The sequence below is a fragment of the Pipistrellus hanaki genome (assembly GCF_964339955.1).
Source record: "Pipistrellus hanaki genome assembly, chromosome: X".
NCBI lineage: Eukaryota > Metazoa > Chordata > Mammalia > Chiroptera > Vespertilionidae > Pipistrellus > Pipistrellus hanaki.
Genome location: NC_140524.1, coordinates 64521969 through 64666147, shown reverse-complemented (window position 1 = coordinate 64666147; position 144179 = coordinate 64521969). Strand labels below are relative to the sequence as shown.

The following is a 144179-nucleotide window of genomic DNA, read 5'->3' as shown; positions in this document are numbered from 1 at the left end:
TCTTTTTTTTAACATATTTTATTTTTTTACAGAGAGAAAGGGAGAGGGATAGAGTTAGAAACATTGATGAGAGAAACATCGATCAGCTGCCTCCTGCACATTCCCCACTGGGTATGTGCCCACAACCAAGGTACATGCCCTTGACCAGAATCGAACCTGGGACCCTTGAGTCCACAGGCCAACGTTCTATCCACTGACCCAAACTGGATAGGGCAATGATAATTCTTTTTTTTTTTTTTAACCTCTTTTAACTAACAGTAAAATTTCCTGATTCTACAAAACTTCACTATAGAAAGGATAAAAACCTGGCTACCTAGAAATAATTCATATTATAATCTCACAATATCTTGGAAAGAAAACCCCTACATATTCAATACCCATCTGATGGTATGGATGGGAATAACTGATTACTATTTATATATATCAAAATATATGTATATGTATTGCCCAACCATGATACATATCTAGGTCCTTCCTCAAGCTGGACACTTTATTGCTTTTAGACAAAGAAGGCTTCTCTAGACGGGCTCAGGGCTACTGATAAGCATATAGCTGCTGATGGACTAAAATTCCACCTGCTCAACCTCTTCCCCCAGGATGACATTCCACCAGCTAAACCGCTTTTCCGCCCCACCCCCATGAGATCAAAGCAGCTTCTCTACTTTGGGGCTGGCTTGGACCCTCACAGGAGAGATCCCACTGCATGCTATTACCGGAGCTATGAACTCACTGGAGCCAGGTGTCCTGTCCCACTGCGGATGGGAAGTTGGGGTCTCCTGAGGACTGCTGTCCTGGAACCTGGAGCAGAAGCCTCAGCAGCCACCTGGACACAGACCTTCAGAGCTGCCTCCTCAGACACCTGACAGGAGCCGGGCCACCGGCACGAGGAGCTGCGTGGGGAGACAGGCCCAGCATCGCTGTGCTGTCGTGTAGCTGAGTGCCGCGCACCAGGCTAGGCCCTGGGCTAGTGACAGTGACACGTCCAAGGGGCAGTGGTCCTAGCGACCGGATGTCACAATGGGCTGCTCACAGAGCCTATTCTCCTTCTTCCCTCCTTATCCCCTAACAACGAAGCTGAAAGTGAGTAGGAAGTGGCCTGAATTCATGAGGCATCATGACAATAATGAAGTGGCCTGAATTCATAGAGGCAATAACCACAGGGCGCAGGGCTTACTCGTGTGTCATCTCTGCACATTCACAGCCACCCTGTGGGTTAGACATTTTATCCCTGGTTCACTCGCAGAGGGGGCATCTGGGGTAGCCGGAGAGAGTCCTTACCGGTCTTACCTCCCGAACCCCTGCCTCTATTTTTTAAAATATATTTTTATTGATTTCAGAGAGAAAGAGAGATAGAAACATTAATGGTAAGAGAGAATCATTCATCTATTGGCTGCCTACTGGGGATTGAGCCCACAACCTGAGCACTGGAATCGAAAACCCTGGGGATCAAGCCCACAACCGGAGCACTGGAATCGAACCTTGGACCCTTCAGTCCGCAGGCCAATGAGCTATCCACTGAGCCAAAGAAGCTAAGACCACACCTCGGCCTTTAGATGAAAAGTAGCTCCAAGTCACCCTTGAGGCAGGAAACCACACTCACTGGTACTGGCTGAGACCAAAGGACCAATCTCCTATGAAAATGCTGAGGCACCAAGTCTCAAAAGGAGAAAGAAAACACTTAAATCTCATATTTGTCTCCCCACACCCCAGGACAGTCTGGCCCCCACCATGGGGACCACACCCTCAGCTAAAGACAAACACCTGAAGGTGAGGCCTGCTTTCCTTGCCAGGTCAGGTCAGTCTTTATTAAGAAGTCTCACTCTGGTTGAAGCCGGTTTGGCTCAGTGGATAGAGCGTTGGTCTGCAGACTGAAAGGTCCTGGGTTCGATTCCGGTCAAGGGCATGTACATTGGCTGCAGGTGGGGGATGTGCAGGAGGCGGCTGGTTGATGTTTCTCTCTCATCGACGTTTCTGGCTCTCTATCTCTCTCCCTTCCTCTCTGTTGGTATTCCAATGGTTAGAGCATTGTCCAGGCACTGAAGAACTGTAGGGTCTATCCTGGCCCTGGTTAGGGCATGCTCAGAAGGCAACAAATCAATGTGTCTCTCTCACATTGACGTTTTTCTCTCTTCTCTCTGATTCTATCTCTGCCTGCCCCCCCCCCTCTCTCTCTCTCTCTCTCTCTCTCTCTCTCTCTCTCTCTCTCTTCTTCTCTCTCCCCTCCTTCCTCCCTTTCACTCTCTCAAAATCAATGAAAAAAATATCCTTGGGTGAGGATTATCAACAGCAGAAAGCCTCAAGGTCACCATATTGACGTCAGGTTTCTATGGCAACTGTGATATGAATCCTTGTTCTTCATACCGAAAATTCCTCCCATACCCCTTCACCCTCCTCACCCTTAGCTGAAAGCAGAATACCTTAGATATTCAGACCACCATGTGAGAAATGCAGCTCATTAGAAGCCCTAGACTGGGACCAGGGCGATTGTCAGAACTCTGCCCACATTTTTGAACAAATTATGTCCCTGTTGTCAGGAATTGTATGCTTTAAAGAGGCAGTAGGATTTTATTTTAAATAAAAAAAGACAGTAGCGGAGTAGTATATCAGCACAGAGACCCAGGGCATATCCCATGGTTCTTGGAGATGGGCTAGCCTAGGAAGAACATGTAAAATCACAGACTATGCTAAGCAGTTGGTTATTTGTGGCAGAGAACTAGGAAACTGTCTATAATCATGTGACTAAAAGACCAAGATACAAAACTAAAAAATATCATTTAAGGAAGCTCTTGCCCTGGCAGGTTTGGCTCAGTGGCTAGAGCATTGGCCTGTGGACTGAGGGGTCCCAGGTTCCATTATGGTCAAGGGCACATGCTGGGGTTGCAGGCTCAATCCCCAGTAGGGGGCGTGCAGGAGGCAGCTGAGCAATGATTCTCTCTCATCGCGTTTCTCTCTCTCTCTCTCTCCCCTCTTCCTTCCTCTCTGAAATATATATATATATATATATATATATATATATATATATATATATATATATATATATGTATACACACACACACACACACAGTGGTGCCTCACACAACGCACTTAATTCGTTCCAGGAGCAAGTTTGTTATGCGAAAAGTTCGTTATGTGAAACGCGTTTTCCCATAACAATACATGTTAAAAAAAATAATTCGTTCTGTAGCATAAAATATGCTAAGATGACATAAAAAAAGATAAATTTTTTGTTATTATTTTTATTTAGATACATCTAAAAACATAATTTTTAAAAAAAAACACACACATTTTTTTAATTTTAAGACAGACTAAGTAGAGTCTACCGAATCTTGCACATCTTCATCCATTTTCTGCTTTTTGGCCGATGGTTTCATGAAAAACCTGTCCAAAGTCGTTTGCTTTTCTCTTTTCTCCAACATCTGCCGGAAATAACGGACAAGAGTATCGGAGAAAAGATCGTTGATCCTGTTTGCTTCAGCTGAATCCGGATAGTGGGCATTGGTAAACTCCTGAACTGCTTTCCATTTGACCAGGATGTTCTTGATGTCAGCAGTTGGGATTGGTTGATTGTTTGATTGTTGCTCCTCGTTATCAGATGACGCTTCCCTTTGAGCATTGTCCTGTTGCTGGACCAGAAGTGCTTGGAGCTCTTCAGTTGTCAGCTCTTCTTCGTGTTCCTCGGGCGAAGCAGTCGTGGAAGCTCGGGCAAAGTGGTCGTGGAAGCTCGGGCGACTTCGTTGTGTGAAACGAAGTTCGTTGTATGAATCATGAAATGAAGTTCGTTGTGTGCAGCGTTCGCTGTGCGAGGCGTTCTTTATGCGAGGCACCACTGTGTGTGTGTGTGTGTGTGTGTGTGTGTGTGTGTGTGTGTATATATATATATATATATATATATATATATATATATATATGTTTGTTTGTTGTTTTTAAAGAAATCTCAGCTTTTCAGGGAGTCGGGTCTAAAATATTAGTCATGTGGTCAGCAGAAACCTAGTCAGATGAACCAGACACTGGTTTATCCTGAGGAATTCTTATCCACCATTTCTGATATTTTCTTGCATGTGGATACTATTCCAGGCCCTCTCCAAACTCAGTTTCTCTTTTGCTGGAAGGGTTTACCTGGTTGGTGAGGTTGGAAGGACAAAAGTGGTGTTGCATGGGCCTAGACCGTCCCACATTGGAACTCTTCAAGTAATCTTCCCATTGGGAGCACTGTTCAGCTCTGCCCTCAGGGGTGTACATTTCTTCCTTTTTTGTGTGTCTCAATGGCTCACCAACTATTCCTATGTTAATGCTTCAAAATGCTTGTGTCTTTATTGCTCCCTCCATTAATACACTCATGCCCCATGTGTGTGCTGTAGGCCAACTAAGAAATATGAAGAGAAAAAAAAAGGTTAAGAAGAATACATCATAGATAGATGAGGGTGCCATTTTGGAGTGGCTGCGGGAGCTGTGGTGTCCCTGCGGTCCGCTCTCGGGGCGCGGGGCTGGGTGGGAAGGCCTATTCTGGAGTCCACGCTTTTCATCGTCGCCGTGTCGGGAGGTGGTGTGATTCGTGGCCCGATAGGGAACAGTGATTGTCGCATCTATGTGGGTGACTTACCTCCAGACATTCGAACCAAGCACATCGAGGACGTGTTCTACAAAGAAGGCACTATTTGCCACATGGATCTCAAGAATCCCCCGGAGGACCACTCTTTGCCTTTGTTGAGTTCGAGGACCCGCGAGACAAGGAAGGCGCTGTGTATGGTCGCTATGGCTCCTTTCTGGTCCCCCAATATTTCCAAATTATTGTTTCTTGTCTCGTCTCTTTCATTTGCGTGCGGCCCCTCTTCCAGAGTCCGAACCCTGAACCACATGGGACGTGGGTCACCTCACATCTGGTGCCTCAATGGGCCTCTGGAAGAGAAGACTTTGCCTAGAGCGACAAATGAAGGTTTCACCAGTAAGGTGGGGGAAAAAAAATTTCACCGGATAGATGGGGACAGCATATAGGTGGGAATTTCACCGCACGCAAAGCCCACAGTCAGCTGCAGAAATCACTGAAGTAGGATGGGAACATGTCTTTTCTTTAACCAGGCTAATAGGGCAGAATTTGGTTATAAAGTAAACTTTATTATAGACTTTTGGTTTGCATGCTTAAGGAATTAAAGTTTCAGAAACTATTCTCTTACAGTTTTTTGCTTGATGTTACAGAACATAACCCTTTGTTTCTGGAAGAAGGTACATTAGATCTTGAGTGTTGGGAAAAGTTGGTAAAAATTTGAAAAAAGCTCAGTGGCAGGGAAAAAAAACTTGTCTCCAAACTGTTTCTCCTTGTGAAACACGGGATTTCATTTGTTAGAGCCTTTTAGAGAGGCTAAGGAGGGTAAATCGCTTTCCCTTGCACCCTCCGCTCCTAAAGAAGAAGAAAAAGATTTGGAGGAATGCCCTTCATGGCCCCCTCCACCTCCATGTCCTAATCCTGAAATGTTTAAATCACCTGTGCAAAGGGCTATCTGAGAAGGATTACAGGAGAAATTATGAATAATATTTCTTAGCTCCTTATGATTGGTATTCTCTGGCTCCTGCAACTCTGGATGGAGGAGATTATTTACTATGAAAGGGAGAATTTTTGGAGAAATTATTCGAACATTTCAGAATGAGGGGTCAGGCACGTTTCAAGCAAAATTTACCCGCTGCCGCTGTAACAGTGGGAAATAAAAGGTGTTATAATTGTGGAAAAACAGGACAAAAAATTACTTGGTCTTTTGGCGATCCTGTAAAATAGGCGCCCACTCTCAAGAGTTTTATTAAGTCTCATTTTCCCCATGGTTTTATTTTGCAGTCCATCATTTAAAATTTAGACAAATGAAACATTTCCCAGAATTTAGGGATGCATCTGGGATTTCTGTACCTGTGAATAGAAAAGCAAGCTTAAGAAAATGCGCGTGCTCCGCCAAATTTGGGTGACTTCTTGAGCCCCAGTCTTTTCACAGTTGCTACAGAATAAACCAGACTGTTTTTTCTTTAACAAGATAGCAAAAATGACACAAGGAAAATATACAGGCTGTATTTAGACAATAGGATTAATGCTTCTATAACAATGATGGTTCTTGAATAATAATGCATCGCATTATAAGGTTGCCTCCCAAATCTTGGAGGCACTCCTGTTTTTATAAAATGAAATAATACTTTAGCATTGAAGCCAATAAAAGTCAATAAGTTATCTCTGTTACAGTATTTACTAAAAGGAAATGCTTTGGACAGTAATTAGCTTTGAAATTGTTAGAACATAAATAATAAACATAACTAAAAGAATTTGTGGTAGCCGAAGCCAGTTTGGCTCAGTGGATAGAGTGTCAGCCTTTGGACTGAAGGGTCCCGGGTTCGATTCCGGTCAAGGGCATGTACTTTGGTTGCAGGCACATCCCCAGTAGGGGGTCTGCAGGATGCAGCTGATCCATGATTCTCTCTCATCTATGGTTCTAGCTCTCTATCCCTCTCTCTTCCTCTCTGTAAAAAATCAATAAAATAAAATAAAAAAGAATTTGTGGTAAAGCTTTTCAGTAATAATATATGAATGATAAAGGGCCAGTTGCTTTTTTCCATGTAAAAGCAGAGAAGCCACCAGCGGCAATGTGTTATCTCTTAGAAAAAATATGGCAGTTTTAAAATTACCCTCCCCCTGCCTTTTTGCCAGAAACAGAGGTTTCCAAAACCTTTAGTAACTTAAGACTTTAGAGCATTGCTAAATTAAATAATAAAAATTATTGGACCTCTGGGTATTTTAAAATAGCAAGATACTAAAATATTAATCTAAATTTGTCTCATATGAAAAATCTAGAGGCTAGAATTTGATCTATTAATTTAATATGCCTTGTATTTTATTTAAAATATATCTTTAAAAATGTAAAAGTATTATTAATTTGAGAAATGCTAAGTATTTAACTTGCTACCTGAAATTAGAAGCTTCTAAGGAAAAGCGTAGAAAATAAATTTCTTCCAATAAGATGGAAAGAGACTGTCTCAGAACTATTCTGAAGTTAATAATTGCCTACACTCCATTTTTCTCAGTCGGAAGCATGCCTCTGATTTATCTTCATAGAAGATTCCCCCAGACAAAAGAAGGTAGAGGCAACTAGAAAAAACCCCAGCCCATTTTTATTTTTATTTTTGTTTTTGAATAGTCCATTGGGAATATACTGAAATTCCAGAGAGGGGTAATTTCTGAGCCAGGGACAAAAGGCACTGCTTTGGTAATTTTTAATGCTGGACATTCTCTGGTGTAAACTTTTAGTGTGTTCTGCACACCTGTATAACAGTTTTTATGTTTTTGTGTCTCTTTGTTGCTGTTTAATTTATTTAAACAAGAAGGAAGTCCCACTTTGGGGAAGCCTAGTTATGTGTGGTGGGGTTGAAAGCGTGAGAGAGATTGCAGCAAGAACATCCCAGCAACTGCCAAGAATTTTTAATCTTGGGGGCTCTTCTTGCTCTCCCTCTCAGTGTTCAGCCACCAGAAACAGCTAGTGAGATTTCTGTTTGTCTGCAATATAATCCTGACTGTCTATATTTTTAAAAAATATATATTTTATTGACTTTTTACAGAGAGGAAGGGAGAGAGATAGAGTTAGAAACATTAATCAGTTGCCTCCTGAACACTCCCTACTGGGGATGTGCCTACAACTAAGGTACATGCCCTTGACCAGAATCGAACCTGGGACCTCCTCAGTCCAAAGGCCGATGCTCTATCCACTGAGTCAAACCGGTTAGGGCTGACTGTCTATCTTTTAGGGATTATGGTTTGCTCTTGTTTATCGTGAGAATAAACAAATCATCTTTTCTGTCAAAGAACAGTTTATACAGCCACCATTTTGGACTGCCTGACTTGCAGCTGCCATATTGGCCACAGGGCTTGCCACTCCTCTGGGGGCTACCATCTTGAAACAGCAAAAGCCAACCCCCTCCCTTTGAATTAGCCAATTGGGAAAGACCGTGCACCTGAGCTCCAATCAAGAGCAAGGGACAGGTCACGTGCATTTAAAAAAAAACAAACAGAGAGTAGGGGAGAGGGATAGAGAGTTAGAAACATAGATGAGAGAGAAACATTGATTAGCTGCCTTCTGCACCCCCGCACCCTCCACTGGGGATGTGCCCGCAACAAAGGTACATGCCCTTGACCGGAATCGAACTTGGGACCTTTCAGTCCACAGGCCGACGCTCTATCCACTGAAACAAACCAGTTAAGGCAGGTACATTCTTACAGCACTCTGCTTCAGAAAAGAACTTGCAAAGATTCAGAGCCAAGTTCAAACAGGAAACTTTCAAGGGGGTAGCATGTGTCCAGTCAGGGACACCGGGAAAGCCAAGAATCATGATTTCCCTGTGGGGGTGTCTACCAGTGATACTCTGGGTATTTGCATTTCATAGATTGGGAGAAATTATACATTTGCATGTCCTCTGTGTGACTGATGTAGCATTGCTTTTTATTTTTTAAGACAAAATGAAAACAAATTAAAGAATTTCAACATGTTGGTGTAGATAATCTAGTTGGGAATATACTTTTAAGTATCATCTTTCCCTTTAAACTAATATTCATAATTGACTCGTGTTTAAAACACTTTCATTTACAAATTAAATTGCAGATGGGAGCATTAGATTTTAGTTTAGACTTAGGTGGGTAACAATACCAGTAAACTTTTCAAATACATAACTTTTTGCAACACAAAACCTGTAACAGTAACAAGCATTGGCATTATCAGTTGAACTGTAAATATAAAATGCTTCTTCCAATTAATTTCTATGATGATTAAGTTTCTAAAGTTTATCTGAACACCATTTAGAAACTTATTTGGGGGAATTTGATAGTTATTGATGTACATCTGTTAAACTGATGACAGACATAACTCATCATTCCCCAGAAATCTTTTTTTTGATTAGAGTATCTAACATTTTGCCTCCTTTTTTTTGGTTTTGCTGGTTATAAAGGTTTGGATTGGAGAGGGATCACTGGGTCCCAATCCTTGGAGCTGGATCATTGGATTGAAATCATAATGTTGATAGGATAGGGGGGATGAATTACAAGGACTCACAGAGTGGGATATGATTTCCAGGAACATAGGAGTGGATTCCTGCCCCAACTAAACAGCATTTGTGTGGATTTTTTTTTAATTCAACTTAACTAGAAGCCCGGTGCACAGAGATTTGTGCTAGCATGGGCTTTCCTTTGCCTGGCTGCTGACACTGCCTTTCCACTCCAGCCCAGCCCCTTTCTGCTCAGGCCCAGGAGCCACCTCTTCCTGCTCCAGCCCTGCCTTCGCACGCTGCACAGAGGCCCTGAGAGACCGGGGATAGGGCAGAATGCCTGCATCGTTGCCATGGCAATGGCACAAGTGTCCCGCCCCCATCACTAGGCACCTGTGTATGCAAATTAACTTCCATATTTGTTGAGTTAATTTGCATAGCACTTCTGATTGGCTGGTGGCATAGAGTAGGTACGGTCAATTTACATGTTTGTCTATTATTAGATAAGATTGGCTATTCCAAAGATTCCCCCCCCCCCATTTTTGATTATTTGAACCCTTAAGATGCATGATGGAATTGTGTTTTAGATTTTTTTGGTAAAAGGAGCAAAGCATGGACGTGGAGATATACACTGGAGCAATCTCCTTGGAAGGATTCAGCACAAGTAGATGGTAAACATTTAAAAGGGAAAAATGTGTGTGTGTGGGGGGGTGTTTAAAATAGTAAATCAGTAATTCATTTCTAAATTTAAAGAAAACAAAATTGGAGTTGAAGAATAAGTAGGTTTCCAATTGGCTGTTGCCATTTTTCTTTGAAAAATAAGCATTTTTTTAAAAACCAAAAAAGAAGAAAGAATACATCAACTTTATTCCTTATATAGGTGAGATTGAAGAAAGTGGCTTAGATATGGTAGCAAGTAGGCAACCTATTAATGAGCTCCAGATTTTGACAGACTTTTCTACTCAGCAGTGTTGCATTGGGACAATCACAAAGACCAGAGACTGCAATGCATATCTCTCTAATGTCTTGTAAAAGACCCCTGTCTATGTGTACTCAAAGAAAGTGGCTTCATTGCCAAAGGCAATCTCTGTAGAAGAAGAAAGTATTTCAAGAAACCTTTGAGAAACACTTCTCAAAGTGAATAAACACCCCTTGTTCTGAATGAATATTCACTAACTTCTGAGGTTTTCCTTCATGGGACCATTTGTAGCAATACCATTTTAGTGCCTTAATTTACGTAATTCCATAATTACTATGGAATTATTTTCTAAGAGTAGTGTGAATATCATATAGTGTGAAAAATTTCCTTGGAAATCTTTTCAAGAAGGGATTGATGAAATGCTCATAAATGCACCCACACATACATAAACCAATACACAATCTATAGGCAAAATTATAACAACTTCCTACAAAGCATTCAAGTATAAGAAAATCCCTGGCTTATCTACACTAATAAAAGAGAAACATGCAAATTGACTGTCCCTCCGCTATGCCCACCAGTCAATCAGGAGCGAGTATGCAAATTAATCCAACAAAGATGGCGGCAGCCACAGAGCTGGAATGAGCAGAGATTTGGGTTGACCCTGGCGACAGAGGAAGTGAAGCTTCCTGCCTGCCTTGGCCTCCACTCAAGGAGGGGCTGGGGAAAAAAAAAAAAAGGGTCTGAGAGCTTGGGTCACTGGGGGGCATGGTCAGCCTGAAAATGGCCCTCAGCCCCTTACCCAGGCTGGCCATGTACTCATGGAGTAAGAGTCCCCACTGGGGGCATGGCCAGCCTGCAAACAGCCATCAGCTCCTCACCCAGGGTGGCCACGCTCCCCACAGCGGGGACCCTCACCTCATGGGGGTGTGGCCAGCCTGCAAACCACAGGTCCCATCACCGAGGCTGCCCCATGCCCCAAGGGAACACCCACCCTGATCTGGGACACCCTTCAGGGCAAACCAGCCGGCCCCCATGCATGCACCAGGCCTCTATCTATACTACTAAAAGGGTAATATGCTAATTAGACTGGGAGACCTTCTTCTGGACAAAGCCATGGTGGCAGGGCTGGGGTAGAGTCGGTTAGAGGCCAAGAGGGGAGGGCAGGTGTGGGTGATCATGCCAGGATGGGACAGAAGTTGTGGGTGATCAGACCAGTGGGGGGGCAGTAGGGGGAGAGCAGAACAACAGGGGGGCCAGTTGGGAGCAGTTTGGGGTGAGTAGGCCAGTAGGGGGGCAGTTGGGGGAGACCAGGCCAGTGGGGAGGGAAGGTGGGGGCAAGCAGGCCAGCAGGGGGGGCAATTAGGGGTAAGCAGGCCAGCAGGCAGAGTGGTTAGGGGCAATCAGGCAGGCAGGCAGGTGAGTGGTTAAGAGCCAGCAGTACTGGATTGCAAGAGGGATGCTGACTGTTGGTTTAAGCCTGATCCATGTAAAACAGCAGTAGGACATCCTTTGAGGGGTCCCAGATTGGAGAGGTTGCAGGCCAGGCTGAGGGACACCCTCCCATGCATGAATTTTATGCACCAGGCCACTAGTCTTATATAATAAAAGCCTAATATGCTAAGTGTCTGGTCATCTGGTTATCCATTCAACCAAAGCATAATATGCTAATAATATGCTAAGTCCACTCAATCACTTGCTATGATGTGCACTGACACCAGTGGGCAGTCAACTGGTCGACCAGTCGCTATGACGTGCACTGACCACTAGGGAGCAGACACTCGAACTGGTAGGTTAGCTTGCTGCTGGGGTCTGGCCGATCGGGACTGACCGAGACAGGCTGGACATGCCCTGGAGTCCTCCTGTGATGCCTCCCTGGCTGGCCAATCTCCTGTGTCCCTCCTCAGCCCCAATCGTTCACCAGTGGGGTTCCTCAGCCTGGCCTGTGCCCTCTTGCAATCTGGGATCCCTTGGGAGATGTCAGAGAGCTGCTTTTGCCCAATCCTGCAGGCCAGGCCTCTAGTATAAACATAAGTAGAATGATAGTTGCCAGGGGAGTGTGAAGTTATTGTTTCACAGGGACAGAGTTTTAGTTTGGGAAGATGAAAATGTTTTGGAGATGGATGGTGATTATTCACCACATTGTGAATATATTTAATGCCATTTGACTATATACTTAAAAAAGCTAAAGAGATAACTTTTTAAAACATATTTTATTGAATTTTTACAGAGAGGAAGAGAGAGGGATAGAGAGTTAGAAACATTGATGAGAGAGAATCATTGATCAGCTGCCTCCTGCACACCCTCCACTGGGGATGTGCCCTCAACCAAGGTACATGTCCTTGACCGGAATTGAACCTGGGACCTTTCAGTCCGCAGGCCAACGCTCTATCCACTGAGAGAAACCAGTTTTGGCGATAACTTTTGTACTTGTATTTTACTATGATTTAAGAAGTATGTATGATTTCACTTATATGGAATCTAATGAACAGAATAAACAAAATTGAAACAGACTTATAGGTACAGAAAACAGATTGACAACTGTTTGAGTGGGAGAGGTTGGTGTGGTGCTGGGTGAAAAAAGGTGAAGGAATTAAGCAAAAATAAAAATAAAAATAAAAACCACCTCATAGACACAGACAGAAGTATGGTGATTACTAGAGGGAAAGGGAGGTTGGGGATATAGAACCAAGTAAAGGGGGGATAAATGGTGATGGAAGGAGACTTAACTTAGGGTGGTGAACACACAATACAGATGATATATTATAGAATTGTACACCTGAAACCTATATAAATTTATTAACCAATGTCACCCCAATAAATTCAACAAATTTTTTTTAAAAGAATGTATTGTTGATTCATGCAACAAAGTTTAAGAATCTCAAAATATTATACTGAATGTATATATTGTATGATTTAATTTATATAAAATTATAGAAAATGAAAACTGATTTATATTGATAGAAAGCACATCAGTGGTTGCCTGGGTGAGAAAGTTGTCACATGCAGGGATGTGAGGTAAATTTATTAAGGGACAGAAAGAAACTTGGAAGTGATGGATATGTTCATTATCTTGACTGTGGTGTTAATTTCATGCATGTATACATGTGTCAATACAATGAAATTTTAGAGTTTAATTATGTGCAGTTTATTTTAAGCAAATTATACCTTAATAAAGCTGTGGTTTTTTTTTTTATTGTGGCAAGGACACAACATAAGATCGATCCTCTTAAATGTTTAAGTGTACAATACAATGTTGTTAATTAAGACACAATTTTGATAGCACATCTCTAGAACTTATTCATTTTACATAAATGAAACTTCATACTTTCAAATAACTAAAGCTGTTTTAAAATATATGTTTCATTGATTGTAATAATCTGGGCACTTATTATAAATGCAGGGTCTCAGACTCATCTATTAAATCAGGATCTGTAAATATTTATCTCTTTTCAGAGTCCAGCTGCCATGAGTAAGGGAGACTGGGGATAGAAAAATGAAAGAAAGAGACAGACACAGAGATAGAAGGAAAAAGCTGGGGCCGGGTGGGACAGCTGTCCTCTGATATGGACAGGGACAGAGACAGTGACCTCGAGCCCATACAGCGTGTTTATTTTATACGGAAAAAAACAGGAAGTTTTACTAAAAGTCAAGACAATGAAGATTATGTGCATTCTTGGGTGGGCCCAAGTAGTATTCATTCCTGAGATAATGTAACTTGCTCATCCCCTGGCACCTGGGCAGAAGGTCAAGCTAACAACACTCTTGCCTTTTGGCAAAGCATGTTTCCAGGATGTGAATTTGCTGACGCCACTGGATTCAGCTGACAATAATTAAGGAAATGCCCATGTGCCTTCTCAGGCGCTCTCTACAAGGATCTACATTTTAATGATATCCCCAGGTGATTTTATAGAAAATAATTTTTTAGAAACACTGCTTTAATGAACATATATGATTTTTGCAGAGAAGAATATAAGGAATAATTTATTTTTGGAGAATGGATTATAAAACTATTATAGCCAAGACCGGTTTGGCTCAGTGGATGGAGCATCAGCCTGTGGACTGAAGGGTCCCGGGTTCAATTCCAGTCAAGGACATGTACCTTGGTTGCAGGCACATCCCCAGTGGGGGGTGTGCAGGAGGCAGCTGATCAATGTCCCTCTCTCATCGATGTTTCTGACTTTCTATCCCTCTCTCTTCCTCTCTGTAAAAAAATCAATAAAAGTATATTTAAAAAACAAAACAAAAAAAACTACTATATATTATGATTCTCTTCTTCCCCAGTTTTATTGAGATATAATTGATGTGTAATATTGTATAAGCTTAAGGTGTACAACATAATGATTTGATACATGTATATTCTGCAAAATGATCACCACAAAAAGTTTCCATCCATGATCTCACACAGTAATCCATTTTGTACTTGTGGTGAGAACTTCTAAGATCTACTCTCTTAGAAACTTTCAAATCTACAATGTAGCATTGTTAACTAAAGTAATCATGTTGTATATTACATTCCCAGAACTTATAACTGGAAGTTTGTACCATTTTACCACCTTCATCCAATTCCCCTACCCCACCCCCACCTCTGTTTTATGAGTTTGGCTTTTTTTTTTATATTCCACAAATAAATGAGATCATACAGTATTTGTCTTTCTCTGACTTATTTCACTTGACACAATGCCCTTAAAGTTCATCCATTTATGACAACATGGATGGACTTTAAGGGCATTGTGTCAAGTGAAATATATATAAAATTATCACACCATATATTTATATTCTCACATTTTCATTATCCATTGACCCATTAATAAACATGTAGGTTGTTTCCATGTCTTGACTATTGTAAATAATGCTGAAATAAACAGGGGGTGCACATATCTTTTTGGGACAGTGGTTTTGCTTCCTTTGCATATATACCCAAAAATGGAATAACTGAGGAATACCTTACTGTTTTTTATAGTGGATGTACCAATTTATATTCCCACCAACAGTGAACAGGGTTCACTTTTCTCCACATAATTGCCAGCATTTGTTATCTCTTGTCTTTTTAAATTTTTGATTGATTGATTGATTGATTGATTGAGAGAGGTTTGCTGTTCCACTCACTTATACATCCATTGGTTGCTTCTTGTATGTGCCCTGACCAGGGATTGAATCCACAACCTTGGTGTACCTGGCAACGTTTCAACCAACTAAACTAGTGTTATCTCTTGTCTTTTTTATGATAGCTATTTATTATAACAAGTGTGAGGTGATATCTCATTGTGGTTTTGATTAGAACTTTCCTAATAATTAGTGATGTTGAACACACTTTTCATGTACTTGTTGCCCATTTGAATATCTTCTTTGAAAAAATGTCTATTCAGGTTCTTTGTCCAGTTTTTATTTGGATTATTTGTAGGTTTTTAAATATTAACCCCTTATCCGATAAGTGGTTTGCAAATATATTCTCCCATTCCAAGATTGTCTTTTCATTTTGTTGATTACTTCTTTTGCTGTGCATGAGTGTTTTAGTTTGATGCAGTCCCATTTGTTTATTTTTTATTTTGTTTCTTCTGTTTTAGATATTATATCCAAAAAAATGATTGCCAATACTCCTGTCAAGAAGCTTTCCCCCTATGTTTTCTTCTAGGAATTTTATGGTATCAGGCCTTACACTTCAGTCCTTTAATCCATTTGAGTTCATTTTTGTGAGTGGTGTAAGATAGGGGTATAGTTTCATTAATTTGCACATGGACATCCAATTTTCCTAGCACCATTTATTATGGAGACTATCTTTTTTCCATTGGGCATTCCTGGCTCCCTTGGCAAACATTAGTTGGCCATCTATAGATGAGTGGCTAAACCAGTCTGCATTCCCACCAAAAGTGCACAAGGGTTCCCTCTTCTACATATCTTAGCCAGCTCTTGTTGTTTATTCATTTATTGATGATAGTCATTTTGATAGGCCTGAGGTGGTATCCCATTGTGGTTTTAATGTGCATTTCTCTGATCATTAGTGAGTTTGAGCATTTTTTCATCGGTATGTCCTCTTTGGATAAGTGTCTATTCAGGTCCTTTGCCCATCGTATAATTGGATTATCTTCCTGGTGTTGTGTTGTATAATGAATTTTCCCATTTTTTGTCCACTCAGTAATCAGTAGATATATACTGAGCACCTACCAATGACAAAAGGGCAGTGAAATATCACATGACCAATGTGATGCAAAATGTTTCAGGGTCATGAAAATAATGATTTAGACTGCCACTTACAGCTGTGTAACCTTGGGCAAGTTACGTTATCTCTGAAATAGTTTCTTGTGGATGAAAATGGTGAAATGAGATGCCATACATAAAGTGCTAGTATAGTGCCTGGGGTGGGTGTATGTGGATTAGGCTAAAGGGGAAATAAAAGGTGACAGGAAGAGACTTGTCTTTGGGTAGCAAGTGCAGGATGCAGAATGCATACGGTGTGTTATAGAGTTGTACACTTGAAAATTATATGGTTTTATTAACCAACTAGAGGCCCGGTGCACAAAATTCATGCACGGGGTGTGTGTGTGTGTGGGGGGGGGGGGTTCCCTCAGCCCAGCCTGCACCCTTTCCAATTTGGGACCCCTCAAGGGATGTCAACTGCCCGTTTAGGCCCGATCCCATCAGGGCCTAAACGGGCAGTCGGACATCCCTCTCACAATCCAGGACTGTTGGCTTTCAACTGCTCGCCTGTCTGTCTTCCTGATTGCCCCTGACCGCTTCTGCCTGCCAGCCTGATCACCCCCTAACCACTCCCATGCCAGCCTGATTGATGTCTAACTGCTCCCCGGCCAGCCTGTTTGACCCCAACTTCCCTCCTCTGCTGGTCTGGTCATCCCTAATTGCCCTCCCCTACAGGGTTGATCACCTTCAACTGCCCTTCCTTTCAGGCTTGGTCCCTCTCTACTGCCCTCCCTTGCAGGCCCGGTGCCTACCAACTGCCCTCCCCTACTGGCCATCTTGTGGTTGCCATCTTGTGTCCACATGGGGGCAGGATCCTTGACCACATGGGGGCAGCTATTGTGTGTTGGAGTGATGATCAATCTGCATATTACTCTTTTATTAGATAGGATAGAGGCCTGCTGCATGGGTGGGGGCCAGCTGGTTTGCCCTGAAGGGTGTCCAGGATCAGGGTGGGGGTTCCCTTGGGGCATAGGGCGGCCTGAGCGAGGGGCCTAAGTGGAGGCCCAGTGACCCAAGTGGAGGCCCTGGTATCTGGAATTTATTACCTTCTATAATTGAAACTTTGTAGCCTGGAGCAGAGTCAACCCTCCTGCTTACTCTGTGGCTGGCAGCCATTTCTGTTTGGATTTATCTTCTATAATTGAATCTTTGTAGCCTTGAGTGGAGGTGTAGGCCGGCAAGGGCAGGTGGAAAGCTTGGCTTCCATAGCCTGGGAAATCCAAGCCTCCCTCCTGCTCTCTGGCTGTTGCCATCTTGGTTGGGTTTATTTGCATACCCACTCTGATTGGCTGGTGGGCGTGGCTGGTGGGCATGGCTTGTGGGTATAGCGGAGTGATGATTAATTTGCATATTACTCTTCTATTAGGTAGGGTGTCACCCCAATAAATTCAACAAAAATGAAAAATACATAAATGAATAAAAATAAAAAGCAAACAAAACCTCTATTGTGCTTATGCATACAGGACATTCACATGTGAAGCCCTAACCCAGTGGTTGGCAAACTCATTAGTCAACAGAGCCAAATATCAACAGTACAACGATTGAAATTTCTTTTGTGAGCTGAAAATTGACTTCTGCGCATAAGCCACGAAGTTTCAATTGCACTGTACATGTACACCTGCCTGCACATGGTATTTTGTGGAAGAGCCATACTCAAGGGGCCAAAGAGCTGCACATGGCTCCAAGCTGCAGTTTGCCGACCACTGCCCTAACCAGTTTGGCTCAGTGGATAGAGCATCGGCCTGCGGACTGAACGGTCCCAGGTTCGATTCTAGTCAAGGGCATATACCTTGGTTGCGGGCACATTACCAGTGGGGGGGAGGGGTGTAGGAAGCGGATGATCTGTTTCTAACTCTCTATCCCTCTCCCTTCCTCTCTGTAAAAATCAATAAAAAAAATATATTTTAAAAAAAAAGAAATTCACATCTGAAGTTTGAATTGGCTTATTTAAATCTTGAAGTTTTCTCGATCAGTGGTAGAGCATGTGAATGATGACTACAGAAGTACTATTTAATTGAAATTTTCTTTATGGATATATGCTCATCTATTTGTATATCAAATGCTTATCTATCAGATCTTACTTTTATAATTTTTGTTATACGTACAAGTATTCATTTACCTCATTAAAAGTTTAGATAAGGCAAGTTAAAAAAATAAAACACTCAAGTCCCTCCAGCTACAATCAGTTAGATTCTGATAAGTCATTCCAGTTTTTCTCTCTGCATGTAAACTATCATTTCAAAAAGAATATCATGCTTTACTTAATATAGATTTCTTTAATTATTTTTAACTGATGTTATAGAAATAATGTTTTATCTCATGTTATAGAAATAATGTTCTGGAAATATTGTAAATTATTTAACTAATTTACTTCAAGAAGTGGCACAAGGACATTTCAATACACCTGTCCCCTACTTTAGAGATGTCCAGATCAGCAACACTATCATGGTAGGTGAGTGCTGGCCCCTGAGCAAGACCTGCGCTTCAATGTGCTCAAGGTCACCAAGGCCACTGGCACCAAGAAGCAATTCCAGAAGTTCTGAGAAAGGATACCTGCCCACTCTCCCAAACAAAATAAAATAACATTATTTTCTCAAACAAAGTGGAAAGTATTATATAGACTATTTCCAATTATTATGTAGAGCCTTCAATAAATTATATAAAGCCTGAATACAGGAATCTTTGGGTAACATGAAGATTTTCTTCAACTGCAAAAACTTAATTGACATGAATATTTTCAGTGTTATGAATACGCAGAAAGGCATAGATGCTAGATTCTTTAAAAGACATATGTGTGATCATCTATAGAAGTAGTCATACCAATAACTGGGGAAACTTTTCCCCAAACACACTTTTACTCATAGCCCCAAAGTGAAGCTGCTTTGATTGAAAGTGGTATGGAGCACACAGATCCAACCCAGTCTCCCTCCCCCCTGAACCTCTTTAGTGCCTTCCAAAGCATTTTCAGGTAATCCTAGAACTTGAAGAAACACAGATTGAAACCACTGCCCTGCGGTAAAGTATCCCACTGGTATGCTGGAAATGGCTTACAGATATGCTACAATTATTACTTCCTTCGATGCTCAGTGGTTGCAGCAGCAATCAGGCAGATGCAGTCACTGGGGTTGATACCTTTAATGGAGGTTTATCACGGTACAAATATTGTTTTCTTTTTCTTTTTTTTATTGATTTCAGAGAGAGGAAGGGAGAGGGAGAGAGAGATAGAAACATCAATGATGAGAGAGAATCATTAATCGGCTGCCCTCCTGCACACCCTACACTGGGAATCGAGCCTGCAACCTGTGCACACCCACACATGATATTTTGTGGAAGAGCCACACTCAAGGAGCCAAAGAGCTGCATATGGTTTGCTGATCACTGCCCTAACCGGTTTGGCTCAGTGGATAGAGCATCGGCCTGCAGACTGAAACCCAACCAAATCACCTAACACAAGTCCCAACACTATAAGTCATTTATAAATCCTTTTATTGAGGCACACCACGATTCCCCATGGTGTGTACTCTACATCTGTGCGACTCAACTTTTTCAAATATAAGCATGTTCCTGGTAGTTTTTTGTTGGAGGGCATTGCTATTCATGATTTTTGACAAGGCAGTTTCACTTCAAGGAATTGATCATACAGAAATATTCAAACAAGCATCTCTCTATATAAATCTATCTATCTATAGATATATAGATATAGATATAGATATAGATGATATAGATATAGATGTAGATATTGATGTAGATATAGATGTAGATGTAGATATAGAGATAGAGATAGAGATATAGATATATAGATATAGATATAAAAGCCTAAGTGATCTTTACAACTAGTCAACTGAATGACCTGGTTGTTATGACGCACACTGATGACCAGGGGGGAGATGCTCAACACAGGAGCTGCTCCCTTGTGGTCAGTGTGCTCCCACAACCAACCTCCCACAGTTCCTCCCCATGGATGGCTGGCCCCAATTGGCCCCAATCACTGGCCAGGCCAAGTGACCCACCTGTGCATGAATTCATGCACCAGGCCTCTAGTAAAGATATAAACAAAGAGTCATCAATTTTCACAGAAAAAAGAATATACAAATATGCTGAAGAATATGAAAGAACATGCTAAAAAGTATGCTGCATAAAAATTATAAAATGTTAATGAGAGAAATTAAAGATGATCTAAATGAGATATTCAGGGGTGGGCAAAATTTGGTTTATAGTTGTGAATACACAAATCAGTTTATTCTTGTATTATTTACTAAAGGCCCAGAGCATGAAATTTGTGCACTTGGGGGGGGGGTTTCCCTCAGCCCAACCTGCACCCTTTCCAATCTGAGATCCCTCTCACAATTTGAGACTGCTGTTTCCCAACCACTTGCCTGCCTGCCAGCCTGATCACCCCCTAACCACTCCCCTGCCAGCCTGATCGATGCCTAACTGCTCTCCTACTGGCCTGATCGCCCCCAACTGTCCTTCCCTGCTGGCCTAGTAACCTCCAACTGCCTTCCCCTGCTGTCCTAGTCACCCTAGCTGCCCTCCCCTGCCAGCCCAGTCTCCTCTAACTGCCCTCCCCTGCAGGCCTGGTCCCCCACAACTGCCCTCCCTTCAGGCTGGCCTAATCACCCACAACTACCCTCCTCTGCTGGTCTGGATCCCCCAACTTCCCTCCTCTGCTAGCCCAGTCACCCCTAACTGCCCTCCCCTGCAGGCTATCTTGTGTTGGCCATTTTTGACCACATGGGGGCGGCCATCTTGTGTGAGGGTGTGAGGGTCAATATGCATATTACCTCTTTATTATACAGGATTAACCAGAGGCTTTGTGCACTCAGGGGGATCCCTCAGCCTAGCCTGCACCCTCTGGAAATATGGGATCCCTCGGGAAATGGGGAGCTTAGACCCGTTCCCCATCAGTTGGGCATTCTTAGTGCTGCCGCAGAGGTGGGAGAGGCTCCCACCGCTGTTGATGTACTTGCTGCCTGGTTCAGGGCTTCTGGCTGAGCAGCGCTCCCCTTGTGGGAGCACATTGACCACAAAGGGGCAGCTCCTGTGTTGAACACCTGCCCCTGGTGGTCAATGCATGTCATTGCGACGGGTCATTCTGCTGTTCAGTCGATTTGCATATTAGCCTTTTATTATATAGGTTTATCGTATTATTTATATTTACAAACACCTTTAAACCTACTTTTGTCCCCTGCATATTCTCTTAATAGGTCAGAAGATTCAATATTGTTAAAATGTCAGTTATCCCCAAATTGATCGATCTATTGTTCAAAGCTATCTCAACCAAAATCCCAACTGGAGTTTGATAGAAATTGACAAGCTGATTCTAAAATTCATAAGGTACTCCATGGCGCCTTCCACTATTAGGCCCATTGGTATTTATACTCTTAATTTTGCTCTTTGGCACCTGCCTCATGTGCTGTTTTACTAGTCTCTTGCCGAACAGAATGCAGGTGTTCGCCAACCAGAAGGTGGGAGAGATCTCTCTGGAACTGAATTCAGAACCTAAAACCAGAATTCTTGAGACCCCCCGGGTAGACACCCCAAACGATGCCCCCTCTCAGCTGGAAGCAGTTATGGAAGATAGACCTCCAGCCCCTGACCCCCTGCATGGACTCTCAATATTTTAAATATGATAGATCAAAGAGTCTGGAATGTGAGATCCTCCCTCCCCCCAACTAGTGGGCGGAGTTATGACATTACTGGCATCTGCCACAGAGACATCCCCAAGATATTGAACCACCAATCAGCATGTGCCAAAGTGCCCTGGAGCCCACCCCTTCCTGTTCCACCCTGGGTCCAACCCTTTCCTGCTCCTCCCCTCAAAAGGCTCCCCCAGCCCTCCACATGCTGCCCTCTCCATCTCTGTCTCTGAAGGCAGCCCGGCTGGGTCCTTTCTCCTCTCCCCCCTCCTTTAATTCTGATTTCCCTGCCTCCATAATGAGTCCCGCTCATTTATTCCCCATAAGGGGAATAAACCTTACTTTAATATGTAAAATAAATAAATAAATAACAAATAAATAAATAAATAAATAAATAAATAAAATTCATATGGAAAAACATGAATAATAACCAAAAATAACCTTGCAAATAATAATGTTAGAGGACTCACACTGTCTGATCCAAGACATTATAAAGCTATAGCAATGTATAGAAAATATAAGTTAAACATATACTTATCACATGATCCAGCTATCCCACTCCTAGGTATTTATCCAAGAGAAAAGCAACAGTTGTACATGAATGTTGATAGCAGCTTTATTTCTAATAGCCCAAATCTGGAAACAACCCAAATTTTCATCAACAGGTAAATGGATAAGCAAACCGATATAATCATATTGTGGAATACTATTTGACAATAAAGAGTAATTACTATTGATACATATAACATGGATGGATCTCAAATAATTATAGTAAGTGAAAGAAGCCAGACATCCTCAAAAGAATACATGTGCGGATTCCATTTAGATAAAACTGGTAGCCCAGTGCACAAAATTCATTCACATTAAAAGGGAATTAGAGGAAATATTTTAATATTGCTATTTGCCCTTTCTCTGTAATTGAAGTGTCAGAAATGAAAGAAAATTAGTAAAATGTATATAAAAATCTCCCTCCTGTCAGAGTCTGGAACATGCTATGGAACCCAGAGTCAAGTCCCGACCCACCCGCATGTGCCTCAAATCGTGCAAGACCCAGCCCCAGCCAGACCCACCCCCATTGGGCGAGATCCAGACCCGCCTGGCCCCACCCCCTTCAAACTCTGCCAGTCAGGGACATAACCTCAGGTACCCATCATTGCACATGGGGTGGGAGGCACAGCCTCAGGTCTCCCAGTGCATGCTGGGTGAGGATCACAGCCACAGGTCCCCTGGCACACCCTCAGGCCCCCTGCCCAGCACTAGGGCACATGGCCTGAAGTCCCCTGGCCTGGCACTTGAGTGGGGGACATGCTTTGAGGTCCCCCATCAAGCCCTGCCAGGCAGGGAGCACAGGCTCAGATCCCCTGGCTTAGCAAAGGAGGTGCACTTTGCGGGGTGTGCGGCCTGAGGACCCCTATCAAGCCCCACTGGGTGCGGGATGCAGCTTCAGGTCCCCTGCCCTGGCCCAGCACCACACCTCCTCAGGTCCCTGATCGCTCTTTATTGGAATCCTGTCTCCGCTGTGGGCGCAACCATTTGTGATGGTGTGAGGGTTAATTTGCATATCACCTCTTTATTATATAGAATTACAGAAAATGATTCTATCCTACCTAATAAAAGAGTAATACTGTATGCAAATTAGCCATCACTCCACTCCACAAGCCATGCCATAAGCCAATCAGAGCTAGTAGACAAATAAACCCAACCAAGATGGCTACAGCCACAGAGAGCAGGAGGGAGAAGTTTCCCAGGCAATGGAAGAAGCCAAGCTTGCTGGCCTACACCTCCACTCCAGGCTACAAAGTTTCAATTATAGAAGGTAAATAAATTCCAGATACCAGGGCCTCCACTTGGGTCGCTGGGGGGCGTGGCCAGCCTGCAAACCACCACAGGCCCCTCACCCAGGCTGCCCTATGCCCCAAGAAAACCCCCACCCTGATCCTGGACACCCTTCAGGGCAAACCAGCCAGCCCTCACCCATGCAGCAGGCCTCTCCTATCTAATAAAAGAGTAATATGCAGATTGACCATCACTCCAACACACAATAGCTGCCCCCATGTGGTCAAAGATCCTGCTCCCATGTGGACACAAGATGGCCAGCAGGGAGGGCAGTTGGGAGGCACCAGGCCTGCAAGGGAGGGCAGTTGTGGGTGATCAATCCTGTAGGGGAGAGCAATTAGGGATGACCAGACCAGCAGAGGAGGGAAGTTGGGGGCAAACAGGCTGACAGGGAAGCAGTTAGACATCAATCAGGCTGGCATGGGAGTAGTTAGGGGGTGATCAGGCTGGCAGGCAGAAGCGGTTAGGGGCAATCAGGAAGGCAGGCAGGCGAGCAGTTGGGAGCCAGCAGTCCTGGGTTGTGAGAGGGATGTCCGACTGCCCGTTTAGGCCCGATGCCCTTCAGGTCTAAATGGGCAGACATCTCTTGAGGGGTCCCATATTGGAGAGGGTGCAGGCTGGGCTGATGGACACCCCCCCCCATGCATGAATTTCGTGCACTGGGCCTCTAATATTGTCATCAAGCAGATCAATGGTTGTCTGAGGACAAGGAGACAATGAATGGTAGGAGGGAGGGGACTACAAAGGAACTTTTCAGGGTAGTATGTTCACATATCTTGACTGTGGTGATTGTTTCATGTGTGTATACATATGTCAAAACTTATCAAATTGAATACTTTGAATATGTATGGGTTAATGTATGCCAATTATATCTCAATAAAAAGCATCTGGCAGGTATGTTTAATACTATAATTGAAAAAATAACTGGAAAAATGAAAAAGCAAGTTGCAGAACACTACAGCCTTATTTTTGCAAGAGAATTTGTGCATATTGTTTAAGAGTATATGTAATAAAAGATTAGGCAACATGCACCAACTGTTAACACACACACACAAATTGAGTGATTCAAAAATATGTTGCAGTAACATTTATTGACATGCAAAGATATTCACAATATACAGATAGTGGGGGGAAAGCAAGTTATAAAAATTAATTTACAGTATGATCTTGTGTTAAACTGTTTAAATGAATCTTTAAAACCAGTCTATGAGCCTTCAATGCCACCACCTAAAAAAGCGAGGACTGTAAGGTAGCATACTAAATGTTAGGTTTTTTAAAATAGAACCACCTCTATGGGAATCTAGGCAAAAAGTATTTAACCTCCTCAATTCTCATTGGAGATGATCCACAATGAGTTATATAAAAAAGAAATAACTACCAGTACCTAGACTCACAGGACCATTGCCAAAAGAGGGGGGAAAACTGTATAGTGCCAACACATTGCCTGACATAAGAGCAGGTACTCAGCAAATGTTTCCTCCTTATACCTACCTCCTTTCTCTTCTGTGAAATGACCTTGACATAAATGAAATAGCCTAACAATGAGTTATAAATGTAGTAGTGACATTTAAAAGTGAATCTTACATTTAACTAGGATTCAGGGCCATTTCTGGGTTGTAGAATATGCTATATGATGTAGGCAGAATAGGAGGAAAATGAACTCTTATATTAAACATAGAAACACCTACCTTCATGTTGAGAGCGAACATTTCACAATGAGAGTGTGCAAATGCAGTATGATCTGTTAATTATCTTTTTGTGTGTATATGCCTTACTTCTGCAAGTAAATTATAAATTAAGGCTTTTTTTTTGCCATTTGAAGCCACAAATGGATCTAAGCAGATGCTATTGAACAAGTTATCTTACTTAGGATGAACTGGTTCACTAATTTCTTAAGTAAAACATTGAAAAGTGCCCCATCTACACAAGATAAAAATCAACATTTTCAATTCATCATGTAATAATACTTGTTATCCAAAAAATGGTCTAGTTCAAACCTAGAGACTACCACAAATAAGTGTTAAAGATGCCATTTATAATGTGCACACTGTAACAAACAAAATATTATGCAAGGCTCTTTGAGAACAGTCAGCCTATCAGAATTTGGAGATTGTTGTGTGTTCTATTTCTGGTTCATTTTACAGTTTTTGAATAATGGCTTTAACTTCACGGAAAATGTCCATGAGTGTATTGTAATTAGAGTGATCGACAACTACAATTGTTCCCTTTCTGATATGCTCCTTTATGTTAATAAATATGGCCACAGTACTAACGAGATTGGCTTTTGCTTCTTTCTGGTTAAAGAGTAGTTTTAACGCTGCCAATGCCTTTATATCGATCATGTCTCTGGCTGCAACTGGGTTTTCAGACATATTCAAAAGTACTTTCAAAGCAAGATTTCTGGTTTTACGATTTCCCTGGGAAATCAAATAAAAAAGATCTGAAAGATAACAGGCAACAATATGGTGACGGTTCATATCAGTAGTCAGTTGCCCCAGTATTTTTAAGCCAGATTGCTGTCCAGGTGAGTTCAAGGGAAAACACATGGTTTCCTTACACATATGTTTAACATGTAATTCAACCCTGCGGAGTCTTTCATCCCCAGTAGGGTTATTCACAGTAATTTCAGCATTTTTTCTCGTATCAGAGGGAGGAAAAGTAAGCAAGCTTTCAACAAGTGTCACTATACCCACCTCATTAATGAAATCTTGGGCAAATGGATGAACCTTAACGACCCCCATTGCAATTTGAGCTACTTTATGAATGAGAGGATCAGTAGTTGACTCAAGTAAGACAACCAGTTGTTCAAATTCCTCAGAATTCATGTAACATTCCATTTTGCAAGGACAAGCAAATGGCTTAATCCCATTCATCTCCCTGATCTTGATTTGGCGTCTAATCTCCTCTATAGTCTGAATGCAAGGGTCAGTACCAAATGGGTGCTCCGGGAGAGGCTCTGAGCACGAGACTATGCTCTTAGAACCCTCTGGGTCCTCAGGCAAAACAGGAGCTTTTTCCTCAGGTGAGCCCAGGACAATATATTGCGACTTTGTCTCAGATGTGCTTTGAGATCTATATCCTAACACTGCTGGAGTTACGGCAGGAGCATTGGGCCAGATAGTTACCTCAGACCAGTCCTTGGGCCTATCTTTTTCATTGATTTCATCCACAAGCAGGGGCCTAACTATTCTGCTCACAGGTTTAGGATCAGGGTCAAAACTAGTTTCATCTCCATCCCAAAACCAGTTCCCAATAACATTATCTTCTTCCTCCTCTTCAGCCCCTGGCGTAGCTTTATAGCTAGCGCTGGCCACAGGCTTCAACTTCTCAGCACAGGATGGGGGACCAGTATCAGCTTTATCTTCATCCTTGGAACTGGAACTATTATTAGTCTCTTCTCTATTCCAGAACCTAGAACCAACATTGGTCTCTTCCCCCGCACAGGTATCAACACCAGCCTTATCTTTACACATGGACTTGGTCTTAGCACTGACCTTAGCCACAGAACGACACCGAGACACTTGAGTGGCCTCATTTTCAACTTTGGGAATGAAATTTGCTGGGGCTCTCTCTTTCTTCTCAATAACAATCTTCTTCTTAGACACTGCCTTCACCTCTGCCACTGCATTTGCCTTCACCTCTGTCTTGGCCATTGCTTTGGCCTGGGTCTTGGCTACAGGTTTGCCTATGTCAGTAGCTTTCCTGCCAAGAGCTTCCCTCTTTGTTTTACCTTCTACACCAGCCCTTTTTGCAGTTTTGCCCTTGTTTCTTTTCCCAGCCATGGTTAAAGCCCAGTTGTATGGAAAGCCCTAGAGTCTTGGCCTTGGTTCTCAAAGAGTCCCAGGTCAATATGTTGACACTTTCATGGGATCAGAGAAAACTTTGTAGCAAGAGTTAAGTCAACTGTCAATTCAGCAGTTACACTGTTCCCTTTCTGAACACAAAACTTCTGTCAATGATACAGACAGAGGGCAGAGGCACTCAGACTAAGGGAAGATGATGGTTCCTGAGTGCAGACTTGCTGAAAGTGGTAATCTTCCACCACTCCAAGGCCACCACAGTCACCGCTGGAGACGGACCTAAGATGGAAGAAGGCAATGGGCTTTAAGCCTTTTCCAACTGTGCTCATCTATGCAGACAGCCAAACAGGACATGAGAGAGTAGAGATGAACTGTTTGGTAGGAGAAGTAGGAGTTACCTCATTTTATCCCTTCCACATTCCTACTAACGCCCAACATCCTGTTCAGGCACTACCACACTCTTCTCTGCATTAAATAGGATCAGGGATGATGGGAAAGATTGCTGAAAGAGAGAGAGGCTACAAAATATCCAGTCCCTTTGGTATATACCACTATACTATCCAGGTCTATCCAGGTAGGTCTCACACCAACCTGCACTGATCTTCCTTTCTTGATTGCTTCCAGTGTTGATAAGCCCTACAGCTGAAATCACAGGCAAACCTATGGACAAAAACAGGAGGGACTGGAATTCAGTTTCAGTAGACAGACATACACTTTGGTGTCTAGACCCAACACCTAGGTATCTTTCCAGATCTGGGCTTTGGTTATACAGTTGGCCCTCGAACAATGCAAGGTTTGGGGCACTGAAGTTGGAAATCTATGGATAAAGTTGTCTCTCCACATACATAGATTCTCATCTACAGAGTTGAACCGTGAACAATGTAGGTTTGAATTGCAGTCAGTAGAACTCTGTGGATCAACTCAATTGTGGTAAACTGAAAAAAATCCTCATATAAGCAGACCCACACAGTTCAAACCCATGTTGTTCAAAGGTCAACTGCATGTTTCTGGCTTTGTCCTCCTCATGGTTTCCCTCCCCATTTCCTGGGTGTCCGTCAATTACCCTATAAGCACACTCCTGTCTCACCCCTCCCCCATTTCCTAAACATGAATGTGAGGGCACAGCTGTCTAGAATGCTGGAAGACAATGGCTCCATCTGTCTCACCCACTTCCCAACCCCAATCAATAGGGGTGCTCATGCTCACACTCACCTTGGATCCAAATGAACAATTTTGGTCTTCTTTCTTAATTAAATTCAAAGTTCAACAGCTACCTGCAGATTTCCACAGGAACAGATAAACGAATAAACCTACAGAGATAAACAGGCAGAGGAGAGAAAACAGAAGAGACTGAGATAGCCCAACACACCCATGACAAGTGTTACATGATTTTGTACATTCAAGGTCATGTTATATGTTTCCCATCTGTCTGTTCTTGCCCAATGATTCCTTATTCATTCCCCTAAAAACTGCAGTTTGTCTTATTACATACATCTCCAAACTCTGAAGTCAGCCATTTTCCCAGCAGAGGCCACACTTCTTTTCCCTGAACAAAAATATGAGGTGCAAGAGTGGGTAGTGAAAATAGGCAATGTATTTAGAAAGAAGGCAGGAGAGAGAATGGGGACTATTCTTTCAATAGGATCTTTGCATGCCCCAGCCCTTTCCTCTTTATGCACACATACTAGTGGATGCTATCTCATTCACCACCTATACCAGCCAGCCCCCAGTAGGGGACCTCAGGAGATACTCTCTTTCCCACCAAAGAACAGTCCTCTAGTTAGAGATGAGTCATGCCAAACAGAAAGAGGGAGAAGTTTTCTGCAAAACACCAGGAAAATGTTGACAATAGAAAAGTATCAGGTTAATGGACAAATACCTAGAATTCAGGTCCTAACACCTCCTTTTCAAGAATCAGGAAATAAGTAAATAAATCTCTCAGCACCCATGGTTCCTCAGGTGCCCAGCTTTTGTGAGACTGCCTCTGCACCAAAATGACAGAGGCTGTGAAGGGTTTATGGAGATGGAATTTAGTTTGAAATGAGCAGACTGACTTCATACATTAGAAATGGACTCTTCAGAAAACTGTCCCCTCTATTCTGAACCGCCATTCCCTCAATATATTAAAGTAGGCTGCGGTGTTGAGTAAACAGTTGCCAAATAAGAAAGGTGAATTAACAGCACTCTATTTGTTTATATGGACCCTTCCCCGTGAAAATCGATAGGCTTCTCAGCCTGTCATTTGGTTGAATTTAATTTGGTGCAAAATCTAAACACGGAAGGAAATAAAACTGCTGTATTAAGAGGCGGATAAACATCTCATTTTGGTGTATTCTTGATTTAACTAGAGTCTTGCTTTTGCTTAAAACTCCAGGCCTACCACGCAAACATGATGCTTTGGCATCAACGAGGCGCCTGTGGGAAGGGAAAGCACCCAGAACGCAGGGCCCCAAGAGGCCCCAGAGTAGCCTCAGCCATCGCCCCCGCCCCCGTGACCCCAGCCCCAGCCCCAGCTCCGGCCGTTCCCGCTCTGCCATTTCTCCCCCAGGACCCTCCCCGCAGCCCTCTCCCAGCAGACACCCCGAAGGAAGGCAGCGCGGGCGCCAGGAGAGCTGGCCAGGGAGCAGAGGCCGGGGAGCCGCTCCTGCCAGGGTCCCGGCGCAGCACCTCCCCAGGGACCGGCTCCCGCAGCCCGGGGCGCTGCCTCCTCCCGGGGTGCCAGGGTCCGGACTCGGGCTGAAAGCTGGTGGAGAGTGGGGACCCTCCGCCCCCACTTGCCTTTACAGGCTCAGGGCCCGGTGATCGTGCTCCCTCCTCTCACAGCTCCCCACTCAGATGCCCACAGCCTTCCGCCACCTTCCCAGCGCCCGGAGCTGCAGAGGCGGCCGCAGGCTGCAACAGAACCGCTGGCAGGAGGGTGTTGGGAAGGGGCGGAGGGATACGCGGGCGAATGGGCCGACGCCCCCCAGGCCCACCTAGTTCCGACCCGAGGGGGCGGGGCCGGCGGGGCGCCGGGGGAAAGCCGGCCGAGGGGCAGGTGGGCGCCACCCCCTACCTGGCGACCGCCCCGCTGCAGTGCCCCTCCGGGCGCTCCAATCTAGGGGGCGGGCGGGCGGGGTTTTTTTGGGGGGGGGCGGATGGGGAGGCCCACGGAGCTGCGCTGGCCGCAGCAGCGGAAGGATACCAGCCGCCCTTGGTCTGTGTGAATCCCCAGACTGCTCTGTCTGCCTCCCCCCTTCTCCCCCCTCCTCCAGCCATCCTTCCTGATGCTGAGGGGAGAGGAGGGGCTGTGGGGACTGCAGGCTGTGAGGGGGAGAGGAGAGCCAAACATATTTTAAATACCCTGATAATTACACAGGCTGAAATGGGGTGAATAGACCCTCAGCAAGAAGTTTTATATTAGGCTGATTAGCAGTTGAGCTGTGCTTAATGTTTGCTGCAGCTGGAGGTGCCAGTGTTCAGATTCCTCTCGTGTTCTCATTTTTGTCTTTCTTATCTTTGGGCTTTCCTAATTACTCCTTGCAGAATCTATGCACATCATAGCTCCTTTAGCTGTACCCCACTCCTATTATACTGGACACTTGTGACATGGTAAAAATGTGTGAAATGTTCTATAATCTTACAATTAAATTCTAGTCCTTTGTGAGCCTGGTTCCCTAGGCTGTGTCCCTCACAAATATTTCCTAGCTTCTTTCTCCCTCTTACATGAAAATTGAAGACTACCTTATGTTCACAGCAGCACAATTTACAATAGCTAAGATCTGGAAACAGCCTAGGTGTCCATCAGCAGATATCTGGATCAGAAAACTATGGTACATCTACACAATGGAATACTATGCTGCCATAAAAAGGAATTCTTATTATTTGCAGCAACCTGGATGGAATTGGCGAGCATTATGCTGAGTGAAATAAGCCAGTTAATGAAAGAAAAACACCACATGATCTTGAAATAGGATGAATTCAAATTCTAAGCAAGGTTATAGGCAGAACTTCCTTTTTTTTTTTATTAAAGAGCCAGCCCTATGTGCACTTAGTGGTTATCTCAATGCTGACCTTGAAAAAACAATGCTGTTCTATTCAATTAAAAAAAAAAAGTGCACCTGGCATGGTATTGAGATTGTGGGCATATCTGGTCTCTGGCCTGCAAGGTCAGACAGCTAAGTTTATCTTCATCATTCTTCAAATGGGCTAAAGCAAACTAGAAAGCAACATTTTATCTAGGAAGAACAGCAGAAAATTCCAAACAACAGTTTGTTGCAGAATGGGGGTTTTCCTTCTCAGAACCTTTTAAAAATAACTACCTGCCCTTAAAGTGGCGCAGTCGTGTGGAGACCACCTGCGTGTGGTGCTCTCGCGTCTGCCCTGGCCAGATATTTCAATAAATTCTTTGCCTGCTTTTTTAAATTAATCATCAGCCTCTGGTGGTCTTATTCTGAACCCAGGGTTCGACCCCACAACATTTGGAGGCCCCCAGCGAGATACCCGAAAGAGAGGAGAGAGGGACCCCCCAAAAGGGGCAGGAGGCTCTCCCTCACGCAAGAGGAGAGAGGGACTCCCCAGAGGGGCAGGAGGCTTGTCCTCCACAGGAGGCTCTCCCTCCTTTCGGGGACCTTAGCCGGAGAAGCCGCAAGGATTTATTGAAATTGGGGAGACCAGTCTCATAAGGTAAGGCGCCCAGGTTATGGTTGAGATCTCAAAAGGGTAAGAGTCCTTGGAGGGCTGGACGCGGCTTAACCTCCAGGCTCTGGCCGGAGGACACGACGGTGTCCTCGGCCCCAGGTGTCCAGACTGGTTGTTTTGTGTTTTTTCATGTTTGTGTCAGGCCTATTTGTTTTGTGTTTTGTGTTTTGGTCTCCGTCAAAATGGGTCAAGGTCTGTCAGTGTCTCTGTGTTCCCCTCTACAGTGTTTTTTGAAAATTTCCAGGACTTCAAGAAACGGGCGGACGACTACGGCTCTGATGTTAATGCTTTTGATTTAACCACTCTTTTCCCCAGGTCAACGCCGGTCTGTAGGATAACTTTCCCCTCACAGTTCCTAGAGTATTGATCTTGTTTCCTTTGTCCAACATGAGTGCCATTTCTGTTTTGCTGAAACATTGTAATAGTACTTGTTTACTGAAAGGGTATAAGTACAGACGTTTGTTTGATATTTTGTTTGTCTGCTTGGGTATAATTATTTGTTCATATAATTGTGAAAATCTGTGAAAAAGAAAAAAGAGAAAGAAAGAAACCTTTAATTTGTTTAAAGCTGAGTGCTCTGACGGTTAGCAAACCGCCCTGAGTGGCCACTGGGATTCCTTTTTCCCAGGGGTGCTTAGCTTTCCGTCAGAGGGGAATCGGCCCGCCTAACAGGATTTATATGTTTACTAATTTGAAGGTATGAAATTGTAACAATTGTGGTAAAAAAAAAATTAAAAGCAGACACCAAATTCTAAAGTTAACTGTTTACAAGAAGGAAGCTTGAGCTGGCAAAGTTGCCAAGTCTGTCCAGCAAGCTCAAAAAAAAAACACACACAAAAAAACCTAAGTGAATCTTATTTCTGCCACCACCCAGTCTTGATCAGTGGTGGAGGAACGGTCTCAGAACTGTTTGTTTCAATTGATCAATTTAAGTTTGATGTGATTAATGATTACAGTACATTGTAAAATCTTTAGAAGAAAAGGAAAATATTTTGAGGGCAACTTAGTCCTTATGTGTGTGTGTCAACTCTTAAGTTATAGTTTTAAAATCAGTAAGATTAATAATAGAAACACACGCAGAGGAGCTTTTCAGAAAGTTCAGGGAGTCTGATTACAGTGTAGGGGTCACCGGTTCCCCCACGGCACCTTCGCTAGCAAGAGGCAAGTGGAGGACCACCAGATGAAAACGCCCTGGTGGAAGCCACCTCCTTTGCCACCAAGGACCCGCGTGCTCCCTGCCACCACCCACCTCCAGGGGTTGTTTTGAGTAGCTGGAGGCGGCTGCGGTTAGGAGAGAAATTCCTTTGTGACCCCCTGCACCCCAATGAGACCCCAAAACCTCGGGTGACTGCTTGGACACTTTTCACCGTGTTCTGTTAGGAGGCTTAAAGGCGTAGTTAGAAATTCTTTCATTCCCCCTTTTCAAGCTTATCAGAATCTGAGATCCTCATCTGTAGGAAAAATGTGGCATTTTAAATTTCAAGCGGCTAGAGGCCTGGGAACAGGGTGCTGAGCCTGCTCCCTCTTCCCTCCGCTTTTTCTAAATATTTTTAAATAATGGGAGATTTGAGATATGGTTATACATTTTTGAAGGACATAGAAAGAAGGTTTAAAAGCTAATGTAAAATAGTAAGTTTTTGTGAAGGTTGTACATGGGATGAGAAGGAAACAGCAGAAGTAGAGGTCTAGAGAGAGAGGGAGAGAGGGAAAGAATGAGACAAAGACTTAAGAGACTCTGGGAGTCCAAGAGGAAAGGATTTAGACAGAAACAGAAACAAAGGGGGAGAATCCAAGATGGCTGCTCGGGTAGGCAACTAGCCGCAGCCGCACACAACAATTTCAATAAAATACAACTAAAATATAAAATGGACATTACCCAGAACTACAGGAAAGTCGACTGACTGGAAATCCTACAACAAGAAGCAAGGAGAAAACCAGAAGGAAGCGCGGAGGAGCTGTAAAAGCCTAAGGTACGGAGACACGCGGCGCGCGGAGAGGACGGAGCCGGAGAGGAGGGAGGCCGAGTGCCTGGCTGGCGTTCCCAAGCGGGAAGCAGAGAAAAGCTCCGATTGTGCTGGGCCCAGCTCCAACTGCTCTGAACCCCAATTCTAGGCCAGACCCTGGGGACCCAGGCTCACCCATAGGGAGCTGGGCTGTAAGGCGGAACCCCAGGGAACGGCGAGAGGAGGTCCCGGAGGCACGCACAGTGCGCACAGAGAAGGGCCCGCCGGCTGTGCTGCGGGATTGCCCTGACGGGAAGGAGACAGGGGCTCCAGACTGCTCTGAACGCCACCTCCAACTCCACTTCCAACTGAACTGAACCCCAATACCGGACTCATTGGGGGAGAGCATAGACAGTTTGGCAGCAGGTGAAAATCGAGGGCACCTTTCTCTCAGAGGCGCTTGCAGAAACAGAAACAAAGATTGGGAGAGAAAGTGATATGGGTGTATAAGTGTGAGTATGTATGTGAGAAAGGGAGGGAGAGAGACATAAGCAAGAGATGGGAAGGGACAGAGATTATAGAGGGAGAGAGACAGAAGGTGAGGCTGGAAGAGACAGAGATGGTCTGAAAGAAAGGGAGACTTAGACTCCAAAGGTTTTTAACTTAGAGGAAGAGGACTGTCAGGACCAGGGCTCCTTTCCATTAAGCCCCCACGGGTAACCTTACAAGTAGAGGGCAAACCTGTTAGTTTCCTGGTGGATACTGGGGCAGTCTATTCAGTCTTGACAGAGCCAATGGGACCTCTAAGAAGATATCAGTCCAAGGAGCCACCGGACAAACTGCCTATTTTCCTTGGACATCATCAAGAACTGTGGACCTAGGAAGAAACACGTACTGGGGGAACGCAGCCGCTGAACTGGACCAAAGTGGAACAACAGGCCTTTGAGGAGCTAAAGAAGTCTCTCGTCTCAGCACCTGCCCTAGCCTTGCCAGATGTCATGAAGCCCTTCCATCTCTACATGAGTGAGGTAAGGGGCATTGCCAAAGGGGTTCTCACTCAGACTCTAGGTCTCTGGAAGAGACCTGTTGCCTATCTGTCTAAGAGGCTAGACCCTGTGACAGAAGGGTGGCCAGTGTGTCTCCGGGCAGTGGCCACCACAGCACTACTGGTGAAGGAGGCAGACAGATAAGCAGACTCTGGGCCAAGCGCTAACCCTGACAACACCCTATGCCATTGAGGCCCTCTTTTGAGGTGCTCCAGAGAGATGGATGTCAAACACCAGAATCACACAGTGCCAAGCTCTTCTCCTGGACAAGCCCTGCATCCGGTTCCATAAGACACTGGCTATCAACCCTGCCAGCCTGCTTCCAGATGATCCAGAGGAACCCATTCATGACTACATAGAGATAACAGACGCAGTACTGACAGATGTCCTGCCGTCATCACCAGATGAGGTACTGTACACTGATGGGAGCAGTTACATCCAGGATGAGATCTGATATACAGGGGCAGCAGTAGTCACCATGGACCACACCATTTGGGCACAGTTCCTGAACTTTTTTTTTTTTTTTTTTTAAGTGTTCTTTAGTTTTCTTTTCTTTTTTTTAATTTAATATATATATTTTTAATTGATTTTGTACAGAGAGGAAGAGAGGGATAGAGAGTTAGAAACATCGATGAGAGAGAGTCATCGATCAGCTGCCTCTTGCACACCCCCTACGGGGGATATGCCCGCAACCAAGGTACATGCCCTTGACTGGAATCGAACCTGGGACCTTTTAGTCCCCAAGCCGACGCTCTATCCATTGAGCCAAACCGGTTTCGGCAGTTCCTGAACTTTTGGCCTTAATCCAGGCCCTTTGATGGGGACACAGTGCCATCCCCCGGGACAGAGGGTTACCAACTCCAGCCAGAAAGGAGAGGCCATCTGGCTCCAAAGGCAGTTGCAATAGTGCACTACAAAAGACATCAGAAAGGGGAGACAATTGAAGCCAGAGGAAATAGACCAAACTGCTAAGGAAGATGCCCAAAGACCAGTGGGGCCTTTACAAGTCTTAGTAACCCTGCCGGACCCCCACATCTACCAAACTAGAGGAGAAATTGGCTGAACAAAAGCAAGCCATCAAAGGACCAGGTGGTTGGTGGACCCTACCAGATGACAGACTGTTTGTCCCAGAGGCTCTAGGTCGGACGTTAGTTGCCCAGTTACACCAAGTTACCCACTTAGGTGTCACCAAGACTTCTAAACTTCTGTGAGGCAGATACTACGAAGCTTAAGTAAGGTATAATAAAAGCATAGTCACTAGAAGTACTGTCTGTGCACAGGTAAATGCTGAGGTAGGAGGGTCTCCCTAGGAATTCAGGCCCTAGAAAAATTCCCCGGGGGAGCATTGGGAAGTAGATTTCGCAGAGATTAAGCCACCAGCATTGAGGTACAAGTACATGCTAGTTTTTATAGACACCTTCTCAGGTTAGGTTAAAGCATAGGACAGAAACTGCCTCTATAATAGTCAAGAAATTACTCCAGGAGATTATACTTAAATTCAGATTCGGGCTGCCAGTAGTCATAGGATCAGATAACAGCCCAGCCTTTGTAGCAAGGTATCTCAAAGTATAGCTCAAGCCTTAGGATAGGCATGAGCAGGCCTCTAAAAAGTTTAATTAAATTTGTCCTAGAAAACGGTGAAAACTGGACCAACCTCCTGCCCTTCGCCCTCTTATGGGCCAGGTGTACCCTCTACCAGGAGAGGTTCTGCCCCCCTTTTTTTTGAGATCATACATGGTAGACCTCCCTCCATCCTTTCCAGAGTCAGGGAGAAACTGAAAGCTGGAATTCATAACCATTCCCTTGCTCAACTCCTTACAGGCTCTGCAGTTTACTCAGAGAGCCATGTATAAGCTTGTTCCAGATGCACTGCCAGTGCCCCCCGTGGACCCTGTACACCCCATCCAGCCCGGAGACTCTGTGTGGGTAAAGAAGTTCACTGTCCAAGAACTCACCCCAACCTGAAAGGGACGCTACACTGTTACCCTGAGCACGCCCACGGCTGTTGAAGTAGACGGCACCCAGACCTGGCTACACCACTCCCAGCTCCTGCACAGAAAATGGCCTGGATCCTGGTAACCAGCAGCCTCATCCGTGAGATCCCTAGCCTGGGCTCCACACAGGCCAGGAGGAGACTTGATGCCTGCAGGAGGGGAATTGAACTTCAGTGAGGACAGTACTGATGGGAACTGTAGTACTAGGGGTTTTGGTAACTGTAAAAACTTTTTTTTTTTTTGCTAGCCAGCAAGAAAGTCCGAGGCTAAGTAAAGCTAAATATATGAGCAGAAATTAGATCAACAAATAGACCAGGAGTTAAGTAACCTAGAGAAATCTATAGAAAAATTAGAAGAATCGATCAGATCCCTAACAGAAGTAGTTTTGCAGAACAGAAGAGGCTTAGATCTGTTGTTCCTAAAGCAAGGGGGACTTTGCCTAGCTCTAGGAGAAACCTGCTATTTCTACACCAATCATTCCAGGGTCATAAGGGAAAGCCTAAGTCAGTTGAGAAAGAAGCTAGCTGACAGAGAGGAAGCTCAGAAGACTGCAGGAAACTGGTATGAGAACTTGAACTTGTAGTCCCCTTGGTTCACCACCCTACTGACTGCCATAGCAGGCCCACTATTACTATTACTTATAGGCTTAATCTTTGGGCCATATCTTATAAAATGCTTGGTTAATTTTGTACAGGATAGAATATAGGCAGTGAAACTAATGGTCTTACATACTCAGTATTCTCCACTAGTAGATACTAGTAATGAATCTAAGGTTTAGATTCATTCCCAAAAGACCAGTAGGGAATGAAATAGGATGAATTCAAATTCTAAGCAAGGTTACAGGCAGAACTTCCTTTTTTTTTTATTAAAGAGCCAGCCCTATGTGCACTTAGTGGTTATCTCAATGCTGGCCTTGAAAAACAATGCTGTTCTATCCAATTTAAAAAAAATGCACCTGGCATGGTATTGAGATTGTGGGTATATCTGGTCTCTGGCCTGCAAGGTCAGACAGCTAAGTTTATCTTCATCAAAGTTCCTGACTTTTGTCATCAGTGAACACCTACTTCTTAAAACCAGTGGCCGAACTCATGTTTCCATGCGAAAGGAAAAGTGTAATTCTGAATGCCCTGCCTAATGATTGCTAGAGGTCTGACAACTGTGACTGGCTTCTGTTCTAGATATAAAAGGAAAGCCTTGGGCAGAAAACCTAAACCCTTACTTATCTAGGGGGGTTCAGAGATACATTAAATACTTGAGCTCATAGATAAGCCTGGGTTCAATTTGGAGTCATTGTGTGAAAATGCACCCTTATGAAATGTCCATAATATAAAGATATCAGAGGTTATCTGTGTTCAATTCAGAGGGCTGTACTGAGTTTGAGAAAAATAAATTCATAGTGTCAATAGAAAGTTTTGGTTAACTTTCCCCAGGCATACTGTACTAAGCGACACAGGTATAAAAACAGTTGGATATTTGGGATTTATCAAGAGCTTGGGTTTTGCTAGGACAGTGGAGCCAGGCACTATATGAGAAGGTAGAAGCATAGTAAAAATGATGGACTACAACTGACCTTTATGCTGAGTATAGAGAGCACCCGGGAAGGCACATGAGCATTTCTTTAATTGTTGGCAGAGCCACGTCCTGGAAACACGCTTTGCCAGAGGCAGGAGTGTTGTCAGCTAGACCTTCAGCCCAGGCACCAGGGGGTGGGCTTCATTATCTAAATCCAGCCAAGCACCAGAAATGAACTCCAGCCCACCCAGGAATGCACATAATCTCCTTTGTCTTGATCTTTAGTAAAACTTCCTGGTTTTTGCTGTATAAAATTAACATGCTGCTGCCAAAACCCGGTTTGGCTCAGTGAATAGAGCATCGGCCTGTGGACCAAAAGGTCCCGGGTTCGATTCCGGTCAAGGGCATGTACCTTGGTTGTGGGCACATCCCCAGTAGGGGGTGTGCAGGAGGCAGCTGATCGATGTTTCTCTCTCATTGATGTTTCTAACTCTCTATCCCTCTCTCTTCCTCTCTGTAAAAAATCAATAAAATATATTAAAAAAAATAAAAAATAAATAAACATGCTGTATTGGCTCTGGGTCACTGCTTCTCCATCAGCAGACAGCTGTCCCACCTGGCCCCAGCTTTTTCCTTCCAACTCTGTGTCTGTATCTTTCTTTCATTTTCTCAATCCCCAGCAGCCCCTACTCAGAAACAGAACCACTCTCTAGCCACACTGGACATGGAGAAGAGAGAAATATTTACAGTTGGAAGGAAAGAAAAGCTGGAATAGACTGATACATAGGAAGAAGGGGAAAAGGGACAGGAGGCCTAACTATACACAGGTTTGTATCTTTATGATGAATAGAGTACTTTGCTACAAGCTGTGAGACAGGCTAGTAAGTCAGAACAAGTAGAATACGGAAACTGAACAAACTGGCAGAGCAATTTATAGCAGATACAGAAGGTCATCTCCCTAGAGGTAACATCTAGGGTTTGGTTGTATTAGAACTCCAGGCCCAGAAAAGCAGCAAAACCAGGTAGGTGACACCAGAACAGCTACAATGACTAAGGACCCTGGCCTGACACTGACCAATCAGTGGAGACCATAACCCTGAAGGAGCACACCTAGAAAAGTGATGAGTATTCTGCTGAGACCTTCCCTAAGATTCCTGCCTTCAAGAAAGGAATAAAAGCTTCCAAAGGACCCAGCACTCACCCTCTTCCTCTGGGGAGCAGCCGGTGCCATTCCCTTTCCCCTCTTTTTCCCTCCCTTCTCCCTCCCACAGGCACACATCTCCTAAACTCTAAGGGACCCCATGAGACTTGCATCCAGGGCAGCAATGGGCAATGGCAGTTCATCCCCTGAACCTGACTCCAAGTCCCCCCTTTCTCTGACTTATTAGTAAGCCAAAGAAGACCAGCCTAGGCTCATTTCCCTAGCCCTTTATTATTTCACTGTCCCCAGATTTACTACTAATAAATGTGCTCTAAAATTCACCCTGGACTTGTGTTGCGAAATTTTTCCTGCATGAGGTCAAGAACCTACACACAGTGGGTCCGCCCTAGTCAGACCCTCTAAGGGCCAGGACCCCTTTCCAGTAACAAGGAAAATCTGATGTTGAAGATAGTGACAGCGATGATGGCAGCTTCTGGTGATAATCAGCACTACAGGGATATAGACATAGCATAGTGGGAATGCACACCAACTCCAGATTCAAACTACAAATGTTTGAATCTCAGCTCTTCTGCTAATCAACTCAGTGAGCTTGGCCAAGCTATTAACCAATCTGTGCCTCAGCTTCCTCATATGTAAAATGGGACAACAACAGTATATACTCCATAATTTTGTTTTGAGGACTAAATAAGGGAATACATTTAGAACCCTTAGAATAGTATCTGGTACAAATCAAGCACTCAATATATCAATACTACTATTATAAGTAACAAAAGGCTCAGGTGTTCCAGTCAGACAGATGAGTTTGATTCACACTTCCACAGTCCAAGTTTCTCCTCTATATTACCTCTATACGAATTCTATTTTATTCATTAAAAAAGACTCCAGCGGAAACCGGTTTGGCTCAGTGGCTAGAGCGTCGGCCTGCGGACTGAAAGGTCCCAAGTTCGATTCCAGTCAAGGGCATGTACCTTGGTTGCAGGCACATCCCCAGTAGGGGGTGTGCAGGAGGCAGCTGATCCGTGTTTCTCTCTCATCGATATTTCTAACTCTCTATCCCTCTCTCTTTCCTCTCTGTAAAAAATCAATAAAATATATTTAAAGAAAAGACTCCAGTACATAGCATAAAGAAACAAATGCTAAAATAGGGGCAAATAAAAAACTGTGCAGAGGAGTTACTTCCTACCAAGGGGTGAACAGTAAAGGTGAGAGTATCAGCAAGACTTCAAAAAGGATTAATATGTTTCCCTTTTTGTTTGTTTGTTTCTTTATGATGAATAGAGTTCTCTGGTACAAGCTGTGAGACAGGCTAGTAAGTCAGAACAAAGGATTGTGAGAGTAGTGATGATTGAGTGAACATTGGGGAAAGGCAGAGTGTAACTGGGTTGGGAAATAACAGCCCAGTGTGGCTTGAGTGCAGCAGGGTTTGGATTAGGGTAAGGCATCTGAGAGTGAGTAACTCCTCAACTGTGTCCTTATCTTATTCTAGTCCTGACCCTGACTTGGAAGAAAGTGTTGGGAGATGGAGTTGGAAAGGTGGAATTGTATGGAAAGGTGAGGGCCTTGAAACCCTGCATAGAGAACCTGGTAGTATTTTATAAATGAGATCTCATTGAAGGTTGCTCTTTTGAAACTGGGGACAGAGAGCGTCAGTGAGTGCTGAGTTCAACTGTGCTATAAGAAAATACCTTTCTTTCATTTATGACTGGAGAGAGGACAAATCCACTCTAAACTTATCTCCAGGAAGGTCAACTGACATTTTTTTAAAAATCCTCACCCGGGGATATGTTTTTCATTGATTCTAGAGAGACAAAGGGTGAAGGAGAAAGAGAGAGAGAAACAACAAAATGAGAGAAAAACACCGATCAGTTGCCTCACATAAGTGCCACAAATGGAACTGAACCAAAACCTGGGTATGTGGCCTGACCAGAATCGAACCCGTGACCTTTTGGTATACAGAACAAGACTCTAACCACTGTGCACATCAGTCAGGGCTCCAATGACATTTGAATGGACCCTTATTTATCTTATTACATGAGAACCACGTAATATTTATCCAGAAAGAGGGCAGAAACCAAAGGGCCATGTGAGTGGTGAGGTTTTTACTTCAACTATACCCCAGAAAAATTGAGGGATGATTCTGGCCAAGGAGTGATCAGAATATAATCATCTTCATTCTTGGACACACACACACACTACTTACCCTGCTCTTTGACTGAGACTAAAAAATTCTACAGGCGTGAATAGCTTAAGTATCTGCTTCCCATGAAAGTAGGACTAAGAGGTATCTAGCAAGACCACAATGTGAAGCTCCCCAAAATTTATTTATTTATTTATTTATTTAAATATATTTTATTGATTTTTTACAGGAGAAAGAGAGATGGATAGAGAGTTAGAAACATCACTGAGAGAGAATCATCAATCAGCTGCCTCTTGCACACCCCCTATTGGGGATGTGCCCGTAACCAAGGTACATGCCCTTGACCGGAATCGAACCCGGGACCTTTCAGTCCACAGGCTGACGCTCTATCCACTGAGCTAAACCGGTTTCGGCAAAGCTCCCAAAAATTTAAACGCATTGCCCTCAATAGGAATTCTAGGCTGAGAGAATTCTGATAAGAAGAAAAAATTATATGCCGAAACCGGTTTGGCTCAGTGGATAGAACGTCAGCCTGTGGACTGAAAGGTCCCAGGTTCGATTCCGGTCAGGGGCATGTACATTGGTTGCGGGCACATCCCCGGAGGGGGGTGTGCAGGAGGCAGCTAGTCGATGTTTCTCTCTCATCAATGTTTCTAGCTCTCTATCTCTCTCCCTTCATCTCTGTAAAAAAAAAAAAAATCAATAAAATGTATTTTTTTAAAAAGAGGAAAAAATTATAGAGAACTTTAAAAATTATGCAGGCATGTGTCACAAAAACATATGCTGCCCCCCCCTAATATATTCTGCTGGGCTCTGCCTCCTTCATTTTAACTTATTTATGTATGATGCATAGGATCAGAGGTAGGTTTACAGATATTAATCCAGCAGTGGCTGCTAAGAGAATGACACTTGTTCTGACATCAATTCTTTGACACCAACTACCCGGAGTTAGCATTAGACTCCACAGATTTAAGGTAGTCCTTAACTTAATACTGCCTGCATTTCAGATAAGATGCCAGTTACAAGTCTTGGGGACAATAACCAATGCTTCTGATTCAGGGGTTCCCATGATCCTTTCAGGTTTGATAATTTACTAGAAAAGCAAAAATTACTAAAAGTACTATATTTCACATTATAGTTTTATTATAAAGGCTACACACAAGACAAGGTCTGGAAGGATCTGAGACACGTGGCTTCCATGCCCTCTTCCCATAGGTTCAGGGCAAACCACCCTCCCTGAGTATCAGTGTGTTTGCCAACCAGGAAACTACACAAAGCCCTGAATTTTCACTGGGGATTCTTTATACATGAATGATTAAATCAATGGCCACCCAATTGAGCTCAAATCCAGCCCTCCTTCCCTCTGTGGTCTAAGGTTCTCACCTCTAATCATGTGGTTGGTCCTTCTGGTGACCAGCCCACATCCTAAAGCTATCTAAGGGCCCACCATAAGTCAGTTCATTGGTAAAACAAAGACACCCCTATCACTCAAGAATTCCCTAAGGTTTTTTGAAGGTCTGTGCTAGGAACCAGAGACAAAGTTTAGCTATATTCTTTCCATACCACACTATTTTTGAGGTAGTCTCTTTTGTCAAAATCTATAACCACACACACATAGACCAGAGACAACAGAACTTAAGCCAAAAGACCATAATCTGAACATTGGCTCCAATACTTACCTTACCAGCACTATATTGCTGGAGAGTGGAGAAAAGAGAATAACAAAGGAGGCAGGGATAAGAGAGGAGGAGTCAATCCTAGGCCTCAGGCTCTGTAACTTTACCCCACAAGTCCACTGCTCAATCCAAGCTTTTAAATGTAAGCATGAGGGCCTGAAGTAGTATACAGCATAGTTTCCACTCTACTAGTATACTGAGAATAAAAATAAGGATATGAGTAGCTTTAGGGAAATTAATTGCTTGCTAGTGACACTTTCCTAAACTGCCTTGGCATGTATCCTAGGGGCATCAGGGGTTCCTCATGACCCCCTCAGATTTGGTAATATTCTGTTAGAAAGAAGACAAGAACTTATCAAGGGCTGCCACCTAAAATGAGACCAAAGGAACAAGTCCTAAAAACTGGGCAGACAGCAAAACACACGGAACAGAGCAAAACGTCTGTAGAGGGGAATCTACAGGACCATCCATAGAGCAGTTTCTGCAACTGTTTCCCAGAAAGATCCTACTCTGAAGCCCAGGACTAAAAAGTAAGGGAACCTCAAATGGAATAGCCACTTTTGTATTCCCAGGTGGGAGGGAGATACTACTCAAGGCTGAGATCCAGATATTCTCTTGGGAGTTTAAAGCTGGGCAGTATCTCAAAGAGAAATCCTCTGCCAAAGGTCTCAGCATGTAGGTTCCCTTCTCCTGAATCTGTCTCCAAACCCCCTTCTCTAGAGTTGTTCAAACTGGGATTCAGCTGAAACCGGTTTGGCTAAGTGGATAGAGCGTCAGCCTGCAGACTAAAGGGTCCCGGGTTCGATTCCAGTCGAGGGCATGTACCTCGGTTGTGGGCACATCCCCAGTAGGGGGCGTGCAAGAGGCAGCTGATCAATGATTCTCTCATGGATGTTTCTAACTCTCTCTCTCCCTTCTTCTCTGTAAAAAATCAATAAAATGTATTCTAAAAAAAACAAAACAAAACAAATTGGGATTCATTCCTCTCTTGTATCTCCAGGGCACTGGAGCCTCGGAGCATAAGGCAGATATTAACCCCCCTCCCCTTCTTCTCTTCCATCCTCTGTCAGTTTTTAAAAAAGATATTTTATTGATTTTTTACAGAGAGGGAGAGGGAGAGCTAGAAACATCGATGAGAGAGAGAGACATCAACCAGCTGCCTCCTGCACACCCCCCACTGGGGATGTGCCTGCAACCAAGATACATGCCCTTGACCGGAATCGAACCTGGGACCTTTCAGTCCTCAGGCCGACACTCTATCCATTGAGCCAAACCGGCTTCGGCTCCCCACTCTCTCAATTTTGAGCTGGTCTTAGCAATCCCCATCCTCTGGAAAAGAAAAAATAGAGTAAGTGGCAAATAGGTTTGAGGACAGGGCTGTAGCTCAGGGCTCCTATCCTCACGCCTGCTTTTCCAGAGCCAGCACCACTGGTATATATGAGTTGCATGTTCACACAATGTCACTTCACAGTTTCCAAACTCTAGGCTCCCCTGAGCTAACTTCCTCCATGCATCTACCTCCCTCACCCACATGGAAACACAGAATCACACAACACTGGGAAGGGAGCCTGGGGGTAAGGAGACAGGTGTTCAGAAGGGGAGGGTCTCAGGCACTTCCTCTACAGGATGTAGTTCAGTGGTTCCCAACCTTTGTTTGGCCATGCCCCACCTAAGCATCTCTAAAATCCTGATGCCCGCCCCGTGACATATAACTCTTGTTATACAAAAAGTGAACTTCTATTCTCATGTAGGAAGCCTAAAAGGCCATTAACTTGGTCTAAATAAGATTCCCAAGAACATGGCATCCATGAAAGAGGAAAATAAAAGGAAGGACAGTTGAAGTACTGAGGAAGAAATCACTATGAAATTGTTAAAAAAAATAATAATATGAAAAATAGCAAATACAGCTTCAAAACATATAATAGAGAACTGAAATGCATAAATATGTCACAATATATATGTATATGCTGTATGTGAGGCCCCTAGAACCATAAGAAATGCAAAAAAATTCATTGTTAATAACTCATTCTCGAATTGCCCCCCTTAAAAATCAAACTGCCCCTCTCCTGTGGGGTGTGTGCCCCACGCTGGGAACCACTGATCTAGTCTCAGCCACCACCTCCTATAGATGCCATTTCCCAGTCTCGATCCCACCGTTTGAGTTCCTATCTCCTCTGCAAGGACCCACCTTCTGAGTTCGTAACTCCTCTGCAAGCGACCACCGCTTCTCTCCACTTGTGCCTCCCGCGGGATGACTTCGTGCCTCTTGAGCTCCTGGACGAAAGACAGACCCAGCAAAGACGCTCGCAATTGCCCTCTAGCAACAAATTGTTTCTGGTCTTCTGCAACTAGGTTTCAGGCTAACGCGGCACGGAGAAACAGCCACCCACCCACCATAACATCCTACCAGTCCTCCCACAGCAGTCAGTCAATCCTCAGCCTTCCGGACTTTTCGGTGGGATTCACCTCTAGGTCCGCCCAACAGCGATCGCGGTCACATGATCACCGTCAGCCCATGTGACCATGCAGTCCCTGTCTGCAGCAGCCCTCTGAAGGACAGGAGAGCAGAATCTCCTGCCTCTGAGTTTGAGCTGCTGGCTATGGAACCTGAAGCTCCTGAGGATGGTGAAGATAGCTAAAGGAAGGCTTGGATTTGGAGCCAAAGCTTCAAGCCCGAGGCCCCGTTCTTGTTCTGTGGGAGCCCAGGGCTGGCGAGGAACACTGGATGAGTTTAGTAAGGTGACCAGACGTCCCGCTTTTGGCGGGACAGTCCCGATTTTTAGCAATTTGTCCCGCGTCCCGCGGTGTTTTAAAAAAGTCCAAAAGATTTAAAAGAATCTTTAAAAAAAAAAAATCAGGACTTTTTAAAAACGCCGTGGGATGCGGGATAAATTGTTAAAAATTGGGACTGTCCCGCCAAAAGCAGGACGTCTGGTCACCTTAGAGACAAAGTGACTTTGCTTATTATTTCTAAAATTCAGGGTGACATGTTAAAACACACACAAGATCTTTCCTAAAAAATATTGCAAGGCAAACGAAACATTCAAACTCCAATTTCCACCATCAGGATGATCGCTGTTAACACTGCCATTTTTCCCTATTCTATAAACCAGTCATTTTCAACCAGTGTGCTGTAAGAATTTTTAATACATGCAGTAGCTGGCTATTTAGTCAGGGGCCCTTAGATTGTCAAATTAAAAAATTACATCAGCCAACACAACAATAGCTGACCTGTGTGAATGAATCACAATTATACGTGTGTGTGTGTGTGTGTGTGTGTGTGTGTCAAACTGGCAAAAAAATAGGTATTTTCGGTGTGTTGCAAACTTTTAGTCATTAGTTTATGTGTGCCGTGAGATGAAGAAGTTTGAAAATTGCTGCCATAAATCTTGCATATTAGAAGGGGGGAGTACGTTGCACTGTCAGAAAAATTATATAAAACTTGGGTAAAGAAAACATAGGTTACTGGATATCATTTTAGTGCAGTACTGAGCTTTACTTTCTATTGATTAAGCAAGCTTTCAATTCTATGAAGCTGATTCTAACTTGTAGATATTTTGTCTAATAGATATGGAAATGTTTTCTGTTCAGTGGAACAGATAACCTCAATGTCTAAAATTTATTGCCCTTATATTAACCAATTTTGTATTTAACCCAGCAATGATATCCTAGCAATTATTTTCCATGTACGTATGAAATTCAACATACTATATTGTTTTTGTTATATTGTATACACTTACCTCCAACAATTTTCATAATATTAGAAGTTCACTGTGTTGAAAAATATTTCACGTTCATTTTTAATTTGAGTCATAATTTAACCTTTTCAAAAATTAACATTATCCCAAGACAGAACAAAAAGAACATTTCAACTGAAACCGGTTTGGCTCAATGGATAGAGCGTCGGCTTGGGGACTGAAGGGTCGCGCTTCGATTCCGGTCAAGGGCATGTACCTTGGTTGTGGGCATATCCCCAGTAGGGGGTGTGCAAGAGGCAGCTGATCGATGACTCTCTCTCATCGATGTTTCTAGCTCTATATCGCTCTCCCTTCCTCTCTGTACAAAATCAATAAAATATATTTTTTAAAAAATAACATTTCCATCACGTCTAAAAAATAATAAAATGTATGTCGCGATTCCCTCTCCAAACCATTCTTATTGCTGACTTCTGAAATTTCTTTTTTTTTAATGTTTTTATTGATTTTTTTACAGAGAGGAAGGGAGAGGGATAGAGAGCCAGAAACATCGATGAGAGAGAAACATCAATCAGCTGCCTCCTGCACACCCCCCACCGGGGATGCGCCCGAACCAAGGCACATGCCCCTGACCGGAATCGAACCCGGGACCCTTCAGTCTGCAGGCCAACGCTCTATCCACTGAGCCAAACCGGTTTTGGCAGACTTCTGAAATTTCTATCTGAAAGTATGGTTTGATATTTTTACTTATTATCATAGAAAATACACATAACATAAAACCTATCATTTATAAGTGAACAATTCAGTGGCAGTAGGTACATTCACAATTGTTACTCCAAAAGAAAATTATATATATATATATATATATATATATATATATATATATATATATATATATATATATATATATTTTTTTTTTTTTTTTTTTTTTTACAGAGAGGAAGGGAGAGGGACAGAGAGTTAGAAACGTCAATGAGAGAGAAACATATTATAGATCAGCTGCCTCCTGCACACCACCCACTGGGGAAGTGCCAGCAACCAAGGTACAGGCCCTTGACTGGAATTGAACTTAGGACCCTTGAGTCCACAGGCCGACGCTCTATCCACTGAGCCAAACTAGTTAGGGCAAAAATATTATATTTTGAATGTAATAGTCATGTAAAAGAAGTGCCATCTTTGTACAGTCAAGAGACTAATATAAACTTAGCAACCTTGATAATTTATTTTTCTTTAAAGCATTTAATTTAAAAAGCTAGTTTTTCTAAGTCTCATGGGAGTTCACTTCTAAAAAATATATATTTTGATTTTTTACATAGAGGAAGGGAGAGGAAGAGTTAGAAACATCAATCAGCCACCTCCTGCACACCCCCTACTAGGGATGTACCCGCAACCAAGGTACATGCCCTTGACTGGAATCAAACCTGGGACCCTTCAGTCCACAGGCCGACACTCTATCCACTAAGGCAAACTGGTTAGGGTGGGAGTGCACTTTTCTTTCAAACTTTTCTAAGTGGTTTTTATCTCTAAAAATTCCTTCTAACAGAAATAGTTTGTTTATTTATATACCTTGTTTACCCGAAAATAAGACAGTGTCTTATATTAATTTTTGCCCCCAAAGATGCGCTAGGTCTTATTTTCAGGGGATGTCTTATTTTTCCATGAAGAAGAATATGGTACACATTTATTGTTAAATGAAAATAAAGGAAATTTATTACCTGTATACGGTATGGTAGTACAGTAGTTGTCAACACAAACCAGACAAACTGTGAATCCTACAGTATCAAGAATGTACTCATTTATTCAATGACAATTATGTCATCATCTTCTGGAACATCATCATAACAATCCAATTCCTGAATTTCCTGGTGAATTTCTTGTGACTCCATTTCTTTCAGAATCAGTGGACCAAATATCTCATGTTTAGCAATAGCACTGTCTTTCAATGAGTACTTCTTGTCAAAGTAGCCTGCTCACAGTGCATTTGCAAGGTAACTGTCAGTGATTTTCTCCCATGAATTCTTCACCCAAGTCACAACTTCTTGCAGTTTAGGTTTCACAAAGTTTCCACGCTGATTTCTCTCCATTTTATTTTCAATGTAATCATTAATTTCCATGAGCAAATTGTCTTTAAATGACTTGTTTATTGCAATATCAAGAGTCTGGAGATAGGCCGTCATTCTTTTTCTTTCGTGAAGAAATGTCTTCATGTCTTTAGCGTGGTGAGTGCTGGCTGCATCCCAGACTTGCAGACCTCTTTGGCTCCCTTGCATAACAAGCAGCAGCATTAAATCGACCCACTTCCTTAAAACTGCTTGTGTGGCCCAGGCTTTTACAGTTTCAATAATAAAAACGCCCAAAACACGTTCAATTTTTTCCTTTTTGCCATTAGAAATGATTAAAGGTGGGATTTTAGTGCCATCTAGACAAATTGCCAAAATACAGGAAACACGTGCACTTTCGTAAGCAGTGGAGGGAATGTACACTAAGGAGGCACCCCGCTGTTCAATTGTTGTTTGAGATGATTGGCTCATAAACACTGCAGTTTCATCCAAAGCAATCATGTTGGAAAGATTGTATTTAGAGAAGTCAGCATCATCAATAAAAGACTTGAATGCAAGTGCTCGCTTAATAACTCGAGTATCTTCCAACCTAAACAATGTTGTAGATCTTCTTAAAGACAGTTCACTTCACTGAAGGAAATTATCCAGCCAGTGTTGTGATGCTTTGAAGTCTTCGGGGGCTATGTCAAACTGTGGTGCGATTGCAAGGGCAAATTCTTGAATCTGAGCCCTATTCACAACCAAAGCCTTTGCTCTCCTGTCAACAACCCATTCACAGATCAGGTCTTCCAGCTCGGAAAATAATGGTTGCCGACCTGATTCACACTTGTGCTTTTTAGCATTTCCCTTGTCCACTTGTTCAATGAGGTTACCATATTCTGCTTGCCATTTTGGGACCAATCGGATACTCAACATCTTCTCTTTGCAGAAAGCAGTAAGATTTTGGCCCCAAGAGTCTTCCACAATTCCTTTCTTGTACTCCACAGAGTAGCTTTTTCTTTTTGCACTCATTTCTAGGGGTAAAAAAAGGAATTGGGGTATCAAGGTGGGGGGAGGGGGTTCACTTAAAATGACACAGTGGGGGTCAGAGGGGGGAATCAAAATGGCACAGGAGAATCAGAGAGGGGATTAGCATTTTAGTAACCCCTTTTGATTCTCCTGTGTCATTTTAAGTGATCCCCCTCCCCCCACCCCTGTGCCACTGAACACCTTCACCAGACATCCCCCTTACCCCTTTATCAGACATTTACCCCCTGGGCCCTGCCTGGAGACTGTCACTGGGCTTGCTGGGGCCTGGATCTGGGCTGGAGCAGGGTCTGCCACTGACTGAGAACCGTCAGTCATCATGAGGGAGGCTGCGAGCATCAGGTAGTGTCACCAGAGACAGACCAGCACTCACCACCTTCACCAAGTCCTGTCCGCTCTAATCCTCCTTTCTTCTACACGCATCTGTGAAAGTCTCCTCCTCTCTCCCGCCCCGAGCTCACCACTCATTCCGACCTCCGCTCCGCCTCCACACAGCAGTGACATCAGGACTCTGCCTAACGTCACTGGTTGCTAGACGCCAGTCGGGGCGGCCCTAGCGACCAGTTTAAGGTAAATAAATTTTTATTTTGAGACAGAGCCTGTGTGTGTGGGGGGGCTTATTTTCGGGGGGATGCCTTATATTTCACTCAGAAGGAAACCTGTAAGTAGGTCTTATTTTCGTGGAAACAAGGTAAATACTAGTGGCCCGGTGCACAAATTCGTGCACATTGAAAGGAAATTAATTAGAAGATATGTCTTCCAGTATGTTTTCGGGAGTGGGGGGTGCGGGAAGAGCCTGAACATAAACTGTGCACCTAAGGATGAGGACAATGCGGGGTGGGGAATGAGCAGAGGGTGGGGTGGGAACCTGGTGGAGGAGAGCAATTGGGGGGGGGAGGGAAAGAGGAACATTTGTAATAATCTGAACAATAAAGATTTATTAAAAAAAAAAAAGAAAGTAAACTTTAAATGAAAAATAAAACATTTAAAAAAAAAAAAGATATGTCTTAATATGACTATTCGCCCTTTCTCTATAATAGAAGTATAAACCAAATTCATGATCAACAATGATAGATCAAAACACACATGTATGAATGGCATCAGCAAGAGCTTTATATGTATTGTGAATGTACAAGTCAATTTATCCTTTATAGATAATAGAATAAACTTGCTTAATTAAGCCTGCTTTCTAATTTAACTAAACTTTTTCCAGCCCAGTGAAGCACCCCAACTTCTCTTTCAGGTAATTGTCAGCAACACAGCAGTAAATATCAAGATGAAGCAGATTATTACTGTAGATCAATCAGGGAGAACAAAGGGTAAAATATTTAACTGCAGCAGTGTTTGACTATATTCTGCGCAGTGAGAAAACCTGAAGTCATTTTCAAGGTCCACCATTCCTTACTTCTTTTCAGTAGGGTCAAGTTTCTAAGCTTTAGAAATCTCCATTTTCATCTAATGAAAAAAAAAAGTATCCCACCAAGTCTCCTATCTACCTACTCCAGGACTTCTGTGAGGATCAAATGAGATGAGGCATGGGAAAACGCTTCACAGGCATTTGGTTAAAGTGTAAAATGTTTCCATCTGTGTTCCTGGGCTGAAGAAAATCCAATGAGGCTAGTTACTAGGGAGAGGAAGCCAGGCATTGCTATGCAATGTCATTACCAGGAGCCTAGTGCTACTGGTCTGGGCTGGACTGGACTCTGGGCTGCATTTTGCACTATGGGGTATTGGCAGTGTTGGCTGGGATTTGGTGGAATGTCGTTCCAGGATGATGGCGAGCCTGTGTCCCATTTGGGAGAAGCCAAGTGTAAGTTTGTCCATGCCAGGTTTGTGGTGCCAAGTCCGTGGTGCCAAGTCCGTGGTGCTAGCCAGTGCATGTCATGGCAGCTCCTGCGTTGAGTGTCTGCCCCCTGATTGTCAGTGCACATCATAGTGACTGGTCAGACCATAGGAGGGACACTTATTAGCATATATATAAGCCTTTTATATATATAGATATGTTCCAACATGCCTACCTATAATGAGGCATTAGAAGCATATTAAACAAACAAAAAAAGCCTTGTGGTATTAATTTTTCTATCTCCCTGATGTCTGTCTTTAAAATATTCTTTACAATAGTAGATTTTATTTGACTTTGGAATATATGATGCTTCTTAAAAAATCATATTGAAATTGCAAAGAAGTTGTTTAGTCACACTCAAGTTTTTAAAATGAGATCTAGCCGAAACCGGTTTGGCTCAATGGATAAAGCATCAGACTGCTGACTGAAAGGTCTCAGGTTTGATTCTGGTCAAGGGCACGTACCTTGGTTGCAGGCACATTCCCAGTAGGGGGTGTGCAGGAGGCTGCTAATGGATGATTCTCTGTCATTGATGTTTCTAGCTCTCTATCCCTCTCTCTTCCTCCCTGTAAAAAAATCAATAAAATATATTTTTTATTATTATTTTTTAAAATATATTTTATTGATTTTACACAGAGAGGAATTGAGAGGGACAGAGAGTTAGAAGCATCGATGAGAGAGAAACACCGACCAGCTGCCTCCTGCACACCCCCCACTGGGGATGTGCCCGCAACCAAGGTACATGCCCTTGACCGGAATCAAACCCGGGACCCTTCAGTCCGCAGGCCGACGCTCTATCCACTGAGCCAAACCGGTCCCGGTTAAAATATATTTTTTTAAAAATGAGATCTAGCCCTAGCTGAGTTTGGCTCAGTGGATAGAGCTTTGGCTTGGGGACTAAAGGGCCCCAGGTTTGATTCTTGGTCAAGGGGACATGCCTGGGTTGCAGGCTTGATCCTCAGTAGGGGGCATGCAGGTGGCAGCAGATCAATGATTCTCTCTCATCATTGATATTTTTCTCTCTCTCCCCTTCTTCCTTCTCTTTAAAATCAATAAAATATATTTAAAAAAATAAAATGAGATCTAGTATTCCATAGATCAGCAGTCGCCAACCAGTGGTCTGGTGGTCTGCGGACTACTGGTGGTCCATGAGAAAATTTTGGTGGTCCATAGAAGCATTTGGACATTATTTGCATTTTTATGTTTTATTAATGCTAATAAATAATGATAAAACAAAAAATATTCTAAGAAATTCTTATATTCTGACTGAATGACAATTTTCGCCTTTACAATGCATGAAATTCACGAAATGTACTAGAGTCTAGTACATTTCATGAATTCCCCTTCTAGTATCTAGAGAGGGGGAAACAAGAGAGGTGCAAGTGGCTTCAGTATTGTTTCGGCCATTACAGCAGTCACCCACTCTGCAATTACTGTTTCTCACCCGATAGTTTTGTCTATTGTATGTACTAGTAACTGTATTTTCTTTAAACTGTTATATTTAATGACATCAAATTGTTTGACTTTAATAACTATCTTTTCTTGTTTGGTTTTAGATTTGAATGAAATAAACCCAAAATGAGTGAAAAAAGCAAAAGGAATATTTTGCATTTCTTTAGTAATACTAAAGATAATCCTATATAATAAAGAGCTAATATGCAAATGGTTGTTACACCCTTGCACCCTTGTGCCAGGGCCAGGAGACCTGAGGCTGTGCCCCCCACCCTGCAGGGCTTGATGGGGGACATAAGGCTGCACCTCCCACCCTGAGGGGCTTGCACAATTTTTTAAAATATATATTTTATTGATTTTTTACAGAGAGGAAAGGAGAGGGATAGAAAGTCAGAAACATCGATGAGAGAGAAACACCTATCAGCCACCTCTTGCATATCCCCCACTGGGGATGTGCCCGCAACCAAGGCACATGCCCTTGACCGGAATCAAACCTGGGACCCTTGAGTCCACAGGCCGACGCTCTATCCACTGAGCCAAACCAGTTTCAGCTGAGGCGCACATGGGGACTTGACTCTGGGTCCCATGGTGGGCTCCAGACTGACAGGAGGGAGATTTTCATATACTGTTCACTAAATTTATTTAATCCCTGACACTTCTATTAAAGAATCAGAATCTCCATAGTCCTTATCAGGCACCAGTAGGAAGAACATTAGAACTGGAGGAGGAGAAAAGAAAAAACTCAAAGTATCAAGAAAATATGATTCAAATTACTTGAAATTTGGATTTGTTCAAGAACCTGGTAGTGAGCTGGATCCACAGCCGCTCTGTGTTGTGTGTTCTGAGAGTTTATCCTAGGGGTGTCGAACTCAATCAGAGAAGGGGCCAAAATCTAAAATCCAGCCTAAATCTCGGGCCGAATGGTTTACTGAACAGTCATAAACTGACAATGTCATAAACTGACAGCGGAGTGCAGTGATGACAGTGCGGTGCGGGCCACATTGCAAGGCCTGGCACTTTGCGAAGAAATGGGTTCCCAGTACACTCACCTTCTTCACGCTGAGGTGAGATGGCTGGGACAAGATACTAACCCGACTGCCCTGTGTGAAGTAAAAATATTTTTCCAGCAGCAAAATAATCCGAAATTACAAAACTCTTCTCCGATGATGAGTGGGTAGGTTGCATACCTAGTGTGTGTGTGTGTGTGTGTGTGTGTGTGTGTGTGTGTGTATGTAATTTTTTTTTTGCTATTAATGAACAAAACATATCCTTGCAAGGACAATTTAAGGACATGTTCACACTACGAGGTAAAATGGATACTTTTCAAAAGAAAATATTACTGTGGCAAATGCGGTAGGCTGAAGATCTGCAAATGTTTTTAAACTTTGATGAATATATGAGAGAGAAGAATGTCAACTGACAGGTAGTAACCATTGTTCAACAGCACTTACAATCACTCACAGAACCTTTTGGTCATTATTACCCAAAGAAAGAAGATCCCAAACATGGCAATATGTGTATAATAGATCCATTTGCAGCAAACATTGAAGATATCAATTTAAGCATGAATGAAAAAAAGTCTCATTGATCTATCATTCGACGACAGTCTCAAAGCTAAATTCCAGTCATCCTTATCAAGACCTCATTTTTGGATCTCCATTAAAAGTGAATCCCCACTGCTGAGTGAAAAAGCAATGAAAATTATGATTCAATTTTCAACAATATATTTGTGTGAAAAAACATTTTCATTTGTCACAGCAATTAAAACTCGGTACTGGTCTTGACTTGAAATATGGATCTCCGTCTTGCAGTAACATCACTGGAGCCAAAAATCCATAAACTTATTTCTGGAAAACAGGAGCAAATATCACACTTTAAAAAAAAGTTTAATGCTTAAATAAGCTTCAATTATTTTGTAAAAATTAAGCTTACTTTAATAAGTTTGTTACAATTTAAAAACCTTTGAAGATTTTGTTATGATTAAATAAGTATTTATAATGTTGTTATATTAAACGAGGGCCCAGTGCATCTTGAAAGGGATGATGGGTCTGGAGGCTGTGGTGGGCACAGGAGCAGGTCTCGGTCCATCCTCCACACCCCGCCAGAGCCCCCCCCCCCCCCATGGCCCTCAGGTCCTGTCTGCCAGCAGCCCCACTCCTGCTGCTGCCACTCCCATGCACTGACGATGCCGAGTACACACATTGTAGTGACCGGTTGTTTGTTTGTTCCACTGTTCAGTCTATTTGCATATTAGGGTTTTATATATATAGGTAGGTGCATTTCATATTAATAAAATGGAAGTTCTCTGATAATTTTACAAATGTATTTATTTTTTTAAATCATATTAGTGGTACACGGGATTTGAAATTATGAATTTAGTAGTCTGTGAGGTCTGAAAGGTTGGTGACTGCTGCCATAGAAGATGGTATTCTTCTCTATTTTACTAGATGTACAAGCATCAGTGTCATTTCATGCCAATAAATAGATCACTTTTGAAAGATGCATGGTATTTCCTTATCCTGTTAACCGGGGAGTTCCCTTTTTAATTACACAACGTACAACGGGCGCATACTCTTTCACTAGAACGTGTCAGTACGTCACGCCCAGCAGACGTAATTTTATATTATTATTTTTTTAAATTATAATTAAATTAAATAAATGAAATATTTTTTCATTTATTTATATATAAAGCACAAAGGAAAATACAAAATTACAAACAAATAGAAAAGAATACCAACAAAAAAAATGGAAACATCGAATTAAAAAATTATAAATTTTACAATTATAAAGATTACAAAAAATATATACCATCCCTCTCAGGACGCAACATGTATTTCAAGGACATATTCATATGTCCTACCCATTCCCGATAGTGTTTATGTTTGACGTATTTATAGGTCCAGCTCGGTTAACAGGTTAATACTTTCTTTTTTCTTTTTAAATATATTTTATTGATATTTTACAGAGAGGAAGGAAGAGAGATAGAGAGCTAGAAATGTCGATGAGAGAGAAACATTGACCAGCTGCCTCTTGCGCACCCCCTATTAGGGATGTGCCCGCAACCAATGTACATGCCCTTGACCGGAATCGAACCTAGGACCTTTCAGTCCGCAGACCGACACTCTACCACTGAGCCAAACCGGTTTTGGCTAGGTTAATACTTTCTTTGGACTAGTATCACAAAGAAAATCTTACTCCTAACTCCAGTTCATTTGCTATCTTACCCATTCATTCTTCTTATTATTCATATATTTGTATTAATTTCAGAGAGGAAGGGAGAGGGTGAGAGATAGAAACATCAATGATCAGAATCATTGACTGGCTACCTCCTGCATGCCACACATTGAGGATCAAACCTGCAATCCAGGCATGTGCCTTGACCAAGAATTGAACTGTGACCTCCTGGTTCATGGGCCAATGCTCAACCACTGAGCCATGCCAGCTGGGCCCCATTCATTCTTCTCATGGCACTGAAGCTACATCTGTAATTTGAGTTATAAAATATGTAGATTTGGCTGTCTTAGCTTTCCAAACTGGCCTCATTCTAAGTGCATCCCTCAATAAATTTGTCTCACCTATTCCAGTCAGACAGGATACATCCACGTTACTAAAACTTATTTTTAAATTATATATTACCACTGGTCACCTTTTTTTTAAAAATATTTTTTTTATTGATTTTGTACAGAGAGAAAGGGAGATAGTTAGAAATATCGATGAGAGAGAGTCATCGATAAGCTGCCTCTTGCACACCCCCTGCTGGGGATATGCCCTTGACCGGAATCGAACCCGGGACCCTTCAGTCCCGAAGCCGACGCTCTATCCATTGAGCCAAACCGGTTTCGGCTGGTCACTTTTTAAAAAAATATATATTTTATTGCTTTTTTACAGAGAGGAAGGGAGAGAGAGATAGAGTTAGAAACATCGATGAGAGTCATCTATCAGCTGCTTCTTGCACGCCCCCTACTGGGGACGTGCCCGCAACCCAGGTACATGCCCTTGACCAGAATCGAACCGGGGACCCTTCAGTCCGCAGGCTGACGCTCTATCCACTGAGCCAAACCGGTTTTGGCGCCACTGGTCACTTCTTATCCTATGCTTCAGTGACCAATTTAAGGGTGTCCCTTTTCTCTGAAACACTCAAGTATCAGAGCCCTCACAGTAATCTACTTCCTAAACTCCAGAAATGGAATTTTCCAATGAGGGTATGCTTGTCATACTTCTAACTATTTATGTTTGTAAGTGTGCACAATGTATCTGCACCCGGATTTTAAAGTGAAGAGTCGTCACTTCTGCCAGTTTTCACACAGAACTTTATTGAAAACACAGACTCAAATAGAGAACCACATGTTTAAACAACAAACAACAGGGTAGCTTACACAGGCAACTCAGTTCATTGGAAGCTCAATACTGAAAAATACTGCAATCTGGACAGCAAGACAAATATGTTTTCAGCTCTAATATTCATTTGGCATCCACAAAATGATCCAGCTCAAGCCAAGAACTGCACAAAGTTAACAACAGCATTAAAAATATAAGTTACAACACAAAACCGGACGGTGAAAACCAAAGCACTACTCAGGGCTCTTTGGGAACACAAAGCTGATGAGACAGGTGGTTAATTATATTAGTTTGGTTGCCCTCCATCAGGATCCTTTTGATTGTCTATTTGGGTTTGTAGTACCTTAGCTAACTTCTCAAATTGTTGATATGCAGTCAGAAATGGCGCAGGACTAAAATCATCAACAATTAAGGCTATTGTCCCATTTCTTATAATAGTATTGATATTACGAAACATTTTAATAACAATTTGAATATTTTCATATGCTTCTTGTAAGGTAAAGAGACCCACAAATACCGATAGAGCTTTGGTACTGAATAGTGTTTTTGCTACCATAGGATTTTCAGACATGTTCAACAGCATTTTCAGAACAAAAAACCTGGTTGTTACATCTCCTGTGACTAACAGGGAAAGAAACTCAGACATGAAATTGGCAACCAGTGTGTGATAGGCAGTAGTCATAGTGAGGTGTCTAAGCAGCCTTAATCCAAGCAGTTGCTCAGGGGAATCCAAGCCTTGTGCTAAGGTTTCCTCACACACTTGATATATGAATGTCTCAATCATGTTTAGATGTGGATAAGGCGGAGCCATGAGAATCATATTTTCCAAAAATCTTGTCCTAACTCGGGAGGTGGGATAATCAAGCAAGGTTTCAATAAGTGAGACAACACCTGAATCCCGAATGAAATCTCGGGTAAACTGAGAAGCACTTCTCATACCCATTGCAATCTTATATATTTCCTGAATAAAAGGATCACGAACCTTTTCCATTAACAGGAGGAGTTCCTCAAACTCTCCAGAACCAATTTTAAGTTCACATTGTATGCAGCTACAAGACCAAGTCTCAGGCTCCGCACTCTCCCTGGCCTTAAGATGCTCTCGAATTTCCGTGACTGACCGGTAGGAGGATTCACACTTTATTGTGAGCTGCTTGGCCTGAGGGGAAGATTCCTCATCTTCCCCTTCCGCATTATTGGGTTTTCCCTCAAACAGTTCAATGAATGCAGAGGATGCTTCTTCAGACATTTTAAAGGAGCTTGCGGATGGGAAGCCAATCCTATAAGGGGCAGGTTTGTATTCAACAGTGACCTCTTCCCAGGTTCGAGGCCTGGATGCTGTATTAATTCCCTCTTCAGCGAAATCTCTGAACCTGGAATTAACCCTGTACACAGGATTGGGATTTAGATCAAAGCAAGGCTCATCCTTATCCCAGAACCAGGACCCAAATATGGCCTCTTCTTCAGACTCCTGCCTGGTCTCCTCTCTGGCCACAGCCCCCAAACTGGACTTCTCCTCCGTCCAGAATAAGGATCCACCAATGGCCCCCTCCTCGTCCCCTGGCACGGACTCACAGATGGCTGAAGCCCCAGCCCCCACATCAGCCTCTTTCTCTGCCCAGAACCAGGACCCAATGATGACATCCTCCTCAAACTTGGGCTCATGCTTGACCCTATTACTGTTATCATCTTTCTGGGCCCTGGGCTTCAAGACAGTATCAGGCTCCTCCCTGTCTCTGGACCTGAATCTACTAATCATCTCCTCAGGCAAAAACCAAGACTCATTATAGCACTCATCTTCAGACTCAGATTCAAAACAGTCCTCTTTCTTTGTCCTGAGTTTGGACCTAGAATTTGCCTCATCCCGGACTCTGGGTCTGAACAAGTTATTGGTATTTTCTCCAGGCCACAAGCAGAATGGGCTGCCAGACTCCTCCTCAGACCCGGACCAGGAATCAATATAGGGTTCTGGCTTGGATCTGGGCCTAGACTGATGTTTAGCCCTGTGCCTGGACCTGGGCTCTTCCCTGGGCCATGATCTGATACTGGATTCTTCTACAGCCCAGAGAGAAGACATTGTAGAGGTCTCATCGGCTGACCAGAATCCAGATTCATTAGACACTTCCTCTCTGGCCCTGGGCCTGGGATAGCACCAAGACCCCATATTAGTTTCGTCCCCTGATCCAAACCAGGGTTGAATTCCTGACTGACCCTGGGAACCAGGAAAGGTCTCAGGGTCCATATTTAACAGTTCCCTGTCTACAGATAGGGCTATGGGTTTAGGAACTGATCCAGACTCAGTACTGACCAGTGGCCAGGCTGCTGCATTGGTGAGGGGCATGCCCTCTATTTGGGACATTACTTCAGCTCCAAATTCAGCCTCGGCCCAAGCTTGGGCTTCATCCTTGGGCCTTGCCCCAGGGATTGCCTTGGCCTCAGTTTTAGGACGTGCCCCACCTACTGCCCTGGCTTCAGTTTTGCGTCTTGCCCCAGACATTGCTTGGGACTCAGTTTTGGGCCTTGCCCCATTCATAGCCTTTGACTCAGTTTTGGGCCTTGCCCCAGGCATTGCCTGGGTCTGGGCCCTAACCTTGGGTCTGACCACCATCTGGACATCATTCTCAGCCCCACCCCCAATCTCTTTTCCAGCCTTCTTTTCAGGCTTGGCCTGGGCACTTGGTTCAATCTCAGCCCCAGTCATAGTACCCGTTACAGAAAAGACACAGTTAAAATATGAGTAGCACAGTCTCAGCCTCTACCACAGACGTATCTTCACACTCTGATTCTTCAGTGATTCAGATGATACAGTCAGAAATAAGAGTTAGAGTTAATCACCAGTCCAGTAGTCAATAAGCCTCTTTCCCAAGACCAGCCACAGCCAATATTATAGACAGGGTGCAGAAGAGGCACAACCAAGCTGGGGGAGAAGAGATGGTTCCCAGGTGGGTGCGGATCTGTTGAGGCTGGTGGTCAGCAGCAACTCCAATGCCACCAGAGCTGCCACTAACGGTGAATCTAAGGAGAGAGATCAGCATGGGGCTCTGAGTCGCTTCCATTGTGTCACTCCAAGCGGAGACTCACACACAGAGACTCAACCTTGAATTCTTGGTGGAGCTGTTTAGCTTTTAGAAAATCTGTTACCCTCATTCCCCCAGAGCTGCCACATACTTGGCCTGCCAGAAAGTAAGGTGAGGTTGGTGGGGAAAGTATAATACTATGTTGGTAATGGTGCTAAGGAGCCCCCAAATTAGACCCTAATCACCTTTGGACCTGTGTTAGTCTCATCTCAACTAGCCCACTCTTTTACCCACTCCCATACTAACCTGCTCTGATGTGGTGCAATATCCCCTCCTTGCTCTGTTCCAGTGGTATTCAGTTATACAGCAGACAGCAGGCTGTCCTATGGACAAGTAAACATATAAGAGAAAATGAACTGAGTGCTTAGTTGACAGGCACACACCTCCCTTTCATTTTAAGGGTCAAATTTTTCTGCTTCCTGTTTCCTGGTTTTTGATCCCAGGTCTCTCATTCACAGCCCACACATACCCAAATATTTCCAATACCTCCTGCAGAAAATGCACAGGGAAGGCTGTAGCAGTGTGCAAATCTGGCAGGCCAGGAGAGGTGGATCACAAAGACCTGCCATAATCTTACTCGATAACTGTCCCTTGCATTGTCCCTCTTTGCACCAACCTGCAGAGAACTGAGCCAATCTCTTCCTCTTTTCCTTCCTTGCAGAAAGTGACCAGCCTTAAAGCAAGCCTATGGACAGAGAGACAAAAAGATAAAGACAGTCAGGAGAGCATGGTAGCAACTGAGCACTTGATGGGAGTCCAACACCAATGATGGGAGTCCACATGTTATTTGTCTTTCAACATTTAGGGTCTTCTTGGTCAAATACTCTCGTGTTTGTTTTTTTAATCAGGTCCCTCTGTTTCAAGATTCCAGATAACGACATATTTTCTTGACGTCACAATCTTCCCATTGCTCCCTTCTCCAATTCTGAGGATTCACCACTAGGTGCACCACATCCTTTTGCCTTGCGCAGCATAAATTGGGGGAAGGGCTCCTGTATATTCTAGAAAACAGGTTGTGCAGTGGCACTTGTAATTATGAATCTGTCTCACCCTCGCCTCTGAGCCCATCTTTTTCTGCCCACTTTTGGTTGAAATAAAGGATGGAGGTTAAGAGAAGTATCTAGAAGCTGGTACACAGGAAACCCCCCAATTCGGGTATCCAGTCAATGATTGCTGTCCACCAATCCCCATCCCCACACACCTCCAGATCCAGGCTATTTTCCTGCTCCAACTTTCTCAAGCCGCTCCTCTAGAGATGCACCCTGCAGCCCGAAATCGCCAGACCTACCACGCAAACATGAGGTTTTGGCATCAACGAGGTGCCTGTGGGAAGGGAGAGCACCCAGAACGCAGGGCCCCCCGAGTAGCCATAGCCATCGCCATCGCCATCGCCATCACCCGGGTGTCCCCACCCCCACCCCCAGCCCCGCTCCCGCTCCGCCATTTCTCCCCCAGTAGCCTCCCCTCAGCCCACTCCCGGCACAGACACCTAGAAGGCGGCGTGGGCGCCAGGAGAGCTGGCCGGGAGCAGGCGGCTGCTTCGCCTCCGCAGATGCCCGGGGAGCCTGTCGGCCAGCCTGCGCCAGGGGCCGCCGCCTCCTCGCACCTCCCTCAGGGACCGGCTCCCACAGCCCAGGGCGCCGCCTCCTCCCGGGGTGCCAGGGTCAGGGCGCGGGCTGAAAGCTGGTGGAGAGTGCCCCCCCTCCCCCGCCGCCAGCGCCCACTTGCCTTACAGGCTCAGGGCCCGGTGGTCGTGCTCCCTCCTCTCACAGCTCCCCACTCAGACGCCCACCGCCGCCCGCCGCCTCCCGCCGCCTTCCGAGCGCCGGAGCTGAGGAGAGGCGTCTGCCCACGCGCCGCGCAGGAAGCAACGGACAGAAGCGCTGGCAGCAGCGAGGGTGTCGGGAAGGGGCGGAGGGATATGCGAGCGTGAATGGGCCGACGCCCCCCAGGCCCACCTAGTTCCGACCCGAGGGGGCGGGGAGACCTGGCCGAGGGGCAGGTGGGCGCCACCCGCAGCCTCGGAGGACCCGCGCGGCCCCCTACCTGGCAACCACCCCACTGCAGTGCCCTTCCGGGCACCCCAATCTAGGGGGTGGGCGGGCGGGGGTCTGGGGGGGGGGCGGATGGGGAGGCCCACGGAGCTGCGCTGGCCGCAGCAGCGGAAGGATACCAGCCGCCCTGGGTCTGTGTGAATCCCCAGACTGCTCTGTCTGCCTCCCCCCTTCTCCCCCCTCCTCCAGCCATCCTTCCTGATGCTGAGGGGAGAGGAGGGGCTGTGGGGACTGCAGGCTGTGAGGGGGAGAGGAGAGCCAAGGCCAGACCACCCCAGACATCCTGGGGTGGCCCCAAAGGTTTCTTTTATTGTTCACAGGCGAGGAGAGGGGAGGAAGGTGGGAGGGGGCTGACATGGAGGCCTCACCATTTGTTCCTCTTCTATAGGATGACAGATCTAGACCTCTAATGCTGGCAAACAGTCCAGTGCTCTGTGCCCAGAGCCATTCTTTCTGCCAGACTGCCTTTTCTCTCATTCGAAATGATTATACGTGTTGCATTTTGCGGTCCCCAAAGTTGTCCAAGAGTTCATTTCCCTGCCAGGACCCACGAAGGCCATGCAATCCTCCCTGCCTGTAGCCTCATAGCCAAGTATCAAGCACCAGGTAGGGCAGGCCCTGGCTCCTCTTTCTCTGGTTCTGTCTATCAAGTCTTCTGTGGCAGTCACATCCAAGCTATCATGATCTTTGGCAGTGTGGAAATGTGGCAGGGATTAGAACCACCTTGGATCTCAGCCACTTCCCTATATACCTGTCTAGTTTGCCCAGTCATTCTTTGGATAAGACCCTCCTATGTATGCACATTCCTTCACACCTACATCCTTCCTCTAGTCTTAAGCCCCTCCTTTTTGTGCCACATCCAAACAGCGCAATAATGGTTAAGCACAATTAAGGTTGAACACAAACATGCTGGCACTGATCCCCCTTTTAATTTTTTTTTTAATTATTGATTTCTTACAGAGAAGAAGGGAGAGGGATAGAGTTAGAAACATCAATCAGCTGCCTCCTGCACGCCCCTACTGGGGATGTGCCCGCAACCAAGGTACATGCCCTTGACCAGAATCGAACCGGGGACCCTTCAGTCCGCAGGCTGATGCTCTAGCCACTGAGCCAAACCAGTCAGGGCACTGATCCCTTTTTGAAAACAGAATTAAATGGCACCCCTCACTGCAGTAGGTTGTATGAAGGTCCCCCAAGCATGTCCATGTCTAATTCTCCCGAACCTATAAATGTGTGATGTTAAATGGCAAAGGAGAATTAAGGCTACTGATGGAATTAAGATTGCTAACCAACAGAATTTAAAGATTAAAGATATGCTGCATTATCCTGGCCAATGTAATCTCAAAGGTACTTTAAATGTGTAAGAGCTAGATCTGAAACCAAGGTGGCGGCATAGATAAACGCATAATGGCAGCCTCACACAACAATTTCAAAAAAATACAACTAAAATACAAAATGGACATTACCCAGAACTACAGGAAAGTTGACTGACGGGAAATTCTACAACTAGAAGGAAAGAGAAAACCAGAAGGAAAATCAGAGGAGCTGTAAAAGCCTAAGGTGCGGAGACACGGTGCGTGCGGGAAGAGGAGGGAGCCGGAGAGGAGGGGGAGGCTGAGTGTCTGGCTGGCGTTCCCTAGCGGGAAGGAGATCAAAACTCCGGACTGTGCTGAACCCCAGTTCTGGACGAGACCCTAGGGACCCAGGCTCATACGGAGGGAGTCTGGGCTGTAAGGCGGAAACTCAGGGGAACAGCAAAAGGAAGTCCTGGAGGCAGGCACATTGCACGCAGAGAATGGACTGTTGACTGTGCTGCTGGATTGCCCTAGCGGGAAGGAGACAAAAGCTTAAACTGCTCTGAACCCCAGCTCCGGGCTCATTGGGGGAGAGCCTAGACTGTCTGGTAGTGGGTGAAACTCGAGGGCACCTTTCTCTCAGAGATGCTTGCAGCGAGTACCAAAACAGCAAGTACCAAAGGACACTGAGGAACACTGAGACTTAGGAACCTCATAGGGCGGGGCTGACAGGAAGCCAAGGCTGTAGGCTCCACCCTGAAACTCCACCTCATCTAAGCTGAACACAGAGGCTTTTGCAATTTTCCAAGTCTAGTTGAATAAGGCTGTCTCCTGGCATAGACACAGCTGATCCTCACAGCCAATTGGCTTGGAGGTCAGTTCCTCCCAGTGATACCAACAGCAATCAAGCCTTAACTACAATAAGGCTGTACTCACAGTCCACAAAGGGGTGGACCAAGAGTGTCCACCTCAGGTAACTAGGAGACTGATCCACTGAACCATATAGGACACCTTAGGACACAAAGCCACCCTACCAACTCAGGGAAGCAGTGAAAATGCCGAGACAAGGAAACATCACAAACGAAAGAAATGGAGGACAAAAAGCACCTGGATATAGAGTTCAAAACCACGCTTATAAGGTTTTTCAAGAATTTCCTAGAAAAGGCTGATAAAATAAACGAGACCTATGAGGATATGAAAAGGGATCAACTAGAAATAAAAAGGGATCAACTAGAAATAAAGAATACAATATCTGAAATAAAAAATATTATACAGAGTCCTAAAAACAGAATGGAAGATCGTAAGAATCAAATCAAAGATTTGGAACATAAAGAGCCAGAAGACACTCCTCTGCAGAAGCAAGAAGGCAAGAGAATCCAGAAAGTTGAAGATAATGTAAGAAACCTCTGGGATAACTTCAAGCGAACCAACATCAGAATTATGGGGGGTCCCAGAAGAAGAGAGAGAGCAAGATACTGAAAACATACTGGAAGAAATAGTGACAGAAAACTTCCCCCACCTGGTGAAAGAATTAGACTTACAAGTCCAGGAAGCGCACAGACCCCAAACAAAAGGAATCCAAAGAGGACCACACCAAGACACATCATAATTAAAATTCCAAGAGCAAAAGACAAAGAGAGAATATTAAAAGCAGCAAGAGCAAAGAAGGTAGTTACCTATAAAGGAACACCCATATGATTGTCAGCTGATTTCTCAACAGAAACCATGCAGGCCAGACGGATTGGCAAGAAATATTCAAGGTGATGAATAGCAAGAACCTACAGCCAAAAATACTCTACCCAGCAAAGCTATCACTCAGAATCAAAGGCCAGATAAAGAGCTTCACAAATAAAATAAAAAAACTAAAGGAGTTCATCACCACCAAACCAGAATTATATGAATTGCTGAAGGGGGCTCTTTAGGAAGAGGAAGAAAATAAAGATAAAGATTATGAACAACAAATATGTGACTATCAACAAGTGAATCTAAAAACCAAGGGAATTAAAAAATCTAATGAACAACATTAACTGGTGAATATAATAGAATCAGAGGTATGGAAGGGGAGTGAACTGACGATTCTCGGGGAAAAGGGGAGTGAGGGGTGCGGGAAGAGACTGAACATAAACTGTGCACCTATGGATGAGGACAATGGGGGGTGTGGAAAGGGAAGAGGGTGGGGTGGGAACCTGGTGGAGGGGAGCATTGGAGGGGGGAAAAATGAGGAATATTTGTAATAATATGAACAATAAAGATTTATTAAAAAACGTGTAAGAGCTAGGTAGAAGAATCAGCGTTACAGTGAAGTTGCATGACAGACTGGACATGCTGATAGGCCATTGCTAGTTTTGAAGATGAAAAGAAGGAATGGGTAAAGGAATGCAGGCAGCCTCCAGAATCTGGAAAAGGCCAGGAGGGAGACAGATTTTTCCCTACAGCCCTTGGAAGAATGAATTCCTGCCATCACTTTTATTTTAGATCAGTGAGACCTTTTAATATTTCCAATCTCCATACCTGTAAGATAATAAATTTTCATTATTTTAAGCCACCAAGGCTGTGGTAATTTGATAGCTGTAGAAGGAACCACATTTACTGACCAGCGTGATAAAGTCCATTCCCCTTGACTTTTCTTTTTTGGGGGGTTGATCCCTGGGAAGATCAATTTTGGGGCTCATCTCTCACCACTGTAACAACCCTCTCCAGCAATCATCTTCTGTTTTCTAAAGAAGAGAGAATTTTGTAAGGATTTTTGCGGTTCTTCTTGGAGAAAGTTCCTATTTGCTGAAAATCACTGTTCCCCAGGATGAAAAAGGAAGCATATTCTTACCATGAAACTTCATAGCATCATTTATTTGTTTTTAGTTATTTTATTATAACTGTGCAGTATTTAGGTAATACCAAAAAAGTATCTCGGTATGACTGTATATGGTATTTGGAGATAATGGATGCCAATTATCAGAGGACAGCCACTTTTACTATGCAGTTTAAATGGTATTAGCTGAATTGTGGATTTTGTTTTTCTTTGTTCCACAGTATACTTTCTTGGGTAAATACTGGACTTGAAGAAGGGAATCTGAATGAGGCAGGTTAGTAAGAAGCTAGGAAAATTCCTTGGCAAGTGGAATAGGGAAACTGAGACACAGTTAAGTGGCCAAGCAATTTACAGGCAGATACTAAATCTTCCCTAACCAAGGACACTTAGCAAGTGGTTTACACATTCCAGAAGGTGCAGGGGACAACCCACCTAGGTCCTGGTCCCTCTTCAGTGACATTTTTTGAAGATGAAACTGACCAGAGAATGACCCTGACCCCTCTATAGATGCATTTTGATGAATCAACATATTAAAGAACACATTTGGAAAGCTGATGACTATTCTCTTAAGATCCTCCCCTGAACCCTCCCTTAAAATCCACCCTCTCTTTAGAAAACAGATAAAAGCTCTTAAGACAAAGGATCCAGTGCATACTCTCTCTAGAGCATGCATGTGCCCTCTCTCCATTCCTTCCTCAGGTGTGTATCTTTGTGTGTTTATTTAATCCTAAACTCTAAAGGTTCCTAGGAGACTTGCAACCAGGGGAGCAGCAGGCAGTGGTAGTTTTTCCTGGGCTAACACCCTGAATCTGTCTCCAAGGGCTCTCTTTTTTGCCTAACTTTTCAGTGAGCCCCAAATCAGCTCTACCTAGGCTCACTCCTGTTGCTGTGATCTTGCCTCTTCTATTTAGAGCCCTTGCTTTGTCTTACTGTTCCCAGCTTTAATAAGTGTACTCTCAAAATCACTTGGACTTGTATTGTGAAATCCTTCCTGCACGAAGTGAAGAACCCACATGTTCCAGACTGTGCAGGGCAGGCCGCCTTGGTTCTGGTCTTTTCCAGTGACATGACTACTGCTGGGATCTGTGGGTGTGTGTGAATCTCTTTGACTCTAAACTGCTCTATTTTTTAAAGCTACTTATGTCTTTCATTCATTCAACAAGTATATATTGAGTACAGACTTTGTTCTAGGTACCAGGGATGCAGTGTAAACAACAAAAAAAGAATTTCCAGTTCTTATGGAGCTTCCATTCACTTGTGGTTTCTATATTATTTAATTTCATAACTAAAAGTTTACAATCCTGCCAGCATAGGGTATCTGATAATACTCAAGGTGCTGAAATATTGATTCCAAGATATTTATTGACAGGGGAATGGACCTGCAAAAAATTGATTTTACTGTGAGATTTTGAAAATTTTTTTGTGTAACTTGTTCTCAATTCATCGATAGAATAGGTGTTGCTGGTGGAAAATAGGGCTCTTCCAGGGAGTCGAGAGAAAAGAGTTTTGGGGACCCAAGTGTGGAAGGATGAGGTGTAGCGGTAAGATTTATTGGAGCTGGAGCAAACACAAAGGGCTGCCCCTAAGTGCCCAATGTCTCATCTCCGATCAGATGGTTTAGCTCCATCTAGCTGTGTAAGAAGCCAAGCATTATCTTCACCAAACCCAGAAAAAGGGCCAGAATCCAGAGATGTTATGCCATTATCTGGTATCAGCGGGGCATGTGAGGCTTTCCAAGTTCAGTGAAGACTATGCCAAAGCTTAGTCCAGCTCAGTCTCTATCTCCATTCAGCTAGCTTAGTCTCTGTTCCCTGCTGTGCTCCAGCTGGTGCTGTGCTACTGCACCAAACCTGTGCTTGGAGCCTTGCAGCTGCTATGGAGAGAGAACTCACCCAAATAGGTGAAGGAAGTGGCAAACACGTGCTACCAAGAGGGACCTTTGTTAGGCTTTGATTATATTACCTCAGGCTTAGGAGAGGCGTTTCTTTCTTTTATTAATCTTTATTGTTGAAAATATTACAGATGTCCTCTTTGTGTTTTTTCCCCCCCTTTTACCCTTTCCACCCCCTCCCAGGCCTTCACCACTCTATTGTCTGTGTCCATGGGTTATGCATATATGCATATAAGTTCCCTGGTTTATCACTCCCCTTCCACCTCCACCTTCTCTCTGAAATTCTTCAGTTTGTTCCATGCTTCTATGTCTCTGGTTCTATTTTATTCATTAGTTTATTTTGTTCATTAGATTTGACATATGAGTGAGATCATGTGGTACTTATCTTTCTTGGACTGGCTTATTTTGGTTAGCATAATACTCTCCAGGTCCATTCGTGCTGTTGCAAGTGGTAAGAGTTCTTTTTTACAGTTGCGTGGTATTCCATTGTGTAAATGTATCACAGTGTTTGTTTTTTTTTACCCACTCATCTGATGATGGGCACTTGGGCTATTTCCAAATCTTAGCTATTGTAAATTGTGTTGCTATGAACATAGGGGAGCATATATTCTTTCTGACTGGTGTTTCTGGTTTCTTGAGATATATTCCTAGAAGTGGGATCACTGGGTCAAATGGGAGTTAATTTTTTAATTTTTTAAGGGAACTCCATATTGTTTTCCAAAGTGGCTGCATCAGTCTGCATTCCCACCAGCAGTGTATTAGGGTTCCCTTTTCTCCACATCTTTGCCAACACTTGTCATTTGTTGATTTGTTGATGACAGCCATTCTGACAGGTGTGAGATGGTACCTCATTGTCATTTTGATGTGTATCTCTAGGATGATCAGTGACTTTGAGCATTTTTTCATATGTCTCTTGGCCTTCTGTATGTCCACTTTGGAGAAATGTCTATTTAGGTTCTTTGCACATTTTAAAAATTGGATTGTCTATCTTTTGTTTAATTGTATTAGTTCCCTATATATTTTGGAAATTAATTCCCTATTAGATGTATCATTGCCAAATATGTTCTCCCATGCAATAGGCTCACTTTTCATTTTGTTGATGGTTTCTTTTGCTGTGCAGAAGCTTTTAATTTTGATGTAGTCCTGTTTGTTTATTTTCTCCTGAGTTTCCTTTGTCCTACATGTATCTGTAAACACAATGCTACGAAAGATGTCTGAGATTTTGCTACCTATCGTTTCTTCTAGGATTTTTATGGTTTCACAACTTACATTTAAGTATTTTATCCACTTTGAATTTATCCTTGTGTGTAGTGTAAATTGGTGATCTAGTTTCTTTTTTTTTTTTTTAATGTATTTGTTCAATTTTCCCAGCACCATTTATTGAAGAGACTATCTTGACTCCATTGTATGCTCTTGGAGAGGCTTTTCTTTTAAACTAACCAATCTCTTGTCTGGCTCTTTGCAGGCTTGTGTTGGGGTCCTCCTGTCTTTATTCCCAAGTTTTCCAGGCTAGGCTCTGCTCCTTTATGGTGGCCATCTTGGCTCCTATTGCACATGTCTCAAAGTAGAAGGCCCATCCCTGCACCATCTTGGTTTCTACTGCACATGCCTCAGTAGAAGCACCTACCCCTGTGTCATGAGGGAGTGAATAAGTGGTCCCCTTGAGAGATTGGAAAGTTGGTCCTTCCTCCCTACAGATGGTAAGGGGGATTCAGAGAAATGTAATCCCCTTGACAGGATTCAGCTATCTTCTGGATTGTCTGAAGCTATAACTTCCAGACCTATGTCTCATTAAGTATAACTTCCAGACTCAGCTAGGCCCAGCCAATCTAGCTCCCTTCTCTTTAGTTAACTCCTAGCTTCCTATGCTAACACAGACACAATATGCCAATTAACATTTATTGAACTGAGGAAAGTCCTATTTTAAGCTCTATATGTGTATACTAGAGGCCCAGTGCAAGAATTTGTGCACCAGTGGGGTCCTTCAGCCTCGCCTGCAGGATTGGGCCAAAACTGGCTCTCCAACATCCCCCAAGGGGTCCTGGATTGTGAGAGGGTGCAGGCCAGGCTGAAGGAGCCCACTGGTGCACAACCAGGACCAGGAAGGGACACAGGAGGGTTCCAGGACCCATCTCAGTCAGTCCAGGTCAGACTCCAGCAGCAAGCTAACCTACCAGTAGGAGCGTCTGCCCCCTGGCGGTCAGTGCACATCATAGCGACTGGTCCACTGGTCAACAGTCTGCCCTCTGGCGGTCAGAACATGTCATTGTGAGTGGTTTGAGTGGCCTTAACATATATCATTAGCATATTATGCTTTGACTGAATGGCCTACCAGTGGACAAGACACTTAGCATATTAGGCTTTTATTATATAGGATACCAGATAGGTGAAATTTCATCTTTAAAATCCAGAGAACAAAGTAAAGATTGAAATAGGATGCTAGTGACTATGCAAAGCTCTTGAAAATCAGTATTTTTTATACTGACTGCTAATTAATATAATATTTAGTTCTTCCTAAAAATGATCTCAGTCTGACTGCAATATACACTGTTCCACTCCCCATTCTCACTACTAGCAGTTGTGTAAACTTGACTAGCCTCTGATACTTAAATTTCTTTAGTCTAAGTACCTGACATTAAGCCTTTAATTGCTAAGGTATCTATTTCAAAAGACATCCATAATGCTTAATGACATTGCCAGCTGTATGACACTATTAGGAAAACAACTGGATAATGAATGAGGCCACCCTCACCTATGAAGTTCTCTTTTTCAGAAAACCCTGGGTAACATAGATAACTGAATCCTTAAATGACCCCACTTTATCCATTCCACAACCTATTTAAATAAAGTATAAAAATGAAGTTTTTATACTCTATGTATTTATTTAATCTTCATCCAAGGATATGATTTTATTGATTCTGGAGGGAGGAAGAGAGAAAGAGAGAGAAAGAAAGAGACATCAATGTGAGAGGGAAACATCAATCTGCTGTCTCCCATATGTGTCCCGACTGGGGATTAAACCCGCAACCTATGTATGTGCCCTAACCTTGAATTGAACCCACAACCTTCTGGTGTATGGGACTATGCTCCAAGCAACTTAGCCATCTGGTCAGGGCCCTGCTCTTATACTTTAGATAAGCCAATAAAGAGTGAACCTGTAGAACCCTAGGCTCCTCACCCTCAGATCTAATAAAAGCAGAGGCCCAGGTTTGTTGTGTCACCCCTCTCGCCTGACCCCCCGCCCCCCACATACACACAGCTGAGAGAGCTACCATCAATAGGCTCATGAGCTATGGAACAATTTCAGAACCAAGCATTCTCTCAAGCATTAAGCCCAGGTTAGGGAAGCAGCTGTGATGCTTCATCATACCTGCAACTCTGCCCACACCCCCACCCTCACATCCCACATCCGTGCAAGTAAACTTTCACACTAGAATATCCCTTGCCTGTACAGCTCAAATGACCTCCTGTCTTTCTCAAACATTGTGGGCATGGACCTTATGCCCACTTAATTTAATTTGCCTCTGTTCTCTCCTTCATGTGCCTCAGACAAACTTTTCTTCTGGGATCTCCTTTTTGCCCAAGTTTGAGCCAGACCCTCCCTATTCATTCTTAGAATGTATCTATTCGTCTATCCCTGATTTTCAAGAGCTTTGCATAGGAACTCAAGTCACTTGCAGTTGGGACCAAGCAGACCAGGTTGAGCTCTTGTGGTAAAACTGGCTTAACAGATGTCTACTTCCCATAGAGACAGAAGAGCCTCTGGGAAAGATCTCAACCTAACTTTTACTACTTGAGACAAGACATATCTGGAGACCTGGTAGGTAGACCCAAGAATATTTTCAGTTCATATTTGGTGTGGGTTCTGCTTTAAGAGGATTTATCCTAAGGGAAAACAGAACGAGGCACAATGACCTCAGCCCAGGAACACTACCTTGTCATTAGGGGAATACAGCTATTCTAATGGCAGCACGTGGATTAGGGCTCCTATTTTTTTCTGTTCTAACATATGCCACAACTATATGTTTGTCATAACAAACACAGGTTCATAAGTTATCCCAGAAAGTACTGTTTTAAAATAAACTGTTATACTCTGGTGTGCAAATTGCATTTATAAAGTGCAACTTAAATAGAGGAAAACATGCTTCTCTCTATTCTCTAGGCTACTCAGCTCTGACATGATGAGGACGCTAGGTATGGGAAGTGGTTGGGAAAATTAGGAGCAGTTTGAGGGATTTAAGTGTTTGACAGTAAAGCTTAGTGTGACAACAACACTTGAAAAAAAATCATGTGAAAGCCAATGAAATTCAAGACATGGAAAATATTCCTTGAGGACTGCTAGATCTAAAGGGGTTGATGAGGTGAGGTTATTTGATTTGCAGGGAGAGGAAATCCTGAATTTTCACAATGCCAGCAAATATTGACATTTAAATGAATGTCAAATTACTTTCAAAATAGAAATAAAATGAGAAGTATACAGTACCTTTTGTTATGTTTCAGAGTACCTAACCATCACTTAGTTATTTTACTTATATATTTATCTTTAAAAATGTGTTTGTTAATTGACTTTAGAGAGTGGAAAGGAAAAGGAGAGAAGGATAAAAACATCAATGATGAAAGAGAATCATTGATCCGCTGCCTCCTGCACACCCCCGGATTGAGCCTGCAACCCGGGCATATGCCCTGACTGGGAATTGTATTATGACCTCCGGGTTCATGGGTCAACACTAAGCCACTGAGCCACACTGGCTGGGTCATCACTTACTTATTGCATCACTGCCATGGGACACCATCACAGCCTGTGTCCAGCAGCAAAATAGAGGGGGGAAAAGAGTAGACGTAGTCCACCTGCCCCTTAAAACCCTCAGCCAAGAAATGCCTACATAATTTTCACTCATATTCCACTGACTGGAATTCAATCACCATTAAAAAAAAAATCCTGCTGAAACCGGTTTGGCTCAGTGGATAGAGCGTCGGCCTGCGGACTCAGAGGTCCCGGGTTCGATTCCGGTCAGGGGCATGTACCTTGGTTGCGGGCACATCCCCAGAAGGGGGTGTGCAGAAGGCAGCTGATCGATGATTCTCTCTCATCAATGTTTCTAGCTCTCTATCCCTCTCTCTTCCTCTCTGTAAAAAAATCAATAAAATATATTTAAAAAAAATAAATAAAATAAAAATAAAAATAAAATAAAAATCCTGTCAATGCTAAGACAATTAAATATCCACATGTAAAAGAATAAAGTTGGCTCAGCAAATCAGGGAGAGTGTAACTTCCTTGACCTGATAAAAGAATATCTACAAAAACTCTATAGCTGATATCACACTTAATGGTTGAAACTAGAAGTTTTACTATTAAGATCAGGAAAAAGTCAAGTATGCTCCCTCACACTACTCCTTTACAACATTATACTGGAATTCATAGCAAATGCATTAAGACCAGAAAAGGAAATAAAAAGACTACAGATTGGAAGAAGAAATAACACTATCTTTGTTCACAGATGACATGATTGTGTATGTAGAAAATCTGAAAGAACAAAAAACTCCTGAAACTAATAAGACATTTTAACAAGTTTAGAGGATAAGGTTAAAAAACAAAAGTCACTTGTTTTAGTGGTGAACAAGTCTGAAATTAACAACATAATGCTTTTAGCACCCCCAAAAGAAAGTTGGAGAAGCTTTATTATTTTCATACAAAGCAGACTTCAGAGGAAGGTAAATTATCAGGAATAAAGATCCCACTAAAAATGATAATGGATCAAATCAAAGACATAACAACTCTTAGTGCAAGCATGTCAAACTTGTGGCCCACAACAAATATTTTTGTGGCCCAGCCAATATAATGGTATGAAAGAAATGTTTTAATAAAAATCTCGTGACTTAATTTTTACAGTATCCTGTTATATATAACTAGAGGCCCATTGCACAAAATTCGTGCAGAGATTGTGTGTTTGTGTCCCTCAACCCGGCCTGCACCATCTCCAATCTGGGACCTCCCAACTGCCGGTTTAGGCCCAATCCATCTCACAATTTGGGACTGCTGACTCCTAATCGCTTGTCTGCCTGCCTGATTGCCCCTAACTGCTTTTGCCTGCCAGCCTGACTGCCCCTAACTGCTTCTGCCTGCCAGCCTGATCACTCCCTAACTGCTCCACTGCCAGCAGAGCTGCAGGACCCCCAGGCTTCACCACATGGAATGGCTGCTGGGCCCCTCCTTCATTGTGCACGTGGCCATCTTGTGATGATGTTGCCATGCAATGCCACTTAGGCATTTATTATATAGGACTAGAGGCAGAGTGCATGAAAATTTATCAGGAGGCAGCTGATCAATGATTCTCTCTCATCCTTGATGTTTTTATCCCTAAGTCCAGTCTGTGCCCTCTCACAGACTAGGGACCCGCGAGGGATGTCCAACTGATGGCTTAGGCCAATACCCTGCGGGGAGCGGGCCTAAGCAGCAGTCTGGCCTCCCTCTGAGGGAAGCCCGTGGGCTGATTGGAGGACAGCACCAGCCAGTGAGCAGCTGGCCCTGCCCCCCAACGGCCCCTTCCAATACCACCCCGACTGCCTTCTGTCCTTCTGCCTGCTGGCACCCGCTTTGGCTGGCCCGGTGCCACCCACTTGCCGGCCCTGCCCCTGGCCAACCAGTCATTTCATTGTTTGGTTGAATTGCATATTAGGCTTTTATTAAGTAGGACTAGAGGCCCAGTGCACAAAATTCCCTCAGCCCAGCCTGCACCTTTCCAATCTGGAACCCTTCGGGGGATATCCGATTGCTGGTTCAGGCCCGATCCCTCATAATCTGGAACTGCTGGCTCCTATCCGCTTGTCTGCCTGCCTCCCTGATTCCTGATTACCCTTAACCACTTCTGCTTGACAGCCGGATTGCACCCTAACCACTCCACTGCTGGCCCGATTGATGCCTAACTGCTCCCCTACCAGCCCAATTGCCCCCAACTGCCCTCCCCTACTGGTCTGGTTGCCCCCAAATGCCCTCCCCTGCAGGACAAGTCACCCCCAACTGCCCTCCCCTGCAGGCCCAGTCACCCCCAACTGCCCTTCCCTGCAGACCTGGTCGCCCCCCAACTGCCCTCCCCTACTGGCCTGTTTGCCCCCAAATACCCTCCCCTGTTGGCCTTATTGCCCTCAACTGCCCTTCCCTACAGGTCTGTTCGCCCCCAACTGCCTTCTCCCCTGCTGGCCTGATCACCCACAACTGCCCTCTCCTGCCAGCCACCTAGTGATGATGTCACGTAAGGGTGTGATGCCACCTAAGCTTTTATTATATACAATAGGATTATTAATAACAAACTACAATGTTCACTAATGACTGATTACTATAATCATGTTGCAATTATTTCCCTTATGCACCTTACACACAGGCACACCATTTCTCTCCACTAATAGTAGCAGCGAATATTTTAGCAGTCGATTGCCATGTCATTAGTCTTGTAATGACTTGTTTGGTATGCACAACAGGAAATATTTCACTTTTGGAGAACAAGAAAAATAGGTTTATTTGCATTACACTTATTAATTTGTGCAGTTATTCAGTGTCTGGAAAGTTAATGTTCAAGAAAAAAATTAATTTTTAAAAAAAAATATATTTTGATTTTATACAGAGAGGAAGGGAGAGAGATAGAGAGTTAGAAACATCGATGAGAGAGAGTCATCGATCAGCTGCCTCTTGCACACCCCCTACTGGGGATGTGCCCGCAACCAAGGTACATGCCCTTGACCGGAATCGAACCCGGGACCCTTCAGTCCCCAAGCCGACGCTCTATCCACTGAGCCAAACTGGTCCAGGCGAAAAAAATTAATTTTTATTAAAATGTTATTTTTTGCCGGGACCGGTTTGGCTCAATGGATAGAGCGTCGGCTTGGGGACTGAAGGGTCCCGGGTTCGATTCCGGTCAAGGGCATGTACCTTGGTTGCGGGCATATCCCCGGTAGGGGGTGTGCAAGAGGCAGCTGATCGATGACTCTCTCATTGATGTTTCTAACTCTCTATCTCTCTCCCTTCCTCTCTGTACAAAAATCAATAAAATATATATAAAAAAAAAAAAATGTTATTTTTATGTTAACAATTACTCAATTATTTCAGCCCTTTATATTCAGCGTGTCTCTATCTAAATAAACCTACATTTCTATAAAAATTGAAGCTTTTGTTTTTTTGTGGCCCACATAAATGTAAACCTTGTTTATTTGGCCCATGTTAGCCTTTGAGTTTGACATGCATGCCTTAGTGTGTATGCCTTAACGAAAGAGTATAAATATATGAGGCATAAGAAAATTATTATTTATGGAAAGCATGTAAGTACACACTATCGTTTTACTTCCTTAAGTAGTTTAGGTTATATCACTGGATCAAGTCAGATTAGTATAATTCAAGTATTTTAATCTCACAGAAGAGGGTTTAAAAGTTTTATTATAGCTTCCCATGCACAGCTCAAATTGGGATCCAGGTAACAGACAGAGACTTGACTTACAGCAACAAGACTTGTTTGAGAGGTCTTATACCCATAGTGTGGGCAAGAGGGTTTTTAATATCCAAGTCCAGCCTAGTAGCAGGAATGCTCAGGCCCTTCACAAGAAGACAAATAATCAATTCCACTAATACACACATGGTAAATAAGATTGTTGCTAGAGTGTTAAGTTTGATAGATGAATAGTAGCCAATTTCTCAGAGGAAATTAATATGGCTAATGGAAATAAATGAATATTATAGAAAAACTGATTGTACTGTACAAAAAGCTGTTCCTAAAGTGTTAACAAAAATTCTTATTGGCAGAGCGTCTCATGGTAAAATTGCACAACATGTTATGAATCTAAAGCAGTCATAGTGTAGCACAAATAATTAAAATGTAAAAGCTATAAAGACTACATTATAAAATTTCCAAAAGTCTCCTATTACTTAAATTAAAAAAGGGGGTGACAGTAGAAGAATATCATGTAAGGGAAAATATCCTGAGAATAATTTACATCTAAAAAATTTGTACTTTAGAAAATTAACCTTCATTCGAAATGCTAACAGCAAGATACCCATGAAAATACACACATGGTGTCAAAACAAGCCAGAGGAAAATTATTTGGGGAAAAAAATGAAAAAGAATCCCAAGTCAAATTTAAAGAAAATATCCCTTTATTAACTTTTGGTCGAGAATATATTTGTAAATTTTCAGAAAACAACTCCGAGACCATCTGGAATCCTGTAACAGAGAGGAATAGACAGAAGTGCTCCAGCCATGAAGACAGAAGAGACACAATTCAGAGATGGAAGATGCTGATGATGCCTCGCCATACCAGCAGATAGCAGCTGCGTGTTGCTGAAGGATGCCCAGGACCAAACCAGAGATGGTTGGACCTGCATTACCACCATTTGTCCACCAACCAGATCTGAAATATCACGGCTGACATGTACACATAAGGAACTATTTGACATTGAAATTGGGACTCAAAAGAACTGTTGGCCCACAAAGGAACTCATTACAGACTGATTCATTTGCCTCTCAGCATAACTATTATGGCTTGTCGCAGTTTAGATTCTTACAAGGGTATTTCTTGGATCACGTGATCTCACACATCTAGAAGAAATAATGAACAACATAAACTGATGAACAAAAACAGACCCAGAGAAAGAGAAGCAGAGATCAGACTCTCAAACCTCAGAGGGAAAGTAGGGGAGGGTGGGGGTAAGGGGAAGAGATCAACCAAAGGACTTGAGTGCATGCAAATGGGCCTAGCCAGTGGCCATGGACAACAGGGGGGTGGGGGCATATGAAGGGGGGGGTTTAGGATGGGAATGGGGGGATGAGGACAATTATGTGATGCCATAATCAATAAAAAAATAATAATGAAAATAAAAGTTATACAGGCTTTTTCAAGTTTGGATTAGGATAATAAAGAAATATTATAAACAACTTTATGCACTTTATTTTTTTTATTAAATATTTTTATTGATTTTTTTTTTACAGAGGAAAGGAGAGGGACAGAGAGTTAGAAACATTGCTGATGAGAAATAATAATTGATTGGCTTCCCCCTGCACACCCCCTACTAGGGATTGAGCCTGCAACCCAGGCATGTACCCTTGACTGGAATCTATCCTGAGACCCTTCAATCCATGTAGGGAGCGGTTATAGAGTTAAGCCTCGGACTGACCTGCTGGTGAAGTCCCAAACAAGTCCCAGCTTAGAGGGCACAGTCCTCTAAGCATAAAGCTTGATCTTGTGACTGCTCCCTTGATCTTTCCAGGGTAGCTAATGGGCTGTGGGAGGGGCAGCAAGTGCTGCCAAAACAAGTAAGAACATTGTAAATTACCTTGTTAGCCTCTGACAATAAATAAAGCATCAGCTTTGCAGTCTGGATCTGTTCTGTGGCCTCCGCAGGCACAGAAGATCCACCTAGACCCAGCTTATTCTCTTTGTCTGTCTTTATTCTTCATCCTTCACCAGCCCTCCCTCAGGCTCGCCGAACCCTTGGCTGTGCTGGCCTAGCACAAATCCACAGGCTGATACTCTACTGAGCTAAACCAGCTAGGGCTTGCTCCAAATGGGTTTTGAATAATAAAAGAAATGGTTTACTAACAGTCTATAATTATTTACTTTGTGTTTTTATTATATTATTTTTTATATTAATCTTGATCGTAGACTTTCCATTTTCCAGAAGTATGAGAAATATTGTTTAAACAAAAAAACACAACAACCCATAAACAAGAAATAAAATCTGTGAGGTAAAAACTAATAGAATTGTATAAATAGACTAATCCACTATGATATGTAAACTCCACACTCCTCTAAAAGTAACTGAAACATCCATCAGGCAGAAAATCAGTAAAGACACAGCTGAATTGAACAGCACAATCAATTAGATCTAATTGACATCTATAGACTATGTCATCCAACAACAGCATGATATAAATTCTCAAATTTACATGGAACACATCAAGATGGACCACATTTTGTATCTTAACAAATTTAAAACAATAGAAATCATGCAATATATGTTCTCAGACTACAATGGAATAAAACTAGAAGTCAATAATAGAAAAATAACTGCAAGCTCTCAAAATACTGAAAAATTAAACACCACATTTCCCAATTACTTATGGGTGAAAGAACTCTAAATTTAAAGCAATATTCTAAAATGAATCAAGATAAAGATACAACTTTCAAAATTTCAGGAATATAAAAAAAGCAAAAATGAGTTGGATATTTTATACATTTGAATGTATATATTAGTAAAGACAAAATATCTTACATTTAAAAGATAACCTTTCACTTTAGAAAACTAGAAAGAGAAGAGTATATTAAATCTAAATTGAGCCGAAGAATAAAAATTAGAGCAGAATTCATGTGAAATTGAAAGCAGAAAATCAATAGAGAAATCAACTGAAATAAAGTTGGTTCTTTGGAAAGATTAGAAAACTGGATAAGCCTCTATCTTGACTGAGAAAAAAGAGAGAAGACACAAATTATCAATATCAGAAATGAGAGAGGTGACATAGCACAATTGAATCTATTAACATTAGAAGGGTAATAAATATTATAAACAACTCTATGCACATATTTGGTAACCAAGTTGAAAAGGACAAGCTTCATTATTTTCCTGTTATTCCTGGACACCATGTAACAAAATTTACAAAGGAAATATATAAGTTAAATAGATATATATCTATTAAAGAAATTTAATCATAATTGATAAACTTCTAAATTAGAGAGTGCAAGGCTCAGGTATTTTCATTGATGAATTCTATCAAATATTTCAGTAAGAAATTATACCAACTCTCTACTAATGATAGCAGAGGTAATACTTCCTAATACCAAAATCGGGTATATAATAAAAGGCTAATATGCAAATTGACAGAACAGCAGAATGACTGGTTGCTATGATGTGCACTGACCACCAGAGGAAAGACACTCAATGTAGGAGCCCGGCTTCTGGTGCACTCCTGATGGTCAGTGCACCAGAAGCTGGGCTCACGGCTGGCGAGCACAGCGGCAGCAGCAATGCTAAGCCATCAGTTGGACATTTCCTATGGGCTCCCAGACTGCAAGAGGGCGCAGGCTGGGCTGAGAGACCCCCTCCCCCCTGAGTCCACAGATTTTGTGCACTGGGTCTCTAGTATATCATAAAGCAAGAATGTAAAAAGCTTCAACAAACATTAATGAGTTAACTCTAAAATATATAAAATATATATCATAACTAATGGGATTTATCCCAGGAATAAATGGCTCATTTCAGCATTTGAAAATCTATTAATATAACAAATCACAATAACATGGTGAAGAAAAAAAATCACACAATCACATCAATACATGCAATAAAAGCATTTGACAAAATATAACACCTATTCATGATTTTTAAAAAATCTCAACTTAAGCTTTTTCAACTTAATAAAGAGAAGCTAAAAAAAAAATTTCAGCCAACATCATACTTCATGGTGAGAAAGTAGGTGCTTTCACACTAATATCAAGAACTAGGTAACTCAAGAACTCTCTTCACCTCTTCTAATCAACATCATACTGGAAATCCCAACTAAAGGAATAAGATAAGGAAATAAAAGGTACTCAGATTAGAAAAGAAGAAATAAAGCTATTTTTGTTCTCAGATGATAAGATTGTGTATGTATAAATCTCAAAGAATCAACCAAAACACTCATAAAACTAATTAGCAATTATAACAAGGTTTCAGGATACAAGTTTAACATATAAAAATCAATTTCTCCACTACAGACCAGGAATAAAATTGAAATTTGAAATTAAAAGTGCAATAACATTTATGTCTGCATCCAAAAATAAAATACTTAGGTATAAAATAGCAAAATATGCACAAAACCTACAATATACTACATGAACTAAGTAACACTGATGGAAGAAATCAAAGATCAAAGTAAATGGAGAGGCACTTCATGTTTATAGATAAGTAGACTCACTATTGTTAAGACATCAGTTCTTCTCAACTTTGCTTGGATTTCAAATCCAAGAAAGTTTTGTGGATATTGAAAAATTATTCAAACGCTTATTTAAAAAAGGGCAGAAAAAAAATTGCCAACACAATATTGAAATATAAGAATAGACTTCCAGTCAAGATGGGAGTGCAGGTAAATGTAGTACTTGCCTCCTCCCGCAACCACATCAAAATTACAACTAAAGTACATAACAACCAACCATCATTCAGAACCACCTGAAATCCGGCTAAAGGAAGTACTAAAACTAGGGAAATAAAGAAGCCATATCGAGACTCACAGAAGGGGCAGAGACACAGAATGAGCTAGTCCACACTCACATGTAGACTATATCTCAGCTGCAGAGGTGCCCCCTGAGGAATGAGGGGGTTCCAGCACCACACCATACCCCCAGCCCAGGGTTCCAGTGAAAGAAAGAGAAGCCTCCGTAACTTCTGACTGCATAAACCAGCAGGGATTGAGGCTGAGTAAGACAAAAGGATGCTGGAGTCCCAGACAGTTCCTGTTAAAGGGTCCATGCACTTACTAGTATTTGGACTCACTTCTCTGAGCTCCAGCATCGGGGGAGCAGCTTTTGAAAGGCACCAGAGATGTAAAGGGAGAAACTGAACTGTCTGGCATCAGAGCGAGAGCTGGGGATGCAGCTTTCTCCCAGATAGGAAATTCCAATGACCACCTCCTTAGGTCTGATTAATTTGCTAGTGGCTCACAGAACTCAGAGAAACATTTTATTTACCAGATTACTGGTTTATGATCAAAGGATATAACACAGGAAAAACCAGATGAAAGAGATATGGCAAGGTATGGGAAAAAGGTGCAGAGCTTCCATGCTGTCTCCCAGTGCTCTACTATCCCAGAATCTACACATGTTCACAAACCAAAAGCTCTTTAAACCCTATCTTTTTATGTGTGTGTGTTTTTTATGGAGGTTTTATTACAGGATTGATTAAATCATTGGCCACTGGTAATTGATTCAACCTCCAGCCCTTCTCCTTTCCTAAGAGCTGGTGGTGGGGTGGTTGGACTGAAAGTTTCAACCTGTAATCACATAGTTGGTTCCTCAGCCAATCAGCTATCATCTTTAGGTGCTTTCCAAAAGTCACCCCATTAATATAAACACAGTCATAGTGGAAAGGGGCTTGCTATAAATAACAAGACACCCATTTTACTTCAGTGGCTCTGAAGTAAATTTCAGGAACTAAAGACGAGACAAAATATAATGACAAAATAAGCCCCTATTACTCTTATCACTCAGGAAATTTCAACCATTTCAGCCAGGAACTGTGGACAAATAGAAACTATATATGAGAAGTATATTTTGGTCATTGGGATGACCAAATATATGCATATTTCTTACATATCACAATATCATACAAAGTTTGTTACAACAACTTCGGTAATCTAAGCAGTATGGTACAGTAAACACTCAATTTTGTGGACTTCAATTTAGTGGATTTCGTATTAAAAGACAAAATTTCCAGTCCGTAAGTCATAGATGAAGATTCACACCCCGTTCATTTTAAAATGCTTTGAACTAAGATTTGCTTACAGTTAAATTAACAGCTTTTTTGTTATTAATTCACTGTTACTTTTAACAAATTTTAGCTAAATTTTAACAGGTCATAAGCTTGAAAAATACTGCTGTAATTCCACAAAATAAATAAATATTACATATCTACAACTACAGTCTACATATTTAAATCCGAGAGTCACCATTCGCAAACAATGTTCAGTGAATGATTAGCATGTGATCACAAAGCATTGCACTTGGTAATTAGTTCTGTTGTCACCTGGTGTGACTTTCTACAGCAATTTGAAAGCATGCTGGCCAATGTTCCCTTGTATGTTCAGCCATGTCCCAGCTGCATGCATTTGTTTACTTGAGGTGACTGGTGAATGTACACATTTACTAGACTTCTTCAGTATAAATTTAAAGTTACAGTAATACACATAGAAAACTTTTCTGTGAAATCAATACTTAATTTTCACTACAGAAACGTGTCTAAATAAGTAAAAACAGGTCAACTAACTAATTTGTACATTTTTAACATACCTATTTGGAAAACCTATTTTATTACATAACGGACTTTTGGCTTTAATGGGCTTCCCTTGCTTGAATTAGTCTATTATGTCGAGGTTTTACTGTACTGACAAAAAGTTAGACAATAAACCAGTGAAACAGGATAGATAGCCCAGAAATAACCCCTGCATAAATGGCCAAATGGTTTTTGACAAGGGTACCAAGACCATTCAATGAGAAATAAACATTCCTTTCAAAAAATGTGACTGGGAAAACTGAATTACCACATGCAAAATAATGAATTTGGACCTTTACCTTACATCATATACAAAAATTAACTCAAATGGATCCAAGACAAACTTAAGAGCTAAAACTTTGAGACTGTTAGAACATAGGGAAGAACTTCATGGCATTGGGTTTGGCAATGATTTATTAGATATGAAAAAAAACAAACACATAGGAAAAATAGATAAATTGGAGTTTTAAAACTCCAATTTAAAAATTAAAAACTTTTGTGTATCAAAAGACCATTTCAGGAAAGTGAAAAGACAGTTCCACCGAATGGGAATAAATACTTGCAAATCATATGATAAGGGGTTAATATCAATAATACATGAAGAACTCCTAAAATTCAACAACAAAAGACCAAACAAACCTATTTTTAAAGTTTTAATTTTAAGGGCAAAGGTCATGAATAGACATTTCTTCAAAGAAGACATACAAATGCCCAATAAGCAAATCTATAATAATAAAAGCACAATATGCAAATCAATTGAACGGCTGAACAGTGGAAAGACCATCTGGACAACCTTCCAGATGAGGCCGGGGCTGCGAGGGCCGAGGCAGCCAGGGCTGCGAGGGCCGAGCCCCTTGCAAGAATTTCGTGCATCGGGCCTCTAGTGGAAATATATTCAACATCACCAGATATTAGGGAAATACAAAGCAAAACCACAAGATACCACTTCACATACATTCAAACTGGTCAAAACACAGAAAATAACAAATGTTGGCAAGGATGAGGATAGATTGAAACCCATGTGCACTGCTGGTGGAAACGTAAAATGCTGCTTCTTTGGAAAACAGTATGGAAATTCCTCAAAAGATTAAACATATGATAATTCTATTTTTAATAATTCTACTCTAGTTATATACTCAAAATAACCAAAAGCAGGGACTCAAACAGATATTTATACAACCAGTGTTGTTAACAGAATTATTCACAATAGCCAAAGGTAGAAACAACCAAGATGTCCATTGACAGATAAAATATTGCTAAAATAAATATTTATATAAATTGAAAAGAATCCTGTATTCATAGATTGGAAGACTTAATGTTATTGAGATGGTAATACCTCCAAAGCAATCTATGGATTGAATGCAATCCCTGTCAAAATCCAAATGGCTTTTTTTGTATAAATGGAAAAGCTGATCCTAAAATCATATAGAATGGAAAGAGATAGATTAACAAAAACAATATTGAAAAAGAAGAAACTTTGGAACACTTACACTGCCTGATTTCTCAAGTTACTACAAAGCTATAGTAATCAACCCCCCCCCCCATTGGAATAAAGATAGACATAGAAATGAATGGAATGGAATTAAGAGTACAGAAATAAACCAATATGTCTAGGACCAATTGATTTTGACAAGGGTGTCAAGTCCATTCAATGGGAAAAGAATAGACTATTAAACAAACCCTTGAGTGGGAATGTAAAATGGTGCCATTGCTGTGAAAAATAGTTTGGCAGTTCTTCCAAAAGCTAAACATAGAATTATCATATAGCACAGCAATTCTACTTCTAGATATATTAAAAAAAATTGAAAACAGGAACTCGAACAGTACACCAATGCTCATTGCAGTGCTATTCATAAAAGTGGAAACAATTTAAGTGTCCATCAACAAATGAATGGTAAACAAAATGTGGTGTACACACATAGGAATATTACTCTCTCTCTCATTCTCTCTCTCCCCCCTTCCTCTCTCTCTAAAGTCAATAAATAACAATTTAAAAAAAAACTTAAAAAGGAATAAAGTTCTGAAACATGCTACAACATGGATAAACTTTGAAAATGGCATACTAAGTGATATAAGCCAGACACAAAAGGACAAATACTATATGATTCTACTTAAAAGTAGACTGGTGATTACCAGGGGCTAGAGGGAGGGGAGAATGAGAAATTATCCTACATAATAAAAGAGTAATATACAAATTAACAATCACTCCGCTCAAGCCATGCCCACCAGTCAATCAGAGTGAGTAGGCAAATTAACCCCAACCAAGATGGCTGCAGCCACAAAGAACAGTTGAGAGGCTTGAGTTTCCCTGGCAATAGAGGAAGCCAAGCTTTCCACACACCCAGGCCGGCCTAGGCCTCCACTCAAGGATACAAAGTTTTAATTATAGAAGATAAATCCCAAGAAAAATGTTGGCAGCCACGGAGCTGGAGAGAACAGGCTAGGGTTGCCCCCGGCAATGGAGGAAGCCAAGGTTTCCACCTGCCCTGGCTGGCCTAGGCCTTCACTCAAGGCTACAAAGTTTCAATTATAGAAGATAAACAAATCCAAACAGAAATGGCGGCAGCCATGGAATGAGCAGGGGCCTTAGTTCCGCTCCAGGCTACAAAGTTTCAATTGTAGAAGGTAAACAAATTCCAGATACCAGGGCCTCCACTTGGGTCGCTGGGGGTGTGGCTGGCCTGCTAACCACCTCAGGCCCCTCGCCCAGGCCGCCCCACACCCCAAGGGAACCCCCACCCTGATCCAGGACACCCTTCAGGGCAAACCAGCTGGCCCCCATCCATGCACCAGGCCTCAATCCTATCTAATAAAAGAGTAATATGCAGATTTACCACCATTCCAACACACAAGATGGCTGCCCCCATGTGGTCAAAGATCCTGCCCCCATGTGGACACAAGATGGCTAACACAAGATGGCCAGCAGGGGAGGGCAGTTGAGAGGGACCAGGTCTGCAAGGGAGGGCAGTTGGAGGCGATCAACCCTGTAGGGGAGGGCAGTTAGGGGTGGTCAGGCCGGCAGAGGAGGGAATTTGGGAGCAAACAGGCTGGCAGGGGAGCAGTTAGACATCAATCAGGCGGGCATTGAAGTGGTTAGGGGGTGGTCAGGCTGGCAGGCAGAAACGGTTACGGGCAATCAGGAAGGCAGGCAGGTGAACAGTTGGGAGCCAGCAGTCCTGGATTGTGAGAGGGATGTCCAACTGCCCATTAAGACCCGATCTCGGGTCCCAGACTGGAGAGGGTGAAGGCTGGGCTGAGGGACACCCCCCAGCCTGTGCACGAATTTCGTGCACTGGGCCTCTAGTTACTTAATGGTTGCGCAGCTTCTTCATCAGGTGATGAAATGTTTTGGAAATAGACTGTAGTGATGGTGTCAATTAATTGTACACTTAAAGTCATTAACATGCCAATTTTCTTGTTATGTACTTTATAACATGTCAATTTCTTTATTATGTATTTTATCACAATAAAAAGGCAAATTTAATAACATGTTGAATGTGATAAACCACAAATGCTTAGGTAGGAAATGAAGGTAAGGCAGAAGTAAGTGGTCTACACACACACAAAAAAGATAAGGGTCAGGCGTTACCAACACACAAATTAAATTTGGGATGGGCAATGTACTTTACTAGGAGCTATGTGGGAGTACAGAGTTAAAAAGTGGTCACATATGCTAGCTCCAGATTCAGAATGCAAAGGTTTGAATCTCAAAAGGAACAAAATAGAGGAACAACAAAAACAAATTCAATGAGCTTGGTCAAGTTATTTAACCAGTCAGTATCTCAGCTTTCTCACATGTAAAATGTGGATAACAGTATCTACTCCATTGGACTGTTTTAGGAATTAAATGAGTTAATACAAGTAAAGCACGTAGAACAGTATCTGGTACATAGTAGGCACTTCAATAAATGTAAATGTTAATTATTATTACTGTACATAATAAAAAAAATCAGTCTTTGGAGTCAGACACTCTCAAACCTAAGCTTCCCCCTCTATACTAACTGTCCCTAAACACAAGTTCAAACTTAAAATTAAGATCCCACGACATGATATAAAGACAGACATGCTAAAATAGAGGAACAAAACAAACAAACAAAAACACAACCCCTCTGGAAATGCAGAAGGAGCTATTAATTTCAACGTGGGGAAAGGGAAGATAAGTGTGTTGGAGACGACTTCAAAAAAGATCTGGCATTTTAACTGAGCTTAAATTATGAATTAGTTTCCCCATAGGCAGAAAAAGGTTATAAGGGCATTGCAACATAGTGAACAGTATGAGGAAATGCACAAAAGTAGGAAAAGTACAAGAAATAGTCAACAAATAGTCCAGTGACTTGAATATATTGTAGGTCAATTAGTGGGACATAATGGGCAAAATGGAAAAGTGCTGAAGAATAAAGTTTTGAAAGCCTTGCTAGGGAACTTGGTGATATGTTATAAATTTCCACTGAAAGTTCCTCTTTTAAAATTGAGGACATAGTAGAGGGCCAGTGGGTGCTAATATTCCAGCTTTGCTGGAGGAAGATTCCTTGCAAAAAGTCCAGGTCCTTTTTGAAGTTTTCTCGAAACAGCCTTATTTTCCCTTCTCCCGTTTTAATTAATAGCTCCTTCTGCATTTCCAGAGGTGTGCTTTTGTTGTTGTTGTTCCTCTATTTTGTTCCTTTTGCAAGATGAGAAATCCACACTAATTTTTACTCCTGGTTGAAACACTTTATATATAATTAACATCTTGATTAGCCCTGATACTACATGGGCTCGCCTGAATTATTTTACCAGGAAAGGAGATGAAACAGAGATTAAGTTTTGATCTCAAGGACACCCCAAGAACAATTTGGCAAATGATTCTATCTCCCCTGATTCCCACCCAAAAAGACCATCAGTTACTTGCTTTGATACAAATACTGACATACCCCACACTCACCCTTCTCTTTAGCTGATGGAAAAATCTATAGTCATCAACTGATTAAGTGTTTGCTCCATAGGGAGTTCAAGACACAGAATATTCCAAAGGGTCTGGTCCAGTTGTATAGTGGAGGTTCTCAACTCTGAAAGCAGTACCCAGAGCTGGAATTCCAGGCTATGGGAGTTCTGTGGATTAAAAAGCAAGTCATAAATAACTTAAAAAAATCATATGTTACGATTGCACATTCCAAAAAGCTTACCTGCTTTTTTTTCAGGTAAGCTTAATGTCCAAGTGTGACCAGTTATCCTTCATTTTAACTCCTAGATGTATGAAATAGAAGTTCAGACTTTATCTTAATAGAACTTAAACCAGGGATAGCTGCTAAAACTAGGGATACATGATACCTTGTTAAGATTTTTCAGTTTAGGGCTTCTGCCCAATACATAAAATGTTAAGAGAGGAAGTTCAATAGAAAGATTAATATTTGTACACTGATCCTAATATCTCTATCTCCCAATTCTGGGCAGTAAAGAGGATAATAACAGCAAAGGAAGCAGAAGTTAGAATAGACAGAGGTGGCCCCACATCCCAATCTATACTCTGGCATTCTATGTCACAACCCCCAAGCCAGAATCTAACTTTAGTTAAGTTTAAATAGGAGCTGAGATAGTATAGACAACATGGCTATACTAAATTGTACACCTGAACAAATAGGCTAGTGGGATAGGGGAATTAATTTCTTTCTAGCAACATACGCCTAAAAAGACTTCAGTATCCTCTGACTGTCTCTTAGAGTTGAGCTCTGACCAAAAGGGATCAGTGAAAATCAACTGTGTCCTGACTGGTTTGCTCAGTGGTTAAAGTGTCAGCCTGTGGACTGAAGGGTCTCGGGTTCAATTCTGGTCAAGGGCATATACCTCAGTTGCAGGCTTGATCCCCGGCCTCGGTCCAATTGATGTCTCTCTCACATAGATGTTTCTCTCTCTCTGTCTCTCCCACTCTCTCTAAAAATCAATGGGAAAAATATCCTGGGGTAAGGATTAACCAAAAAACAAATAAAAAAGACAGGGTTGCCATCAAGGATAGGCACAAATAAGTCCAAAGGATTGGCCAGCAAAAAACAAAACAAAAACAAAAAAACAAGGATGAGACTAAATAGTCACCAAGGTAGGATAAATGAAAACTATCCACGAAGCTGTTTAGGTACTCAGAAAGATCTTCCTCTGAGGCTCAGGACTACAGCGGGAGGGATCACAGATGAAGCAGTAAATCTGGTACCTCTAGTGTGTTACCTGGATGTTGAGGGCATGGTGGAGTTGTATCACAACTACACTTCCATGGTTTTGCTGAATGAGTGTGAGAACTGGGAATCATTTTGGGGGTTAAAAAGTTAAAGGTATACTATGCGAAAGGCTGAACAAAAGTTCTGGGGCTCAGACTGGGATGAAACCATCTGTGTTCCCTTTCTCCTAAGTCTATGTCTTCACCTTTTCCCAGATTTGTCCATATGTCAGCCAGTAGCAGTCATGTCTTCTTGTGTACAGAGTAATTCTACTCTTTGAACATGCAACTAAAGGATCTGTCAATGTGAATTTGTTTGGTTGGTATCCCTCTACACACACAAACAGTGCTTTTTAATATCGTTGTACTGGTTGTGCTTTATACTATACTTCAACTGAAGAACTAGGACAATTTTTTACCAGTTTTAGCATGCAACTTTATTATGTAAATGAAGTCTCAAATGAATACACTTATGTCTATATAAAGCACAGAAGTATAACTTACTCAGGATGAACAGTTTCATTATTAGGTCATGTTACACAAATAATCAAAATATCTCAATTTATATAGCACAATAAAAATGAACATCATCATTTGGTATCCATAAAATTGTCCTTCAAACAACACAGATAACATAAATACTGAACTTATAATATGCATTGGTTTCATATTACACCAAAAATTATTCAAGGCTTTGTGAGAACATTCAGCTATTCAGAGTTTGAGTATTAATCGTATAACTTTATCTCTCACCTCAGGATCACTGTGATCTGCTAAGTCTTGGAGTTTCTCACTAAACTGTTTTGCTTCCTGGAATATGGAAATAAGTTCAAATTTAGTGAACTCTTCCTTGGTAAATAACTTCACCTTCTTTTTGAATTGGAAATTTATATTCTCAAAAATTTCAATAATATTAAGAATATTGGCCTTTGACTCATTCTTGTTAAAGGGTGCAACCAATGATGACAGTACTTTGGCACTGATCAGTTCTCTTGTATTAGCTTGATTTTTAGCTAAGCGCGAGAACACTTTTAAAACATAATACTTGGTTTTGACATTTCCCTTGCTTAACAAGTTGAGGAGATCTGGAATATAATGGGCAATCATATGGTGATTCTCAAATTTCATACTCAAGTGCTCCAATAATTTTAATTCAGCTTGTTGCACAGGGGAGTTCAAAGGATAAGAGATTATGTCCTTACAGACATCATTTACATACAACTCTTCTGATTTTGCTTCTTCAGAAGATTCAGAGCTGTCATCCGCTTTATTTAAAGCTCTGGGGTGTTCTTTAACATTGGGATTATTGACCAGGTTTTCAATCATAACAGTAATACCTACATCATGAACTATATCTTGGGTAAATGGATAAGCAGGACTGATGCCCATTATCATCTTTGCTATTCCATGAATGAAAGGATCTCTAGTTAACGTAAGTAGGGCAACAAGTTTATCAAACTCTTTAGGCTCTAAACTGAAGACACGTGATTTGCAGCGGCAGTTTTTTGGATTGGGCCCATACTTTTCCCTATACCTAATCTGCTCTTTGAGATCAGCTAAGGTCTGGAAGTAAGGCCCATCATCAAAGGGTGGGATCTTGGTCAGAGGCCGAATACCCAGGGGAGTTTCAATCAAGGTCGAAACCAGAGTCCAATTCCCTCCTGGAGGCAAGGATGGTTTCCCTCCATCTATTGGGACTAGGACACTATACCTGGCCCTTGACCATGCTGCTGCTCTTCGCTTTATAGGAAGATCACAACAGGGTCTGGGATGGGGCTCTTCCTTGGTCTTAGGTGGTGGAGGTTTATAAGCTTGAAATGGGTTCTTTTCTTCAGGCCAGAACCAGGATCCTAAACTAGGCTCTTCTCCAGTCCAGAACCAGGAGCAGACATTTTCTTCATCCTCATCATTGGACTCGATTATACCAGCTCTGTCCCCATCCCTGACCTTGGTGCTGGCCTCTTTCCTTCTCAGGGGTCTGGATCCAATATCGGCCTTATTATCAGCCTTGGAAAAGGACCTGATATTGGTTTCACTTCCAGCATCAGCCTTGACTTCATACTTGTGCACAGCACTGAACCTGGATGTAGGCATGGCTTTTGAATTGTTTTGGGGCACTACACCAGGTTCTGCCAGGGGTTTTGCCTTAGTTTCAGCCATGACTCTAGTCTTACTCTTTGCTTCCATCTTGCTCACTTCCTTTGCCGTAGCCATGGCCACAGGTCACTTTCTGTGTCCTGGCCACTGCTCCATCCCCGGCCTTGGCCTGGGTTACTGGTCCTGGGTTACAGGGCCACTGATTATAGTTTTCAGGCCAGCCCAGGCCTGTCCTCTGTCCTTGCCTTGGCCTCAGTCAGTCAAGATCAAAATTAAAGTTAAGGCCAATTTATATACCCCCACCCGTCACAGCCTTAACCAAAGGTCCATCCCAGGTTGGTGTTTTCATACAAAGTCCAGCAGTCACTCAGCCCCCTTTTCAACTACAGGCTCTGCCAGTGATATAAGCAATGTGCAGAGAAAGCTCACTCAGAAGAATGGCTGTGTGCCTGAGCGCAACCCTGTGGAGGATGGTGGTCTTCAGCCCCTCGAAGGCCACCAGATCTGCCACTGAAGTTGAACCTAGGAGTGGAGGAAGGAAATGGGGCTTTGAGTATCTTCCAATGTTTTGCTCATTTTGACAGGAGAGTACGGAAACTCGGTGTTAAATGGGAGAGGTAGATAATTAGCAATCTCCTTAAATTCACACTCTTCAACTGCAGGTGCTACTAATCTTCTTTCCCATACACAAAACAGAAATAATGGAGAGTGGGAAAGCTGGATGGCAGTGAGACAGAGAAATCCCTAGATTGGCTCTTTACCCCTGCTGGACCCAAGCAGATCTCCACTACCTCATCCTACATGACTACTGAGGATGTCTCCATCACATCCATACCAATCTGCACTGATTTGGAGTAATTTCTCTTCCTTTCCTTGCTGCCAATGATGATAAGCTCTACAAAAGATCTATGGACAGATAATCAAACAGGAGGTTATGGAAACCGATTTTTTTGGTAGAAAGACCTTGTACTTTCCCTATATTTGTACTTTTTCCAGTGTTCCCCTCCTTCTGGTCCCTTCTCCCCATTGTCTTGCTTTAGGACTACTCCTCTCCTTCCTGCTGCCAACCATTTTCCTCTTCAGTGACTGCCCTAACATTTTCCTTGTTTAGAATTGGGCTAGGGTGAAGCATATGGATAGGAAAATCAGATGGGAAGTTAGAAAAGGAGATGTTACCCTTCTGTAACCCCAATGCTTATGAAGGCTCCCAACTAAATCAGCAGCAGATCAACAGGGGTTAGTAAACTGGCAAAACAGAAGAGATATAATTCTCTAGTCCCTCTACCATCATGCCAATCTTAACAGACACAGGGCACTTTTCATCATTTCCTAGCTTCAAGTTGGGTTACTATTTATAAACCTTCACAACTGAGAGTTCTACAGACTTAGAGAACACACAGAGATTTACAAATGCAGAGATAAACAAATGGAGACACAGGACACAATGGAGACTGAGTTCTTGGTAGAGAGCAGCATCTAGGACACCAATGCCTTCTTGATACAGATATTTTTTCGCCAAAATTTTCTACCTCCCCTTCTCCCAAATCTCCAATCTTCTCTGTTTCATTCCCCAAATCTGACAACACAAACATCCCTGCATTATAGCGGTGGTGTCAATAGGGATGGAATGGTCAGCCATGGAAGTTCGTTGGGAAATCAATGAAAAGTATTATTTTCAAATTTCATCTAAGTTCTCATGTTTTCATACTTTCCCCAAAACCTATCAGTTGCTTCAGCACAATGAGATGTATTAAAGACAGTTCGGAAAGCTGGAGATCTGGGTTTCCCCTAGACCCCTACCTGCTCTAGTCTTTGCTATCTACTACTTCAAAGCACTGCCTATTTCCACAAAAATCGGGCTAATTTTCTTTTTTCTTATCCCGTCCCTTCGAGGTCCTCTGCCCCTTACAGATTACAAAAGCATGGAGTACTGCAAACTTAGGAACAGACATACACATATAAAATTCATATGGTCAGACTAGTAACCAGGACATGAGACCCTTTTCTAATTCAGGGCCTTGATTATCAAACACTTACAACCTGCATCTACCCTCTCTCCCTTCCTGGGCTCTCCAGGCAACTTTTTTTAACCAATAGCTGCAGCCCTTCCTTCTATTTTATAATACGCCACTTCTCCACTAGAAGCTGTTATTATACTCTTTTCCCTTCTCCAACACGGTCGGAGGTGGGGTGAGGGTCTGAAAAGTCAAACTAACAAGAGACATATCATTTTAACTTTATCGCTGCGTGGCGATCAAATTAATACCGTCCCTCCATCACTCTCACCGCCCACGCCTCAGACCAGGTCACCATTCATCTCTTATACCCACACCCACGTTCCCAAACCGTACCCGCCTTCTCACTGACCTGCTCTGCTTGGATCAGGGGCAGTTTTCTCATGTCCTTGCCTCAGGGGATGCCATGCCCTACAGAAAGAGGGAAAGACAGTCAAATGGACACCAGGACAATGGCGGCGACTGTGTTTGAGGATTGCCCGCGCGCCTGGGACGAGAGGCCTGCTTTATCAAGTTAAAGGCCGTAATTGCCAAACAACAGTCACTTTGGGGCATTTCCCTTTCTTTCTCATCCCCAGGGCTCCTCAGAGACCCGCTCCTCGTGACGAAATCAACAACTACCTTTCCCTCCGCAGGCTCCGCCGTGTTTCCGTCGCCAACACCAAAACCGACTGCGAGCGCAGCGAGCGGAGCTAAGGAGCCCCGGCCAACGGGAGCGGATGGATACCGCGCTGTGCGGCGCACTTCTCCGTCACCGACTTCCGCCCGCTCCCGCGGCTGTTTCCGGTATTGGATGTGCAGCCGCGGGAATCTGGATGTAGAGAAAGCAGCGCTGGACGGAGAGAAGCCGGCTTTTGTCAGAGGACCTAGGTATTAGTTCCCCTCTTTTAGGAGCTCCCCCCAGCAAGCCTGCATTCCCCCGCCCTGTAATGTTCGCGGGTTTCCGGCGGTGACGTCAGGGAACCCGCTCCAGCCTGACTAGGCGGATGGATACCAAAGCTCCGTATTTACAGGTTCCCGTCACCAAGTCCCCGGCCCACTGAAATGCGCAGATTGAGCTCTGGTTGGGAGAGAGGCTCGAGACTGAGAGATCAGGAAAAATTGTAATCGATTTCAAAACTGTCCCCTCTTTGAGAGAAACCCTTCCACACGAATGGGGCGGGGCGTCTGGAAAGCTGCTCTGGTCTGATTGGTTGGTCAATATCAAACTCCATAGTCTTGTTTCTCGCCTAAATCTCTCGCCCTTGTTGCTTACCAAATTTCCTACCAAATTTCCTCGGGAAATAGTCGAGGTAAAGGTGGGATAAGGATAAAGGGAAAACAAATGGAAGAGAGAAGCATGTGAATATCAAACTACCCTTGTGTGTACATGTCCCATTCTTATGTTCTGCCTCCGCTCCTGATGCCAACGGTGATATTTTTTCACACCTAAATATGTGGGAGCTTGAGCGTGGGCATGAGGGAAAATAATTCTGTACTCATGGAAGAGGATTAATACTCAAATATCTTTGTGCCCATAATCCTTCCCTCCCAATCTCATAGTTTGCTTGTCACCTACAATGGAGGGTGATGTAGAACTGAGGTAAGCAGCTACTGAAGTGAGAACTCATTAAATGCTAAACTACCCCATCATCCCATTGTGCGCTCCTTCTAGGCCTGACCCACCACAGCTCCTGCACAAAAAGTCTGGTGGGTAGAGGACGTGTCAGGAAAGCAGGCTGAGAGAGGAAAGGCAGTTTAAGGCCAGACGCTGGAGGTTCTGGGGTGGCCTTCCCAAGTTCTTTCACTGTTCAGGGGTCCACTGAGGGGAAGACAGTGGGAGGGACCTGCCATGGAGGTCAACTTTTTTTCTGTTTATTTGTAATATTTTTCAAATTGCTTTAAAAATGTTTTAGAAGATTTTAGTAATATAGGGAAAATTCCAAAGAAATGATGCCAAGTGAAAAAATTATTTTGTAAAACAGTGTTATCTAGATGATGTTATATAGGTATAGAGTATGTATAAAGAAAAGCAAAAATCAGCAGTGAAGACTGTGCTCATGATTTGGATTGTGATGGTTTTTCCCCCTTTGGTTTTTATAGTTTTCTGTATTATCGACATTTCAATATAGTAAGTATATTCATTAAAAATTCAGTACCATTTTTAAAAGAACTCCACTGTAGATTTATAAAGATTATGACAAAATATAGACAACATAAAATTTACCTCTTTAATCACTTTAAAGTATACAATGTAGTAGCATTACTTATGTTCACAATGTTGTATAACCATCATTATCTAGTTACACAAATTATTTACAAACCCCATATTATTAAGCACTTACGCTCATTCTCCCTCCACGCAGGCCCTGGCATCCGCATATCTGCTTTCTGTCACTGTGGTTTATCTACTCTAGATATTTCATATAAATGGCTTTTTGCACTTAGCAAAGTATTTTCAGGGTTCATGCACATTTTAGTGTATGTTGTTTTTTTTTGTGGAAAAAATTACACAACGTAAACTTACATTTTTAACCATTTTAAAGTGAACAATTCAGTGGCATTTAGTACAAATTTTGTAGAACCCTCATCACGATATAATTCCAGAACATTTTCATCACTCTAAAAGGAGATCCTATGTCCATTAAGATGTCATATTCCATTTCCCTTTGGCTCCTGAGTCTGGCACACACTAATCTACCTTATATCTATGGATTTTCATACTTTGAATGTTTTATATAAGTGAAATAATACATTATATTGTCCTTTGTAACTTCTTTCACTTAGCGTAAAGGTTCATACATGTTGTATTAGGAATTCCTTGCAAAATCCCTTTGTGCCAGGTCCCATGCCTGCTTCTGTGGGCCACTAGGTAAAGCATATGACTAAGTCACACTGTCTCCAAAGGCCAACCTCTGGAAGCATTATGTGTCCATTCTCATTAGTATCTATTGACAAACTGCCTTTGTAGTCAAGCCTGATGTGACTGCCAGGGTGAATGGGGGAGCTGGGGATGGAGAGGGAAGGGCCTTTCAGTCCTGAACTCATTGCTCATGGTTGGCACAGGAAGAGAGATCCAAGACACATGACATACAATGTGTAACATCACTTTTTATTATGAAAAAGAAAAAGAAAAAACACAACCACAGCGATCATGAATGGGGAGAATAAACAGAACAAATGGCAGTTCAGGTCGTTGGGTAACTTTGGCTTCTTGGTCAGCCAGGCCTCCAGCCCCAGTCTTGGGCGTGGCCTTACGCAGTAGAAAAGAGGAATAATGTGGATGAAGACAAAGTTGACACCAAGAGCTCTTTTTAAGGGATTTGTTTGAAGGCCTCCTCTGGGATCTTGCCCTGGGTCTGGAGAGGAGGAGTCAGGGTGTCAGCTCCCTGAGTTTTAGTCCAGGGCACCAGCTTCCATCTTCTTGGCCTCCCCCAAGGCCCAGAAACATCTGTCTTTAACCCACTTGATACCCAGACCTCACCTTGAGCATAGCAAAGACCTGAGCAGCTTTGATGTAGTTCCACTCATTGTCCTGAAGGCACCTGGAGTGGGAGAAGACCGAGTGATCTCCATCAGTACCACACACAGTACAGACACGCTGACCATGCAGTGCCACCACTAAGCCTATGCCACTAAATCTGTGCTGGGATACATGTACCAGAATGAGCACTATGTTAATGAGGAAGAAAGACCTAGTGAAAACCAGACGTCTGTCACTAGCATTCATTCCCACTAGAATTAAAAACAGAGATGTTCAAAAGATCAAGGGAGCTTAATATATAGAATATTGATAAGAGCCGACGCTGGTTTGGCTCAATGGATAGAGCGTCGGCTTGGGAACTGAAAGGTCCTGGGTTCAATTCCAGTCAAGGGCATGTACCTTGGTTGCGGGCATATCCCCAGTAGGGGGTATGCAAGAGGCAGCTGATCGATGACTCTCTCTCATCGATGTTTCTAACTCTCTCTCTCCCTTCCTCTCTGTACAAAATCAATAAAATATATTTTAAAAAAAGAATATTGATAAGAAAGATGTTCAAGAAAATAACAGCTATAAATTTTAAAATATAAATTTCCAATCATTTTAAATTGGTTTATAATGTACATACTGTAATGTTCATCATTTTAAGGTGAAACATCCACAATTCAGTAATTTTTAGTATATTCATAAAATTTGCAATCATCAGAACTCCGAATCTAACACCAAGGCATTTTTATCGCCGTAAATAAAACTCCTTACCCATTAGGAGTCACTCTCTAGTCCCCCATTACCCCAGACCTTAGTAACCATTAATCTGCTACCTGACTATATGAATTTTCTTATTTGGGTATTTCATGTAAATGGACTTACCGTATATAATACATGGTCTTTTGTGTCTGCCTCTTTCACTTAACATAATAGTATCAAGGTTCACCCATTTTATGACAGGTATCAGAACTTCATTCTATTTTTATTGAATAATATTCCATTGTATAGTTATATCACATTTTATTTATCCTTTACTAAATTGATGGAATTTAGGTGGTTTCCACATTTTGGCTATAAAGAATAATGTTGCTGTGAGCCTAGCTCAGTGGTTGAGTGTTGACTTCTGAACCAGGTCACAGTTGGATTCCCGATCAGGGCACATGCCTGGGTTGTGGGCTCCATCCGTGGTGTGGGGCATGTAGGAGGCAGCCAATCCATGATTCTCTCTCATCATTGATGCTTCTCTCTCTCCCTCTCCCATCCTCTCTGAAATAAATTAAAAAAAAAAAAAAAATATATATATATATATATATATATATATATATATGAAGAATGCTGCTGTGAATATTTGCATACAATTTTTGTGTGAACATATGCTTTAAATTATCTTTATATATATTCATTAGAGGCCCAGTGCATGAAATTCATGCAGAGGTAGGGTCCCTAGGCCTGGCCAGTGATCAGGGCCAGGGCCAATCAGAGCCTTCCAGTTGCTGGCCAGGGCCTCCCTTCCCCAGCTGCCAGATGCCTGCTGGGGCCTTCCTTCATTCCGCACCGCCCCCTGGTGGTCAGTGCCCATCATAGCAAGCGATAGGTCTCCCACTTGAACTATAGTGGGAACAATTTGCATATTAGACTTTTATATATACTGTATACTAGAGGCCCGGTGCATGAAATTGTGCACTGGGGTGGATGTCCCTCAGCTCAGCCTACACCCTCTCTAATCTGGGACATCCCTCTCATAATCTGGGACTGCTGGCTCCCAAATGCTCGTCTGCTTGCCTGATTGCCTCTAACTGCTTCTGCCTGCCATCCTGATCACCCCTTAACCACTCCCCTGCCAGCCTGATTGCCCCCAACTTCCCTCCCCTGCAGGCCCAGTTGCCCCCAACTGCCCTCCCCTAATGGGCTGGTCCCCCCCCCCCAACTTCTCTCTCCTGCAGGCCTGGTCGCCCCCAACTGCCCTCCCCTGCAGACCTGGTCGCCCCCAACTGCCCTCCCCTGATGGCCTGATCACCCACAACTGCCATCCCCTACCGGTTATATTGTGGTGGCCATCTTGTGACCACATGGGGATTGCCATCTTGTGTGAAGGCATGATAGTCAATTTGCATATTGCCTCTCTATTATATAGGATAGATGAGTGGAAGTGCTGAGTCATAGGGTAAATGCATGTTTAACGTTTTAAAAATATATATTTTATTGATTTATTTTTATTTTTATTTTGCAGAGTGGAAGGGAGAAGGATAGAGAGTTAGAAACGTTGATGGGAGAGAAACATCGATCAGCTGCCTCCTGCACACCCCCAACTGGGGATGTGCCCAGAACCAAGGTACATGCCCTTAACTGGAATTGAACTGGGGTCCCTTCAGTGTGAAGGCCAATGCTCTATCCACTGAGCCAAACTGGTTAGGGTCATGTTTAACATTTTGAGGAACTTTCCACACCGTTTTCCTTAGTGGCTACATTTTCCATTCCCACCAACAAAGTATGAGAGTTCCAGTTTTTCCACATTTTTGCCAACATTTATAGCCATCCTAGTATGTGTTAAACTAGAGGCCCAGTGGATGAAAATTCATGCACTGGGGGAAGGGGGGGGGGGTCCCCTCAGCCTGGCCTGCGCCCTCTCACAGTCTAGGAGCCCTCAGAACAGAAGTGGGAGGCGACCTGGCAATCAGGGGAAGACGACACCCCATCATACTTCTTCTGCTGCCACTGCTGTGTGCAAGCCTTGGCCAGTCCTGGTTACCTGAGCCTCAGGCAGCCCTAGATGGCTGGGCAGCTGCCATCTGAGGCTTGCCTGCACCTTGGTCCAGCCCTGGGAAGCTGGGGGTTTTGAGGGGAGGCAGTGCACAGAGTGGCCTGGCGGGGCTGAGGGGACTAGGTGCCATCATCTTGTGGTTCTGGGCACAGCCATCTTTGAAGTGTGGCAGTCAATTAGTATATTCACTCCTTATTGCCTTTGGGTGCCACCATATTTGAGGGTGGGGCAGTCAATTAGTATATTCCCTCCTTATTGTCTGTGGGAACCGCCATCTTTGTGATGGCATGAGGGCCAATTAGCATATTCCCTCTTTATTAGATAGGATAGTACTGCATTATATTTTTGTTTTGCATTTTGCAAATGACTAATGATTTAAGTACCTTTTCATTTGCCTTTTGGTCACCGTTTTGGATAAATGTCTATTGAGATCTTCGTTCATTTTAATTGAGTTATTTGCCTTTTCACTTTTGAATTCTAAGAGGCTTTTTTATTTATATTCTGGATACACATCCCTTATCAGGTATGTGATTTGAAAATATTATCTCTGATTCTGTGTGTTGTCTTTTCATTTTGTTAGTGTCCTTTGATGCAAAAAATTTAAGTTTTGATGAAGTACAATTGATTTAATTTAAATTTTTTTGTTTGTGCTTTTAGCATCACGTCAGAATATGTTGCCTAATTCAAAATAAAAAAAGAACTTAACCCAATATTTTCTTCTAAGATTTTAATAGTGTTAGCTATAACTTTTGATTTGTATTTGTATATGGTGTGAGATATAGGTACAAATTAATCCTTTTGTGAGTGTGTATCTAGTTATCCCTGAATCAGTTGCTAAGAAGACTATTCATTGAATATTTTTGCCACTCTGGTTGAAAATCAATTATCCATAATGGTGAGGTGTGTGTGTGTGTGTGTGTGTGTGCAGATTCTAATTCTATTCCATTGGTCTATATATCTATCCTTAGCCAGTAAGTACCACATGATATTGATTACTGTAGCTTTGTACTATTTTGAAATAGGGAAGTTATGAGTCATCTTTATTCTCTTTGAAGATTATTGTGTCTGTTCTGGGTCTACTGCATTTTCCTATGAATTTTAAATTTAACTTATCAGTTGTGCCAAGAAACCAGCTGGGATTTTGACATAATTGCATTGAATGTGTATATAAATTTGGGGAGTATTGCCCTCTGAATATTAATTCTTCTGATCCAGAAACATGGGATATCTTTCTACTTATTTAGGTCTTTTAAAATTTATTTCAATATTTTCCAAATTTTGTAGGATACATTTTTTGTTAAATTTGTTCTTTAGTATGTTATTTTTATGTTGTTATAAATGAAAATGTTTTCCTTTTTTTACTGTTATTATATTACATAATGTCTCCTTTTTCCTCCCATTGGCCACCTCTAGCCCACCTCAGGTCTTCATCACCCTATTGTCTGTATCCATGGGTAATGCATATATGTATACAAATTCTTTGGTTGATCTCTTCCTACCTACCCACCCTCCTCTGCCTTCCCTCTGGGGTTTGATAGTCTGTTTCATGATTCTCAGTCTCTAGATCTATTTTGTTCTTCGGTTTATTTTTTTCACTAGATTCCACATATAAGTGAGATCATATAATACTTATCTTTCTCTAACTGGGTTATTTTGCTTAGCATAACATTCCTGATCCATCCATGCTGTTGCAAATGGTAAGAGTTCTTTCTTTTCTACAGCAGCCTAGTATTCCATTGTGAAAATGTACCACAACTTTTTTATCCACTCATTTGCTAATGGGCATTTGGGCTGTTTTCAAATCTTACCTATTGTAAATTGTACTGGTATGAACATAGCATGCATATATTCTGATTGGTGTTTCTGATTTCTGAGGATATATTCCTAGAAGTGGATCACTGGGCCAAATGGCAGTTCCATTTTAAATTTTTCGAGGCAAGTCCATACTGTTTCCCACAGTGCCTGCATCAGTCTGCATTCTCTTCACTTGCCAACACTTGTTGTTTGTTGATGATAACCATTCTGACAGGTGTGAGGTGATAGCACATTGTCATTTGCATTTGCATCTGTGATTAGTGACTTAGAATATTTTTTTATATGTCTCTTGGCCTTCTCTCTGTTCAGTTTAGAGAAGTATATCTTTAGGTCCTTTGCCCATTTTTATTTTATTTTTTGAAAATATATTTTATTGATTTTGTACAGAGAGGAAGGGAGAGAGATAGAAAGCTAGAAACATCGATGAGAGAGAGTCATCGATCAGCTGCCTCTTGTACAACCCCCACTGGGGATATGCCTGTAACCAAGGTACATGCCCCCGACCGGAATCGAACCCGGGACCCTTCAGTCCCCAAGCCGACACTCTCTCCATTGAGCCAAACCGGTCTCGGCCCTTTGCCCATTTTTAAATAGGATTGTTTTCTTTTGGTTAAGCTGTATGAGTACTCTATATATTTTGGAGATTAACCCCTTATTGGGTTGTTCATTACTGGTGTATAGAAATATAACTGATTTTTATGTATTGATCTTCTATCCTGAAATCATGTTGAACTTGTTTATTAATTATAAAATTTTAATGGTTTCCTTGGGATTATATACTGTATATACAAGTTCATGTCATCTGAATATATTTTTTAAAATTATTGGGTCGGCAACTAAGTAATTGCGGGTTTCACACACATGGCTTCAGTTGAATTTTTAGGTTTGCAGACGTAGTACAAATGTAAAACACATTTTGTATTTGATAGTTGGCTATTCAGCTGTTAATCAGTAAAAAAAGTTTTTTGATCTGTTTTGTAGTTTTTGTTTGGCATTCGTTGAAAAATGGAAAATCAAAAGGAACATTTTCGTCATATTTTCCTTTTTATTTCCGCAAAGGGAAAAACGCATCGCAAGCTCATAAAAAGTTATGTGCTGTTTATGGTGACGAAGCCTTAAAAGAACGGCAGTGTCAAAATTGGTTTGCCAAATTTCGTTCTGGTGATTTTTCACTCAAAGATGAAAGACGCTCTGGTCGTCCAGTTGAAGTTGATGACGCCCTAATCAAAGCAATAATCAATTCGGACTGTCACAGTACAACACGTGAGATTGCAGAGAAGCTTCATGTATCACATACATGCATTGAAAATCACTTAAAACAACTTGGCTATGTTCAAAAACTCGATACATGGGTTCCTCACGAACTGAAAGAATCACAGTTAACGCAACGCATTAGCAGCTGCGATTTGCTAAAGAAACGTAATGAAAATGATCCATTTTTAAAACGACTGATAACTGGCAATAAAAAATGGGTTGTTTACAACAATATCAAGCGGAAAAGATCGTGGAGCAGGCCAGGTGAACCAACTCAAACAACATCAAAAGCTGATATTCATCAAAAGAAGGTTTTGTTATCAGTTTGGTGGGATTACAAAGGAATTGTCTACTTTGAACTCTTACCACCCAACCGAACGATCAATTCTGATGTCTACATTGAACAACTAACGAAATTAAACAATGCAGTTGAAGAAAAGCGGCCCGAATTGACAAATCGAAAAGGTGTTGTATTCCATCATGACAATGCAAAGCCACACACATCTTTGGTCACTCGGCAAAAATTAACGGAGCTTGGTTGGGATGTTTTGCCACATCCACCATATAGTCCTGACCTTGCACCATCTGATTACTTTTTGTTTCGATCTTTACAAAACTCCTTGAATGGTAAAAATTTCAATAATGATGATGATGTCAAATCGTACCTGATTCAGTTTTTTGCTAATAAAAACCAGAAGTTTTTTGAACGTGGGATTATGATGCTGCCTGAAAGATGGCAAAAGGTCATTGATCAAAATGGGCAATACATTACAGAATAAAGTTATTTAGTTCCATGAAAAAATTGTCTTTGATTTTCTTTAAAAAATCCGCAATTACTTAGCTGCCGACCCAATATTTACATACTAGAGGCCCAGTGCACGAAACCCAGGGTGGGGGCTGTCCCTTAGCCTAGCCTACACCCTCTCACAGTCCAGGAGCCCTTGGGGGATGTCCCTGGGGGAAGCGGGCTTAAGGTGGCAGTCAGACAGAGCAGGGAGAGGCTCCCGCCACCACTGTTGCACTCGCCAGTCATGAGCCTGGCTTCTGGCTGAGTGATGTTCCCCCTGTGAGATCCAGCTGAAACTGGCTCTCCTACATCCCCCGAGGTGTCCTGGATTGTGAGAGGGCACAGGCCAGGCTGAGGGACCCCAGCAGTGCAAGATCGGGGCCAGGAAGAGACATGTGAGGTTGGTCAGCTGGGGAGGGACTGCAGAAGGGCTCCAGGGCATATCTGGACCCTTTTGCTCAGCTGGCCCCTCTCACTCAGCCGGTCCATCTGGCTCATTGGGCTGGACCCCAACAGCAAGCTAACCTATGGATCAGAGCGTCTGCCCCTGGTGGTCAGTGCACTTCATAGCGAGTGCTTGAGCGGCCTTAGTGTATCATTAGCATATTACACTTTGATAGGTTCAACTGCTGGCTGGTCAGCTGGACACTTAGCATATTAGGCTTTTATTATATAGGATATCAGAATAACATTAATATACATATTTTATGAGCTCTTTTTGAAAGCACAATATCCATATAATTATTTTTACAAATTAACTACAAGTTACCATTATTCATTCCTTTGCCCTCCCAGCTCTCTTTCTCCCATAGATTCCCAGCACTCACTTTTGAGACCACTCGAGGCTTATCCCAGAATGGGTGGAGAAAACCTGCACCATTTCTTGCTGTTCCTGGGAGAGGGTAGACAGGGAGCTAAAGGTGGGTGTAGGTACTGGAATGGAGAATGCACTTTGGGTTTCTTCTATCCTGGCGTTCCCCACAGTCATTATATCGTTCACGATGCACATACTGGAAGAAATATAGGCCCTCAGACTCTCAAAAAACGATCCTGCCCCCACTGCCACTCAGAAACCAGTTTCCTTCCATACCCCAACTGTGCCTGCCCCCAGATTCCTTGCCTGGTACCTCTGCCTCTTCTACTAAGCTCACCTTTGAAGAGATTATTATTCTGAGGACCAGTTTCACTCAAATTTTAGGTTTAGTACTAATGCATTTACCCTTTACAGCAGCCCAAGGAATGGATGCTCTAATTCCCATTTTCAGAACGGGACAATGAGTCACTAAGGTTTTATATCTTCACCAAAGTCACTCTAGCTAGCTATTGAGTATTGAGGTCAGGAAAAGACTATGGTATTCTGACTTCAGAGCTCACAGTCTTAACCACTAACCTATACATCTCTTTGGACCTACCTGTTGGCTTTCCACAATACTGAGAAAAGCTCTAGGCTACACCACCATTTTCCTACACCGCTGGAATGGGTGTTCATTCCCATGTTGTACCCACAACACAACACTTACCTGGAGTTGCTGCCAGAAGATAATATGAAGGTCCGGGTGAAGGCATGGACAGACCCTTGAGACTTTTCTTCCACTTCAATAACAACAAAAAAGAAACCCCTCTAACAATTGTATATACTTTTCACACAAGCAGCATTCCCCAATCATGGACTTAACCTGATACTCTTGCAGCACCCTGATGGAAACCAGATCAGGACAGTATTTCACTGTGACTCAGGAGGGAGTTGCAAGGACTGAGAAGACAAAATGGAGATAATCGACTTCCAGTAATAGAACCCCCTAACATGTGTCACATCATCTGAAAAACGCATGTTCACTTGATTCACTTTTTAAAGCATTCCTAGAAAAGGATATTACCAGCCCATTTTGCAAGTGAGAAAATGCAATGGTTTGATATTGGGTCCTATGTCACCGAGTAAAGAACTGAGATGAGCCGGGACCGGTCTGGCTCAGTGGATAGAGCGTCGGCCTTCGGACTGAAAGGTCTCGGGTTTGATTCTGGTCAAGGGCATGTACCTTGGTTGCGGGCACATCCCCAGTCGGGGATGTGCAAGAGGCAGCTGGTCGGTGTTTCTCTCTCATCGACGTTTCTAACTCTCTGTTCCTCTCAATTCCTCTCTGTGTAAAATCAATAAAATATATATTTTTTAAAAACTGAGATGAAATCTATAAAACTCTACAGGTTGAGTGTCTAATATCTGAGCTGTGTTAAGATAAAAAGGCATGGCCGAAACCGGTTTGACTCAGTGGATAGAGCGTCGGCCTGCGGACTGAAAGGTCCCAGGTTCGATTCCAGTCAAGGGCATGTACCTGGGTTGCGGGCACATCCCCAGTAGGGGGTGTGCAAGAGGCAGCTGGTCGATGTTTCTCTCTCATCGACGTTTCTAGCTCTCTATCTCTCTCCCTTCCTTTCTGTGAAAAATCAATAAAATAAATAAATAAATAAATAAATAAATAAATAAATGCATGGATGCATGTCAGAACACAGTAAGTTGGGGGCAAGGTAGGTGTGGGAGAAAGGGAAGGAAAGGGGAGGGAAGGGGAATGGAGCAACCTGGGAAGCAGGGGAAAGTTTGGGAGTAAGTCCAGTTAGGGAAAGGGAATAGTGGGGGATCTGGGGAGTGAACTCTACATACACTCACCTTCCTTAAAAACGCCACTGACAGAAAAACAGAGCATAATTTCCTGAAAGGAGAGAATAGTTATTAGGGCTCTCAGTATCCTTCTAAACCTCATACCCACCTCTGACTTTCTTGGTCTGCAAGAGAGAAAACGGGTGCTCACCGTGTGGGCCCACAGGTCTACCACATAGGAGTTAAGGTCATGCTGAGTTTTGGGAAACACGCAGAGGGAGTTCACAATGTCACGCTTTGTATACTTCAGTAGCTGAACCCGCAGGTCTGTGGGGGAATGAGAAGGGAGGGTTGGGCCCTTGGCTACCAAGATTGCCCCCTTTATACCCCTTTCCCATACTGAGTTCATATCAGACAATTACCAGAATCCTTGACTTTCTTCATATTCCTGTTATCCTTTAAGTACTCGCACCAGCTGCTTCTAGGGGAAAAAGAGAAACAGGAAGTGGTGGTCCAGACAGGGTAGGTGTTTCCAAGAGCTGGTCTATGTCTGCTGGGGCGCAACACGGCCCAGGATCAGAGTCTGAGCTGTGATACTCACAGGGCTGGGTCTTCGGAGTTGAAGGCAACGGTCAGGGAGAAGCAGGCCTCCTCGTGGTAAGCGCTGAGGAGACGTTCTCGGTCTTCAGAATCATAAATCAAGTAATATCTGGGGGGGGGGGGGAGGGGACAGGCTCTCTCTCAGATTTGGGCCCACCAAGGGGCCTTGAAAGCTTCTCTTAACCCATGAGCAGACCTGTGTTATGTAGCCTTTCCTGTCCTAGTTCTCCTTCGCTGCATGATCCCAGGGGTACTTACTGAAGCAGGAATTGAAAGACTAGATTCTTTAGGGTCTCAGGTCCTTTAAAGCTTTCCTGGAATCAAAAAACAACTTCAAAATATGTAGGTAGACAAAGCATCCCTTGTTACACCCCAATCGTGCTTGATCTGCACTCACCTTACAGGGTTTTATTATGTCCATGTCAATTACAGTTGGTGGAGGTAAATCCTGGCCATCCTGAAGAAGGGAGGAATAAATTAGCAGTATAGGGAGGTGGTCCTGGGTGATCAAGGGAAAGGATGGACCCAGGAGATGGCGAAGATCAGAGGTCAAGGGTGAAAAAACCTGGAAATTCCATGGGCAAGATTCCAGTGGGCATCTGCATCATGAGGTTCTGGCAGTCTCTACTGTTTTATTCAGTGTGTGTGTGTGTGTGTGTGTGTGTGTGTGTGTGTGTTTCTCCCTCTTTCACTTTTCCTCCCTCATGCCCTCATTCCCTCTCTCCATGGCTCTCTTTCTTCCTCTCTCTGTGTATAAACAGTTTTGCAGAGATATTCATGTATTTTTTCAGAAGTCCACATTCCCCTAAATGGATGAGAGTTTGATGCAAACATGTAATCCAGGCAAGACATAAAGGGCTTGAGGGCAGGTGTGGAGGTTGCCAATGCAAATAAGAGATGATGAATGTAGGCACTTACCAAGCGTAACAACTTGGGGAAATACTTTCTGATGGCACTGTCCAAATGCAAAAAGAAAGAAGTGGTTGATAGTTTGGGTTGCATGCTTCCATTTACTTAAAACACTGATGGCATGAACAGAGACAGGAGTTCTGCCCACCCAGAATCCACTTTGCCCTCCTCAGCCTCACATTTCAAGGCTTCTGGGTCCACTTCTCTGCTGAGCACTGACCATCTGCCATATGAAATCTCTGAAATATAGTCTCCTCACCTCTCTCCACACCTTCACATTCATATTACCTCCCTTCCTTCCTGCATCCCTCACCTTTTCCTCCCTCCCTCCCTCTCCCTCTCTATTCTCCTGGTTACCTCCTGCCTAGAGGGCCCTGCCTCCTTCCTCAGTGCCACAGACCACAGCATTTTGATCCCAGACTCCAGAGCTCCTTCTCCCTCCCTGCCTCCCTTTCCTTCTTCCAGGCCACCACTGATGGCTCCAAAGAGAAGAGGGAATGGGGTGGGGGCCCAGGGCTCTGCCACCTCAGTGAGGATCCAGCATCCTGCCATGAACAGGACATGCGCCATGGATAGCCCAGGACCCTAGGCCAAGGAGAGTGATGGAGGGAGGGATTAGGAGACAGGGAGTGAAAGGGAGAAGGATGAAGACAGAAAGAGAGTGAAAATAGTAGCAGAGATTGGGAAGACATCAAAATATAGAGTCAAAGGAAAAGGAAAAAGAAAGAAAAAAGTAAAGGGAGGGGAAGGAACCTCTGCCCTGACAGTGGGGGTTGGGTCAGAGAAGAAGAAAAGAGAAAAGGGACATGGCTCTCCTGCAGCAGCCCTTTCCTTCATCTGCCTCTGGGAGGAATGGAAAACATGCACCTGTTGGCCTGAGGGCCACAGGATGCTGGTTGAGCTTTTGTCACCTATGAGAGATTAACATGAACTGGGCATGGGAAACACAGCAGCCATGGGATCAGGAGACCTTCCCAGAAGGGTCAGGCCCCAGCTGAACTTGGGATTGGGGGTCTGTGGCCCTCTTGTGATCACCACCTTCTCTCCTCACGGCCCCTGTGCACCTACCTGTACCTGTCTTAGTTTGTTCCCATGCCTAAGGAATCCTGTTCATATCATATTAGCCAGGGCTCCTCTGAATGTTCAGACAGGAAGTGTGGGGAAAGGGGTCGTATTCCTGAGATAACTTTCTGTCTTCTCAACCCTCTCTGCCCTCAGCTTTCCACTGCTTCCTCAAGAGGTCCTCTGCTAATTTCTGGCTCTTTATCTAGGGAACTCTGGATTCTCCAAAGGAGAGCCCAACTCCTGGCATTGAACCAGAGGAATGGATGCCATGACAGCAGCCCTCTAGGGGCATTGGCAACAGCATGGGGTGGGAAAGTCCTCATGTCAGTGTAGGATTGTAAAAGGTTCTTCTCAGAATAGGATAGGGATACTCTGTATCATCTAAGAAGCAAGAAGCCCTGTCTGAGCATGAGGCCCTGGACTAGAAGATCCTTTTTAATGCAAGGAACCAGCATCTGTCTCAAGGCTAAACACCCCTGGTTCTTGTGGGGGAGAGTCCTGTTTCCTGGAGCACACTCTTGGGAGGGCATGTTAGAGAATGGTGGGTGCAGGGAAGTAGAAAACAAACTCCACATGAAGTGATCAGGTCAGAGAAAGGAAAGGAGACTTCTAAGCTCAGGTGAGAGACACATACAATGAGAAACAAGAGGGCAGGGCGAGTGGTCCTCCCAGAGGACTAGAGGTTCTCTGTCCTGCAGAGGGATGGAGTCAGGAATAATTTGGTTCTTAGCGGGTGGAGGAAAGATCTCTCCCAAAAAGAGTTACAGTGGTTTCACCAACCTTATATAAGTGGGCTGGTTTGGGAAGGTATTGCACAAGGGGTTCCCTTTCAGCCACAGCTCTTCCAGCTCCAGCCCTTTTATCTTGTCCAACTCGCAGGCTGACTTTAGCTGAAAAATATGGGGGAAAGTGGAAAAGAAATATCAGGAAAAGAGGTACATCTGGGCTCCTGCACCCACAACCCCCCTCTCTCCCACTGGTACTTTTGCATCTCTCCTGTCATCATTCTGATGACCACTACCATCCACTCTCAACTCAACTTTGACCTGGCTCCCTCTTCTCACCTGATTTTTGGAAAGGTTCAGGATCTTGATTGTGGGTGCCATCTGCATAATCTCAGACAGACCATCCAGCTGGCACAGTTTGTTCTTACACAAATTCAGGGACAACAGCTTTAGAGAAGAAGAGTCAGAGTGATCCTTACTATCTAGGACCTGAGAGACAAATCTGTCCTATGTCCCATCGGTCCCACCCCCTACTGTAACACCAGCACTGGGTCTAAGGCCTCACCTCAGGGAAATTCTCTTTGATGATCTGCAGGGTGGCAGCCATGCAGTTTCTTCGATTTAGGATTATAATAATATCATGGCCCAGTAAGTCTTCAGGGAACCAAGAGTAGGGAATGAGAAGATTGAGATGGTTCCAGGACCAGCACCTCCCTCATTACCATTTCTAGGTCTTCCTCTCAGTCAGATTCTTTTGTCTTCACCTTCCCTACAGTTACTACTATTAGGTGTACCTGGGTCAAAGCGGAGCTTGTGAAGGTCAAGAGCTTTCTGAGAAACATCATATCGTTTGCTTATGGTCAGCTATAGAGGGAGATGAAGAGAGCTGCTCTGAGGTTATTGTGATAAATTGGGGACTGAAGGAGGAACACGTGTTTCTGAGTGTGGGCATATAACATGCCTTATGTCTACATCACCTTTAGTTGCTCCATTTTTTCTGGCTCCAACTTATTGCATGCAGAGTAGGGTACAGCAGAAGTATTAACAAAGATAAATATCTGCAGGAAGAAGAAGTAGGATAAACACCCGAAACTCTAATACCAAAGAAGGTTAGTAGCCTCTGGCCTGTGTTCAGAAAATATCTTCAACATATACCTTTTGGTTCTCCTCATCACAAATCTTGCCGTTTATGTCCTTCAATGCAGAGGCAGCTCTAGCATCCTGGACAAAGAACTGGGCCAGGTGTTTAACATAGTGGAACTACATAGATTAAAAGCAACAGCAATAATGTAAGTGGCCTCTGGCCCTAGCTGAGCCATATCTATCCCCTTCCCTGAGCCTCTTCATCTGGCTTCAACATCCCTCTTACATCCACTGGAGTGAAGGGGACACTGCAGTGGCTCTGGATTGAATTCATTAGCCATGTCCTGTCGTACTTTATCCCATAAGGGACCTAAGGATGAGACAAAGGGAAGGGTTGGTGAGAAAATGTGGAAATAAGGCTAGAGAATAGCCCAACACAGTGTTTTATTCTGACCTCCTACCAAACTTTAAAAGACTCTAAAGTAGGGACCATTAACGTGGTGTGTTTTTTTCCAGATGGATTTTCTAATTATCCTTTTTCTCTATTTCAATATTTACCTTCCAAATAATCAAATTTAGATGCTTAAAATGACCTTCCTTTAATAAGGTTCCAAGGAAGATCCTACCTATTAAAGACCCTACCTGTCCCTCTGATAAAAATACCCCCCCCCCACCACCACACACACACAAACAAAACAAAACAAAAAATTTTAGAGAATCAAATGGAGACATCTAGTGAGAAGTTGCTCCATCTCCTTGGCAGTAGTTTCTACCTTTCCTTGTAGTCGACCTTCCTTCAGTCACTCTGTTCCCTTTTTACTGCTTCTCTGAACCTGACCTTTGGATAATCAAAGATGTTAATTCCTCCTGAACTTAACAAAGTTCCTAGTGTCTTTATATGAGATCAACACAACTCCCCTGGATCTGCCTTTCTTATACATTTCCTACATTTTATCAGGATACTCACTGTGATCTTGAACCAGTCCCCCAGGGTTCCATCTTGTGTGTTTTCCATTTGTCTTTCTGGAGTTCTTTCTTGGTATGCTTTAATCCACTTCAAACCAATATTTTTAGGGTGGAAGCTAGAGAGGGTTCAGTGGGGAAGTGTATAGAAGTAAGTGCTCAGATATATATAGAAATGCTAAAAAGCTTCCTATATATGCTCACCTTAATTATAACAGGTCTACAAATGATATTGTTCAACCATTATTCCAGTTCTATCACTCTTCACTTTTACAGCAAGAAAAGAAAAAGAAGACAGAGAAACCAATATGGCAGCATAGGTAAACAACTGAACTTGCTGCCTTGCACAACCACTTCAAAACTACAACTAAAAGACAAAAAAGATATCATCCAGAACCATGGGAAGGCTGACTGAGTGGCAATTATACTGAAGAAAAGAGAAAAGCACACTGAGACTCGAAGGAAGTGCAAAGGTACAGAAGTGAAGTGGGGAGGTACAGAGGTGTGCGTGGAAAAGAGCTGGCAACTGAGTATGCTGTTGTCTTTTTCAATCAGGCGGGGAGACACAAGCTCCTGGTTGCTCTGAACTACAGTTCTGGGTGAGACTCTGGGGACCCAGACTCATACAGGGAGAAACTGGACTGTCTGGCATTGGGCCGGAACACGAGGGTGGCTTTCTCTGAGGTGCTTGCAGTGATCATTGTTCCTGCATGGTGCTCTGGGACCTCATCGGGGCAAGGCTGATAGCCAGCCATTGCTGTTTGCTCCACCCTGGTGATTCCAAGACCCCATCCCACCCAATTTACAAACCCACCCTAGCTGTGCGCAGAGGCTTTTGCATATGAATGGCCTGGCAATTTGCAATCTAAAACCTAACCTACTGCAGCTGGGTCAGAGAACCTCAGAGCCCCCAAAAGAAGGCTCAGAGCTGGACAACAGCTTGCATTGCTTCACAGCTGGGCACCTTCAAACCCCAAACAAAGAGGAGGAATCTGAAGATCTCTCTGTATACCTCCTGTTGGGTGCCCTCAGGCAGAGGATAAATTTGTACCTCCTTGGAGATCCAAGAGCCAGTGTACCCAGTGGTCAAAGTGAGACCACCCAGATTACAACTCTTCACATCCATAAGAGACACACTCAGGGGGCAGACTCAGTGAGTGTCAAAGTCCCACTAAAGCAAGTCTTGCCCCATAAGGGTGTCTCCAGCAAAGAAGTTATACCATAGTAGACACAACTGGTCCTCACAGCTAATTGGCCTGGAGGTCAATTCCTTCCAGTGATACCAACAACAATCAAGGCGTAACTACAATAAGACTTTGCACACAGCCCACAAAGGGCTGCACCAAGAGTGTCAACCTCAGGTCATTGGGGAGGCTGAGCTCTATACGACACCTAGCCCACAAAACCATTCTATTAACACAGAGAAGCAGACAAAATGTGGAGACAAAGAAACAGGTCACAAATGACAGAAATGGAGGAAAACAAACTATTGGATATAAAGTTCAAAACCATAGTTATAAGGTTACTCAAGAATCTTCTAGAAACCTCCGAGAAATTTAGTGAGACCCTCAAGGATATGAAAAAGGGCCAACTAGAAATAAGCATACACTGACTGAAATAAATAATGATATAGAGAGATCCAAAAGCAGACTAGAGAATCCCAAGAATCAGGTCAAAGATTTGAAATACGAAACAGCAAAAAATACCTAACTAGAAATGAAAAAAGAATCCAAAAATATGAAGACAGTGTAAGGAGCCTCTGGGAAAACTTCAAGCGTACCAAATCCGAATTATGGGGGTGCCAGAAGAAGAGAGAGAGCAAGATATTGAAAACCTATTTGAAGAAATAATGACAGAAAACTTCCCCTACTTGGTGAAAGAAATAGACTTACAAGTTCAGGAAGTGCACAGAACCCCAAACAAAAGGAATCCAAAGAGCATCACACCCAGACACACCATAATTAAAATGCCAAGGGCAAAAGACAAAGAGAGAATATAAAAAGCAGCAAGAGAAAAACAGTTAGTTACCTACAAAAGAGTACCGATATGACTGTCAGATGATTTCTCAACAGAAACTATGCAGGCCAGATGGGAGTGGCAAGAAATATTCAAAGTGATGAATAGCAAGAACCTACAACCAAGATTACTCTACCTAGCAAAGCTATCATTCAGAATTGAATGTCAGATAAAGAGCTTTACAGATGAGAAAAGGTAAAGAAGTTCATCACTGCCAAACCAGTATTATATGAAATGCTGAAGGGTATTCTTTAAGAAGAGGAAGAAGAAGGTAAAGATAAAAATTATGAACACCAAAGTGGCAACAAATACATGTCTATCAACAAGTGAATCTAAAAATCAAGTGAATAAAAAATCTGATGAACAGAATAAACTGGTGAATATAATAGAATCAGGGGCATAGAAAGGGAGTGGACTGACAATTCTCAGGGGGAATGGGGTGTGGGGCGGTGCAGGAAGAGACTGGACAAAAATCGTACACCTATATGGATGAGGACAGTGGAGGGGAGGGTAAGGGCAGCAGGGGGGGGGCGTGGAAACCAGGTGGAGGGGAGCTATGGGGAGGAGGGAGAGGAACAACTATAATAATCTGAACAATAAAGATTTATTTTTTAAAAAGAAAAGAAGAAGACCATGTAGAGTGAAAGAGTTGCATAGTCCTAAGTGCTGCTACATGCAAACCAGGCTATCTGAATAGTTACTGTCATATTTGAGGGTCCTTCTGGGAACCCCTCATTGCCTTGTTTCCATCCTCCTCCTGAAGGTGAAAGGCTGATGCTTATACCTACCATATTCATAATAAAGTCTCCCCAAAATTATGGGAAAATACCAACCTTTATTTTTCTTTGAAGAGAACTAGTGCTATTATTGTAATTTGAAATTGAGAACAAAAATAAATTTGAAGACACATCAGTGGACATGTACCATGTACCACATCTTGGCCTACCATTATCGTAGGGAAGCCAAGTGTCAAACTGCCTGAGTGGAATAATCACACAAACCCCAGAAAGAAAATGCCTCTATCCCTCTATATTTGAGAGTCTTACTCAAAAGATGGCATAATCAAGAAAGAAATATTCAAGTAGGGAGTAACTGTGTAGAACCATTTAGAAAATGAGACAGGATTTATAAAGAACAAAAGTATGAACATACATGGGCTATTCTCTAGGAAGGCATATGGAGTTTGCCTTCTTTCAGGACTCTGTAATCTATTAACCCTGCTACAACCTGGGAAGCAAACTCATACCTTCCAAATATAATCAGACACAACATTGATTTCATGACTAATTAGCAAGCTGTACTTTCTTTTTTAGTACAGTCCAAACTTCAATGTCAGATGAGACTGATGTAACCGCTTCCTAAACTGTCCCCGCTCCGTTCAGCCTTGCTTTCAACAATACTTTGAAATATCATAAGTAGGCTTCTTTTTTTATTCAGCTGAAAATATAGTTCAGCTTGGGAAAATTCTAATTTCTGCTCTTTTATAACAGGAATCTCAACAATAAACTGGAACGATAGTGTGAATTATAAGTGTTTAGATATTTTTCTATTTGCTTTTGTTATATTGTACATATATAGTTTCATAGCATTATGGTCAGAGAACATACTCTGGAGAGATACAAGATGTTTGCCAATGGGATTGCAAGGTGCAAGATAGTGTGCGAGTGAAAGAACGAAAGGAGAGTGTGTGGATGTGTGGAGTAGTGTCTGTATTTGTTAGTGAGGGACAGTTATATTCCAAGGAATTGTTGGGGACTGGCAGACTGGGCTCACCTGGCCAGGCAGTCTCTACTGCTGCTGAAATCTCTCCCAGAGCAACTAGCTCTACCACAGAGACCATGGCATCTTGAAGGGAAGAGAGGAAGTGATCTGAAGCCCCTTTTGCCTTCAACTGGGGACCTCAGATACTTCTCAGGATCCTACAACCACAACCCCCACAGATGAGCTGCCTCAGCTATGAATCCAGGAACACCAAGTCTCTAGCCTCTTCGACCCAGGGTGCCTAGAAAGTCTGTCAGGAGAAAAAGACGTATGAATACGTGGACAAGCCCTGCGCCTTTTCACACAGCAGAGAGAAGGAACAGCTGAATTGACTAATATCCACCTGGAATTGGAAAATTAAACACAGGTCAGACATCGCTAGGGAAAGATGAGATCTGGGATCCAGGCTGGAGGGAGAAACATGAGCAAAATGTGCATGAAACTAAAGTCTCAGAGGAAGACTGAGCCCCACAAAATCCGAGGTTGCTGGGGCCAGTGTAACCCTCGAATGTGGAAGGGGTGTCCACAGAGATGCTGGCAGAAAGGGACTAGAGAAATTAACCCATAGCAGGGCTGGACCCAGAGAGGCAGCCTGAAGTTCTACCAGTATACTAGCTGCGGAGTGCCCCGGAGGAAAAGATAGTAGTCTGTGTGTATCCTGTGGCTTTTTTTTTTCTTTTTAAATCTTGCTTTTGATTGCTAAGTACAGTACATAGGATCTTCCAATTGAAAAACCCTCACCAAGACTTCAGGGGAAAGCTGTTTTTGTGGAACCTGGGGTTCAGAGTGGGGAAAGACTAGCAGAAAAGCAGCTCTAGGGAAGTCTATCCCCCCAACCTAATATTTAGTTGTGCAGGGTAAGCAATCTAACCACTGGGTAGGGGAGGGGCCTTTCAAAATATATATATATATATATATTTTTTTTTTCATTGATTTTTTACAGAGAGGAAGGGAGAGAGAGAGCTAGAAACGTCGATGAGAGAAACATCAACCAGCTGCCTCTTGCACACCCCCTACCGGGAATGTGCCTGCAACCAAGGTACATGCCCTTAACCGGAATCGAACCCGGGACCTTTCAGTCCGCAGACTACCACTGAGCCAAACCGGTTTCTCGGGGAGGGGCCCTTTACCACCAGATGTCAATACAGAAACACTGCCAACCAGGGGTTGTATCAGAAATTGACTCTTATGTACATACAATTAAAGGCAAGCTGAGAAACAAAGTGCTCCCGACTGCTTGAAAACAGGGTTGTGGTTTATGACACAGAGGAGCGGTGGAGCATGGGGAACTTCAATACTGTGCTGCCTACCTGACAGGAAACAGACCTGCCAATCAGAAGAGTAGAGGAAGTGAATGACCTTCACTACTTCACTACTTTATTTTTTATCTTTTACTTGGGAAACTAAATTTTTTTTCTCATTTGATTTTACCTTTTTTATATTTTTATTTTTAACTATTATTATTACTAACGTGTTTCCCCGAAAATAAAACATCCTCCGAAAATAAGACCTACTTACAGGTTTCCTTCTGAGTGAAATATAAGGCATCCCCCGAAAATAAGGCCCCCCTAGGCTCTGTCTCAGAATAAAATTAATTTACCGTAAACTGGTCACTAGGGCCACCCCGACTGGCGTCTAGCACCCAGTGACATTACGCGGAGTCCTGACGTCACTGCTGCGTGGAGGCAGAGCAGAGGTCGGAGTGAGCGGTGAGCTCGGGGCAGGAGAGAGGAGGAGACTTTTGCAGATGCATGTAGAAGAACAGGAGGATTAGAGCTGACAGGACTCGGCGAAGGTGGTGAGTGCTGGTCTGTCTCTGGTGACACTACCTGATGCTGGCGGCCGCCCTCATGATGACTGAAGGTTCTCAGTCAGAGGCAGACCCTGCTCCAGCCCAGATGCAGGCCCCAGCAAGCCCAGTGATAATCCCCAGGCAGGCCCCAGGGGGTAAATGTCTGATAAAGGGGTAGGGGGGGTGTCTGGTGAAGGTGTTCAATGGCTCAGGGGTGGGGGGAGGGGGATCACTTAAAATGACACAGGAGGATCAGAGGGGGCAATCAAAATGACACAGGAGGATCAAAAGGGGTTACTAAAATGGTAACCCCCCCTCTGATTCTCCTGTGCCATTTTTATTCCCCCTCTGATCCCCCCTGTGTCATTTTAAGTGATCCCCCTCCCCCCACCTTGATACCCCAATTCCTTTTTTTTTTTACCCCTAGAAATGAGCGCAAAAGGAAAAAGCTACTCTGTGGAGTACAAAAAAGGAATCGTGGAAGACTCTTGGGACCAAAATCTTACTGCTTTCTGCAAAGAGAAGATGTTGAGTATCTGATTGGTCCGAAAATGGCGAGCAGAGTATTGTAATCTCATTGAACAAGTGGACAAGGGAAATGCTAAAAAGCGCAAGTGTGGATCAGGTTGGCAACCATTATTTTCTGAGCTGGAAGACCTGATCTGTGAATGGGTTGTTGACAGGAGAGCAAAGGCTTTGGTTGTGAATAGGGCTCAGATTCAAGAATTTGCCCTTGCAATGCACCACAGTTTGACATAGCCCCTGAAGACTTCAAAGCATCACAACACTGGCTGGATAATTTCCTTCAGTGAAGTGAACTGTCTTTAAGAAGATCTACAACATTGTTTAGGTTGGAAGATACTCAAGTTATTAAGTGAGCACTTGCATTCAAGTCTTTTATCGATGATGTTGACTTCTCTATATACAACCTTTCCAACATGATTGCTATGGATGAAACCAGTGTTTATGGGCCAATCATCTCAAAAAAAAAAACCAATTGAACAGCGGGGTGCCTCCTTAGTGTACATTCCCTCCACTGCTTACGAAAGTGCACGTAATCAGAATCAGAGGGGGGGTTACCATTTTAGTGCCATCCAGACAAATTGCCAAAATACAGGAAAATACGTGTTTCCTGTATTTTGGCAATTTGTCTGGATGGCACTAAAATCCCATTTCTAAGGGCAAGAAGGAAAAGATTGAACGTGTTTTGGGCATTTTTATTCTTGAAACTGAAAAAGCCTGGGCCACACAAGCAGTTATAAGGAAGTGGGTCGATTTAATGCTGCCACTTGTTATGCGAGGGAGCCAAAGAGGTCTGCTAGTCTGGGATGCAGCCAGCACTCACCACGCTAAAGACATGAAGACATTTCTTCACGAAAGAAAAATAGATCAGATAATGATTCCCGCAGGAATGACGGCCTATCTCCAGACTCTTGATATTGCAATAAACAAGTCATTCAAAGACAATTTGTGCATGGAAATTAATGACTACAATGAAAAAAGAATGGAGAGAAATCAGCGTGGAAACTTTGAGAAATCTAAACTGCAAGAAGTTGTGACTTGGGTGAAGAATTCATGGGGAAAAAATCACTGACAGGTGCCTTGCAAATGCACTGCGAGCAGGCTACCTTGACAAGAAGTACTCATTTAAAGACAGTGCTATTGCTAAACATGAGAGATTTGGTCCACTGATTCTGAAAGAAATGGAGTCACAAGAAATTCACCAGGAAATTCAGGAATTGGATTGTTATGATGATGTTCCAGAAGATGATGACATGATTGTCATTGAATAAATGAGTACATTCTTGATACTGTAGGATTCACAGTTTGTCTGGTTTGTGTTGACAACTACCATACTACCATACCGTATACAGGTAATAAATTTCCTTTATTTTCATTTAACAATAAATGTGTACCACATTCTTCTTCATGGAAAAATAAGACATCCCCTGAAAATAAGACCTAGCGCATCTTTGGGAGCAAAAATTAATATTAGACACTGTCTTATTTTTGGGGAAACGGTACTATTATTTTACATTTTTAAGTTTTTTTTTAGGATTAGTGTTTTACATTCTATTTTTAGTTTTCCTTTAGCATTATTTTGCTCTATCTCAATTTTTCCTTTATGCCATTGCTCTCTTCCTCACTTTCCCCTTTTTTCCTGTTTCTCTTACCCTGTTACTGCTTTAGTTTTTCTCTATCCTCTTTACTCACTGTTAAAAATTGATCTTACTCATATATCTAATTTCTGTTCCCCTCCTCCAAGTCCATACACACATCTCTCTTCTCTTTCCTCACTATCCAAAATCTTTTTTTCTTCCTTAAAAAAAATTTTTTTTTGCCTTTTTATTTCTGTCTTCTTGTTGTTTGACTATTGATTAGTTTGGTTTTTATTGCTTATTTGTTTTTGTTCTTTTCTTTTCTTTTCTTTTTACTTCTGTTTCTCTTTGCTTCGCTTGTTCTCTTCTCCTTTTAATAACTAATTCCAATCACAAACTCAGGCCTATCTATTCTCTATTCTTCTTTTTCAACAGTAAATGAATACATACATTAAAGAAGGATAAAAGGTGGGTTTTTTTTTGTGTGTGTGTGTGTATAATCTATCTAATGAAAGAGTAATATGCAAATTAATCATCACTCCGAGACAAAAATGGCGGCGCCCGTAGACACAAGATGGCAGCACCCAGTGCTCTCAGGCCCTCTGGAGTCCTCCAGTCTCAGGGAGGTCTGCTATTGAGAGCAGGCAGGCAGCAGCCCAGCCTGTTGGCCTGGGAAACAGCTGTGCCCCCCGGCGTGATCTTCTACCAGCCCCGGCCTGGTCTGTGGGCCTGGGAGGCACCCCTGCACGGCCTGCAGGATCTACTGCCTGCCCTGACCCCCACACGGCCAGCTGGTGTGATCCACTGTTTGCCATGGCCCGGGCCGAGGGCATTCAACGCACCCATGCACAGCTGATGCAATCCGCTGCCTGCCCCAGCTTGGGCCATTGGTCTGTGAGGCGGCAGTGATCCTCTCCCAGCTCCTGCCTGGACCCTGGGCCTGTGAGGTGCCTGTGCAAATCAGGTGAAATCTGCTGCCCGCTCAAGCTTGGGCCATGGGCCTGCGAGGTGCCTGCGCATGGCCAGTGCCATCTGCTGCTTGTCCCTGCCCAGGCTGTGGGCCTGCAAGAAGCCCGGGCCGCCTATACACCCCCCCCCCCCCCCCCGCCCAGCGATCAGCTCCCACCTGAAGTTGGGGGGTTTAGGCCTGGGAAGCAGACGCTCCCCCCAGAGCTATTCCCTCCCAGAGGCAGCCTAGGGTATGAGGCTGAACCCCCATGGAGTGATCCCCCTACATACCTATAGCCTTGGAACTTCCCTTGATGCCAGCCAAGTGATTGGAGATGGGCAGTGATATCTGGGCGATGCTGCCAAGCAAACCTCTCCCATTGGGTAGAAACTTCTGACCAGGTAAAGGATGTAAATGGTTTTTGTCTAAAATCTTTAAAAACCACAATGGAAATGTCTGAGGTAGGTTTTCACATCAGAAGTAACTTACAACTAATTTCTGATGGCAAACAGGGACATTGCAGTTACATTACTGGAGAGTACCCTGAGGTCTGGAGGTTGGCTCTGCAAGGGCGGTGGTGGGTGCTCCCCACTCTGGTTCCTCAGCACCTTGGGCAGGGCTTGAGCCCACCCAGGAAGGCTTTTTCCCCTACAGTTTTCACCAAGGCAGGGAGGTTTTGTAGACATAAATAAGAAGTGACCACACACAAGTCCTGAAGATTCTGGAGCCAGAATAAATGACAATCAAACTGGAAAAAGAGCAAAACCAGAAACAACACCAACACAAATCATCTTTTTCTTCAGATGACTGTGTGTTTCTCTCTTCTTTGTCTTCTGGAAGCAAGACAGATTCAAGTACTGATGATTCTACCAATGGAAAAGTTAAGAGAGAGGACAGAAAAGAAATAAAAGGAAAAAAGAAAGGGCAAAAGATGAAACATTAAAAAAAAAGAAAGAGAAGGAAAAAAGGAAGGAACAACCACCTTTCCAAGGTCTCATGAAATTCCTGTTTAAGTTTATTTTATGACACTTTTAGTTTGGGTTTACATTTTTACTGGTTTGTGAAGACCACAACAGGTACACTGTCCAATATGTTAAAGAAAATAACCCTATCTAATAAAGAGGGAATATGGAGGGGAGAGCATTTGGGGGTGACCGGACTGGCAGGGGAAGGCAGTTGGGGACAATTGGGCTGGCAGGGGAACAGTTAGGCATTGATCAGGATGGTAGAAGGGTGGTTATGGGGTGATCAAGCTGGCAGGCAGAAATGGTTAGGGACAATCAAGAAGGCAGGCAGGTGAGCACTTGGGAGCCAGCAGTCCTGGATTGTGGGAGGATTGGGCCTAAATGGGCAGTCGGACATCACTTGAGGGTGCATATTGAAGGTGCTGGCTGGGCTGAGGGACACCCCCCCACCCCCGTGCATGAATTTCGTGCACCGGGCCTCTAGTCTTAATAATAAAAGGACTGTGGCCATAACGTTGTAACGCCCAACAACTGGACAAGGAAACACAGGGAACTGGGTGGATGGCGGCAGTGGTCAGTGAAGCAGCCCAGGTCCTGGGTGCCTGGTGGCCAGTGAATATGCAGGTGGGTGCAGTGAGGCGGACATGGTGAGGCATGTACAATTGGGCAGGGCCATGCAATTTCAAGTGCTGGGCTTCTAGTACATATATAATATGTATATGTATATGTATATGTATAAGTTTTGTATATATATATATTTTTTATTTTTTGTTTATAATTTTGTATTTTCTTCTTATACACTCATTCTCTATCTACCTCCTTTATAGTGAATTGTGGCTATCTCCCCATTCATTAAATTCCTTGACTTGCCTTCTGGAAAAAAAGCTTTGCTTCCTCAGATTCCTCTGGATGTTTCTTGTTTTGGGGTTTGTAGTTTACATATGTTGGATAGTTTGCATTCATCTCTGGGTGTTTCTTCTTTGCATTTTTTATTTTAAAAAATTAAAATGTTCAGGAAATAGTATGATACATTAATGTATATATCCTTCACTTAAATGTAGAGAGCCATCTGGGAAGGCACATGGGCATTTTCCTTTAAATTGTCAGCTGAGTCCAAGACAACTGGCAGAGCCAAGGCTCGGATACACATTTCCCTAAGATGGCGGAAAGTGTAACCAGCTTGGCCTTCATATCAAGCCCTGGTGTCAGCAGGGGCGGGTCTAGAAATGTAAATCCAGACAAGCAGAGAAAAAGGAATCCTTGTGCACTGCTGGTGGGAATGCAGACTGGTACAGCCACTGTAGGTTTCCTCAAAAAATTAAAATGGAACTCCCATTTGACCCAGTAATTCTACTTCTGGGATATATCCCAAGAAACTAAAAACACCATTCAGAAAGGATATGTGCACCCCTATGTTCATAGCAGCACAATTTACAATAGCTAAGATTCGGAAATAACCTAAGTGCCCATGAGCAGATGAGTTGATTAAAAAACTTTGGAGAGATCCAAGATGGCTGCTCAGGTAGACACCTAACCGCAGCAGCACACAACAATTTCAATGGAATACAACTAAAATGTAGAGTGGACATTTCCCAGAGCTACAGGTAGTAGACTGACTGAAAATTCTACAATAAGAAGGAAAGAGAAAACCAGAAGGAAAATCAGAGGAGCTGAAAAATCCTAAGGTACGGAGACATGCTGCGCGCCGCGGAGAGGTCGCAGCCGGAGAGGAGGAGAAGGCTGGGGGCCTGCCTGGCGTTCCCTAGCAGGAAGGAAATAAAAACCCCGGCCTGGGCTGAACCCCAGAACCGGCAGCGCTGAGCCCCAGTTATGGGCCAGACCCTGGGGACCCAGGCTCCGGCAGGGGGAGACATACTATTTCCTGTGAGGCGGAATTTCAGGGGAGCGGCGAAAAGCGGAGTCCCCGGAGTTGCGCACATTGTGCGCAGAGGACAGAATGTTGACTCTAATGCTGTATTGTCCTGACGGGAAGAAACAAAACCTCCGGCGGTGCTGAGCCCCACTCCCGACTAATCTGAACCCCAGTTCTAGGCCAATCCCTGGGGACCCAGGCTTAAGCAGAGGGAGACTGGGTTGTGAGGTGGAGTTCTGGGAGAGTGGCGAAAAGCAGAGCCCCAGGAGTCGCGCACATTGCACACAAGGGAAGGAATGTTGACTCTGATGCGGGATTTCCCTGGAGGGAAGGAAACAGGAGCCCCGGCCGTGCTGGGCACCAGTTTCGACCGCTCTGAACCCCAGTTCTAGGCCAGACCCTGGGGACCCAGGCTCAGGCAGGGGGAGACGGGGCTGTGAGGCAGAATCCCAGGGGAGCGGCGAAAAAGCGGAGCCCCTGGAGTCGCGCACATTGCGCGCAGAGGACAGAATGTTGACTCTGATGCTGTATTGCCCTGACGGGAAGAAACAAAACCTCCGGTGGTGCTGAGCCCCACTCCCGACTAATCTGAACCCCAGTTCTAGGCCAATCCCTGGGGACCCAGGCTCACATCGCGCACATTGCGCGCAAAGGACAGTCTGTTGACTCTGATGCTAGACGCCCCTAGCGGGAAGGAGAAAAAAAAGCTCCAGACTGGAGGAACGCGACGAGGAGCAGGAGCCCCTGCCGGACACAGGCCAGCCAGGAGCCAGCAAGGAGCCAGGCGACGGGGCCCCCAGGGGGGGGGTTGCCCCTGGGCCTTCGACTGCTGAGCGCGGGCCACGGAGCCGAGGCCGGGGTCTGCTTCCTGGGTGGCGCCGACCCCGGCAACAGGCGGAAGCAGCACAGGAGCCCATGGAGAACAAAGGGGTGCCACAGGCCAACCTGCTGAGCTTCCAGGACAAAGAGGAAGAAACCGAAGAAGTTTTCAATGTGAAGAAATCAAGTGAGAGCAAAAGATAGTAAAATTACTTAAGAAAGAATACAAAGAAGATCTTGAAAAATCGAAGACTAAGTCAGAACTCAACTCAGCAGCCAACATTGCAACATAAATGTGTTTTTTTTTTAAAAAAAGGACAGAATGTTGGAATGGCGGTGGCCAGGCCTAGAGCGGCCAGGCACAAGGCAGTGGCAGCCGGGCCTGGAGCAGCAACGGCCAGGCCCCAGAGCAGCAGCAGTCAGAACCAGAGCAGCAACAGCCAGGCCTGGAGCAGCCAGACCTGGGGCAGTGGCAGCCAAGCCTGAGGCGGAGGCGGCCAAGCCCAGGGTGGCCAGTCCAGGAACACCCAGGCCCCGAGTGGCCGGGCTCGGAGAAGCCGGGCCCAGAGCAGGTGGGTCGGGAGCAGCCAGACCCAGAACATCAGCAGCCAAGCCCGGAGCATCCAGGCAGGGAGCTGCCAGGCTCGGAGCGGCAGGGCCTGGGGCAGCCGGGCCCAGAGCAGCCGGATCGGAGCAGCCAGGCACAGAGCAGCAGCAACCATGCTTGGAGCAGCCAGGTCGGGAGCGGCTAGGCCCGGAGCAGCAGCAGCCAGGCTGGGAGCGGCCAGGCCCGAAGCGGCCGGGCCCGGAGCAGCCGGGTCGGGTGCGGCCAGGCCCGGAGCAGCAGCAGCCAGGCTGGGAGCGGCCAGGCCCGAAGCGGCCGGGCCCGGAGCAGCCGGGTTGGGTGCGGCCAGGCCCGGAGCAGCAGCGGCTGGGCTGGGAGTGGCCAGGCCTGGAGCGGCCAGGCCCGGAGCAGCCGGGCCCAGAGCAGCCGGGTAGGGTGCGGCCAAGCCCGGAGCAGCAGCTGCCAGGCTGGGAGCGGCCAGGCCCGGAGAAGCCGGGTCGGGCGTGGCCAGGCCCGGAGCAGCAGCAGCCGGGCTGGGAGCGACCAGGCCCGGTGTGGCCAGGCCCGGAGAAACTGGGTCCAGAGCAGCCGGGTCGGGTGCGGCCAGGCCCAGAGCAGCAGCAGCCACGCACGGAGCAGCCAGGTCTGGAGCAGCAGTGTCCAGACCCGAGCAGCTGGTTGTGGAACGGACCAGAGCAGCAGAGGCCAGGCCTGGAGCAGCCAGGCCTGGAACAGCTCGCTCCTCGCCTGCCCATGCCCCAGGGCTGCTTCTCAGACATGGCTGGAAACTTTTGGGGGAACTTGAGGGTCTGCTGAATCAACTTATGAAGGCTTAGATCTGGATGTGTTGAGTTATTATAACGCTGGGGTGTTGATCTGTGAGTGCCTTGTGTGGGGTCTGGATGAGGTTGGTTGATCTATTTGGAAGTGTCTTTTGTGTGAAGTGTATCCTTGGGCATGTGGAGGTATTATTGATTTGAGAAAATGCTAAGTAACTGATTTACTATCTGAAAAATTTAAAGTTCTGAAAGTTTAAGGTCTCTTGCCAAAAAGAGGTTTTAAAGCTAACACCTTAATTTTAATGGAGAAAGGGAATGACAAGCCCTTCCCACCCAGAACAGGTAATCCAATTCCAACCAGCAGCTATGTTTAAACAATGTGTCCATTTACACTTGAATGGCTACACCTTTTGATAGCCTAAGGTCAAGTTTACATGTAAACAAGTTTGCTCTCAATTCCCAGGGCAGAAAAAAAAAAGGTTTAAAATTATTAGGTTTTAAAATTTATTCTTAGAAGTGTAAAAGTTTATTAATTAAAAAAAAAAACAAACAACAACAACAACAAAAGGAGATTGAAAAACCTGATGAACAATAATAGCGGTTCATTGTAGTAGAGTCGGTGATATGGGAGGGGAGTGGACTGACTGTTCTGGGGGGGGGGAGGGAGGGAGGAAGAGACTGAACATAAACTGTGCACCTATGGATGAGGACAATGGGGGGGTGGAGGGGGCAGAGGGTGGGGTGGGAACCTGGTGGAGGGGGGAAGAAATGAGGAACCTTTGTAATAATATGAACAATAAAGATTGATTAAAAAAATAAATAAAAATAAAAATAAAAAACTTTGGTACATCTATACAATGGAATGCTATGCTGCTGTAAAAAAGAAGGAACTTTTACCATTTGCAACAGCCTGGATGGAACTAGAGAGCATTATGCAAAGCAAAATAAGCTAGATAGAGAAAGATAAGTATCACAAGATCACTTATTTGTGGTATATAATGAACATAAACTGATGAATTAAAATTGATCCAGAGACATAGATTCATTGAACAGACCATCCAACCTCAGGTAGAAGACAGGGGCGGGTGAGAGAGGGGGAGAAATCATCCAAAGGATTTGTATGCATGCATATAAGCATAACCCATGAACACACAGTTGGGAGATGAGGGTATGTGCTGAAGTGGTGGGAAAGATCGGGGAGAGGTCAATGGGAGAAAAAGGAGACATATGTAATACTTAATAAAGAATTTTTTTAAAAAAGGAACAGAATTTATAGAACTCAAAAATGCAATACCTGGAATTAAGAATAATTATATGATTAGCAGCATATTAGACAAATGAATAATATGTCTGAAGAAAATATCCAAAATGAAGTATGATGTGACAAAATGATGAATAATACAGGAAGAAATGCGGCAAATAGGGGGTACAGTAAATAAACGTATGTTTAATAGGAGTCCTGTAATGAAGGGAAGAGAATAGTATAGAAATAGTATTTCAAGATATAATGTTTGAGAAGTTTTGAAAAGTAACAAAAGACATCAAGTAACAGATGTAGAAAGCAATATACATGCCATGTATAGTGGGGGTAGGAGGAAAACCAAAATCAGGCCTATCATAGTAAAGGTGTTGAAACCAAAATAACTGAAATATTCAAAGATGAGAGAGAAAAACAACAAAGTATCTTCAAAGGAGAAAAATAAGACTGACATTAATTTGAAACAGAAATAATGATAGTTTGAAGAAAGTGTAATTATATCTTCATATTGTAAAGTAAAATAACTGCATACTCAGAATTTTGTGTTCACAAAAATCTTGTCCAATCACTGGGTTGTATATATGAAAAGAATATATTGCATATCAACTGTAACTGAAAAATAATTAAAGTAAAAAAAAATACTAAAAAACTTATCTTTTAAAAATTGAAGTTAAATAAACATTAATGCAAAGAAAAGCTAGGCAAATTTGTCACCATCTAACTCAAACTAAAGATTCATACTCTTTTTAAAAAATGTATCATTATTGTTAAAAGTACTATAAATGCCCCCCCTTTTCCCTTTGATTCCTTCCTCCCCACTTCTGCCCCCTCCCCCGGCTATTAATGCACTATTGCCTCAGGCCAAAATATGATCCAAAATGGAGACACATAGATACAAGAAGAGTAAAGAATAATGAAAAAATATGGAGGAAAATCTAAATAAGTATTTACTGTATATTATAGAGATAATTTCTTTGGAGAATATCCTATATATTAATAGTAAAATCCTAATATGCTAAGTGTCGGATCATTTGTTCACTGTTCGACCAGTTGCTAAGATGCACACTGACCACCAGGGATCAGATGCTCCAACCAGTAGGTTAGCTTGCTTCTGGGGTCTGGCTGATTGGGACTGGGCAAGACAGGCTGGACACGCCCTAGAGCCCTCCTGCTGTCCCCCTCAGCTGGACAACCTCCGGAGGTCCCTCCCTGGCCAGCAGGCCCTGATCAGCCCCGATTGGGACTGGGTGAGATGGGCCAGATACATCCTGGAGCCCTCCCGTAATCCTTCCCCAGCCCCGATTGTGCACCAGTGGGGTCCCTCAGCCTGGCCTGCACCCTCTTGCAATCTGGGACACTTTGGGGGATGTCGGAGAGCCAATTTTGGCCTGATCCCCACATGCCAGATTGAGGGACCCCACCAGTGCACAAATCCATGCATCAGGTCTCCAGTCTTATATAATAAAAGGCTAATATGCAAATACGAACAGTGGAACAACCGAACAACCAGTCACTATGACATGCACTGACCACCAGGGGGCATGCGCGAAACATGGTGGGCAGTGGCAGCAGGCTACAGACATGGAATATGGTGGGTGTTGGCCGCGACAGATGGTGGAACAGGTGAGCAGGACGCCTGACCAAGGCGGGGCATTGGTTGCTGTCATTAAGGTGAGCCTCTGGTGGTTACTGAAAATTCTTTGCTCCCGTGTGCCACAGTCTCACCCGGTACTCACACCTGTTGCCAGTGCTGGCCCCACTTGCACCTGCTGCTGGCGCCAGAGCCTGCTGATTGTGCTCAGTGCCGGCCCTGATCACTTGGCGCTGTCAGTGGGTGCAAGTGGTGGCTGCAGGCCCCGATTGCCCCTCAGTGCTTCTCTACCACCCTGCTCCTGTGGGGCTATTGGGGTTGGCAGCTGCTTCTCACACCCACTTCCAGCAGTAGCTTCGCTCACACCTGCAGCCAGCACCAGAGTCGCCACTCTCACCCACTGCTGGCACCCAGTGCCAATCCTGATCGCTTGGTGCTGTTAGTGGGTGTGAGTGGTAGCTGCCAGCCCTGATTGTCCCTCAGGGCTTCTCCACCCACCCTGTTCCTGAGGGGTGATCAGGGCTGGCAGCCACCTCTTGCACCCACTGACAGCACCGGCCCTGCTCTCACTCGCTGCTGGTGCCGGCCCCATCACTCTGTGCCGTCTGCAGGTGGGAATGGTGGTGGTGGGAGCAGGATTGCCAGCAGACAGTGGAGGGGGCAGTGTGTACAGCGGGAAGGGCTGGAAAGGGTCCTGGAGGTTGGGCTGAGACCTGCCCCTGTTCCTTCTGCAGCCTTGCGGCCCACAGTTCCTTTCAAGGTGCATAAATTCATGCACTGGTCCCCTAGTGTATATATAATTAAAGTTCATGACAATAAATAAGGAGGTGCATTAATGGAGTTAAGTGTTGGAAGGTACTTGTGTTAACCAAGGAGATATAAAAAATTAATATTAAACTATGAGAAGGCAAAAATATAAATTGTAATCTGAAGGATGAACATGACAAAAACAACAAAAAAATATTTAACTACCAAGCCAAATAAGGCAAAAATTTGTGATTAAAAATATATTACTATATTAAATGTTACAAAATAGAGGAAAATAAAATTAGAAGAGAAATATAAATATAAGGCAAACAGAATAATTTAAATTAAATTGTATCTGGAATTACATTTATATGCAAACCGACTGAAGATTTCAAATGAAAAAGTAGAGATCATTAAGTCTAGATAAAAACATTTATTCAATCAAATGTTCCTTAAAAGGGGCATATGTAAATATAATGGTATAGAAAATTTAAAAAAAAAAAAGATAGCAAAAGATATACCATTTAAACACTGACTGACTGATGGTGTAACAAATCCAAAGAGAAAAAAACATACCTTAAGTAAAAACATTACTAGAGAAAAAGGGAGATTTCATTATGACTAAAGGTTCAATTCAATATGGAAATATTAATAAATTTTAAATTTGTATGTACCTTTGAACATAGAACCAAAAGATACACAGCAAAAACTGATAGAAGTAAATGGAGAACATACACACAGCAAAAAATGACATAAGTAAAAGAAATGAACAAGTCCACAGAGGGAAATTTTAATGTACCTCACCGAATGACAGATAAAATATTCAGATAAAAAATGAGTTAAATGAAGATTTAAACAACACATACAACAAAAATTAGTTAATTGACATAGTACACTGCACATGACAACCCATGTAACATTCCAGAACAGATCATATGCTGGGCTATAAAGCAAGCCTAAAGAAGCTGCTATTTTATGGGGGGGGGGCAATGATAAGATATGTACACATATAAAACCTTAATTTAAAAATGGGAAAAAAAAGCTGCTATTGAGATAATACAATATATGCTGACTGGTTGGTGTAAAAATTCAATAATAATGCTGGGTTCCTTGCCCCTCCCCTACCTCTAGAATGCATCCAAAGAATGTTAATTTCCAATACTCCCTTCTTCACGTAACCTTCTCCAGTTACTAAATCCTGGACCAGAGAGGTATAGATGACTCAGACCTTTCCCCTCATCCAGGGGGAATATCTCAGCTCTGTCATAAACATATCCACAGGAGGGGAGGTTTTCCCACAGCGGGGAGGGGGGGCGGGGGGGGGAGAGCAGGGGAGAGTGTTAGGTTTTCCATGTGAAACCAGGATGATGTGTCAGGGAGCACTCTATCCGTTTCCTCAAGAGAGTGGAAAATAGCCTGCGCCCTCGCCAACTCTCTCCCATCTAAATGTGGCTGGGTATCCCATGGGAAGGGGTGGGGGAGGGGCCTAGAATCCCTCCGGTCCTGTGAGGACTCACATTGACCAACTCACCGCTCGTTTAGTCTGAAGGCAGTAACCTGTCACATCTGTCCTCACATGGTATTTATGAGGAGAATCTGTGGAGTCTGGAGCTGGAGGGTGGTGGCAAGTATGAGGAGGGGCCCAAACTTTAATCAAGTCGTTGCAAGTAAGATGGAGTCCCTACAGGAAATCCCTTCCCCCAAGGCGATAGAGAGGAGGGTCCTAGCAGCTAGAGAAGACTTAACTTCCTGTTCTCACTGCCCCCTGGCTTTGCTACTAGCCTAACACATAGGCAACTGTTTCCAACCAAGCCAACTCCACGTAGGCTTTAAGTAGATTTAATATGACTAGTTCCCAGGTAGATGTTTGCACGTAGAGTTCCCAGAGAACTCTGATGGTCAATTGTGACCAGTTTCTGTGTGGGATGTATTACACTGTACTCCTTCATGTATTCCTCACAAGGACACCTGTATCTGCAAATTAACACTCCTTGCCCTCCCTGAAATTGCTGAAGTTTAGGAAGGTGTAGGAGCTTGTTTGGAGTAATAAAGATATTACATGGTGATGCAGACACTGGTGCTGAGCTTTATAGAATGGACATTATTCCACCTTGCATTGCTTTAATAAACTTTCTGTGAAATATATAAGACTGACAAAGTTAAAGATCTGTAAATAGTCACATGGCAAAAATAACTTCAGTTCACCTTAGAGAAGTTATTTTCGGGGACGAACTGAAATTTATAAAGAAAATAGCAAACAGTTTGATGGGGCACCGGAATGAGAGTAGGAAAAAAACCCCATACCTTTTCCTTTGAGTGGCTGTGTGTGTTTGTGGGGGGGGGGGGGGGGGGGGGGCGGGCACGGCGTTTGTGGGGGTAGTGAAAAGGGATGGTGCATTGGGAGAAGCTCCCCCTCTAGTGGCCACAGCCAGAATTGTAGCTTTGAACGGCTGACCAGAAGGCTTCCTAAGGGGAAGAGAGTGAGATAAGACCCTGAGCTCCAATGAATTAGCCAGAACTTAACTGTTGTTTTTCAGCCACTTCCCTCCCCCAGAAGCAGTGCCTTCCTGGGTTTCTATGCCCTGAAGGAGGACATACAACCTCTGAATGAACTGAAGAGAAATAATCACTCAAGATCGTGCATATTTGGAATGAGGGAAACATAAGATAAACACATACATATACATAAACTGTTACTGTGTTTTTTTTTATAATTTTTTGTAAAACAGTATAATATGAAAAATTTTCTAAGTTAGTAAATATAGGAATTTTTTTCAACATGTTAGATATTTTCAAGTGTCTCAACAAATTTGCCTAATTACAAAATATTAAACACTATTAAATATATATTTAGAAAATAAAATCATCCCATATCTTTCATCTATATGATCCTCTCAACATGACCCAAAGAAACCCACTTTAAATAGATTGGTGCACATTTTCTAGATGTGTAAGGTTGATGTTTACTTAGCTTAAAATATTTTCAAGTTTTGTATACATATACATATATACACATGTATATATATATATATATATATATATATATATATATATATATTTGTGTGTGTGCATGAATAATTATATATTTAATTTTTTAATCATATAAATGATTTATGCAAATTGGATTTTTACTCATTGTGGCATCTCTGAATATTTTTTTTTGGGCAATGTGGTTTGGCTTCTGTGCAAACATTTATTGGAGAAATATTTTGCTTTTTAATTAATTTTGATATCTTTGTCTCTCTTGCTCCTCGTTAGCAAAAGTCCTTTATACAATATATAGGCATATTAGCCAAATTCTGCAATATTGTTTGCAAATATGTTCTTCCTGCTTTCACATTTTATTTTTTTTTCTTTTGGCAGTGCAGAATGTATTCCTAAATTTTTATTGAACTTATGATTTAAAAATAACACAGGTTACTCTTCAGGGGCAGAGTGGAGGCAGAATAACACAGAAGAAATAGTAGGGAAAGGGAAGAAATCAGGAAAGCTGTGAGAGTTCTGAGATAGAGCTCAGCCAGGACTCCTTAACCCATTGACAGAGAAGCAGAACATCCGTTCATGAAAAAGAAAAAAAAGAAAAAGAAAAAAGAGTTCAGGCACAGCACCTTTTAAAAAATATATATATATTTTATTGATTTTTTACAGAGAGGAAGAGAGAGGGATAGAGAGTTAGAAACATCGATGAGAGAGAATCATCGATCAGCTGCCTCTTGCATACCCCCTACTGGGGAGGTGCCCACAACCACGGTACATGCCCTTGACCGGAATCGAACCTGGGACCTTTCAGTCCGCAGGCTGACACTCCATCCACTGAGCCAAATCGGTTTCAGCCAGGCACAGCACCTTTTACACCTGTGTCTTTCTGGGCCTGCCTGAGGGACTCACTAATTGGAACCACATGTCCACCACGAAGGAGCTGAGATCATGCTGAGTTTTGGGCAACACACAGGGGGAACTCACAATGTCACTTTTTGTTGTGTATGTTCCAGCAGCTGAAAATGCCAAATCTGGGGGGGAAGGACAGCAAAAGTCAGGGTTGCAGCACTCTGGGTCCTATGACTGATCAATTTTTCCCATTCCACAGGCACTGGGGTCATGGAGGTTCTTCATATTCTTGTTATCCTTGAAGTACTCAAGCTGCTTCTAGGAGAAAAAACAAAACAGGATGTGGTGGTCTGGCCAGTGGGGGTGTTTGCATCAGCTGACAAGTTTCTGCTGGAGAGACACTTCCTAACTCCAAATGAGAGTCTGAGCTGTGATACTCACGGGCTGGGGGCTGGGTCGTCCAGCATGAAAGGAATGCTCAGGGAGCAGCAGACTTCATCTTGGTAAGCACAGAGAAGACAGTGTCGGTCTCCAGAGTCAGATCAAGTAATATCTGTGAGGGGACAATTAATAGTGTACCTCTATGGACAGAACCTCAAAGGGGAGTTGAAAACTTTCAGGGATACTTACTGATGCAGGAATTGCAAGTCTTGAGTCTTCAGAACACCAGATACTTTACAGCTTTCCTGGCATCAAATACATTTGAGACCAAGTTGCTGATAAAGTCTCCTTTATAATACCCCCAATGATGTTAGATCCTTCTTTTTCATTTTGCAGGGCTTTATTAAGTGGGGAAAGGATGGGCCCAGGAGATAGTGAAGGTCAGAGGTAAGGAATGAAAGGATCCTGTAAATTTCATGGCAAGATTACAGTGGGTATCAGTATCATGAGGTCCTGGAAATCTCTACTGTTACGTGCACTTTTGCCTGTGTGTAGAACATTTTTGCAGAGATCACGTTCATGTCGTTTTCAGAAGTTCATATCCCCCAGTATGGATAATGGCCCCTGTGTCTCTGTGCCTGCCTTAGATGATTCCTGGCCTGAGGAATCCTATTCATGTCAGACTACTCAGGGTTCCTATGAAGGGCCAGGCATTTGAAATGATGTATGGAGGGAGGGGCAGTGCCCATGAGAGGACTGTCTTTCTGTCTCCTCAAACCACTCTGCCCTCTGCCTTCCACTGCTGCCTCCAGAGGCCCTCTGCTCACTGCTGGTGGCTCACTTCTGGCCTCTCAACTTAGGGAAACTTGCTTTTTCTTTCCTAAGGATGTCTCAGCTCGTGGAAGTGGGTCAGAGGAACAGATGTCATCATGACAGCCCCCTTATGGTGTACGGGAAACAGGGCTCTTCTCAGGGCAGGAGAAGGAAGCCCCATCTCAGCACCCAGTAGGAAGGCTTTCTCAGCATGAGGCCCTGGGCCCTTTTCGGTGCAGGACACCACATCGGGCTCAAGGCTCGACCCTCCTGCTCTTGATGCTCCTGGAGCACACTCTTGGGAGGGCATGCTAGAGAAAGCTAGGTGCAGAAAAGTGGGGAACTTACCTCAGACCAGGAGACAGGTGAGCAGGTCAGAAGAAGGAAACTCCTCACTGGTAAGGGAAACAGAGGGGAGACGGTAGGGTCCAGAGGACAAGGGTTGTAGCTTCTTGCACACATGCATTCTCAGAGTCAGTTCAATCTCCCAGGGGGCAAAGATTCCCAGGAAGAGTGGCAGTGGTTATCACCAGCCTTAGGTGGGCTGGTCTGGGAAGGTGTCACATAAGGGGTTCACTTCTAGCCACAGCTATTTGAGCTTAAGGCCTTTGATATTCTCCCATTCCCAAGCTGAATTCGGCTGAGAAATATCAAAATGATACTAGAAAAAGAGTCCAGGGGAAGAGGAAAATCCAGGTCACTGCACCTACAGCCCCTTCCTTCTCTCTCCCACTGGAGGTTGCTTACCTCCTGACATCACTCTGATGCCACTACATCCTACACTCAACCCAACTTTTATTTGGCTCTTCTCACCTCATTTTTGAAAGATTTGGTATGTTCATTGTGGGTGCCATCTGTATAATGTCAGACAGGCCATGCAGCTGGTACAGTTTGTTTTTACACATGTTCAAGTACAACAGCTTTGGGGAAGATGAGTTAGGGTGATGGTTACTATCTAAGAGCTTGGAGACAAATCTGCCCTCTGTCCCATCTGTTCCACCCTCTACCGTAACACCAGCACTAGGTCTAATGCCTCACCTCAGGGAAATTCTCTTTGATGATCTGCATGGTGGCAGCCATGCAGTTTCTTCTGTTCAGAATTATATCAGTCTCATGGTGCACCAAGTCTTCAGGAAGCCAAGAGTTGGAAATAAGAAGGTTGTGAGGGGACTAAGGGCAGTGCCAATCCCTCCTTTATTATAATTGCTAAGTCCCAGGCAGATCCCTCTGCCCTCATCTGCCCTAAAATTACTGCTGTCTATTGTGCCTGGGTCAAAAGGAAGCTTATGAAGATCAAGAGCTTTCTGGGGCACATCATGTTGTGTGCTCATGGCCAGCTGCAGAGAGAGAGAGAGAGAGAGAGAGAGAGAGAGAGAGAGAGAGAGAGAGAGAGAGAGAGAGAGAGGGAGGGAGGGAGGGAGGGAGGGAGGGAGGGAGGGAGGGAGAGAGAGAGAGAGAGAGAGAGAGAGAGAGAGAGAGAGAGAGCGCTCTGAGGCTGTGTTGTAAACAGGTAAGTCAGGGGCTAGAAGAGGAGCAGGTGGGTCTGAATGTGGGCACACATATGCCTTGAGTCTGCATTACAGTTAGCTGTTCCATTTCTTCTGACGCCAGCTTATCCCACACAGAGTAGGGTATAGCAGAAGTATTGACAAAGACAGGCATCTGTAGGAACAAAAGGCTGGGTTAGAATCAGGAACTCCAGTACTACAGAAGGTGACCAGCTCTGCCTGTCCTCCTGTCCCAGGACTAAGGTCAGGTAAAGAACTCAGCACACACCTTTCGGTTCTCCTTATCACAAATCTTGTAGCTGACATCTTTCATTGCCAAGGCATTGCGAGCATCCTAGACAAAGAACCAGGCCCTGTTTTGCACATGGTGAAACTACAGGAGTTGAAGCAACAGCAATAATATCAGAGGCTAATGACCCCATCTGAGGCAGGTCCCTCCACCTTTCCTCTGTCCCATCATTAAGCTTCACCATCCTTTCTTACATTCACTGGAGTGAAGGAAACACTGCAATGGCTCTGGGTTGAATTTATCAACTATGTCTGATCATACTTTCTTCCATAGGAAATCTAAGAATGAAAAAAGAGTGAAGGAAACACTGAAATGGCTCTGGGTTGAATTTATCAACTATGTCTGATCATACTTTCTTCCATAGGAAATCTAAGAATGAAAAAAAGAGCTAGAGAGGAGAGACAATACAGAATTAAGGCTGAGGAACAGACTACACTTTGTTCTTTTCCAAACTTCTCCTGAAATATAAAGGGCTTCTAAAGAAGGGATCAATGGCATGATTTATTATCATTGTTCTTTTTAAAATTAAATTTATTGGGGTGACATTGGTCAACATGAACATATAGGTTTCAGGTGTGGGTTTCTATGTTTACAAGATCTGAAAATGGCACCATGTCTCCACCACCCAAAGTCATCTTCTCCTGTCACCATATATTAGGACCCCCTTCTCCTCCCACCTCCTTCCCTATGGCAATCACTACACTGCTGTTTGTGTTCACGATTTTCAGTTTTATATTCCATATGTAAATGAAATCACATAGTTCTTAGCTTTTTCTGACTAATTTCACTTAGCATAATGCTCTCAAGGTCCATCCATCTTGGGCGTTATTTATCTTTCTATGGCTGAGTATTATTCAATTGTATATATTTATCACATCTTCTTTATCCAGTCCTCTATCACAGGACACTTTGGTTGTTTCCATGTCTTGGCCACCGTGAATAATGCTGCAATGAATGTAGGGGCACAAATATCTGTGTGAATACATGATTTTGCATACATACCCAAGAGAGGGATTGTTAGGTTACAAGGTAGATGTATTCTTAATTTTTTGAGGAATCACCAGACTTCTTTCCATAGTGATTGTACCAGTCTATATTCCCACCAGCAGTGAATGAGGGTTCCCTCTTTTCCACAACCACCCCCCATCCCCCCCCACACACTTGTTATGCTTGTCTTGTTGATAATGGCCACACTAACAAATGTGAGGTGGTTTTTCATTGTAGTTTTGATTTGCATTTCCCTCATTGCCAGTGAGGTTGAATATCTTTTTATATATCTATTGGCTGTTCATATGTCTACTTAGGAGAGGTGTATTTTTGGGTCCCCTGCCTACTTTGTGATTGGGTAGTTTGTTTGCTCGGTGTTGAGTTGTATGAACTCTATATGTTTTGGAAATTAAATTTAAAAAAGCTGTTAAAAAAAACAACAACTGAGCCACTGCAGCCAGGCAAATGTGATTGACTTTTAAATTAATTTTTTTAAATTTAATTTATTGGGGTGACATTGGTTAATAAAATTATATAGATTTTAATTGTATAATTCTATAATACATAATGTGTATATTGGATTATATCAACTCTTCTTTCATCATCTTTTATCCCCCCTTTTCTTTTTTCTACCTCCTTCCACACCCCTTTTCCTCTTGTGTGTTGGTTTTGTATTCCACCAACTTGCTGAACACATGTATTAGTTCTAGGAGTTTGTACAGATTCCTTGGTATATTTTTAGTAGAAAATCATGTCATTGGCAAATAGGACAGTTTAATTTCTTTTTGTATGCTTTTAATATTATTATTATTATTATTATTATTATTATTATTATTATTATAATAAATATATTTTTATTGATTTCATAGAGGAAGGGAGAGGAAGAGAAATATAGAAACATCAATGACAAGAGAGAATCATTGATTGGCTGCCTTCTGCATGTCCTCTACTGGAGATTGAACCCACAACCCGGGCATATGCCCTTGACTGGAATCAAACCCGAGACCCTTCAGTCTGCAGGCTGACGCTCTATCCACTGAGCCAAACCAGCGAGGACTGTATGCTTTTATTATTGTATTGCTATTTATTTCTTCCTTAAGATCTGTTAGTATTTCCTTAATATATATTTACCTGCTCCGGTGTATATATAGTTACTAGAGGCTTGGTGCACGAAATTTGTGCACAGGATGGGGGGGCGTCCCTCAGTCCAGCCTGAACCCTCTCCAATCTGGGACTCCTTGGGTGATGTTCAACTGCTGATTTAGGTCTAATTCCACTGGCAGTCAGACATTCCTCTTGCAATCCAGGACCGCCGGCTCCTAACTGTTCACCTGCCTGCCTGCCTGATTGCCCCTAACCACCTCTGCTTGGCAGCCTGATTGCCCCTAACTGCTCCACTGCTGGCCTGATCACCCTCTAACTTAGGGGTGTCGAACTCAATCAGAGAAGGGGCCAAAATTTAAAATCCAGCCTAAATCGCGGGCCAAATGTTTTACTGAACAGTCATAATCTGACAATGTCATAAACTGACAGCGGAGTGCAGTGTTGACAGCGCGGTGCGGGCCACATTGCAAGGTCTGGCGGGCTGGATTTGGCCCGCGGGCCTTGTGTTTGACACATGTGCTCTAACTGCTCCACTGCTGGCCTGATTGCCCTCCAACTGCTCCACTGCTGGCCTAATTGCCCCCTAACTGCTCCCCTGCTGGCCTGATTGCCCTTTAACTGCTCCTTTGACAGCCTGATCACCCCCTAACAACCCTCTCCTGCTGACCTGATTGCCCTCCCCTGCCAGCCTGATTGCCCCTAAATGCCTCTGCCTCAACCCCTGCCACTGTGGCTTTGTCTGGAAGGATGTCTGAAAGATGTCTGGTCTAATTAGTGTATTACCCTTTTATTAGTATAGATAGATAATTGCTATATCCTCTTGATGAATTGTCCTCTTTGTCATTATAGAATGATCTTCTTTGTATCTTGTTACATTTTTTGATTTAGTCTATTTTTTCTGATATTAGTATGTCTGTCCCTGCAGTTTATTGGTTTCCATTTGCTTGGGATATTTTTTTCCATAACTTTACCTTAAACCTATATGTGTCCTTAAAGTTGAAAGTATCTCTTGTAGATAGCATATAGTTATGTCTTGTGCTTTTATCCTTTCAGTTACTCTATGACTTTTAATTGGAGAATTAAACCCATTTATATATAAAGTAATTATTGACAGGTAAGAACTTACTAATGCAATTTTATTAATTATTTGTGGATATTTTGTAGTTTCTTTGTTTCTTTCTCTGTTATTGTCTTCCTTTGTAAATTGATGATTTTTCATAGTGGTATTTTATGATTCCCTTCTCTTTATTTTTTTGTGTGCCTATAGAAGATTTTTGCTTTGTGTTTACTGCGAGGCTTAAATTTTATTACCTAGTTTCTGTATGCCCCCTCTTTAACAGTTGGGCCATGATGATTCATAGGTCTCCAGATATCAAAGTCAAACTCAGGCTCTACATTTAATAGTTGTTGAAGTGTCTTGGTATTTTCATTTCCCTTTTATACAGTCAACTGAGTGCATAGCCATAGCTCCTTTTAGAGAAGTACTAAAAGAATCATTATAGTATATACTTACTGTGATATTGCAGGGTTCTTCCTTATCAAGACATGGCTCCCTCTTTAATAAATGTGTTCTGGATCTGAAAATTGAACTGGGTCCAGAAACCGAGCAAGAAGCATGATGTTATTGGGGAAACCTTCATCACCCTTCTCCAACACTCTTGTCTTTTTTTCAGCTTGAAGATATTAAGCAACACACTCTTAGGTTGTTCGGCTATATTCCTCCTAGGGACTCTATGTTCCATTCATCATATTCACAACTCCTTGTGAGTAAACCCCCTTTTGATTCCCCACTGATGTTGTTGGTTTCTATAATTTTGGCCTTTTGGTTTCAGGAACTTAATATCTGCCTTAATCCCATGGATATTAATAAGCTCAGCTCTGTGATTGTGCTTCCCACCATCATTCCTGGTCTACAGAGGAAAACCACCACTGAATATTTTAGTGATGCTGGTATTCCTCTTAGCAGCACATTCCTGATGGTCCAGATGAATAGTGTTTCCTCTGGGCCCTTCTATGAAACATTATCCTTAGCTGGGTCTTCTCTTCTCCTATAAAATAGTCATTTCATCCAGGCCACCTCTATGAGACTTTGCATTATTTTCCCTCTCTTGTATACTATGGTACCTCAGGCATTTCCATTTAATTCATCATAGATCATTGCTTTCTCAATACTTCTAAGGACCGCATTAATAGCAAATTTGCCCTATCTCTTGGGGTCCTTGCTGGTATTAAATCCTATGTCCCCAGAAAGTGCTCCTAAGTAAATGAATTATTGTTTATCCAGTGTTATATTCTGGCCACCTTGATTAAGTACCTGTAGGACTCAATCCTGGGAGCATTTCCCTGGCTCTTACTGGTACATGCTAGGAAATTCTTACATGCAGCAACTTCAATGTCAAATTTCTTTCCTTCCTTATGAAGCTCAGAATAACCACAGTTAGTTCATGCTGTGGCTTAACATTAATTAATAGTCTGGCAGCCTTGTGTAGAAGAAGCTTCTGAGGGTAGTACCTGTTGCATTTTTGAGGTGACGGAAATATAGGGGAGTGTATTGTAACTAAACAATCATGGGCTATTTTTGCAATTTCTGAGGTTCAAAGTAATCTGCAAAACCAACATCCTCAAGGATGCGCTTAGAGGTATCCATCCAGCTGTTGCCTCCGTATTTCCAAATCCTAGATTTTTTTTCAACCAAAGTCCTGACATTAATATGACACCTGCCTTGCCTGAGTACTTAAATTAAGCATGTCAAACTCCAAGGCTAGCATGGGTCAAATAAACAAGGTTTAAGTTTATGTGGGCCGCAAAAAAACAAAAGTTTCATAGAAATGTAGGTTTATTTCAATAGAGACATGCTGAATACAAAGGGCTGAAATAAATTAGTAATCATTAACATAAAACAATATAACGTTTTAATAAAAATTAATATTTTTTGAACATTAACTTACCAGACACCAAATACCTGCACAAATTAATAAGCATAATGCAAATAAACCCATTTTTCTTCTTGTCTGAAAGCAAATTATTTCCTGTCGCACACTCCAAACAAGTCAGTCCAAGACTAATGACATAGCAATTGGCTGCTAAAATATTCTCTGCTAGTATTAGTGGAAAGAAATAGTGCACCTGCACATAAGGCACATAAGGGAAATGAATACATGATTATAGCAATGAGTCATTAACGAACGTTGTAGTTCATTATTATTATTTTTAAAAATATATTTTATTGATTTTTTACAGAGAGGAAGGGAGAGGGATAGAGAGCTAGAAGCATCGATGAGAGAGATACATCGACCAGCTGCCTCATGCACACCCCCCACCGGGGATGTGCCCGCAACCAATGTACATGCCCTTGACCGGAATCGAACCTGGGACCTTTCAGCCCGCAGACCGATGCTCTATCTACTGAGCAAAACTGGCTTCGGCTGTAGTTCATTATTAATAATTATGTATAACAAGATATTGTAAAAATTAAGTCAGAAAATTTTTTATTAAAACATTTCTTACATACCGTTATATTGGTGGGGCCAAAAAATATTTGTTGTGAGCCCATGCATCCCATGGGCTTCAAGTTTGGCATGCTTGACTTAAATGTATCTGAAGCTCTGTATCGCTATCAATTCCAAAGTCTGATGCTCAGCTTTTTCTGCCCTTTCACTGCAAAAGCTACCAGCAATGCTCTCAGATTCTCATACTTGTTGATGACCTTTAGCTCTCATTTTTCCTCTGCAGGGTATTAATAAATTTAGCCAACTAGTAAGCAGACAACTCCACTCTCTACTAGGCATTATCCCTTTCCTAGCTTTTGAAATGCCCGTATTTCAGCAAGGATATTTTTATCATGCAGGATTTTTTTTCCCACTTCAAGACTGATAAAAATATCTAACCATTTGGCCATCTTGTGGTAGGGACTCTCTGTGTCCTCATGCCACTCAGGTTATTATTTTTTTTTATTTGCTTGTGGACAGTGAGCCAGAACTCAACCCCACTTTGCCACCAGTTTTCTTGGACAATTTGTGTTAGCATTATCCTCTGAGAAATAGCTGTCCAAATGGGAATAGATGATTAAGAGATTAAATGGAGCAAACACTATCGCCTCACATTGGGTGCCATTTAATGCCAGTGGTCTTGATCCGGCATCTGGAAGGGTTCAGGAAACCTGGAGAAGGGGCTGTGCATAAGTTAATAAAGAGTCCAGAGATGAAACATAATTTTGAAAGGCATTTGGGGTGTGGGGCAGAGGAGCCCGGCTAAAGAAACTAAGTTCTCCTGTCTCAGGACCCCTTGCTTTTTATTAACACAATTTGTCCTAAGGCAAGGTGGAGATATACACATCAAAGGCCAGGGTTAGTCTACAGAGTCCACTGTCAGATTGGGGAATTGCCTGTAGCTGTTCAGATGTTTGGGCAATAGGAAGCAATAACATGTATCGGGTCTAGTAATAATTAATGTCGTTTTTAACATTCGTTTAAAATCTTGCTTGGCGTTGACTTGTATTGACATAACCTTCAAACACGTGGTATCTACAGAACGTGTGAAGTGCAATTAACAAGTTTTGCTTGAAAAAGTTTGTGTTTGGTTTGGTTTTTGTTGCAAAACTAGGGCTAAGAAGATGGCGGATGAAGAGCATATTCGGCACTGCATGCTTTACGAGTTCCAATTAGGAAGAAAAGCAAGTGAGGCTGCAAAAAACATCTGTAGTGCTCTTGGTCAAGATGCAGTTAGCGCCAGAAAATGCCAGCGTTGGTTTGAGAAATTTCGCGAGGGAAATTTTTCGTTAGATGACAAGAGTGGTCGAGGCCGTGTGTCCAATTTTGATCAAGAAGCTCTTCAAGCTCTTTTGGTGCAAAATCCTCAAATTACCCAACAAGAACTTGCGACAACTTTAAATTGTTCACAAAAAACAATTTCCAATCAATTGCGTGCACTTGGCAAAGTCCAAAAGTTTGGAAAATGGGTTCCTCATGAGTTGACCGACAACAACCGTAATCAAAGAGTCACAATTTGCAGTTTGCTCCTCTCTCGTCAAAACCGTTTGCTGTTTTTAGAGCAAATTGTTACCGGAGATGAAGAATGGGTGCTGTATGTTAATTTGAAAAGGCGGCCTCAATGGTTGGACAAAAATGAGGCTCCGCAGCCCACGCCAAAACCTGACTTGCATGCGAAAAAAGTGATGTTGTGTGTTTGGTGGAATTTTAAAGGAATTCTTCATTATGAACTTTTACCATCTAACGAAACCATTACAAGTGCAGTGTATAGTGCCCAATTGGAAAGATTAGCCCAAGCTTTAAGAGAAAAAGAACCCGCGCTGATTAATCGGAAGGGCGTAATTCTTCACCACGATAATGCACGACCGCATACTGCAAGAATCACTGCTGAAAAACTGCGCCAGTTGGAATGGGAAGTTCTCCCTCAACCTGCATATTCTCCTGATATTGCCCCTTCCGATTACCATTTGTTTCGTTCTTTGCAAAACTTTCTTCTTGGAAAAAAATTTAATAATGAAGAATGCCTCAAAAATGCATTGACCGAATTTTTTGCATCAAAATCACAAGAATTTTACAACAGAGGGATTAAAATGCTTCCTGAGCGTTGGGCACAAGTAGTAGAAAACAACGGCAACTATTGATATATTGTTGATTAAATTTTGTTGTATTGTTTAAATAAATTCGATTTAAA

At 43.1% G+C, this 144179-nt stretch overlaps 4 protein-coding genes across 8 annotated transcripts; all 4 read right to left on the bottom strand.

The window, feature by feature from the left end:
- Nucleotides 1–24664: 24664 nt before the first annotated feature.
- GPRASP3 (G protein-coupled receptor associated sorting protein family member 3) lies at nucleotides 24665–46048 on the bottom strand. Of its 2 annotated transcripts, XM_084869650.1 has the most exons (5): nucleotides 45950–46048; nucleotides 45731–45816; nucleotides 28605–28702; nucleotides 27984–28052; nucleotides 24665–27671 (listed from the first exon to the last, which is right to left on the bottom strand). In XM_084869650.1, exon 5 carries the CDS (start codon nucleotides 27372–27374, stop codon nucleotides 25731–25733), a length of 1644 nt encoding a protein of 547 aa, XP_084725776.1. In that variant the 5' UTR covers nucleotides 27375–27671; nucleotides 27984–28052; nucleotides 28605–28702; nucleotides 45731–45816; nucleotides 45950–46048; the 3' UTR covers nucleotides 24665–25730. The 2 variants fall into 2 exon arrangements, with proteins under 2 accessions (XP_084725776.1, XP_084725777.1); XM_084869651.1 differs by lacking the exon at nucleotides 27984–28052.
- Nucleotides 46049–57911: 11863 nt separating this feature from the next.
- Nucleotides 57912–95054, bottom strand: LOC311614564 (G-protein coupled receptor-associated sorting protein 2-like). 4 transcript variants are annotated; one of them, XM_084869537.1, is made up of 5 exons: nucleotides 94995–95054; nucleotides 94726–94784; nucleotides 61647–61715; nucleotides 61277–61353; nucleotides 57912–60968 (listed from the first exon to the last, which is right to left on the bottom strand). In XM_084869537.1, exon 5 carries the CDS (start codon nucleotides 60652–60654, stop codon nucleotides 58243–58245), a length of 2412 nt encoding a protein of 803 aa, XP_084725663.1. In that variant the 5' UTR covers nucleotides 60655–60968; nucleotides 61277–61353; nucleotides 61647–61715; nucleotides 94726–94784; nucleotides 94995–95054; the 3' UTR covers nucleotides 57912–58242. The 4 variants fall into 4 exon arrangements, with proteins under 4 accessions (XP_084725663.1, XP_084725666.1, XP_084725665.1 ...); XM_084869540.1 differs by lacking the exons at nucleotides 94726–94784; nucleotides 94995–95054 and adding exons at nucleotides 62232–62314; nucleotides 62759–62836; XM_084869539.1 differs by lacking the exons at nucleotides 94726–94784; nucleotides 94995–95054 and adding exons at nucleotides 62232–62314; nucleotides 62755–62822.
- On the bottom strand, nucleotides 90673–95071 carry ARMCX5 (armadillo repeat containing X-linked 5). The gene is made up of 3 exons (XM_084869663.1): nucleotides 94995–95071; nucleotides 94726–94784; nucleotides 90673–92880 (listed from the first exon to the last, which is right to left on the bottom strand). Exon 3 carries the CDS (start codon nucleotides 92473–92475, stop codon nucleotides 90976–90978), a length of 1500 nt encoding a protein of 499 aa, XP_084725789.1. The 5' UTR covers nucleotides 92476–92880; nucleotides 94726–94784; nucleotides 94995–95071; the 3' UTR covers nucleotides 90673–90975.
- A 12015-nt stretch (nucleotides 95072–107086) lies between these two features.
- LOC311614832 (nuclear RNA export factor 2-like) lies at nucleotides 107087–112428 on the bottom strand (the record flags this gene model as incomplete). The annotated part of the gene is made up of 15 exons (XM_084869957.1): nucleotides 107087–107143; nucleotides 107243–107358; nucleotides 107454–107512; nucleotides 107633–107740; nucleotides 107890–107945; nucleotides 108029–108088; nucleotides 108550–108586; nucleotides 110386–110516; nucleotides 110670–110777; nucleotides 110896–110984; nucleotides 111125–111194; nucleotides 111308–111388; nucleotides 111486–111590; nucleotides 111700–111783; nucleotides 112381–112428. 15 exons carry the CDS (start codon nucleotides 112426–112428, stop codon nucleotides 107087–107089), a joined length of 1209 nt encoding a protein of 402 aa, XP_084726083.1.
- Between the last annotated feature and the right edge of the window lie 31751 nt (nucleotides 112429–144179).

Bases quoted from the DNA above. Each gene is read 5' to 3' on its own strand.
- GPRASP3 (XM_084869650.1), bottom strand. From the start codon at position 27,374: ATGGCTGGGAAAAGAAACAAGGGCAAAACTGCAAAAAGGGCTGGTGTA.
- ARMCX5 (XM_084869663.1), bottom strand. From the start codon at position 92,475: ATGGCTACGGCAAAGGAAGTGAGCAAGATGGAAGCAAAGAGTAAGACT.
- LOC311614564 (XM_084869537.1), bottom strand. From the start codon at position 60,654: ATGACTGGGGCTGAGATTGAACCAAGTGCCCAGGCCAAGCCTGAAAAG.